Source organism: Pristis pectinata, chromosome 21 (assembly GCF_009764475.1).
Source record: "Pristis pectinata isolate sPriPec2 chromosome 21, sPriPec2.1.pri, whole genome shotgun sequence".
NCBI lineage: Eukaryota > Metazoa > Chordata > Chondrichthyes > Rhinopristiformes > Pristidae > Pristis > Pristis pectinata.
In genome coordinates this window covers 11527236-11653404 of record NC_067425.1, presented here as the reverse complement: position 1 = coordinate 11653404, position 126169 = coordinate 11527236, and the positions used below count along the sequence as shown (strand labels likewise).

The 126169-nt window shown below is 45.6% G+C and overlaps 1 protein-coding gene across 3 annotated transcripts; it reads left to right on the top strand.

Annotated features, from left to right (window-relative positions):
• Nucleotides 1-16256: 16256 nt before the first annotated feature.
• Nucleotides 16257-125116, top strand: cuedc1b (CUE domain containing 1b). Of its 3 annotated transcripts, XM_052035281.1 has the most exons (13): nucleotides 16257-16820; nucleotides 27925-28083; nucleotides 28418-28607; nucleotides 80882-81509; nucleotides 96463-96590; nucleotides 98552-98678; nucleotides 102667-102838; nucleotides 105001-105093; nucleotides 106772-106861; nucleotides 108832-108925; nucleotides 109672-109730; nucleotides 111338-111407; nucleotides 114395-125116. In XM_052035281.1, coding segments are annotated over exons 4-13 (1143 nt in total). In that variant the 5' UTR covers nucleotides 16257-16820; nucleotides 27925-28083; nucleotides 28418-28607; nucleotides 80882-81200; the 3' UTR covers nucleotides 114396-125116. The 3 variants fall into 3 exon arrangements, with proteins under 3 accessions (XP_051891241.1, XP_051891240.1, XP_051891239.1); XM_052035280.1 differs by lacking the exon at nucleotides 27925-28083; XM_052035279.1 differs by lacking the exons at nucleotides 27925-28083; nucleotides 28418-28607.
• The last annotated feature ends 1053 nt before the right edge of the window (nucleotides 125117-126169 follow it).

Genomic DNA, 126169 nt, shown 5'->3' with positions numbered 1-126169 from the left:
AATCAGCCACTAGATGGTGTGTGAGGTTGGGCAGAAACATTTTTTTCCCTTCCTGTTCTGCAGATAAATTTGGGGTCGCAAACTGCTGGTCTGGCAAAGTGACTTTTGCATTGTAAGGTACCAAGGAGGATGGGCAGGCTCGGGAACCAGAGGAATAATTCTGAGCCATGAGTGAATATAACTTGATCCAGTAACTGGATGGTGATTGGAGAAGAATATCCACATTCTCTTGGCTTGTAATTACTGAAACAGCACCTTAACTCATTGCTCTGACTCTCATTTTGAATCTGGTGTTGTCGACCCGGTCTGCAGCTGTAACAGGATTTTGTTTTCAGAGAGGCCCAATTGCTTAGCAGGATCATTCCTGATGCCTAGTTAACCTGGAAGTGTGACTAGATTTGCACAGGATCAGTAATGGCTGAAGCAGAGGTCCTGAAACCAACTCCAGGCTGGAGGAGTCTAACGAGAGTAAGAGACTGTTGTTAGAGTGTACAAGGGAGCAGAATCATTTGAAAATTAGGTGATAGTTTATAGATCGAATACCAATAGTGACCAGAGCTTAGTGCTGAAGCTTCTCATTTAGAGTCATGGAGCTGTACAGGATGGAAGCAGGCCCTTCAGCCCACCGTGTCTATGCCAACCATCATGCCTATCTATACTAATCCCACGCCTGCATTAATTCCATATCCCTCTATGCCCTCATACAAGTACCTGGCCAGATACCTCTTAATTGTTACTGTTATTGCCTCTACCACCACCTCTGACAGCTCATTCCAGGTACCAACTACACTTTGTGTTTTTAAAAAAAAAATTACCCCTCAGATCCCTTTTACACCTCCTCCCTATCTCCCTAAACCTGTGTCCTCTAGTTTACACACTGCTACCATGGGAAACAGACACTGGCTCTCGACCCTATCTATGCCTCTCGTAGTTTTATATACCTCTCTCATCTCACTTCTCAGCCTCTTTCACTCCAGGCAAAACAGACCTAGCCTGTCCAATCTCCTGATAACTGGAGCCCTCCAATTCAGGCATCGCCCTTGAGAATCTTTCCCGCATCCTCTCTAGCTTAATCATGAACTTTCTCTTCTGCGGCGACCAGAATTGCACATAATACTCCACGTGCAGCCGACCAACGTTTTGTGCAACTGTGACGTGGCATCCCAACCCTTGTACTCAGTGCCGCAGCCCATGAAGGCAAGCATGCCATACCCCTTCCTCACCACCCTGTCTACCTGTGTTCCCATTTTGAGGGAATGATGTACTTGTACCCCAAGGTCTCTGTTCAACAGCATCACTTCACACTTGTCTGAGTTAAATTCCATCTGCCATTACCTCGCCCATTTTCCCAGTTGTTATAACATTTTCTGCATACGTTTTAGTAGTATCCTACAGTAAGGAAAGGTAGCAACTAGCACAGAGTAAAATAATAATGCAGTTATTCTTTAATCCATCCAGGGATTTAAAGGCTCTTGAGATAATGAGTGAGATCCCACAAGGGAGCTTGAAGTCTCCTTGGGCTGAAAGCCATCCTTGAGTAGCAGGAAGCTGGAAATCCTGCAGATGTCTACTCTGGAATTGTTCTTTCTACCAAAGAGTGATCTTACTGATTTGTCTAGCTGGAAATGATCAGCTTTATCCTTTCCCTTTATAGAACAAGATCAATTACTTTCAGTTGGAGAGACTTCACATATAGATAATTGACCTATCAGTTGTCTATAGTTATGGGAGGAGGTTTGATATTGGATGAACTGTCCAGTTGTATGTACTAGTAGCTGGGCTCTGCCCAATTTAAGCAGCCAAATCTGCACTAAGAATATTGATCCTCTAGTTCTGTGAGGTGACTGAGCAGAAAGTTGTGCTTACTCTGTACTCATTCCTTGTCTCTGTCATATTATTTGATCTAGAGCAGTATAAGAGATAGTATGGGTACCACAGTACTATGGGTTGTGGAGTGGAAACTTGGATTGCTGGTACATATTGTGTGCCAGCAACCTCCTGTGGGAATAGATTGTGTGTACACGGAGGCAAGATTGAACACATGATCTCCTTTACAGTGCACTAACCTGATGTTCATCGTGAATAATTCAAGCTACGGTATGATTCCATAACACAACTCCCATCAATGTGCCTTTGCCTTAGTGAAGGAGACCTTCAGCAGAGGAATTGGGAGCAATTTAAAAAGGCCAGAACAGTGAATTTCTTGAGGTGCCCATGAGTTCCCAAATAACAGTTGCTGCTTCTCTTTCTCTCTCTGGTAACCCAATTCCAACCGTGTCAATTTGAATCGACTGTAAATGTGACCTTGGCTCCCGATGCCCTGTTAATATTTCATTGGCTATTTATAACTTTATGAACCAACAAGATACAAAATATAAAGCCTTGTCAGAATTTATTGCTGTCTTTGATTCCATTTCCAGTTCTCCCTCTTAAGGCGGTCAGTTCTAAAGATTGAAATTACAATCAGACCAGCTGTGATCTTACTAAATGGCCCAGTAGACTTAAGGGGCTGAATGACCTGTGCCTGCGACTGTGGATGTTCCTGTGATTCAGGTCCCAGAAGTGGGAATGAAAATTCATCCATTTATCTCACACATTTCCATCATAGTCAGGATTTGTTGATAAATCTAAACCATCCAGTTTAATGTGTGGTTGGAGACATAACCAACTACCACCTACTCCAAAAGAGAAGAATGTTTCTTTTTGTTCTGAATCAAATTGACCTGCTCTGTGGTTTGATTATATGATGCTTGTTAATTTATGCTTTATTTGTTTGTTAATCGTTTGCTTGTTAAGAGCAGGCACGGTAGTGTAGCGGTTAGCGTAATGCTATTACAGCGCCAGTGACCTGGGTTCAATTCCGGCCACTGTAAGGAGTTTGTACATTCTCCCCATGACTGCGTGGGTTTCCTCCGGGTGCTCCGGTTTCCTCCTGCATTCCAAAGACGTATGGGTTAGGAAGTTTATGTTGGCGCCGGAAGCATAGCGACACTTGCGGGCTGCCCCCAGAACACACTACGCAAAAGATGCATTTCACTGTATTTCGATGTACATGTGACTAATAAAGATATCTTATAATTTCCCATGACTCTTGCCTCACTATTATTTCACAGTTGAATGCTCATTGGAAAGAGGTGTAGGTCGTATTTCACATCTATAAAAGGTGACTTTCTTATAATTGTAAATGTACTGTAAGTATGCCACCTTATTTCTCTTTCTGGTGCAGTTTGCAGAGATTAAATATAAGTGCATGTAGGGCAGTTGGTTTCATATGGAACGATGCATGTTGGGTTCCATAGTCGGGTTTGGTACACCTCCAGTTGGAAGGAGTCAAAAGATAAATTGAATGGAGACTCTAACCTAGGCAATTAAGGCTGTGCACCAGCTGGAAAGTGGGTGTTAAGCTGGGTTTGAGCCTACAGTCAAGCAATTTCTTGTCCAGGTACTCAGCTGTGGCTTGGCAATCCACTCACCTCACTGAGGAGACCTGACCAAGTTTAACTGCACTCCTTTGGCTGAAACATTACACTGAGACCTTGTCTGTTCCTTCAGGTAGATGTGAAAGATCTGGTGGCACCATTTTGAAAAGCAAAGATATCCCTGTTGCCCTGGCCAACATTTATCCTTCAAAAAATATCATATTAAAGAAACTGGTTATTATGACATTGCTGTTGGTGGGAGCCTGTTGTACGCAGATTCTTTGCCCTGTTTCCTATTTTGCAATAGTGACTGCATATCATAAAGTATTTATGACTATTAATTCCTGTGGGAGACTCTGAACAGGATATGGATTTAAGTGTCATATTAATTCACATTTTAATGGACGCTTTGATTATTTGAGTTTAGAAAGAGGATTTTTTTTCCTGCCTTGTCATCTATGGCAGATATCTGAAGATAATTTAGGGTCAATGCTGTTTAGAAATTATTGCTGGACCTGGAATGGATAGTTGTGACCACTTTACAGTGACTTAGACAAGTGTTCTGTTTTCTTTGTTAAAGTAAGGCTATATATGTGTATATGTTCTTGTGATTTGACCCAGACCCAGTCTATTTCTGGTAGAGAAAGACGGTCTCGACCCACAGTCACGGTCAGTAAAAATCTGGCAGCCATCTGGAGGAAAACCACCAACGTGACGACAGAAACTCCGTGCACAGTGCCAAGTAATGATTGGGCACGTCGCCACATAACCTGCCATTTTTTTAAAACTTGAAATAACGACAAGAAATGTTATTTTGATTTCGGAGTTCCAGCATCTTTTTTTTGCCCTCTTTTTTTAGTTTTTATATTTTCTTCTGTTTTTGCCACATTTTGGATTTGGGTTCATTTTTCACAGTCATCTGAGTCGCACCTTAGGGGTTCAAAGATTTGAGCTTGTTAGTAGTCACGTCAGGGCAGTGCAGAGGGAGCAGTGCTCTGTCAGGAGAGGTTATTCAGACCTCCAGGATACCTGTGTGCAATTAGCAAAGCAGGAGAGGAGTCTGACAGTATACAGGCTACATTTGCCCTTCATCCAATATCCGAGACGAGCTGTCTCCACCTTCACCCTCCTCTCCCCTCCCGATTCCATCTGCCTTTGTTTTTGTCTGCCTCCAACTATCATCCACCTGCCTCTGTCTCCCAGCTCTACCACTCCCCTGCCTCAATCTGCCCACCATCCTTCTCCTTGTTCCAACGATCACTCACAGGGGCCCCCGTTTCACCTCTGCCCCTCTCTTCTTGATACTGGCTATCTTCTTTCTCTGCCCTTCGTCCTGATGCGGGGTTTCGACCCCAAATATCGACAATTCCTTTCCCTCCACAGATGCTGCTTGACCTGCTGAGTTCCTCCAGAAGATTGTTGCTTCAGATTCCAGCATCTGCAGTCTCTTGTGTCTCCATCTGAAGTTGTCTGGTATCTCACTGGTGCTTTGGATCTTGCTGTGTAAAACACGGCTGCTGTTTTTCCTGCATTATGACCATAACAACCCTTGGATGCTACTGCACTGCCTGAAACCACTTGGGGACTTGCTATAGAAATGCAAGTCTTCAAGTCATTCTTGTGTAAGGGGCTTTTGGAGGGAAATACAAAGTGCAGTAAAAGTCCAGATTAGTTTTTTGTCATATATACCGGGGTGTAATGAAATTCTGTGCTCTTGTGAAGCTCAGAGTACAGTATACATAGTAAACAGTATACAAGTTAGCTTTTAAATGGTCTGGTCAGGAACTTAATGACATTCACATGAGTAAAGAAATACTTGATGCATTTTGCATCCACAGGACATGCCAAGAGTATTGCAGCAGTTAGCACTGCTGTCTCACAGCTCCAGAGACCCAAGTTCAATCCTGACCTCGTGCTGTCTGTGTAGAGTTTGCACGTTCTCTCTGTGACCACGTTGGTTTCTGCTGGGTGCTCTGTTCTCCCCTTGCATCCCAAAGGCACGCAGGTAGGTTAATTGGCTGTGTAAATTGCTTGTTAGTGTAGGTTCATTAGAAAAAGAATCGGAGGAGAGTTAATGGTCATGTGTGAGAGAATAAATTAGAAGGGAATGGGATTGTTCCTGGAAGCTGGCGTGAATCTGATGGACCCAACGGCCTCTCTGTATGGCATTAAGATTTTGCATTCAGGTGAATGGTGCACAAAACAATGTGCTGGAGGAACTCAGCGGAACTCAAGAATTGTCGGTCCTTCAGGTCAAGACCCTGCATCACTTACTCTATATGTGTTGGTCTTTAGTAACATTTAAATTTTGGTTGTGTCACTGGGACAGTTCCACGCTCTTCAAGCAGTACGAGGAGATCTTAAACCTTCACCTGACCCTATTGAATGAGGCAGACTATTAGTTTAATGTTGTATTCAAAGGACAAATGCGTCTGATAATGCAGGACTTAGAAATGTCAGCCTAGATTTTTGTGACTAATGACGTGTTAGACTGACCTATTTCAATGAACAATTAACAGATTAACATTTATAAAGGAGAGACTTGAAGGATTAGTTTATAGTTGGAATCTGGAACGAAAGCCCAAACTACATATTTAAATGAATATTAATTACTGGAAATCAGGATTTCCATTGAAATTTTGGATTTGTAGAATCAGTAGAATTTGCAGAACAGGAGGAGACCATTTTACCCTTGCCCATGCTGAGTGGGAAAAGGCTTTTGAGGTTCATCTGACTTCCCAGTTCCATGTCCAGTGTGATGTGTTATGGCATATCAAGCACTGATCCAAGTATTGTAGCAGGGATAAAAATCTGATGAACGGTTTTCAACCTGAATCAGAATCAGGTTTATTATCAATGACATATGTCGTGAAATTTATTATTTTGTGGCAGCAGTACAGTGTAAGACACAAAAATCACTGTAAGATGCAAAAATAAATAAATAGTGCAGAAGAGGAATAACAAGGTAGTGTTCATAGATCATTCAGAAATCTGATGGCGGAGGGGAAGAAGCTGTTCCTGAAACGTTGAATGTGGGTCTTCAGGCTCCTGTACCTCCTCCCCGACGGTAGTAACGTGAAGAGGGCATGTCCTGGGTGTTTAGGCTCCTTAATGATGGATGCTGCCTTCTTGAGGCACCGCCTCTTGAAGATGTCCTCGATGGTGGGGAGGGCTGTGCCTGTGATGGAGCTGGCTGAGTTAAAACCCTCTGCAGCTCTTTCGATCCTGTGCGTTGGGAGCCTCCATACCAGGCGGTGATGCAACCAGTCAGAATGCTCTCCACCATACGTCTGTAGAAATTTGCAGTAGTCTTTGATGACATACCAAATCTCCTCAAGCTCGTAATGAAGTAGAGCCACTGGCGTGCCTTCTTTGTGAGTGTATCAATGTTAACTGTTTCGCTTTCCACAGACGCTGCCCACCCTGAGTTTTCCCGGCATGTTCTGTTTCTGTTCTTGCCCTGGGAATTCTTGCTATCATCACCCCTTAAGGCAATGAGTTCCAGATCCCCATCATTCTCTGGGTAAAGTAAAATCCCAACTCCTCTATGACCTTTTCATCACTTAGTTATTGGAGAAAATGTTCAAATGCTTAGCTGGACTTTAATCTTGTAATTGTCTATTTAAGCAGGCGCCGCATTCTCTATTAGTCCTCGTCGAAGTCTACATCTAGTTGACTTAATCCATTCAAATGGTATCATCTGCTTTTATTCCAGATTACTAGAGTTAGCAAATTAGCCTGAGGGCACGTACCACCAGACTTAAGGACAGCTTCTACCCCACTGTGATAAGACTACTGAATGGTTCCCTTATATGATGAGATGGACTATGACCTCACGATCTACCTTGTTGTGCCCTTGCACCTTATTGCACTGCACTTTCTCTGTAGCTGTGACACTTTACTCTGTACCGTTATTGTTTTCACCTGTACTACATCAATGCACTTTGTACTAACCCAATGTAACTGCACTGTGTAATGAATTGACCTGTACGATCAGTTTGTAAGACAAGTTTTTCACTGTGCCTCGGTACAAGTGATAATAATAAACCAATACCAATTTGAGTTGATGGCTCTTTTGGCACTCTAGGGCTGTATTTCTTACAGGTGTGTGTGGAGAATGCACAAGGCCCTGGTAAGAACCTATGTCATTGGGAAAGTGGGGAATTGAGGTACTCCTAATGCCGCAAGAGCCATTTCTCTGGGCTCTTGTTCATAGGCTGGAAACAGCTGCTACCTGTAAGAACTTCTTGTAGAGGGTGGTGAATCTCTGGAATTCTCTTGTGGAGATACGTGAAGAGGAGGTTGATAATTTTTTTATGTAAGATATTGAGGGCCATTTGAAACTGGCACAGAAGACTAGCTGAGGTCTGGAGCAGATCAGCCACGATTGTGTTGAACAGCAGAATAGGTTTGAGGGGCCAGTGGTCAACTCCTGCTCCTATTGTGTTGGAATGACATTGATGAAACATCCAGTTCCCTGTCAACAGCAGTTTTAAAGTTGGGGAACCAAGCATTGTGTGGAATAATGTGAAACACAAGAAGTGTAACCTTTACAGAAAGGACGGTGAGTATTCTGGAACTTGGACAATGAGGAATAAGGGTCTGAATCCTTCAGACTGCGGTCATTAAACAAGCAATGGAGGTATATAGAGCTCGGGAGAAGGAATTTGGGACTGGGTGGACATCCCAATACAAATGTCAAAGAGAATGAAAAGAAATAGGCAAGATTAAAGATAAAAAGTAAAATTTAAAATAACCAACACTTCCGAAAGAGCAACAAAGGAATTTTACATTTTTGTATTGGTCGGTGTCACATTAACCTCCCATATGTAACATGGGGCACTAGGAATTGGGCTATGAGAGAGAAAACAATAACAGACTGCTTAATGCAGCTAAGGCCACAATATTAGAAGAAATGAAACTAAGGATGGTGAACTCCTGAGTTTATTGTATTCATTTTTCATAAGTCAAAATTGTGGATCAACATGTTGACTGTGTTGTGAATGTGTTAACTTTTCATTTTTGTGTTTTCTTGAATGATGGGTTAAAACTACAGGTGGTGATGGTGTTGTATGGACAAAAGCACTTAGAATGCTTAGGTAACTGAATATTATGAGGGATTTTTGGTCCCATTATTGACCTCTTTGTTCTATTGTTCTTTTCCAGTCTGGGTTACCATGCTGTGTGCGCTTGCTGATGTCAGAGTAGTAATAAGCCAATTGCAGTTGATCAGATTCCTCCCATGAAGTTGCAGTGGTTATAGTTTCCATGGTGAAAGATGAAGCTGCAACGTCTCTGGAGCTGTTGTGATTTCACTGGAGTGTGGAACAGCAGCACATAAAGATTCTGCTGAAACTATTCTTGGATTATTAAAAAATAACCATCAAAGATGATGTATACTCCAATTAAGTGAGGAAAAGGAAACGCGAGCTCTTCTACCCTGTAGCTGAGAATTCTGGCAAGTAAGGATTTATTTATTCAATGCAGTCAGATCTCCAAAACCTGTGGATTTGTTCAATTTCTCACCTCCTCTCCCTCTGCCTCACTGCTATTGACTGGTCAAATCGTACTGTGGGTTGCTTGGAGGAAACCTGAGTTTAAAAATGTTTGAAACTCATTCGATGAAGGCGGGTTTCAATGACGTCAATAAACGAAGGAGAAGCTGATGGATCTGGGGAGTGAGTATGCATTATACTGATAATGTTAACTCGTGCTTGTTGAGGAGGATCTCCGTGAACCTACACTGATTTTAGAACAGTGTGTTCTGGGCAAGAACAAGCCCTCTGTGTCATTGAGGTCCTATATTCAGAGCCCATAATTCTCAAGTAGTTCAGTCAATCCACACACATCAGGTTTTTTCAAAGGAGATGATAAGAACAAATCACATTTTAAAGCATGATTTGAGTCCCATCACGTGTCCAGGAGCAAGTTATCTGCTTGGTTCCCTGCTTCAAATGGCTTGATACTGATGGAAGATTGAGTGAAAAATTGAGGACATACTCTATCAGAGTATTTGTCAATTCCCATCTGAAGGAGGGTGTTTTATTGTTCCACGGTCATTGTTAACTCTTCATCATTCACAACTTTTAATTGGCTTTACCGACTGACCTTGTAGCCAAGGCTGATCCCACCCTCACTCAATGTTAATCGACACCAACCCTCCAGCAGGAGTCACCAGATAACCAGGAGGGCAACGGAAATGGAGTCATCCATCCACCCCTTTGAACCTGTTCTACCATTCAATAACATCGTGGCTGATCAGGTCTCTCAGGACCATTTTCCTTCCTGATCTCTTTGACGCTGAAAACCTATCATTCTCAATATCGAATATGCCCTTTGGGGTGGAGAATTACAAAGGTTTATCACTCCTGCATTAGGAAATCTCTCTTTATCTCAGTTCTAACGGCCAACCCCTTAAACCGAGACACTGCCCCAAGGTTTTGAGCTCCCTAACTAAAGGAAATACCCTCTCAGTGTGTATTCTGTCAATCCCTTTAAGGATCTTATAAGTCTCAATATGATTGTCTTTCACTCTTCTAAATTCCTATGAAGGTAAGTCAAACTTTCTCGGTCAATATTCATAGGACAGCCCTTTCGTTTCCAGAAACCATTCTTGTAAATTTGCATCACAATTGATCCAAGTCCGCTATATCCTTAGGCATGGAAACCGAAACTATATTATAGTCGAAATGCAGTCTTATGAAGTCCTTCGCAATCTCAGCAAGACTTCCTCATGTTGAACTCCAACCTCCTTGCATTAACAACCAACCTACTATGTAGTTTTCTGCACCAGCATGTTCACTTGGTGTCTACTGAACCAGCACACACATACTCCTGTACACAAAGTTTCTCACTAACTGGGGGGGGGAAATATTCCCGTGTTCCTCCCAAAATGCACAACCTCAATCGCCAGGAGTAAGAGGCCACAGCTGATATTTCTCCTTTGTTCACTTGGTGAACTTTGAGATCAGGTCTTACAGAATACTGATCCAGCATTGAGACACGAGAGACTGTAGATGCTGGAAATCTGGACCAACACACAAAGGAACTCGTGGAATTCAACGGGTCAGGCAGCATCTATGGAGCGAAATAACAGTTGATGTTTCAGGCCGAGACCCTTCATCAGGACTGGAAAGAAAGCAGGCAGAAAGCAGAATAAAAGGGGAGGGGGAGGAGCACGAGCTGGCAGGTGAGAGGTGAGTCCAGGTTCCCACCTCCTCAACCCACCTGCCTTCCCCCTCTCACCTGGACTCACCTGTCACCTGCCAGCTTGTGCTCCTCCCCCTTCCCCCCCCCCCCACCCCCCCCCCCCAACCCTTTTATTCTGGCTTCTGCCCTCTTCCTTTCCAGTCCTGATGAAGGGTCCTGACCCAAAACATCGACTGTTCATTTCTCTCCACGGATACTGTCTGACCCGCTGAGTTCCTCCAGCACTTTGTATGTGTGTGTTGATCCAGCATTGAATTAGGTTTGAAGGCTATATTGAACCCAGCTGAGCATTTAAGCACTGAAGTGGAACAATATTCATTTACTTGCTGTTTCTAGTGTTAATGTTTCAATAATAAAACTTTTTCAATTTTTGCCTTGTCTTTCACTATTTCAGCACTCTGACCCATGAATAAATCCAGCTCCAGCCAGTATATGAACCACTAAACCATTTCCAGTTATGAATATGCCAAAGGGAATATTACACTGAAGCGACTTCTAAAAAGGCATTGAAATCATACAATTTCAATAACTGAACAACTTGTATATTTAGACCCAGAATTTCCAATATCCAGTGTTTACTTTTTGAATTAATAGACAATCTTTCTGAGATGTATTTCAGCCACTGTGCTCTGCAAAAATTAGGAAACAAGTACAGACAGTCCAGAAAATGCCTGCCTTTTATTATCGGAATATAAATTGGGCATCGTTCAATTGGTGGAAGCAAAGAGTTCTGATAAAGTGACATATTGTTGTGAGATTTATTTTCCTTGCATTGAAAACAGGAGTGTTCTGATGTTGTCAGACACTGTTGTTGAAAATTGTTTGTACACATTGATAACATCTCCCAAAACAGAAGGATTCTACTCACTGCTGAGCAAGGTGAAATGTAAAAGGAACACACAAGGCAGGTACAGTTCCACAAACTCCACAACCAGCCCTGCAGATACCCAGGTTCATTCCTTGATTTAGTTTGGAGGAGACATCAAATGATTTCCTTGAATTGGCTAGAAGTGTCAAGGGTTAGAAATGGGGCTCAAATGGATAGAAGAATAGAAAATAGTGATTTATATTTACCAGGGAAAATGTTCATTTGTTAATTGTAAGATATTCTGAATAATGGCTTAAATTGAACAATGACCTTCTAAATTGGGACTTCAAAGGTCTTCACACTGGAGTTGTGAAATTATTGATAAATGCTTGAATAGATAATATTGAAAAGCATAATAATCCCCAATTTTGGGACTTTTCCACAATCTTCACTTCTAGGAACAGGACAAGGCCTTTGACCCTACTCAAGCCACACTGGCCAATTGATCAGATAATGACGGGTTTGTATCTCAATTCCATCTGCACACATTTGTTCCATAATCCTTATTACCTTTGCCTAACAAAAGTCTTATCAATTATGTCTGGGGCACAAGAGCATTTAATTAAACTCAGTGAAAGAGATTCAGCTAAGATGGCGGGTGAGGAAATCTGGGAGGTTATGAGAGGGTCAAAATAATGTCTTTGATGTAGTGGCTTAAAGATCCACGATAATGAATCCTCTGTACAGACCCAGATACGTGAAAGTTCATGAAGAGAAAGTAACTGCAGTAGGAGCCAAGATTATCAGGGAAATGTTGAATGGATGGGCACTTTTTTGATGTGCCTATAATGTTGACTATAATCCACTCATCCATTGATACCAAAGGAGAGGTTAAAGTACAAAGTGTAAATCATACAGAAGAAACAGAGGGAATCAGCATTAATTGGGGCTCAATATCAAGTGCAGGTGATTGGTAGAAAAGGCCTATTCAGACTATTCAAGAACTACGAATGAAGCAGATTGTAGTTTCTGTGAGAAATGTTCTGCCGACTTCCCTTAAATTGGGAAATGTTATTCAGGTAAGTCCAAAGCTTGACACAGGGTAATGCATTGGCTTCTGAGTAATAGACATCTAGCACGGAAACAGGCCCTTCACCCCAAGTGGCCTATGCTGACCAAGGTTCCCATCTAAGCTAGTCCCATTTACCTGTGTTTGACCCATATCCCTCTAAACCTTTCCTATCCATATACCTGTCCAAGTGCCTTTTAAATGTTGTTAATATACCTGCCTCAACCACTTCGTCTGGCAGCTCATTCCATATACTGACCACTCTCTGGGTGAAAAAGTTGCCCCTGAGTTTCCTACTAAATCACAGGAGACAAACTATCCACTGATGAAAAACACGATGATGCTGGAGGATCTCAGCAGGCCAGGCAGCATCCGTGGAGAAAAGCAGGCGGTCAACGTTTCGGGTCAGGACTGAAGATGGGAAAAGGGGAAGCCAAATATATAGGAGGGAAAAGCAGAGCAGTGATAGGTGGACAAAAGAGGGGAGGCGGGGTGGGCACAAGGTGGTGATAGGTAGATGCAGGTGAGAGATAGTGATGGGCAGGTGCGGGGAAGGTGGGGAGAGCAGATCCACCGGGGGATGGGTCACAGGTAAGGAGAGAGAGGGAAAAAAAAGAGGCTAGGAAAGGGAAGAAGAGAAGAAACATGGTGGTGGGGGGAGTTACTTAAAGTGGGAGAATTCAATGTTCATGCCGTTAGGCTGCACTGATATTTACTATAAACCCACCAACTCCTACAGCTACTAAGACTACACCTCTTTCCACCCTGTCTCTTGCAAGGATTCCATTCTTTTCTCCCAGTTTATCCACCTCTTTGGATCTTTTTTTTCTATGTTTCTATAAAAATAGAGGGCTATAGGTAAGCCTAGTAATTTCTAGGGTAGGGACATGTTCGGCACAGCTTTGTGGGCTGAAGGGCCTGAATTGTGCCATAGTTTTTCTATGTTTCTATCTGTTTTCAAGATGAGGCTTTCTGTTCCGGCACATCTGAAATGTTCTTCTCTTTCAGGAAGCGTGGCTTCCCTTCTGCTGTGGTTGATGGCACCTGATCTCACAGCTCCTCTGTTTCTCCTACTTCTGCCCTCACCCTGCCTCCTCCCAGACACAGATAGTGTTCCCTTGGTCCTTACCTATCACCCTCCGATCCTCCACCTCCAGCACATCATCCTTTGTCATTTTTGCCAGCTGCAACGTGATCCCACCACCAGCCGCACCTTCTTCTCCCCATCGCTTTCCGCCTTCCGCAGGGACCACTCCGTCCGTGACTCCCTGGTCTCTCCTGTCCAGTACACTTGGCTCTTTCCCCTGCTCTTGCAGTAGATGTAACACTTGTCCTTACACCTCCTCCCTCACCACCATCCCGGGACCTAAACTGTCCTTCCAGGTGAGGCAAAGGTTCACGTGTATCTCCTCCAACCTTGTCTACTGCATTCAGTGCTCCCGATGTGGTCTCCTCTACATCTCCCTCCAACAGCTGTCTCCCATCTTCACACTCCCTTCCCTCCACCTATTGTTTTCTCTTCTTCCCCTCTCTCTTTGTCTGCCTCCGTCTATCATTCATTTGCCATAGTTTTCCAACTCCAGCCCCACTCACCTCCCCTACCTGCCCATCATCTTACCCCCCCCCCCCCCAGTCCACCAATCTCCTCAGAATCCTTTCTTTCCGCTCCCCTCCTCCACTCTGCGCTGACCATCTCCCCTCTCAGTCCTGATGCGGGACTTTGACCCGAATTGTTGACAGTTCCGTTCCTCTCACAGAAGCTGCTCGACCAGCTGAGTTCCTCCAGCGGATTGTTTGCTTCTCCAGATTCCAGCATCCGCAGACTCTTATGTCTCCTATTAGGCAGACACGGTAGTGTAGCGGTTAGCATAATGCTTTACAGCGCCAGTGACCCGGGTTCAATTCCGGCCATTGTCCGTGAGGAGTTTGTACGTTCTCCCCGTGTCTGCGTGGGTTTCCTCCCACATTCCAAAGGCGTACGGGTTAGGAAGTTGTGGACATGCTATGTTGGCGCCAGAAGTGTGGCGACACTTGCGAGTTGCACCCAGAACACTCTATTGCAAAAGATGCATTTCACTGTGTGTTTCAATGTACACATGACCGATAAAGATATCTCATCTTATAAATCTCTTTCCTCTCACCTCAGACCTATGTCCTCTAGTTATAGTTTCCCCACCCCTGGGAGAAAGACTGTGTGCATTCACCCTGTCTATGCCCTTCATAATTTTATACACATTCAGAAGATCACAGGTTCGAGTTCACTCTAACCACATCGAGCAGATTAGTGCTGATACTTCACTGCATTTCCAAGAGATGTTGCACTAAAACAAGGGTCTAGCCTTCAGACAAGAATGTTAACTGAGGCCAGGTATGTTCTTTCAGGTGAATGTAAATGATCCCAGAGCACTATTCAGTGAGAACTAGTGTTCCTGGCTCCTGTTCTCCCCTCATTGCAAAGAAAATCAAACTGCATGTGCTTAAATATAAAACAAAATCAGAACAGGTTGCAAACACTCAGCAGATCAGGGAGCACTGCTGGAAAGGGAAACTGTTAACGTCGCAAGTTAAAGATACAAACCCTGCTTCTCCCTCCACCAGTACTACCTCACCTGCTGAGTTCCAGCACTTTCTGTCCATTTCTTCCCTCACACACTTGATTTTATTTTCACTACTTTGAGCATTCTGCTGCATGTGAACTGGCTGCTGCATTCCATACTTTAGAGTAATGACCACAGCTTGAGATTGGCTTGAGCAATCCTCAAAACACGACAATCCAAAATGCTGCAAGCCAAAACAAGAGTGAATATTTGGCAAGGAGGCTTGAAAGGTGAACTGTTGGGAAATACACTTGAAATATTATGTCCATGCAGGATTAAAACAACTGCCGAATGAAGGCACATGAAAGAGAACAATCTTTAAAATGTGATGTGTGTTCAGCATCCCTTGGAAATCAATATAGGCACAAAATCCAGAAAGTGTTATGATCTTTCACTGAGTCACAGGGACTCATTGGCAAGAGCTTCAAAACTATTTTTACTTCCAAGTTTCACTCCTCCCCGCAGTTGCTGACTCGAGCTTGTACATGGTACCAGATGTTGGAATATGACTTTACGCAACAGCAACAGTCTGAGGTTTTGGACTTCCGCAAAGCTTCGAGTGGGGGGGAAAAGAAGTGATTCTTGATCTTACTTCTAAAGGATCCAGCACTATTTTTAAGATGAACATCTCCTTCGTTCTGAATTCCTGTGCAAAAGAAGATTTGCATTTTAATAGCGCCTTTCACAACACAGACTCCCAGTCACGAGTGTAATGGGCAGCTAATCCAATCCAGTATTGTTGGTTAGAAGATAAAACACACTCCAGATTTTCAGCATCTGCAGTCTCTTGTCCCATTTGCCATTAAACTTTGTCAGTCCCATTAAACTCTGACCTCACCATCTACCTTCTTGTGACCTTGCACCTTATTGCACTGCACTTTCTCTGTAGCTATGACACTTTACTCTGTACTGTTATTGTTTTTACCTGTACTACCTCAATGCTCTCTGTACTAACTCAATGTAACTGCACTGTGTGATGAATTGACCTGTACGATCGGTATGCAAGACAAGTTTTTCACTGTACCTCGGTACAAGTGACAATAATAAACCAATACCAATAAACACTGAGTCAAGTTGAGTTTATTGTCATGTGCACAAGTACGGTGAGGTACAGGTACAATGAAACACTCGCTTGTAGCAGCGTCGCAGGCAGGTAGATTCAGACAACACACAGAACATAAGTTATACATAAAATGCACAAGGCAATGGAGGGAAAAAATACTCTGCTAAACGACACAGCGCAAACACAATGCTATAGCACCATGTGCAAATCCAAAGTGCCTTTTACGGCCGCTGAGAGAGCGGGGGGAGGTGTTCGCACCGTATAGAAACGGGACCTTCGACAGTGCGGCACTCCCCCAGCACTGCTCGGAATATTCTGTGACCGAGTCTCTGCAGTGAGACGTGAACTCACAACCTTCGGAGAGGCAGCACTCACGTCGGTTAGATAATCCGTCGGTTGAGGCATAAATAATTAGTGCCTAATAGACCAGCTCCCGCCCCCTCCTCCACAGTCTGGACTTGATACACTCGGCGCGCAGTAGCTGCATTTCTCCCGGATCTCCAGCAGGAAGCTGCATTGCTCTAAGCGCCGGCACCTCTCCATTTCCATCTGTTGACCTCGACGGCAGAGAGAGAGCGAAGAAGGAAGGGGAAGAAGCTTTCGCCGACAAACTTGCCCGGAGTGGCGGCGGAGCGCTGGGTGCCCGGCCGTGCCGGTGAGTGAGAGCGGTGGGCTCGGTCCGTGTGGCTGCGGGACCCGGGGGAGGGTGGTCGGGCGGGTGAAGGAAGGGGGGATACAGTCGGCGCTTTGTCCCCCTCCACTCGCCATTGTACCTCCGCCAAGCTGCATCGGGCTGGGATTTTTTTAAAATATATATTAACAGCAATAATGTCTCGGCCTCGGCTGCAGAAACCAGCCACACACCTTGTGGGGCTGGGTGAGAGAGGAGGAAGGGGGAGCTTCTCAACCAAACCCACCAATGCATTTCCTTGTGTGACCAGGTTTATTTCTTTTAATGCACTCAGAGGATTGGTTTAAGCGGAAAAAAAACCCTTTGCCATGTGTGTGTTAGAGAGTGCCAGGGTGCACAGGAATTTGAATGCATGTCTAAAATTAAACTTTATGGGGGCTTTCTGACTCAAACTCTCTCTCTCTCTCTCTCGCCTTCCTCCTGGTGCAGTATTGGATTTTGCATTTGGAAGATAATTCGCCTTGGTTTGCCTGCTTCCTGTTTACTCAACCCGTCCTCCTGAACCAGATCTGTTCCCACTCTTGTTTCTGATATAGCTGGTGTTTTAAAGAGAAGTCTCCGTAACATCGACACGGGCCATGGTTGTGCAGAATGCTCCCCTCCCCCTGTCCTGCAGACAGTAGTTCCTCTCGGTGGCCCCTTTCCCCAGTGACTTGAACCCAGCAGAGATTCCCTCAAGGCACGCTGTGGGCAGGTAGTGTTCAGCCACGGTCGGGCCCAGTGCCCTGGCTGCACGGTTCGGCTCCAGCACCCCCCCCCCCCCCCCCCCCGTGCTGATGGAGCTGTTGAGGAAGTTTAAGGGAAGCTTTGGAATGGGGGGGGGGGGGAGAGAAAGCAGAAAAAATCAAGTCAGGATGTTGCATTTCCCTAGCGCCTTTCATGGCCTGGGGCACCCCCAAGCGAGGTGTGTTAACTGTGATAAATGTAGAGAGAGCAGCTGAGAGCCCAAGATTGGTCATAGAACGGTACAGCACAAGGACAGGCCCTTCGGCCCACTGTCTGTGCTCACCGCTACACATCTGCCTGCACATGGTCTACAAGCCCTCCTTTCCCTGTCTGTTCTTGCGCCTGTCTAAATGCCTCTTAAATGCCACTGTCGTGTCTGCTTCCACCAGTGCCCCTGGCAGCAAGTTCCAGGTACCTACCGCTCTCTGTATTTAAAAAAAACTTGCACCACACATCTCCTTTAAACTTTCCCCCTCACACTATGTCCTCTAGTGTTTGATATTTGAACTTGGGTTGGATGTGCGTTACTTGGAGATTCCCTTTTTCAAAAAGAAAGGACTTGGGTCAAGTTGTTAGAAAGCTGTCTGAGCCATACTTGTGCCCCTAGATATTGGTTTATTGTTGTCACATGTACCTTGGTACAGTGAAGAGCTTTTGTTTGCACGCCATCCAGACAGATCATGCCATACACAAGTAACGTTACATTCCTGATGTTTTCATAGAGTCGTAGAGTACTACAGCACAGAAACAGGCCCTTTGGCCCATCTAGTCCATGCCGCCTAATCTTCTACCCAGTCCCATCTATCTGCACCCAGACCACATCCCTCCAAACCTCTCCCACCCACGTACCTATCCAAACTTCTCTTAACTGTTACGGTTGAACCTGCATCCACCACTTCCGCTGGCAGCTCGTTCCACACTCGCACCACCCTCTGAGTGAAGAAGTTTTCCCTCAGATTCCCCTTAAATGTTTCACCTTTCTGCATTCTTCGGCTTTCTTTCTGCCCAATGGAACGTTTTATTTCTCAAGTTCTGAAACCCCTCCCTTTCCCCCTTCCCCGTTCTTTTGGACCATTCCCATTCTGATTTTCTTTTGGCCAGACCTGGAAAGATTTTCCGTTACTGTTGTCATTGGGACATCCTGAAGAGTTTTGCAGCATTGCTGAATTAGTAAACAGCTTGAAGTGCAGGCTATTGTTTCGTGGGCAGGCATCGGGAAGACACAAGGTCCCGCAGCCGACACAGGAACAAGCAACCAGTTAACGTGTGTTTGTTGGTTTTTGGTAGAGTTAATGACATCTTTCCTAGGAGAATATGAATCATAGTGATGGGCAATGCCCTCAGTATTTGACCTTTCTACCATAATTGGAATCCTCATCCATCAGTGCCTCCATTTCTTCTTTTTAAAAAAAAGTCTTCCCTGCCTTCAGATCCTCCCATGCCTGGACTTTTCCCCATGCCTGGACTTTTCCCCATGCCTGGACTTTTCCCCATGCCTGGACTTTTCCCCATGACTGCTGCCTCCTCCCTTCGACTGTGCCCCTCCATCCTCCATGGTCTCTGGGCTCCTCCATCTCTGGTCTCTTGGTCACTGCTGAATTTATTGGCCACACCATTAGCAGCCTGCCGCCTTCAGCTACTTGGGACCTGGGACCCGGGACCTTGGCTCTGGAATTCCTTCCTTAAATTTCTCTGCCTCTCTTGTCCTCCAATAAAATGGTTCTTAAAACCTCCTTTGCCTGAGCCGTTGGGTGTTTTGTTGCAATGGCTGCTTTGATTCTGTCAGACTTTGTAACAGTGTGGAACACGCAATGTGATGTTGGGTTAAGGGGGTAGGGTATTGCAAGGGCAGTGTATTGGTATTATTGGTATTGGTTTATTATTGTCACTTGTACCGAGGTACTGTGAAAAGCTTGTCTTACAAACCGATCGTACAGGTCAATTCATTACACAGTGCAATTACGTTGAGTCAGTACAGAGTGCATTGATGTAGTACAGGTAAAAACAATAACAGTACAGAGTAAAGTGTCACAGCTACAGAGAAAGTGCAGTGCAATAAGGTGCGAGGTCACAACAAGGTAGATCGTGAGGTCATAGTCCATCTCATTGTATAAGGGAACAGTTCAATAGTCCTTAAGTCTGGTGGTACGTGCCTTCAGGCTCCTGTATCTTCTACCCGATGGAAGAGGAGAGAAGAGAGAATGTCTCGGGTGGGTGGGGTCTGGCTGCACAAAGTATTAGATTTGTTTCCTGATTAACCTCCATCACATCAGAGGTGAAATAAAAAATAAGTGTCAGAAACACTGAGCAGGTCAGAATCAGGTTTATTATCACCGCAGCACCTGTGGGTCTTGGTTAATCATGGAGGCAAATCCCTGGAATCTTTAAAGAACTGACTGAATGATGCAGTAGGGAGGGATACTTTATTTGGTCTGGTTGAACAGATCAATGGCTTGAACGACTTTCCTCCTGTTCAGTGGTCTTAAGATGCATCTGCTTGGATCTTGTCAGAGGGGTGTTGCGTAATAGAATGGTAATCGTATAGAATGATAAAGTGGGGTAGGATGTGGGTGTTTGTGGAAACAAAGCCCAGTTTCACACTGCACGTTGGAGAAGATGAACGGGTGGGTGTGTACCTTCTGAGAGTCAAGTACCGAGTTTAAATCTGTTTCTAGCAGTTCATACATTGTCAGTATGGCCACATCTTGGACTTTTCTTCGTGACTTATCACAGCACGGGTACTGCAGCAGTCTGATATCTCGGGAACAGGAACTTTACAAGTCTCCTCGCGTTCTGAGAAGCATGGGCGATTTTGACAAGATTGCACTCTTATTGCGTGTCCCGAGTTGTCCCTGGGGTAGTTCTCCCCCCCCCCCCACGAGTCACTGCAGAGCTTGTAGTGAAAGTTGCTGGGGTGTGGAATTTCAGAATCCAGACTCAGCAGTTACCCAGCAGCAGTAACTACTCCCCAAGTGGGGACATCAGTTTAATTACAAGTAATATGTTTGCTGTCCCTGCCCCTTTTGAGAGTAAATTGTAGGTTGGAGGGGTGGTATGGAAGTCCCCATGATTAAACATTCAGCAACCAGAGTGCACAGTGGTAAGAGGGCAGATGTTGACCTCACCAGTAGTGGCTGCAGTTATGAATATAGCTCTGACCTGGATGGCACTAAACCTCTTGAATGTTGTTCATGTGGAGTATTCTGTTGCATTAAAAGTATATAAAGTTATGAGAGGCATAGGTAGGGTAGATAGTGTTTTTTTTTCCCCCAGGGTGGAAGTGACGAGGCTAGAGGGCAGAGCTTTAAGGTGAGAAGGGGAAAGTTTAAAGGAGATCTACAAGGCAAGTGTACACGGTGGTGGGTGCCTGGAAAGTGCTGCTGGAGGAGGTAGTGGAGGAAGCAGATAAGATAGTCATGTTTAAGCGGCATTTAGACAGACGTGAACAGGCAGGGAATGCAGGGATGTGGGCCATGTGACGGGGAATGGGATTAGTTAGAATTGGTGTCACAGTTGGCACAGATATCGTGGGCCGAAGGGCCATTTCCTGCATTGTACTGTTTAAAGTTCTGTGCTGTGTCGAGCTCAATGGATGGTATCAGTTGTCTAGTTGGTTACCACCTTCCTCTGGATGCTGGAGGTTGTACCTGTGGTTTGTGCGCCCACACCAGGGTCAGAATCAGATTTATTATCACTGACTTGTATGACGTAAAATTCGTTGTTTTGCGGCAGCAGTACAGTGCAAAGACACAAACTTGCTATAAATTACTAAAATAAATAAATAGTGCATGTAAAAGGAATAACGAGGTAGTGTTCATGGACCATTAAGAAATCTGATGGCGGAGGGGAAGAAGCTGTTCCTGAATTGTTGAGTGTGGGTCTTCAGGCTCCTCTACCCCCTCCCTGATGGTAGTAACGTGAAGAGGGCATGTCCTGGATGGTGAGGGTCCTTAGTGATGGATGCTGCCTTCTTGAAGCGCCGCCTCTTGAACATGGCGGGGAGGGTTATGTCTGTGATGGAGCTGGCTGAGTCTCCAACCCTCTGCAGTTTCTTGCAATCCTGTGCATTGGAGCCTCCATACCAGGCGGTGGTGTAACCAGTCAGAATGCTCTCCACCGTACATCTGTAGAAACTTGCAAGGGTCTTTTGTGACATACTGAATCTCCTCAAACGCAAATCCTGTTGTGGGGTGGGTGAGTTGCTCTGTGCTGGTCAACAGCCCCACATCTGACCTTATAATGAAGGAAAGGACACTGATGACAAACCTGAAGAAAACGATTCCCACAATCAGTTACTTAAACAAAAGTACCTCATTGTTTTTATTCTTCCACTGGATGTGAGAGCTGCTGGGACAATTAGCCTTGAGAGGTATGGCATGCTGGGATATTTTGGAGACCAGTTAAGAGTTAACCACGTTGCTCAGAGTGTGGCGTCAGGCATGTGGCTGTTTACCAGTAACAGAGCAGCCGGCAGCAGAAGTTGGACAATACCCTGGCTTGGGCTGACAAGCGGTGGGTAACACTTCCAGCATGTGGTGGCAAGCATCAACCAACTTGACAGTCTGCTGGAGGAACTCGGTGGACCCTCTGAATTCCTTCAGCAGATTGTTTGTTGCTCTGGATACCAGCACCTGCAGTCTCTTGTGTCTCTTCTTAACTAACTAGACAACAGCTACCATCCACAAGCTCAGCACAGCAGTGCAACCAAATGTTTCAGATCGCAACAATCTAGGTTCGTTGTGTCCAGCTCAGAGCTGCTTCCCTTACTGCAGCCACTGATGCTGAGCTCAATGTTCACCGCACCAACCCCCCCCCCACCAACAGTACACTCTAGCTGCTTTGTGTATCATCCTTGGGCAAGGACTCAGCAATCACACAGGAGCAGTATCTATCTCACCATGGGTACGTCAGTAGCACCTCAGCGTAGGCATAAAGAACGGCAGATCTCCTTCCCTGCAGGATCCCAGTGAACTGTGAGTAGTTCTAATGGTGCCATGACTAATGTTGGTTTTCATTCTATGGTTGTGATTGTTTAATTAACTGAATTCAAATGTATGAACTACCATAACGGGGTTTAAAAAATTCTTTGGCTCATTAATTGGCCTCAGAATTGCTGGTCCAGGAATATAGCCACTGTGCTCTTCTAAAGCTGTTAGGATTGCCCCAAGATGGTTAAGGTTGCCATATAAAAACAGGTTTCCTTTTTGGTTCAGGAGCTGTGCAGTGATGCCCTGGGACTGCGGTCACTGGGTTCTGCCGGTCACAGTCGTCTTCCAGTTCGCTAGGCCCCGCGGCACCTCTGGTTGTTTGACACTTGTCTTGCTTGGGGACCCGTTGTTGTGTCCCTGGCACGTGCTTGCACCTCTCCTCAGCACTGACCTCTTGCTGAGGGCTGAGGTCTGGAGCCGAAAGGTTCTGACGAAATCCCAGCTCTGTGTCCCGAGATGAGAAACAGAAGCCCTTGAGCTTTCTCTGCCATCCAATGAGATTGCGGCTGATTCTGTGCCTCAAGTCCACTTTCTCACCCAATTCCTGTATCCTCTGATCTTGCTCTTCAAAAATCCATCCATCTCAGCCTCGAATATACTCACTGACCGGAGCCTCTGGTGTAGACAATTCCAAAGTTTTACAGCCTCTCAGTTTAAAAAAAATCTCTCCTCTCAGTCCTAAATGCCTGATTCCTTTTGCCAGGACTGTAATCCTTGGCTCAGAGCTTCAGAGCCTGAGGAAGAAATATTCAGCATCCACCCTGTCAGTTGCACTTCAGGAACCATCCCTCTGAATATTAGCCATAAATGAAGATTTGTTTCATAATTGTAAAATGCCAGGACCTGATTCCAGTTAGTTTGTAGCTGGTAGTCCTGAAGTAGCATGCCTGCTCTTTGGTGCTAGGTTAGAGGGGTTGTTGCCATCCTAACTGTTTGGAAGTACAAGGGGCCGGGGAGGGTGTCACTGAATTGGCTGAGCCTCCCATGGATTGGACACGGCGCCAGAAGAGAGACAAGCGTAGGTGAGTCTACACTAGGGCTCCGCAGCAGACTCTGCCCCCTGTCCATTGACTGTTGTGGTCTCCTGGTCACTGTCTCCAGCAGAACCAGACCGTTCACTCCTTACCTCTGATGTCCAACATCCACCCCTATGATAACACCTGTCTCACATCACCCATCACCTGTGGCTCTCAGTCCAATAGTGCTTCAAGTTTTTAAAAATTCCCATTTTAGTTTTCAAATCCCTCGGTGCTTTCATCACTTCTTATCTCGGTAACGTCTCCCGACCCTCCAGTTGACGTGCTCCTCCTGTTCTGACTCATCGCATCACCTGGGTGACTGAGCCTTGGACTAGAGAGAAGGTGCTAGGAAAACTAAATGGACTAATGACTGATAAGTCTCCCGTACCGGATGAGGTGCATCCCTGGGTTCTGAAGGAGGTGGCTTTAGAGGTAGCAGAGGCATTGGTGATAATTTTCCAAGAATCAATAGACTCTGGCATGGTTCTGGAGAACTGGAGGGTCGCAAATGTAGTTCCGCTGTATAAGAAAGGTGGGAGGCAGCATAAAGGAAATTACAGACCTATTAGTCTGTCGACAGTGGTGGGAAAGTTATTAGAATCGATCCTCAAGGATGGGGTTATGGGTTATGGAATACCTAGAGGTGCAAGGGAAGATAGGTCCAAGCCAACATGTTTCGTGAAGGGAAGATCCTGCCTGACCAACCTATTGGAGTTTTTTGAAGAAATCTCAGGTAGGGTGGATAAGGGAGAGGTAGTAAATGTTGTGTATTTGGGCTTTCAAAAGGCCTTCGACAAGGTGCTGCACAAAAGACTGATTAATAAGATGAGAGGTCATGGAATTACAGGTGGGAAAACGTAATGGGTGGAGCATTGGCTGGTTGGCAGAAAGCAAAGGTTGGGAATAAAAGGACCCTGTTCTAGTTGGCTACCAGTTACTAGTGGTGTTCCGCAGGGGTCAGCGTTGGGGCCGCTTCTTTTTACCCTGTACATTAACGATTTGGATGATGGAGTAAATGGTTTTGTGGCTAAGTTTGCAGATGACACCAAGATAGGTGGAGGAGTAGGGAGTATTGAGGAGACAGGTAGGTTGCAGAGAGACCTAGATAGTTTAGGAGAATGAGCAAGGAAATGGCAGATGAGATTCAATGTTGAGAAATGTGCAGTTGTACACTCTGGAAACAGAAATAAACAGGCAAATTATTATCTAGAAGGGGGGAAAATTCAAAGTACAGAAGTACAAAGGGACTTGGGGGTACTCGTGCAGGATACCCTAAAGGCTAACCACCAGGTCGGATTGGTGGTAAAGAAAGCGAATGCTATGTTGACATTCATTTCGAGAGGTATAGTGTAAGGAAGTGTTGATGAGGCTCTACGGGGCACTAGTGAGGCCTCATTTGGAATACTGTGTACAGTTTTGGGCCCCATATCTTAGGAAGAACGTGCTGATGTTGGAGAGGAGATATACGAGGATGATTCCCGGAATGAAAGGGCTTACATATGATGAGCGTTTGTCGGCTCTTGGACTGTACTCACGAGTACAGAAGAATGAGAGGGGACCTCATAGAAACATTTAAAATGTTGAAAGGACTGGACAGAGTAGATGGGGCCAAGCTGTTTCCCTTGGTGGGTGAGTCTAGGTCCAGAGGGCACAATCTTAGAATTAGAGGGTACAGGTTTAAAACAGAGATGAGGAGAAATTTCTTTAGCCAGAGGGTAGTGAATTTATGGAATTCCTTGCCACGTACAGCAGTGGAGGCTAGATCACTGGAGGCATTTAAGGAGGAGATAGATATCTAATTAGTCAAGGGATATGGGGATAAGACCAGAAATTGGGGTTAGAATAGTGGGTTTTTTTCCCCCATTTCTCATTCTTTTCCTTTTTTCCCCTTTTCTTTGGAGCGGACTTGATGGGCTGAATGGCCTACTTCTGCTCCCTTGTCTCGTGATCTTGTGAGCTCCGGCCTTGAGCTGTGGAATTCCTTCCCTACCTCTTCCCTCTTCCCTGAAGCTCTGTAAAACTAACCGAGATTGTCCCCAACATCCCCTCCTGGCTTGGGGTCAGATTTTACTTGATTATGGGCCAAGTGTGGACAAGTGGGGCTTGCTCAACTGGACCACTTGGTCGGCATGGATGAGTTGGCCAAAGGGCCTTTTTCCGTGCTGGATAATTCTGACCATCTCCTGAGCAGCAGGTTGGAATCCAAGTCGTGGATTTTGCCTCAAAGGGGATGTCGGAATTCTCTGAGCAATGGAAAGGATGTTGTAAATGGAAAAGTGGATAACGGAGCTAAAAGGGGGATTTCATCCACGGTAGTAAGAGATGGTGGGACGAGAGGCCATTTTGGTCATTAGTCCTGCTCATTTTCAACCTCCAGGAGTGAAAACTCTGCATTAGCATTCCTTAAACCCCAAAGGTTTCAAGTGAAACTCAAATATCGTTCTATCCTCTCCGCTTCCCTCCTTGCATTTCCAAATAAATGCCTCTCGTCCCAGGAGGCATTCAGTGCGGGCTGATCACTAGTAACGGAGCAGCCTCCATCAGCCCAGAACAGGAGTTGGACAACCTCCTGTCTAGGGCTGACAAACGGTAGGTAACACTTCCAGTACATAGTGGCAAGTGTATTCTGGTGGTGGGACATCAGGAGAGCCGCAGAAAGAAAGAGAAGACGCCCATTCCTGGATTAGTTGCCACTGCACGATAACTCATTGAAGTGACACGCTATCACTTGACTGGAAATGCAGATTAGGTGGCACCCATGTGTTTTGAAGTGATGAATGTGATACACAAACCTGACTTGCTCCAGATTCGATGACTGGCTCACGTGGGGCACCTCCTGTTCATGTGGATTGAAGGGAAATAAAGCTGGTGGATTTGAAAGTGGCAGCTGAACCCAATATGTACATCTCAAAGTGCAGATTCCAGGATACATGTGTCCCAGTCTTGCAGCTTGCTGCTACATTATGGTGAAAAAGAGGAATTCCATTTCATGTGAAGCCAATTTAAGTGTAACCCTTGGAGTATATTAAAGTAGTAACTGGGCCATCCAGCTTAAAAGTTAGCTTTGTTTCCCTTGCCCCAGATGCTGCCTGACCTTTGGAGTATTTCCACCATTTTGTTTTTATTTTAGATTTCCAATATCTGCAAATTTTTTCAGTTACTGGGGTTTTTCTCCAACTTGTCACTGGAACCAAGGCCCTATTTGCATGTGGTTGACTCCAGTGGGCAGGCCATGCTGTTCACACACCCGACACCGGTCTCTTGAATCAGTCCCTCTATTCTGAGATTGCCACAGCAAGAGATTCACAGGATGGACAGAGGGGAAGGTTAAAGGATGTGCGCAAAGTCTTCTTGGGAAAATGCAACATCCCACAGGTTCCTGGGAATCCCTGGACCGTGTCTGCCTAGAGTAGAGAAGGAGCATTCAGAATGCTCCAGAGAACCTCAAGTCCCTGCTTCAGGAGCACACAGAAACCCTGGGTAAAATGGTAGAAGGAGCACACCAGCTCAAATGACCCTTTCATTGCCATCAGCCATCCCCTGCCCCGTCTCGGGAAGAGACTGCAGTTCCCACATCAGCCCCATTAGTGGAAGCAAAGTCCACCTCGATCCATGACTGAAATGAGAACACGTCCAGTTTAAATAGTTTGTTCTGTGAGCTGCAGGCACTTTGTTCCTCTAACAAATTGGTGTGAGGTGCTCTGTGTTAAGTTCAACATAAAACAGCATGCCTCAGTTCAGGCAGTCCAGATTTAATACCACAGAAATCTCCAGCTCCACTTCACTGACTGCCTTCATTTTCTTTGGAAGTCCTCAGTACTTGGAGTGCCTCCCATTCAGCCTGGAGACAATGGGTTTTATTATGTCCTACCACTGTTTCTCCCCCATTTATATATTTTCTTTGAATGTATCATGACTGCGTTTTGAGAAGTTGAAATTTGGACTGGATTCCCCTTTCCTCGCCCCCAGCTGAGGAAGCATTTTAAATTTGAATGTTGAGCCTGTGGGGACTGGGCTCTTTGGAAGCCCTGGTTCCCAGTTTTGGGGATTTTTATTTTGTTGTTGTTTTTGTTGTTGGCCATCTTCCCTCATTGTCCTGCAGAGAGATTCAGGGGTCCCAAATCCAACCGAAGGGAGTTGGCAACGTTGGAAATTGGTGCAAGTTAATTTTATGGGCCACCATGCAGTCTAATTGGCGAGGAATTTCCCTTTCCAGTGAAATAAATCTAACTTAATTCTTGCCCCGATTGAATTAGTGGGGGCTCCAGATCTGTGTAGTTGACGTTCATACCACTGTCTGGCCTTGTGCCAAGTAAGCTGTTTTTTTTCTCTCAGGAGGAGTCGTTGATGTGGACTCCTTCAGTCCTTGGTAAGGAACTGCATTTCACCCTCACACCCACTATGTGGGTGAAGACATTTTAGTGTTGGCATGGATTGCATTATTTGTGGTGCCTCTGCAGTTCACCATCCTCGATCCAGGGTTTGTGGGACAAGGTTTGTTAGTGCCTTCTATGTCTTGTTTTGGAGAGTGACTGTTATATATTTTCTTTGGCTCTCCTCCTGTGTTCTTTTTCCCCCCACCCCTTGACCCTTTAAAAAATACCTGACGGGATGTTTACTGTGGATTCTGCCGAGTCTCTGAAGCGTGGTCCGAAATTACCACTCTTCAAGCATGGGTGCTCACCGGCAAACTAACTGTCTGGGGTGGATAGTCAGAGCCTTGCTGCATGGAGACGGGCCCTTTGGCCAACCGAGTCCACACCAACTATCAAGCACCCGTTTACACATGTTGGATGCCAATCCCATTTTATTCCCCTCGCCCTCCCAGATTCTACCATTCACCTGTTCATTAGAGGCAATTTACAGTGGCTGACTAACCTATCAAATTGTACGTCTTTGGGCTGTGGGACGAAGCTGGAGCACCCGGAGAAAACCCACGCAGTCACAGAGAGAGTGTGCCAACTCCACGAGGAAGAGGTTAATCCTCGTGCACTCTGCAACACAGTCACCAGCAACAGGTGGGTTGCTCGCTGCTTTTCTATCTTAATTTATCCTTCTGCTGCGTGTGTCTGAGACCTTCCCCTTGACTTGCAGAACCTTTGTCTAACTAGGCACAGATGGAGATCACAGCTGAACCACAGCAGCTGAGAGTTCACTCACTAAATCATTGGTCAAGTCCTTGAGAAGTTCCACCTTCCTCGTTGCTCTCGGTAGCTGAAACTTGCGTCAGGTTATGGGGTTTATTGTTTTCTTTCTCTTCCAGTCCTTGCTTTGGAAAAAAAAGTCAGTCCTTTTCTATTAGAGAGAGAATTAGTAAAAGGATCTGGAAAGACTTCCTGTCTCACATTCCTTGAATTGCACAGCGGTTGAAGGAATTAATTCTTAGCTTGAGTGAATTTGCAGGGACTCGCTGGGTCACGCAATGTGGCTGGCAGTCAGATTCCGTGAGCCGGCCCTTGTGTTGAGTTAGCTGGGTGGTGGCCTTGGGTCCTTCCAGTCCTGGGCAATGGGGAGCAAAATGATGTCGGGTTCTTTGTATTTCCTCTCCCATGTTACAGTTGTGTGTTCCTGAGCATCGGCTAAACCTCAGGTTATTCTCTGCTGTGGAATAACCAACCAATCCCATCTGGGGTGAATCATGAGCAGTGACCAGTTTTGTGTGGTACCTGGGGTGGTTGGTGTTGCCCTCTAGCTCTTTGCCAGCAGCAGGGATCTTAACCTCCTGAAGGGTCATTGAACTGAAACATTAACTCTGTTTCATCTTCCACAGATGCTGCCTGACCTGAGTGTGTGTAGAACTGTTTTTCAGCACCTGTAGTTTTTTTTGGCTTTTCTATTAAAGTCCAGGTCAATGACTTGAAGCATTAATTCTGTTTTTAAGGGCTGCCTGACCTGCTGAGTATTCCCAGCACTTTCTGGTATTATTTTCAACTCCAAGCACTCTCGGTGAGGGTGCTTGGTTCCTAGTTGATGGGTGTGGTAACATGGTGGTGAAGGATCTGTAGGCCTGGTCACAAGTTCAAATCCCAGTATGTGATTTGATTTCAGTTAATTAATTCTGAAGGCTAATATCAGTAATAAGCATGAAGTTACAAGATCCTAAACATCTATCTAGTTCATTAACATCCTTTGTTGAAGGAAATTTGCTGTTCTTACCTGGTTTGGCTTTTGTGACTCCATATACACAACTGCCCTCCAGAACGGCCACTCATTTGGAGAACTACTAAAGGCTGGTCTTGACAGCCACACCTTTGTCCAGTAAATGTATATATGTGTGATGGCTCCAATGGGAAGGGGAGTGGTGAGAAGGACAGGCTGAGCCTTGCAGTGGTACAGTTATTCTGTTTTATTCTCCCTTCTCTCTGCTCTGTGCACCTTTGCTGGGGGATATGTGCTGTTTGGAACTCATTGCAGTCAGCTTCTATATGAAAGGTGAGAAATATCAGTCCAAACTTTGCCATTCACTACTTTGGACCTGGGCTGCCTTGTATTTCTGTCTCGATCCGGCTTAAAGCAACTTTAATGCTCGATGTATATGCATTCTACTTGATAATATAAGTAACGTGCACCTCACTTTCACCAGTTTGCTTAGCTCTGCTCCTGATGTAACCTAGGTCAGCTCAGTGCAGTCGGGCAACTGTATAGTTGAGGTTTTCCTCTTTAGTGACGTTCCCGCCTCTTTTGAAAGAAGTGATAGTCTTTTTTTTCAAAAAAGCTTTTATTGTGGAATGATTTCCAAGCAGTGCAAGGGTGATTCTAAGGGAACAGCTTAAGTGGTGGTGTGACATAAAGGTTAAGTTGGTGGACACGCAGCAAAGGTTCTGTGCCATTGATTCAGAGATGCGAGTTCAAGTGACACCATGGCAGCTGGGGAATTTAAATTCAAGTAATTAGATAAATATGGTATTTTTCTTTCAAAAAAAAAGGCATTTCTATGCTAATTTTTTTTTTAAAACAAGTAATCTTAGTAACAATGACTGTAAAAGCACTGGATTCTTTTAACCTGTGGTTGGTGAATGTTCTGTGGGGGAATGTCTGCTGGTTTTGTCCAGTCAGGTGATTCCAGACCTACCGTGATTGACTCAGCTCCCTCCTTGGTACAGGGGCAAATTGGGAGGGACAATAAATGCTGGCATTGCCAGCAACATCCACGTCCTGTGAGAAAATAATGGGGGGAGAAAAAGGAAACAAATCCCTGCCTTGACATCCAAATAATCAGTTAAGTTTTTTTTTCCGTAATGTTTGACTGATGGACTTAACTGTTGAGAGCTTTTATTTCGCTGTGGTTGACATTTGGAACTAATCATTTCAATGCACATGACAGCATTCTGAGAAATTTCAGCACAGGAGGAAGCTGACTCATATTTTGCCTTTGCTGAATCTAAACTGCTCTTGAAGTGGTGTCCTGGGGCTCACTGCCCTCTTCCTCCAAACATCAGGAGGTTACGCCACTTGAATCAGCTCTGTGGAAACCAGGGAGAGTCCAGACAGCTGTGCGGTGCGATGTGACTCCCCTCAGCTGGGTTTGTTTCGGCTACGTCTAGGAGCGGTGAGATGAAATTGGTTGACCGTTTGATTTCCCTTCCCGCGATCTCTAATCGGCACCTTGCGACAGGTGCTCCTGTAGGACATTCCTCGGCTGTTGAATTGTTTATGCAGTTGGCAGATTGATGGTTGTGGTACTCAAGCCCCTGAAGTGTTCTCTCTGGTCTTGGGCTTGAGGCCCAGTGGTGGCTGTGACCTGTTGTTTGACCTTGGTTAATGAAGCATTGCTCATTCTAGCCTGTTATCCTGCCCTCTCACCAATAAGCTGTTGTTTGGCTCTCTTTTGTGATGACTGTCTCTCATTTCCATTTAGAAATGTGATCTTTTTTGAGAAGTACCTCATTTTTAAAAACTATCATTAAGTTTGTGGTCTGTGGTTCAGTGAGGTATATGTTTTGGCCAGGACACCAGTGTGAACTCGACATATTTGTTTTAAATAGTGCCTTGGCATCCTTGCTGTCTAAGAGAGCACTCGTATCCTCTGTTTAACATCTCATCCAAAAGCCAGTACCTCTCACCATGTGGCTCTCCCGCAGCACTTCACTGTACATGTCAGAGTTAGTGCCGAAGTGTGTGGAGTGGGATTTGAACTCAGGACCTTGTGATACAGCCACCCCCCCCCCCCCCCCCCCCCCCCACTCACCCTGCAAAGCTTGGCTGACTAGTGGGCCTGTGGTAAACACAGCTGTGATGGAGTGTGCGCTGCCTCTTGTCAAGGCTTTGGACTTTAAAAAAAAATCTCGCTCAATGTGCACAGTGAATGGGGAGTGTTACTGAACAGCGAGACATTGGGGTTCAAGCATTTCGTTCCCTGACTGTGGCGACACAGGTGGACATAGTGGTGAAGAAGGCACGGGGTATGCTTGCCTTCATCGGCCGAGGCATCGATCACAGGAGTTGGGACATCATGGTACAGTTGCACAGATCGTTGACTGGGCTGGACTTGGAGTATTGTTTGCAGTTCTGGTTACCGCACTGTAGGAAGGATGTGATTAAGTTAGAGAAGGTGCAAAAAACAGGAATGTTGCCTGGACTGGAGGGCTTGAGTTAAAAGGAGGGATTGGATAGGCTGGGACTGTTCTCCCTGGAGTGAATGAGGCGGAGGTGTGTAAAATTGAGGGAAGGTTGATGGTTGGTCTTTCTTCCTCTAGAGCAGCTGAGTTGAAAGATGGTAAATTGGTTTAGAACCAAAGTACAGTGAGAAACTTGTTTTGCAGCTAGAGGGCATAGGTGGCGGCACGGTAGTGTAGCAGTTAGCATAACACTATTACAGCGCCAGCGACCCGGGTTCAATTCCTGCCACTGTTTCTACGTTCTCCCCGTGTCTGCGTGGGTTTTCTCCGGGTGCTCTGGTTTCCACCCACGTTCCAAAGATGTACCGGTTAGTAGTTGTGGGCATGCTATGTTGGCGCCAGAAAGACTGGCAACACTTGCGGGCTGCCCCCAGCACATTCTCAGTAACACAAAAGGATGCATTTCACTGTGCGTTTCGATGTACGTGTGACTAATAAAGATATATATCTTTAAGCTGAGAGGAGAGAGATTTAAAGGGGTCCTGAGGGGATAAATTTTTCACATAGACGGTGGTAGTTATAAGGTACAAGCTGCCAAAAGAGGTCGTAGAGACGGGTTCAATTTTAACATTTTAAAGATATTTGGATGGGGACATGGGCCAAATGCAGGCAAATGGGATGAGCATAGATAAGCATGTAGGTCAGCATGGACGAGCTGGGCCAAAAGGCCTGTGTCCGTGCTGTATAACTCCGTGAATCTATGATTCAGATGCTGCCCTTGGGACAGTCTCGCTCGGTGCCGAGCCAGTGGCTGATCTGTGCTGCTGGGTTCACTGTCACCAACTTACTGTGTGAGCCAGGAGCTCTTCCTTGCTACTTCCACCTGGTACCTTGTTGCAGGAGACTGCTGGACTGGAGAGTGTATTCACAAATAAGTGTCTGTTCCTTGGGAAAAGTTTTCACAAAGTTCCCGAGTGCTTCATTGCACCTGGATTGCTGAGGTGTGTGTGGTCATTTGTCTGTAAGCTTATTGGGCAATTTCTGCACGTGTGGGTTGGACACATTGGAGCTGGGATGAATGACCAGTTATTTTCTCTCTTCTAGCTGGAGGGAACGTTGGCTCAGATGGAACTTTTTCTTTCAAATTGCAAATGTGTAATTTTTTTTTGTAATTATTGCCCCCATCTGGGGCCTCGTCTGACAGACCCTACCTCTGACAATCCATTGGTGTTTCCCAACTTGGATGGTGAGGTTTGGGTGTGCAAGTGAGGGAGCTTCCCCCCCCCCACCCCCCCCCCAGCCGAGCTGTGGTGCGCAATGAATCTGCTGTGACCTGACGACGATTTCCAGCTGTCCATTCCACACTGTGTCCATATCCATTTGCGGCATCTTTGGTCTCTGAAGGCATCGTCTCCACCTCCTGTTGTGGCTTTTCGTGGACACTGCTTCCTCTATTCCGACATTATTGCTGCATTAGGGTCAACACGTGGACCTGGAGTTGAAGCTTCTGGGACATCAGGCCCTCTCCCACTCGGTGCCCTGACGCCTCATCCGTCTTTTCTTTCCTGATTTCAAGTTTTTAATCTGGTCCACGACGATCGCATCCCTCCCGAGGCTGGGAATTTCCAGTGCCCATGTCCCTGCTGGTGATGAAACTCTTATCCCGGTTCCAAATGGCCAACTGCTTCTCCTGAGATTGTGATTCCTGGTCCTGGATTGGGTGGTGCAGTCAGTGGTTCAATCGTGACCTCCGGCGCTTCGTACGTTCTCCCTGCCTCGCGGAGGGGTTTCCTCTGGGTGCTCCAGTTTCCTCCCATGTCCCAAAGGCACGCGGGTGAGTTAATTGCCCACTGTAAATTACCCCTTAATGTGGGTTAATGGCAGAAATTGTCAAAGGGGGAGTTGGTGGGGCATGTGTGAGGGAGAAATAGTTGTTGGGAAATGAGAGTGTGAATGGCACTGCTCTCTTGGGTGCTGGCGTGGACCAGTTGGAGCAGAATGGCTGTCTGTTGTGCTTTGAGATTCGCCAGTCAGTAGAGTCATTGTGATGTGCTTCCACAGAATCTGTGCACCTCATTTCCATTGTATTTTCCTACTTCTGGTGCTCCTGTCATTCCATCTCAAACCAGCAACTGCAGCAGAGACTCGGACTTGGTGGGATCTTGCTGTGCTGCCCATCTGTGCCGTGCAGGGACCCACCGACCCATGTGGGTGGCTGGACCCGAATCGCATCATAAAACAATTGGTAGCTCTTTTATAGTGTCACTTCCTCTACCTACATGAGCACAATGTCACGGCCAGTGGAGCTGCCGCCTCACAGCTCCAGCGATCCCAGTTCGATCCTGCCATCAGGTACTGTCTGTGTGGAGCTCGTACGCTCTCCCTGTAATGTGTGGGATTCCTCCGTGTGCTTCGGTTTCCTCCCACATCCCAAAGTTTGGGAGGGTAATTGGCCACTAAATTGTACCTGGTGTGTAGGTGAGTGGTCGATTCTGGGGTGGGGGGGAGAGTAAAATAGGATTTGTGTAAATGGACTCATGGTCAGTAGGAAAGGGGCTGTTTCCTTGCTGTATGACTTTTTAAAAAAAAAAGTAAATTTATTCTCTAGTATCTTAGGAATTAAAAATATGGGGAAATTATCAAAATAACCTGTCATTAGTCTGATGATGAACTCGATCAGTAGATGAAAGCAGTATGACATGGGTTAGAGGCCCTGCTAACTTGGCTCTGTTTGTTCAAATGCAGGATAACTCGGACACCCTCTGACTGTGAAAGCTGCATTTGGGACAGATACTTAGAACCAGGTTTCATGATTTAAATGCGGAAGTTTGTTTTCCAACAACACGCAGATTAATGAGCGCAGGTTTTGATTGGTGCCAACTGTGTGAGTGTTCCTTGGTACAGCAGTGCCGGATCCCACATGATTGGCATCTTCCCCTGTGCGCACATTGAAGGGGTCAGTGGGGGCTGGTCTGTGTGGTTCCAAGATTCCACTCCTCGTCCATCTTGCTCAACGTTGAATTTTGAGGAAGTTTCGGTGAGGGGTGATGGGTCGTTCCATGCTTAACATTTTTTTGTCGTTTCTCCTGCCCCCCCCCCCCCATTCCCTGGGTGACTTGTTCCTGAGACATCAATGGACACTTGCAGGAAGTCCAGGCCATTCTTGAGTACTGAATGGTCGTATCTGTCCAAAAGCACTGCAGTGTCTAAGCTGGTTTTCCCTCCCTCTAAATCTCAGCCTTTCTTGTTGGTGGAATAGTGAGGCTTGTTTTAATCCTCCGCTCACCACTACCCTAGAAGCTGATCTGTGAACTCGCCGCGCTGCTTTGTGACCTGGTCCACTTGGTGTGGTGCGTGTATCCACTGAGGCGTCGGCGGAGACTGGGCAATAGTTCACTGACTTCACAAAGTGGTTGCTTTCAGGAGTGACCGGATTGAAGTGGAGTCAAGGCTGTCTGTCAATCAGCAGCACATTGCTGCCAGATTTTCTGAGTTGCTGAGGCAATGCTGGTGGTCAGGATGTTCAGGACTTTTTTGCAGCGAAGCTCCTCGATCCTGTGGAGCTCCAGCCCCTGAGGTGGGGAATATTTGGCAAGGTTCTCCCGCCAAGCAATAATGTTTTCAGAAGTTGCCTCCTTTCCCCTAGCCTCTGCCCGTTTCCTTGAAGGTTGCTTTTCAGCAAATCCTTTCTGCTGCATTTTACTGAAAACAGATTTCGTTTTGTGTAGCAACAATCAATCTGCTGGAGGAACTCAGCAGGTCGAGCAGCATCTGTGGGAGGAAAGGAGTTGTCAATGTTTTGGGACCCCCCCCCCAACAGATGCTGCTCGACCCGCTGAGTTCTTCCAGCAGATTGTGTGTTGCTCCAGATTCCAGCATCTGCAGTCCCTTGTGTCTCCAGAAATCTTTTTGTCTTTGACTTTATAAGTGGTGGTTTGTAGTTGCGTCATGAATTGTTTTTGCTTTTAAATTCCTGTTTATTTTGGTCACTGAATTCTTTTTACTGATTTTTTTTTTATTATTATGTGACTATTTTGCGTGCCAGGAATATCCCTTTTATTTATCGATGCGACTTGCTCCCTTGACTTGCCTTTCTGTTTGACCCCCAGCTTGCTGGGCAAGGGGAGAGTTTTCCCAAGTTGTTACCAGTGCCCCTGCGGAAAAGAGGAATTGAATTAATTCGGAGAGACGGCACAGGCGCTTTGGACTGAATAGCCATCTCCTGTCTCAATGTGCCATGAGTCTGCAGGGTTATGGATTGATGGGGGAGGTGTTTTAGAAGATTAGTTCAACACCTCAACATTTGTTTCATTCAACCCCTGTAAATTGTAACCCACCTTGCACACTGTCCAAGTTAAACAGAAGATGCGGAGCATTGGCACTCTCTATGCTGAATGGCCTGTTTCCATGCTGTTAATCCCCTGTTATCTTTTTGGATCAACCTGACTAGGAGCAACGCACAAAGCACTGGAGGAACTCAGCGGGTCAGGCAGCGTCTGGGAAATGGACAGTTGACGTTTTGGGTTGAGACCCTTCATCTGGATCTTTTCGCCCTGAAACTTTGTCCATTTCCCTCTGTAGATGCTGCCCGACCTGCTCAGCTCCTCCAGCACTTTGTCTTGCTTCAGATTCCAGCATCTGCAGTCTCTTGTGTCTCGTCTAACTTTGGGCCTTTCTTCTCCAGCTCTAGATACAATTCGGGTCCATTGTGAGATGGAATTTCTTTAACCTTGCCCCCACAGCCCATGCTGTGATGTGAAAGTAACACATCGTTCATGGGGAAATTTCCAGTGGTTTCCATTTTAAAAAAAAAACCAGCCTCTATATATAAAAATTCCCTTTCCCCTCATTCTCGACATTGCCTCCATGACATTGAGAGGATGGAACTGCGTGCTACCACTCCACTGTGTTAAGACCCTGAACTGGAATTGAGTGAGGGGTTTGGGAACTTGGTGACAAGCTGTGCCAGCATTATAAACAACACTCTGGTGATAAGCACAGGTTTCAAGTCCGTGTCCTGTAAACCCACTCACCAAACCAGCACACTCTTGCCCGTAAATCCCAGTTCCGGTGGAGTTTGCATTTTGTGGCTTATTCGGCATTTGAACATCCTGGGGTTTGCACTCTACTGATAAGGGGTGTTTTTAATGTAGTTGTCTAATTAGTGGCTAAATCCTAAAACTGGTAACTTGAGATAAGCAAATTAGCAGGCACATGGGTTTGAAAGTCATGTGATTGTCGAGGCCCTTTCACGTGGATCCCTTTGGCCTGTGAGGGAGAGCAGTTTTGGAAGAAAGTTAGAACAGTTCCAGGACCTGAGGTAATTAAGGTTAAACTGACAGGTTGAGCTGGTGTGTGCAGCGAGTGTCGGTTGCATTCAACAGGACTCTGCTGTCGCCGGGGTACTGGGAAGTGAGTACTGGTGACGCATGCTCTTCTGAAGTTGGAGAGGTCGGACGTTGTAGGGGAAAGGCTAAAGAAATTTTATCTCTGAGCAGACGAGGAACTAAAGTGAGTGGTTGGAGCAAGATTGTCCCAAAAGTCTGATCACGTAGGATACAAGGCCATGATGGGCATAGATAGGGTGAATGCACTTGGTCTTTTTGCCAGGGTTGGGGAATCAAGAACTAAAGGGGATAGGTTTAACGTGAGGTAGGAAAGATTTAATAGGAAGTTGAGGGGCAACTATTTTTTTACATAGGGGGTGGTATGTGTATGGAATGAGCTGCCAGAGGAAGTAGTTGAGGCAGGTACAATAACTTCTAAAAGATAGTTGGGCAGGTACATGGATAGGAAATGTTTGAAAGGTTATGGACCAAACCCTGGCAAATGGGGCATCTTGGTCGGCATGGGCCAGTTGGGCAGAGGGGCCTGTTTCCATGGTGTACAACTCGATGACTCTAATTTGATTGAACCACTCTTTTCATCCAAATCTGTCAGTGTGTCAGATGGATTGCAAACACATCTAAGTGCATTGAAGAAAGCTTATTGAAATCTGTGACATTATTACATCCAAAAAAAGCAGTCACTTTCAAATGAGTGAGTCATGACAAGGCTGGCAGTGTGTGGGCCGGGAGTGTGTTGTTTGTTGGGGGAATTCTTCCTTTCCAGTAACATTGTGCATCCAATTACCACTCGGGGATGTGAACACAAACCTAGGCTGACGGCCCAAGGCAGTATTGAGTCCACTGTTGGCTGAGGTGTGAGGACCCCTCTTCAGGTTGATGTAAAAGATAGTGGTGGGCTTCCCCCCCCCCCCCCCCCCGCCCCACAATAATCAGATGATCTGGCAATTGTCTTGTTGCTGTTTGTGGGATCTTGCCGTGCGCACTGGCTGCCATGTCTCCTGCATTAAGACTACCTCGACACTCTGGAAGTGCTCCATTGGTGACACAGCACCATGGGATGTTCTGAAGCTGTGAAAGGTGCTGTAGAAATGCAGACCTGCCTTTTGGATAGGGACAGGAGAGAAGGAAGAACTAATTCTCTCATTTTCAAAATGCTGGCTTCATTCCTGGACAAATATTTCTCTAGACTAAAGCTTCAGTCCCTATCAATGGGTTCCCTTACACTGCACAAGCATCTGTAAATTTCATTCATGTGCTTCAGTGCAAGGATCTGACTACTTCAGTTCATTGTAAACCTCCTGGCTGCCTGCAAGATTTCCTCTTGACTAATTAGAACATAGAAAATACCACTTGTGTTCCTCATGCCAAGGGCTGCTCTGTAATTTGCAGGTTGGGAATGTAATTAGACAGTGTGATCTGTGGGACCAACATAGAACCACATTTGCGACCCAAGTCCTAGTCAGAGGGTAGGGCAGACATTCGGAAGTGTAAGGCAGACTGACAGGTCTTTGGAATCTGATGTGGACGGCCTACAGTAAATTACACTCTTGTGCAGTGTGTTGAAAGCTGCTGTTGACTTGGCTGCAAATATTTTGATGCTGAATTGGCAGCTATTTGCTGGTTCTGGAGTTGAGAGCTCGAGTCTTGGCCTCATTCTGTTTGCAATGTTTGGAGCCTAAAATCTTGAGACTGCTCCATCAGATCCTTGCTGTGCTTTAACGGAAAAGACTAAGAATAGTTGAGGTCCTGCTGTGGTGCAATGGGTTTAACTCTTGTCTCTTGAGGCAACGATCCCACTCTATTATTGCTGGCCCTATTGAGGGAGTGCTGCACTGTCAAAGGAGCCCGTTTTGAATGAGACATTAAAACAAGATCCACTTGTGAGGATGTGAAAGGTCCCATGCCAAAGGCCAGGAGAGAACCTTGGCCGATATTAATCCTGCACCCCACACAAATAATACTTCTAATGATTATCTCAGTGCTGCTTGTGGGAGCTTGCTGTGCACAAGTTGATCACTGCGCTCCTAACGATTGCTACTGCACTTCAGAAGTTGCTCATTGGAATCTAGGGCTTTGGGACATCCTGAAGTAATGACAAAGGGCTAAACAGTCAAAGTGGATAATGATTTCCTAGGTCCCATTCAATTAATGTCACTGCCATTAGCATTTGTGAGAAGCTGGAGTTTGTTTCACTTGAAGCACTGTTTGTATTTCCCTGAGTGGCGGAGATGGTTTATAGAGCAGTGGGTTTTGGGGTGAGTTGGACCAAACACTGCCTCACCAGCAGCTGGGCTCCATTTCTGGAGGAAGCCTTGACTCACCATAGCTTCCGTGGCGTGAGGACTTCACTTGTTGAAGTGACGAGGGCAGTGGGGCTTTTGGCTGGTTGGCCACCATGGAGGAGCAGGGAAATGTTTAAGGGTGGAGTGCTAGTTGAACAGTCAGAGCGGGGTTAATATGGGCATCCCTAAAGAAAGGGAAAGAGTTAATCGTACAAAGTGACTCGGGAAGGTGCTCAAAAGAGAAGTGTACATTTTTTTCCGCTCTATTTTCTCTCTCCATCTCCCACCCTCCCCATTCCCCTCTTCCCCTGAGTGTTTAAGTGCAGCATGAGAAACCTGACAGGATGGCTTCCCTCTGGGACAGTGCAGACCATTTCTGGCTGTGGGTCCCGTGCTGTGTCATGGGCCTTTCTGCGAGGGCTCAGCCAGAACCTGGGCCTCTGTGTGCCTCACCTCCACGTTGCAGAAACCTGGTATGCAGGCAGCCCCCTCCGCAGATTGACCACATATGGTCTCGGCCACTGTTGTTCATTCTCAGTAAACCTCCCGCATTTGTAAATTAATTTCCAATGCTGTCTCTTTTGTTAACGCGCTTCCCTTTAATTTATGCCTCTGTGTAGCCAGCTGCTGGGATTCCTTTGCCCTTTAAGTGAAGCTGATTTACACACAGTTTGGTGACCTGCTTCCCTGACAGATGCCTCGGCCTCTCGGGGAAAGGGCATCCTGCTTCCCATATGTTCCCTGTGGGACCGTCAGGGAATGAGGAATGCTGAAATCGTGTTGGTTACCAGCGGGACAGGCATTTACTCAGTAGAGGACCACCTGCCTGCCTTTCACGGTGTGCCCACTCAGACTTCTAAGTTTCTCAAATTTTTTTTTGTCTTAAAGTAAGAAGCTTGCAGAGATTCACCAGACTGGGTTGCTGAGATGGTAGGTCTGTCATAAGATCAGAGATCAAGCAGGCTGGAAGAATGAGAGGTGACCTCATTACAACATAGAATAACTCCTAGAGGGCTCGATAGGGTAGGTCGCATGAGGGATGTTTCCCCTGGCTAGGGAGTGTAAAACTAGGAGTCACAATCTCAAAGAAAACTAAGGGTCACAACACACAGTATTGTGTTCAGTTCTGGTCATCTCATTATAGGAAGGATGTGGAAGCTTTAGGGAGGGTGCAGAGGAGATTTACCAGGATGTTGCCTGGATTGGAGAGCATGTCGTATGAGGATAGGCTGAGTGAGCTCGGGCTTTCCTCTTTTGGAGAGGAGGAGGATGAGAGGTGACGTGATAGAGGTATACAAGATGATAAGAGGCATAGATCGAATGGACAGTCACGGATGTTTTCCCAGGGTGACAATGGCTAACGGGAGGGGACATAATTTTAAGGTGATTGGAGGAACGTACAAGGGGAATGTCAGGGGTAAATTTTTTACACAGAGAGTGGTGGATGCATAGAACGCACTGCCGGCAGAGGTTGTGGGGCCAAAGACATTAGGGACTCTTAAGAGACTCTTAGATAGACACGTGAATGATAGAGAAATGGGGGGCTATGTGGGAGGGAAGGGTTAGATAGATCTTAGAGCAGGATAAAATGTTGGCACGACATTGTGGGCCGAAGGGCCTGTACTGTGCTGTCGTGTTCTATGTAAGGAGTAGACCATTTTCAGGACATACTTGAGAAATTTCTTCACTCGAAGGGTGATGTATCTTTGGAATTCTCTACCACCTCTTGGTTGTGGAAACTCAGCCATTGGATTCATTCAAAACACAGGTTTCTGGATATTGGGGGGGGATTCGGGGGATATGGGATAGGGTGGGAACATGGTATTTGAGGGAGAAGGTCAGGAGTAGATACTACACTAAAACGCTGGAGGAACTTGGGCAGGTCAGGCAGCATCTACGGAAGGAAATGGACAGTTGACGTTTTGGGTCGGGACCCTTCCTCTGGACTGAAAGATAGAGGGGAGATGGCCAGTGTAAAGGGGGGTGGAACAAGAGCTTGCAGGTGGATCCAGGTGAGGAGGAGTGTTGGGCAGATGGGTGAGGGGGCAGTGAAAATAGTGACGACAGGTGGAGGTGACAAAGGGCTGAATCTGATGGGAGAGGAAGGTGGAGCATGGAGTCAAGACGAAGGTGGGGAGGACAGGTGGAAATAGCAGAACGGGCTGAATGGCCTATTCCTTTTCATTACAACAAAGAGCTTATGCAAACCACAGCCTAGTGTTTCATGCTGTTCTGGGGAAAACACGAGTCCAGTTCACAGCAGGAGAATTTTATAGCCTCTAGGCTAAAATACAACAGGAGATTTCCAGCTGAATATCTTTAGTGAGAATATATCTCAAATCAGCAGGCTTGTGCAATGGGGTTCCCAAACCAGTCGTGATTTTTTTTTGGAGATTTTCTCAGTTTTCTGTCAGCTGCCAGATCCTATATTGCATGTACAATAATGTTTTATATTTGAATTTGATGCAATGTATTACAGACAAATAACTATTATATGCCAGATGTGTTGTTTTTAAAGAACAGTTAAAATGCGGGCATCCATAATCTGAATGTATCCCTGCCTCATTACTGTTTAGTCCCGAGGCATTTAGAAAACCAAAAATCTGTAGACTCTGGAAATCTGAAGTAAAAACAGGACATGCTGGAAACACTGAGCAGGTCAGGCAGCATCGTTTCAGGTCTGTGACCTTTCATCTGATGATAGGCCATTAAAATGCCAGAGGTTTCTCTCTACAGATGCTGCTTGACTTGCTGAGAGTCCCAAGGAGCTTGGAGATCCCCTGTTCTTCAATGACAGTGATGTTATTCCCAATTTTAAGTTCCCACTCCTGCCTGCTGCAAAATCACACAGTGCCACGGATTAATTCTGTTAAAATGCGTTTATTAGCAGTATACTGCAAGGGAGAATTCTCCTCTGACTCTCATGCAGAGTCTTTATCGGAGGTCTCCACAATACAGAGGGGCAGATATTAATTTATACAGTCCTTGTCACACACTTAAACAATGTGACTAGGATGCAAAGACAGCTCTCTCTCATTGTCTAAGACGGACCTCTCACTCTCATTGTTTAGTATAATTGGCTTACAATCAAGTTCCAGACACGGTAATTACCACCTGGTCTTGAGTCGGGCTTGCGTGCATGGTATTTTTTTCATTGGTTATATGTACTAATTAGTTATATGTACTAATTAACCCTTTACTTCCTCAGTAATCCTCTACTTTTTAATCCTTGGTTTATTTCCCTATATTATGTCCAGTGGATGCTTGAATTTCTGATAAAGCCAAGACCTTCACCCGCATCATTCTGGCCTTTGTCCCAGTCATGGCTGTTGTTGGAAGAGTGAGGTTTGGAAGGATGGGATTTATTCCACAAACCCATGCCCTCCCATTGGGCAGGGCGTTCTGGGCAGTCAGAGCCACCCAGCTTGGAAGATTCAGCAGGCATGGAGGCCTTTGTCTCACTGTGATTCAGTGCAGGCTCGCACTCCGAATTTGTCCACTGCAGCACGAGGAAAACACATTCTCTAAATGCAGCCCTGGGACTTTCCCAATCCTGGCTGTGCTTGGGTCAGTTTCCTATCTAATTTTATCCCCCTTCTCACTAGGCGGTTCCAGTGCAAGAGGCCTTGTACTGGGGGCTGGAGCCAGGGCTTGGTTTAAGAAGATAAGACTAGCAGTAGGAGTAGGCCATTGACCTTTGAATCTGCTCCACCATCCACAGGGCAGGTCCTCACATGGACATCACCTGATTCCACATCTACTGATTCCCTTTGTGTCCCATATCAATGACTGAGCACCCATAGTCCTACAGGATAGAAAATTCCAAAGACTTGCAACCCCATGAAAAAATTTCTCCATTTTAGACCTGAAAGGCCAAATCCTTCCACAGCCCGAGGAAGCAACCTCTGTACCTGAACTATAGATTCCCCTCGGAACCTGGTAACCCTGAATGGGAGATACACCAGCAGACATCGTGATGTAGGAAACTAGGCAGCTAATTATCCCCCAGCAAGCTTGCACAGAGAGCAGTATGCATGTGACCAGGTAATCTTGGGGTATTGTTTGTGATGTTGAGTTATAAATATTTCCCAGGATATCAGTGACAAGCTTCTTAATGTTTGGAATAATGTCATGGAATCTTTTGCGTCCTCCTGAGAGAGCAGGTTGAAGGTCTTGTTTGAAAGGCATCTCCTGCAACCAAGCAGTGTTGCCTTCCCCAGTGATATCCAAGAGGTCAGCTTGGGTTTTTGTCTGGACTGGGTCAAACCTGCAGCCTTTGGACTCTGAGGCCAACTTGCTGCCCACTGAGTCCTAGATGATGCAAGAAAGGGGGAGGATTGTGGCCAACCCGTCCCCATCCTCTGCCCAACATCCCTATCTGTACCCCAACCTTAACTGTGATGTGACTGCTTGCATGCACCTGTTAATGGTGTTTATAGAGAAATTGGGGCAAATGGTACGTTGGCGTTTTTCGCAAGAGGATTTGAATATAAAACTAAAAATATCTTGCACTTGTATAGGTCCTTGGTGAGACCACACCTGAAGGTTTGAATACAATTTTGGTGGTCTTTACCTAAAGGATATACTTGCTCTAGAGGGAGTGCAGTGAGACTTCACCAGACTGGCTGGCGGGTCTGTCACATGAGGGGACAGAGAGTAGCTTGGCCTCTTCTGTAGAGTTTAGAAGAACAAGGAGTGATCTCATTGAAACATCCAATATTCTTAGTGGGCATGACAAGGAAGATGCGGGGAGGATGTTTCACCTGACCAAGGAGAGTTCTAAATTCTCTTAGAATTCTTAGTTCTAGTCACAGTCTCAATGTAAGGGCAAACCATGTAGGTCTGAGATGAGAAGAAAGTTCTCCGCTCAGGGGAGGGTGAATTTTGGAATTCTCCATGCAGAGATTCACTGGCATTATCGATGGCATTCAAAACAGATTAAGAGATTTCTGGACGTTTAGAGGGATTAATGTAGTTGGAGAGAGAGGAGGTAACTGCCACTGAATTAGAAGGTCAGCTCTAAAGTTGCCATCCACACAGATCATTTCAAAACAAGTCCATTGAGGTAGTACAAGGGGAAAAGCAAAAACAGAATGCAGAATAGTGTTACAGTTACAGAGAAGGTGCAGTGCAGGTAGACAATAAGGTGCAAGGGCCATGATGAGATAGATTGTGAGGTCAAGAGTTCATCTTTAGTGTTCAAGAGTCTTATGACAGTGGGATAGAAGTTGTTCTTGAGTCAAGTGGTGCATATTTTCAAGCTGAATGGCCTATCCTTGCCTGTAATTCTCTTGTATGTGGTGGTAGTGCTGCTGAGGAAACAACAGCAAAGTGGGACGGGGCAGGAAGTGGGGAGGGGAGGAAGGATTTCTGGTGAGGTCGGTGGGGGGGGGGGCAGGAGGGGGACTGGCAGCCGTGATGGAGTGGGGCTTTGAGGCAGAGAGAGAGCTGATGATGTTGCTTCCACCGCTTGGATCTTCAAACCAAAGTGTTGCAGCCTTCCTGACGATTAACATGAAGTTAAAATTGACCCTTAATTTACATTCCAAGATTAAATTCTAAAAATATCTCTCTGCTTAATGAGTAAAAATATAATGTTTTTCTTTCTTTCTGTCACCTTCCTTGTCCTCTTGTGCTGTGGGCTCTTTATTTCCTGTGATAGAATTGGCAAAACTGCCGTCCACAATCCCTAATCAGCATCTAAGTGCGCTGTGATTTCATCCCGTTGTACTTGGGGATTTGGTCCCCTTTAAACTGGGCGCAGATGGCAAGCCCCTGCTTCACACCACAAGGGCCCGTGAGTCCATTTTTCAGTGCAGCAGAGAGAGACGGAACGAAAATCTTTCCTTTTCAAACCTGCTAATATTAAAACTAATCCTATTACTGCAAGGCGCTGGCTCTGACTGTAAAAGTAGCAGTCTCACCACATGGCTGTAACCATAGAGACCTGCATTAGCATTGAATTCTGAAACCATCCGAGAGCAGAATTTTTGATGGCGGGCAGGCCTGCGAACTCTTTTTCAAGTTTTAATTGTGATTTGTTTGAATGGATTTGGGCTGTCCCAGTAATCCTCCATTGGCGAGCTGCCATTTATAGATGTACTTTGATTGTGTTATTACTGATGCTGGCTGGTGAGATTTCTGAGTTATAAAGAGGTTGGACAGGCTAGGACTTTTTTCCTTGGAGCGTAGGGGTGATCTTATAGAGGTGTATAAAATCATGAGGGGCATAGATAGGGTGAATGTACACAGTCTTTTTCCCAGGGGAGGGGAATGGAGAACGAGAGGTTATAGGTGTGAGGTGAGGGAAGAGATTTAGTAGGAACTTAAGGGGCAACTTTTTTTTCCCCCCACATTGGGTGCTATATATGTGGAGTGAGCTGCCAAAGGAAGTGGTTGAGGCAGGTCCAGTGACAACTTTTAAAAGACAGTTGGTCAGATACATGGATAAGAAAGGTTTAGAAGGTTATGGACCAAACACTAGCAAATGGGACTGGTTTGGGTGAGCATCTTCGTTGGCATGGGCCAGTTGGGCCGAAGGGCCTGTTTCTGTGTTACATGACTCTTTAACACGGACTTTCTGGAGGATTTGTGCTTCTGCACTTGGGGCCTCCCAGTGCACTTTACAGCCAGTGATGCAATTCCTGAGGTGTCGCACTGCAGTCAACAGAGCAGCCGATCTGCTTGCAGGAAACACCCATGCGCACCAATCACAATTCGCGATACTAAGTGAGGGACATGGAGTGGCTGCAGGGCAGTGTCTGGGGTAACTCCCCCCACTGCTTTTCAGAACGTGCCGTTGTTTGTTGTCTCAGCCGGAAGCCGGCAGTGCAGCACTGGTGTGGTGCTGCACTGAGGTGATTTGAGCACCACCGTTCTTATGGACTGTGTGCATAAACTGGCCAAACTGAGGCAGCTTTTGGACACACCCAAGACCCTGTGGTGCCCCTCAGTCCCAGAAGGTCTCTGGTGGACCCTGCGTGCTCTCTCTCCTCATCCACCTCAGAAGACGTCCAGTCAGTCGGAACAGACAGCCTGCTGGCTGGACTTGTGGATGGCTACCTTGGCTGTGCCCAGGAGCAGAATAATGAGGAGTTCTCCCTTTTGGGCTGTAGGACGTGCATGTGCAGTGGTTACTGTGATGTGTTACTTACCCAATCACAGCACCTGCACCACGTTAAAGGCCAGCTAGTTCAGCTCAGGTGAGGTTACATTTCATTTCTCACTCTTTGTGCCTGTTCACCCCCTCTGATTCTCCCATTGCCACCTCCTCGAGGGGTAATTTAAAGTAGACCATTAACTTGCCAACCAGTACATCTATGGGGGAATGGGAGGAAGCCAGAGGAAACCCACCTGATTAGAGAGACAACACAGGATGTACCAGAGGTCAGGATTGAACCTGGATCACAGAAGACTGCTGCCCCACTCTGCATTCTGAGAATGTTTCCCTTGATCAGTGTGTGGTCCCTGCTCTGGAATCTATGTCTGGCCTATTTAGTACACACCTCTCTGCTGTGTGTTGTCAGTGAAGACTTGCCTGCATCACTTTCTCACTTGCACTTGTCTACGTCATTCTGCCTGCCATGTACGTGGGTCTCTATCTCTTTCCTTTCTTCTTTCCCCCAATCACTTCCCCCTTTGACCTCCCCTCACCCACGTAAAGGGCACCTAGACCAATATAAATCAAGATCCCCGTCCATGACACTGTCTTCCCCCTTGCACACCCTCGGACTGCTCTCCAGCATCGTGTTCCCCTGTTACTTTATCCCAGCTTTACTATGCTGTTGGAAGATCATGGCTGGGCTTGTTCCCTGTTCTCTCTTCACCTTCCCCCAGCCAAGAACCAGCAGTTAGTCCCTACAGTCTTTCCGATGCTCTTTACAATTCAGTTGGAATATGTCAGTCTGAAATGCCCAGTCCTTTATTCTGAGACTGTAATCTCCCGTCAGAGGGAGCATCCACTGTTAACCCCTCTCAGAATTTTAATTTCAACAAGCAGTCTTCTAAACTCTAGGAATTAAAGACCCGTTGTACTCCATCTCCTTTTGTGGGAAAGCTTCTGATCCCAGGAATTGACTTAATGAACTTCTCACAGTGCCTCCAAGGCAGGGTGTATTCTTCCCCGGGAGAGCAGAACCACACAGTACTCCAGGTGGGATCTCACCAACGCCTCTATAATTACAGCTTGTAATGGCTTAGAAAGCAGACTCTGTGTTAGCAGGATTGGGTGTGGCTGAAATCTTTGGCAAGGATGGTGCCAGGACGCGTGGGACAGGGTTATAGGGAGAGGTTGGACAGGTTAGGACTTTTCTCCTTGGAGTAGAGGTGATCTTGTTGAGGTGTATAAAATCATGAGGGGCATAGATAGGGTGAATGCACTCAGTCTTTTTCCCAGGATTGGGGAATCAAAAACTGGAGGGAATAGCTTTAAGGTGAGAGGGAAAAGATTCAATAGGAACTTGAGGGGCAACTTTTTTTTTACATAGAGTGGTCAGTATATGGAATGAGCTGCCAGAAGAAGTGGTTGAGGCAGGTACATTAACAACTTTTAAAAGACACTTGGACAGGTACATGGATAGGAAAGGTTTAGAGGGATAGGGGCCAAATGCAGGCAAATCAGACAAAGTTGGACGGGCATTTTAGTTGACGTGGACCAGCTGAGCTGAAGATAAGAGATGGAGATAAGGTATCTTTATTAGTCACATGTACATTGAAACACACAGCGAAATGCATCTTTTGCGTAGAGTGTTCTGGGGGCAGCCCGCAAGTGTCGCCACGCTTCCAGCACCAACATAGCATGCCCACAACTTCCTAACCTATACGTCTTCGGAATGTGGGAGGAAACCGGAGCACGTGGAGGAAACCCGTGCAGACACGGGGAGAACATACAAACTCCTTACAGACAGTGGCCGGAGTTGAACGCAGGTTGCTGGTGCTGTAAAACGTTACGCTAACCGCTACACTACCATGCCTGAAGGGCGTGTTTCCATGCTGTATGACTCAATGCCCATTCAAAGTGGTACCTTGCTGCTGCCATGGAAACATGGCCGATGGCACCCATCCTAATAGTTCCCTGCCTCCCCGCGCTCTCGAAGCTTTTGTGATTCTGAGTAATTCCGACGGAAACGGGCAGCGCTGTTGCTAGTGTTCAGCTCGCTGGTCTGTATCGGGCAGCTAGTGTGATAGATGCCAGCAGTTGGCACAGCAGGTATTGTGGGGCTGTGGATAAAGTTACAGCACTCGCACAGATGGGTTTGGTGAAGAACAGACAGACAGATGGCATATTGTGCAAATGGATCGTTGGAAACTTAAAACTGGATACAGCTGGTGAGGTTGGCACCCATTCAAACTGCATCGTAGCAGGAACACAAGCATAGATTAATTCTTTCACCAGAGAGCTACAGTCTCCTCAGTTAATTATGAATAGTGCCTTCTGCAAATCTCTAGAAACCCACCCTATCACTAATACCCAAACAGTTGTTCATTACTTCAAGTAGAGGCAAGCAGCAGGGTTTATGCCGGTTGGATTTCAGGGGGATTTGCAGAGTACAGAGGTCTCCTGATGTCCTGACCAACACTCCTCCCTCACCTCCCACTACTGATGGTAGGTTTGCCAGTGGTCCACCTGCTTCCTGTTTGTGGGATTCTGTTTTGCACAGAAGAGCTGTTGAGTTTACTTGTGCTGTGAGTATCACAGGACCTTTTACTCTCATGGAGAGAGACAGCATGGAAACAGGCCCTTCGGCCCACCAAGTTACTGCTGGCCACCAGCCACCCATTTACCGAAATCTTACATTAATCCCATTTTGTATTCTCTTCTCATTCTCATCAAATCTCATGAGGATGGGTTGAGCGACCTAGGGCTTTTATCTTTGGAGAGGAGGAGGATGAGAGGTGACTTGATAGAGGTGTGCAAGATGATAAGAGGCATAGATCGAGTGGACAGTCAGACACTTTTTCCCAGGGCAAAAATGGCTCACACAAGGCATAATTTTAAGGTGATTGGAGGAACGTACAAGCGGGATGTCAGGGGTAAGTTTTTTTACACAGAGTGGTGGGCGCATAGAACGCACTGCCTGCAGAGGTTGTGGGGCCAGATACATTAGGGACATTTAAGAGACTCTTAGATAGACACATGAATGATAGAAAAATAGGGGGCTATGTGGGAGGGAAGGGTTAGATAGATCTTAGAGCAGGATAAAATGTCGGCACAACATTGTGGGCCAAAGGGCCTGTACTGTGCTGTAGTGTTCTATGTTCTAAATACCCCTCCCCAGATTCTACCACCCACCTACACACCGGGGGTAATTTACAGTGGCCAATTAACCTACTGACCCGCACGTCTTTGGGATGTGGGAGGAAGCCAGAGCACCTGAAGGAAATCCATGTGGTCACGGAGAATGTGCCAACTCCAAGTGGACAGCACCCGAGGTCAAGATTGAACCTGGGTCTCTGGTGCTGTGTGGCTGCGGTTTTACTGGCTATACCACCAGTGTTAAAGTTGCAATACAGATTTGGCAAATGTTTGACAGGTTGAATGACCTGTTTTTCTACATTGCTCACTGCACTTCAAAGCAATCTGTTGTAGAATAATGCCATACTAAAAGAGGCCAATTGGCCCCTCGTGCCTGTGCTAGCTCTCTCTCCACAATCCTGCAGGGTCCCCTTTTGTGAACCTACTTCCTCCACTCTTTCAGGCAGTGCATTGCAATCAAAAACATTCTGCTGTGTAAAACGCCCCTGGTTCACATCACTTCCTGGTGCTATCTGGTCACCTTCCCAAATGGTTTCTGTTGAGTTAGTTCAAAGCTCTGTGGTTTTTGCATCCTTGGAATAAATCTCTCCACAAGTTGAGCTCCAGATAATGCCCACCTTACTCAAGACCTGGATTTTAACTCGTTGTTACTTTGTGGGATGTGTCCATCCTCAATTACTCCAAATTGGCTCACTGGATTACGTTGGAGGGGCATGTAATGGGTCTGGAGTCACATAGACTAGGCTGAGTAAGGGTAGTGGGTGTCTTTCCCTGAAGGAATTGGGTGGGTTTTGCAGTAATCTGCCATTAACTGTTTTTATTATTTGATTTCATTTAATTTTTAATATTGGATTTTATTTATTTAATTTGCATTACATGGCTGTGTTTGTGCTCATGTCTCTGTATAGATAATGTGAGCACTGAATATTATTCCAGAATCAGGTTTATTATCACTGACGTATGTCGTGAAATTTGTTGTTTTGCGACAGCAGTTCAGGGCAAGACAAAGACATGAAAATTACTATTAAGTTGCAAAACTAAATAGTGCAAAAGAGGAATAATGAGGTAGTGTTCATGGACCGTTCAGAAACCTGATGGTGGAGGGGGAAAAAGCTGTTCCTGAAACGTTGAGTGTGAGTCTTCAGCCTCCTGTACCTCCTACCCGATGGTAGTAACGTGAAGAGGGCATGTCCCGGATTGTAAGGGTCCTTAATGATGGATACCACTGCCTTGAGGCACCGCCTCTTGAAGATGTCCTTGATGGCGGGCAGGGTTGTGCCTGTGATGGAGCTGGCTGATTCTACAACTGTCTGCAGCCTCTTTTGATCCTGAGCATTGGAGCCTCCATTCCAGGCAGTGATGCAACCAGTCAGGATTCTCTCCACCGTACATCTGTGGAAATTTGCAAGTATTTGGTGATATAGCAAATCTTGTCTGTGTTTGGAGAGGAGTTATGTATGGGGTGAGATGCTTGGCGATGTAATGAGGTGACTTTGTTTTCAATGGTCTTCACCCTGGGCAGTTTCTGGAATGATGCAAAGTGGCTATTAGTGAAGAAAGGGATGGATTCTGGGCTACATGCCAGGGACACCATCCAAGGGGAGTGGTTTCATAGTCGCTCTGTGCTTTACTTGGGCAGGATTGAAAGGATTGTAAATAAATAAAGCATTCATATGCACGGAGGATTAGGTTTGCTGGGTGAGCTGTTGCTCAATGAGGTTTAACTCATTAAGTCACCGGTGAAACTCAGTTAATGTGTTTCTTTAACCTTGTTCAGTTATGAGGAGACTTTCATGTCTGACTTGAAAACCACATCTTTTAAAAAATTTAGAGCGGGTGAAGGCAGGGAGATGGGGCCCTGACTGTAGTGACTTCAAACATCAGCTCCTGCTGATTTCTGCTCAGGGAGCTGAGCTGCTGTAATTGGCTTCCAGCTCCCTTCTTTGGAAAAGTAAGCCGATATTCACCACTCTTGTTGTCTTAGCCAGTGACTCGGCAACACTCCTGCACTGTGATACTGCTTTTCAGCGCTCAAAGTGGGATGGGCCAGTGCGATCGGAAGGGGGTGGCTTTCGGCTGAGCGTTGATGCGTGCTGCAGCGAGGTAGCTCATGGGCCAGCCTTCATATTGAGGCAGTGTTAGCAGAGGCTGCTTTGGTCACGTGCAGTCGAACCACAACACCAGCCAGCACATTTGGGGAATGGTTCAGCCCCTGGTACCTGAAGGCCAGGAGGGAAGCCCAGTCTTGGGGCCAAATAGACCAGGAATACCCCAAACACACTCCCTCGTCTCAGCTCCTGTCCTGAACCAGAGTAGTATAGTTGTCAAAATCATCTTGAATCATGGAAAGAAAGCCAAGGGTGAGACCCATCCCAGTGGTGCTCATCCTGTCCTCCGTATTTAGTCCTCATCCAGCACAACTAATGGCCATCGTCATCACCCTATCAGGGAGATTCCTTTGTTCTACCCATGCCTCGCCCATCTCTCCCGCTGAAAACAACTTGTTTTCTCTTTCCCAATTCTGATGGAGGGTCTCAGACCCGAAGCATTAACTCCCTTCCCACAGATGCTGCCTGACCTGCTGAGTATTTCCAGCTTTGTTTTGATTTCACAACAGCAGATGCTGGAAACCTTTTGCCGCCTTATCAATGGCACTTCATTGTTCACGGGAGCTTGCTTTGCTCTCATTGGCTCCAACATCCCCTCATGAATTTGTGTCAGCACTTCAGAAGTCGTTACGTTGGCTGCAAAGTGCTTAAAGAATCCAGCGGTGAAAGGTGCTATACAAGTGAAAATAATTCTAACTTGGATTGCAGCACAGTGATCTCTAGTTGCCTGGAATAAAAAAACCACAAAATGGTGGAACCCAGGATGTGGGAGCTGTGAGCCAGTGACTACTCACTGCACCACTGTGCCGGCCCAGTAACGCCAGCCTTGCAGATGATGCCCAAGTCCTGTGGGAGGGAGGAAGAAAGTAAGGAAATATGCAGTGACCTTCAGCAATGGTGTCGTCACCCCAGGGAGTGCTGTTCTTGCCTCCCAGGTCCTGGGTAATTTTGCCTTCAGTTGGTTCCACCTGACAGTCTTTAAAATTATTCTTACTTTAGGTATTTTTTTAAAAAGGGTCATGGGGTAATTGGAATGTGCAGTAAAGAAATAATTCACTGGTGTAGCAGCTTTTAACTTCGTAAAATGTCTCGATGCATCGCATGAAGGTTGTCCGAATAATACTGACTCCGTATTAAAACAGATGAAAGGCTTGCTCAAAGAAGGAGGGTTCAAGGAGCTTCTCGTAGCAGGAGAGGGAGATTGAGGCAAAGCCATTTGGGGGTGGGCGAGAGTTCTGGGAATTGAGGGTACCACTCCAGTGCTGGAGCAATGGAAATGGAGGATATGCGAGAGGCCGGAGTCAGATAAAGATCTTGGAGGGTTATTGGGCCGGAGATGGTGTATGGAAAAGGAGCGTCAGACGTTGTTATTGGAGGCGTCAGTCTTCCTGGAGTGAGAATGTTGAAATCTGTCGTGGTCGGCAGAGACGGCGCGGGCCCAAGGGCCTGTTCCTGTGTTGTACTGTTCTGTGTTCTGTCAAGGGTCTGTCTTGTGCCTGTAAGTTACTTTGTTCTGGAGAGCATTGTAGATGGACGTCAATGAAATGAGCAGAGGGCAATGAGAGTGGAGGGACAGGACAGTCCTGTTACCTACTGACACTGGTTGGGCAGGAGGGGAAGGATGGTGGTGGAGGAGGAGAGTGCAGGGGTAGGAGGGTCCTTCTTCCTACTGATGCTGACCGGACTGTAAAGGGGAAGGGTGGTGGAGGACAATGACGGGAGGGGTAGGAGGTCCTGCTCCCTACTGACACTGGGCTGTTCTGGGACCCGAACACTTACAGCTGCCAGTGTGGTTCATCCTGAGGCCGGATTGATTTCCTCGATTGATTTGCCAATTTCCAACTGTAAATCTGCAAGGCTTTATTAAACACCGTTGCACTCCATCTTGCCAACTTTGCACAGTAGGAGAGCTGACCAAGTGATACAACAGATCCATGTCCCGACCAAAAACCAATGAAAGTGAACAACTTGCCAGCACTGACAGATTATAGGAGGCAGCCATTCTTTTCCTGGATTTGGTTCCAAATCCAACTGACTGGCTCAAGCTCGTCATCCAAGGAGAATCTAGGATGGCTTATTTCGCACACCTCTCACTACAGAAGGTCCCAGCTCGGGCAGACAATGGAGAGTGCACACAGGCCTCTCCACATGGGGGACTCTGCGTACACCCTACCCACTAAGGTTAGGTCATCCAGGACCGGGAGCAGTGATGCACCAGGAAGGTGCCAGGGTTGTGAGACAACTGGTCAGACATTGCATCAAAACCGAAAACACTGGGAACTCAGTAGGTCAGGCAGCATCTGCGGAGAGAGAAACAATAAAAAAAGGGAAAGTTTAAAGGAGATGTACGGGGCGAGTTTTCTTCCACAGAGGTAGGTGCCTCGAGCAGGCTGCCGGGGTAGTGATGGAAGCAGATACGATAGTGAAGTTAAAGAGGCTTGTAGGTAGATGAATATGTAGGAAATGGAGGGATGTGGATCATGTTCAGGCAGAAGAGATTTAAATTAATTTGGCATCATGTTTGGCACAGACATCGTGGACCAACGGGCCATTTCCTGTGCTGTACTGTTTTACTGTACAGCAACAGATTTTTAAACCAGTTGAATTCACAGATCCTTCCAAAAGGAAGTCTCCCGGCACGGCAGAATGAGCAGAAAGGCCAAGCAAGCTGATCAATGTATTCCAGTCCTGATGCAGGGTCCTGACCTGAAAGGTGGACGGTTCCTTCTCCCCTGCCCTCCCCCACCAGAGTGCTTGACCATCTTGAGTTCCTCCAACAGATTTTGTTGAAGCTGATGTCTCACCTTGGATAGTCAACATATTGCCATCGAGTTGAGTATGATTCTGTCCGTATGGAAATACGGTGAGGTGCTTGAAGTGTGTTTATTGCTGGGATAGGGAAAGTCAGACTGGTTGACGGGGCGGTGAAGTGTATCTCTACCCAAGAGAGTGTCATTCTGGGTTAAAGTTAATGGATAGGAAGGAAAATGAAAGACTTCAATGTGATGAAGTGTGTCATTGTGTATAACAAGGGTATAACTCAGACATAATGGGCCAAATGATGGCCTTCTGTGTAGTATATTTTCTACAAGTGTTACCAGCTCTGGTTGAGGGCACAACTTGAGATGGAGCACCCATTGATGTCTCCCCCACCCCCACACTTGACTGCAGATTTAATTGCAGCCAATGTGTTCGAAACCCAGCTGTGTGGGAGGAAAAGCAGCTCCAGATATTTATCTGGGGGTTTGATCCTGTCTGCAGCATTTTCGAGCATTTCATGAATGAAAAATTTGCAGCACGTACGTTTAGAATGACTGGTATTCTTGACAAAATTTAGCATTGAACCTGAGGGCAGACAAGTGACCGGAGGCTTAGTCAAGGAGGTAGGTTATAGGAAGTGTTTTTGTGAGGGGGGAGGGGCAAGGAGCTTTTAGGGAAGGAATTCCAGAATTGGAATCAAGGCAGACAAAACAAATCAGCAAAAATGGGATAGGTTTTGAAGTTTATCTTTCCTGTTTGCGAGGCCACGTTGATTATTGTAGCTGTTCTTTGCTTTTGGCTGTTACTGTTTGTTCAGTTGCTATCTGTGAAATAAAGCAGCTTGTTTTCTGCTTTATAACTGGTATCTTATCTCATCTTACCAAGTGCATGAAGCTGCACGGTTTATATATAAAAATAAGAAATGCTCTCAAAGGCAAGTCCAAAATGACACAACAGTCAAAGTATACGTTAGCATAAATGTGGAGTGTAAAACAATCATAAAGATTGTTTTGTTCTGAGGCTCTACTATCATATGCATAGATTTTAGGGTAATACAGGCATATTTCTGCAGATAAAGATGCTTGGATCATTTAAAGGTGAGAATATTTGATGCTGACTCTAAACAGAAGAAAACTTTTTGATTTATGAGGGAAAATTAATTGTCGATTTGGTTAAACAATCATTTTTCCAAAATCTGTTTTCTTTGTGTGCTTGTTCCATAAAGAGAGGATGGAGAGTCATGGACAGAGATGGCACAGAAAGGGCCTTTCAGCCCACTGAGTCTATGTCAGCTTCAACCATCCATTTACACTGATGCTACATTAATCCCATTTCTTTTTAAATTCTTCCACATTCTCAACTCCCCCAGATCCCACCACTCATTACACATCGGAGGCAATTTGCAGTGGCCAATTAACCTACCAGCTGGCACGTCTTTGGATGTTGGGAGCAAACTGTTGTGAGTGGGGCGTGACCTACAGGGTCACACAGAGAATTTTCACAATCTGTGCAGACAGCACCCAAGGCCATGATTGAACCAGGTATCTGGTGCTGTGAGGCAGTGGCTCTACAGCTCTGCCGCTATGGTGTCCTCCTATTCTTTACAGCCTTGTGGTGTATGACTACTGTTGGATTTGACTGTTTTAAGTAGTTTTTTTTTAACAAGTATAGTGTTTAATACACCTCAAGTGGCTACACAAGGTATAACTGCTTTTTACCTTATTGGTTCGTCCATCAGGTGAATGTGTTTTCTCATTGGTTGGTTTTGCCACAGGTATCCAGTAGATTTTCTGATTGGACTTCTGTTATCTAAAGAGTACCTCTTATCTTGGGTATAAAAGGTGTCGTTTTTTTGTTAATCTCTCTTGCTTCTCTTGCTCTCTCTCTCGCCTTTATCTCTCTCTTGCCTCTGGCCCTCACTCATTTTAGTTCCTTTGTCTCAGCTCATCTCCCAGTAGTAAAGCCAGTGCCATGTGCTCTGTGACTGTTTCTTTGTTTTAAACTTTTCCAATAAAACTTTGAAGCACCAAGTTGTTTTCAACTCATTCTTGGACTTAACCAGATTCGAAAATAACCAGATCGGACACAACTTTTAATCTTTCTGCTGGATGTTTAATCTAAAGAAAAGGATAAACATGGATCAATTGCAATGTCCAGATCTAACATTAGCTATGTCTTAAGACCAAGTTTGTTGTCTGTGACCATGACTGTGCCCGTTACAAATGAGACCTCAGCTCAGGAGGACGGATTGGATAGCATGGATGAGTTGGGCCGAAGGGCACATTTCTGTGCTGTATACTTGTGCATCAGTCATGTCATATTGTACCTGAGACCTGAAGTAACCAGTTTTGTTTGCAAGGCAGAGGTCAAAATATTGTTCAGTTGGATATTGGACCGAAAATATCAGACACCAGATCACGTCCCCTTTGACCCTCACCGATTTTTATTGATGCACCTTAGAAAGCATCCTATCCGGATGCATCACGGCTTGGTATCGCAACTGCTCTGCCCGAGACCACAAGAAACTGCAGAGAGTTGTGGGCGCAGCTCAGCACGTCACAGAAACCAGCCTCCCTTCCATGGATTCTGTCTACACGTAAAATCCCCACCACCCCAGACATTCTCTTTTTCCACCCCCCACTGAGCAGAAGATCTGAAAGCACATACCACCAGGATCAAGGACTGCTTCTATCCTGCTGCTGGAAGACTCTTTGAACAGTCCCCTAGTACAATAAGATGGACTCTTGACCTCGCAATCTACTTCATCATGGCCTTGCACCTTATTGTCTGCCTGCACTGCACTTTCTCTGTAACTGTAACACTTTTTATTCTGCATTCTGTTATTGTTTACCCTTGTACTACCTCAATGTATTGATGTGATGAAATGATCTGTATGGATGGTATGCAAAACAGTTTTTCACTATACCTCTGTACATGTGACAACAATAAACCAATTTACTAATTTAAGGAGCACGAAGCCCATTTATGGACTGAAAGGTACACCTGAAGTGAGTGGAGAGATTATCTAATGTAAAACTCCAGCCTAGCTTCACACAATGATGATTAAACTTCTGTCCTCAAATTCTTCCAGACCGTGTACAGTGAAGTATCAGTTGTAACCTCAGTTGAATTATGCTCAGTTTACTCTGGTTTGGCTTGCTTTTCATTTGCGCGTCCATGCACAGTAACTGAGCCTCTGTAGTGCTCGTTCAACCTGCTCTGGTTGAGGGCAGAACTTGAGGTGGAGCACCCATAGGTACCCACCCCTTCTCCCCACCTCCACCCTTCACTACAGTTTTAACTAGAGCCAAATGCTCAAGACCTCACCCCTGCTGTGTGGGAGGAAGAGCGACTCCAACCCAATGGATCTAACAGGAAGATAAGTACCTGGGGGTTTGATCCTGTCTGCAGTGTTATAGTGTCTGCATTTCATGAATGAACGATTTGCAGCATGTAGGCTTAGAATGACTCATTTATTACAGCAAGCAAATGTCAGTCGCAGAGGAAAAAAGCTTCATGCATACCTGCTGCTAGGTGGTGTTTTATTTCAATGAATATTCCCTTCCAAGCCAGCCTGTGCCACCTGAGTGTTGGTATCCAGTCCCTTGAAGTATAAGCAGTTTGGTTCTGTTTGTTAATATTTCTTCTCTGCTGGTTTGTCCAGTTCTGGACTGTGTGGGGCTGGTGTTGGGAAGGGGCAACTTTTAAGTTTAATATGTACACAAACAGAAAGCTTGCATTCGGTAACTTTCCTGACCTCAGTGCCCAAAGTTCTTTCAAGCCGGTGAAGGTACCTTTTAAATGAACACACAGCACTGGAAATATTCACCGGGTCAGTGGAAATATTCATCTGTGGAGAAAGTGGATGCTTTAGATAAAGGAACCTTTGTCAGTTCAGTCTTAGACATGAAGCATTTGCTCTCTTTCCACAGATGTTGCCTAACCTCAATGTTTCCAGTGTTTTTTTTGTTTCAGCTTTTCAACATCAGTCTTTTTATTTTGAAATACCTTTATAGGCCAATCACTGTGTTGTAAACCAGGAGCCAAGTAGCTCACAACAGGACCAACGAGCTTCAAGGTGGTAACAATCCAATGATACTATTTTTAGGGACATTGGGTAGTGCATCTCATGCCTAAATTCCAGTGACCTGCATTCTGTCCTGACCTCTGGTGCTGTCGGCGTGGAGTATGCACGTTTCCCAGCGACCACGTGTGTTCCCTCTGGGTGATCTGGTTTCCTCCCACACTCCAAAGTGCAGGTTGGTGGGTTAATTGTCCACTGCAAATTGCCCCTAGTGTGTCGGTGATAGAATCTGGAGTGAGTTGATGGGAGGAAAAGGAAGGGAACAAAACGAGGCCATAGTCGGATTAGTGTAAATGGGTGCTTGTTGGTACGTGGACTGAAGGGCCTGTTTCTATGCTGCGTGACTTTGATCCTGGCTAAAACAGCCTTGCCCTTTGGGAGATCGTTGCTGCTTTCTCATCCACCTGTGAAGGCAAGTGGATCATGGTTTAAGATCTGATCCCCCTGAAGCAGTACTTCCAGACAGTTCGGCACTCTCTCAGTCCTGCCCTGGAGTGGGAGCCCGGACTTGAGAGCTCAAACCACAGGAGGGAGAGTTGGCAGCCAGTTCTTGGCCTCGGTGAGAATGTTCCCCATGGAATGGGAAGGTGTGGACAGTGTAGAGGACCAGGAGCAGCTGTGGAAGGAAACTAAGAATCTGATTACCACGCAGATGCCGGTTCTTTAATCCCTGTGCATAATCCCACAGATGTCACTGTTTAACAAAAGTCTGAAGCCATTAGGATCCTGACACGGTTGTTAGTGTCTTATAAAAAGCATCTCACTGAAGCTATTGATAGTATGCCCAGTGGGAATGGCTTCACTGGAGAGAAGATATCTCCAGGGGTGAGGAAGTGAAGCACATTGGGAGAAACAATTAACAGCAATATGTTCCTTGTGATGTGGTGAACCACCGCAAGGCACTTCACAACAGTGTGATCAAACAGAATTTGACACCAAGCCCCAGCACAGACACATCAGGAAAGGTGACCCGAATGCCAGATCAAAGGAGTTGATTTTAAGGAGAGTTTTAGAAGAGCAAAGAGAGGCGGAGCACTTTAAAAAGGGAATTCCAGAATTTATGTGCTGCACAGCTGTGGGCACAGATTGCCTGCTGCTTCACTGGGGCCTTGGTTCCTTGTTTGTCCTGCCAGATATAGCACCAGATCAGCAGAGACTTGTGTTACAAAGCCAGGGTGTTGGACAGCTGTGACATCAGCACCGACCCTCACATCATCCTTAAATTTAATTCTTCATATCAAAGTTTCAAGGCAAAGCATTGGAAAGCTCGTGAGTTGTGAGGCAGTCACTATAGCTGAGCCACAGTCCTGTTCGTAGCTGTGTGTGCTCCTGGGAGTAATTAGCGATGCGGAGCAGGAATGCCGGTGGGATTCCTTTTCCGACATCGGAACACCGAACTTCCAGTGTTGTTGACACACAACCTGGAGCACGTTGGATCTGTACACAAGGACTAGGTACGTTAGCCTCGCAAACCTGTTCCATCATTCAATTAGATTGAGGCTGATTTGTATTGTGGACGTCTACTCGCCTCAAGTACACATTTCTTTGACTAATAAGACCTTGACCAATTGTAGTGATTGTTCCTTTGATTTTATGGAATTTAAAGATCTGAAGTGCAAGTTTTTCCACATGGAGCGAGCTATCAGAGAAAGTGGGGAAAAATGCATAGAATTCCAACATTTAAAAGGCATCTGGGCAGGTACTTGGGTAGGGAAAGAGCAGAGGGATAAGGGCCTTATGCAGGCAAATGGGATTAGCGTAGGTAGGCATCACTGTCAACATGGATGTGTTGGGCAGAATGGCCTGTTTCTGTGCTGTACAATTCCCTATGATTTTCTTCTGTTGGCAGATTTTTTTGGAAGGGAGGTGTAGGTGGGGAAGGAGAGCTCCCGAATTCCCCCACTCCCTGTGTGAAGAAGCACTTCCTGACATTACCCTAAATGTTTGAGTGCATTTTAAAGATTACACCCACCCTACCCTCTCCAACAGCTGCTTCCTCGATTGAGGCATTCAACCAACGAAAACTGGGACGGAGTCTTTGAAATTGGTTTTGAAGACCTGGAACCTGGCTTGCTTCTGTTTACGGGTGAGCTTTGCAATCGACCTGGAGCTGGGGCATCTGGTGTTCTCTGAGGGCATGGGGGGAGAGGAGGCAGTTAGGGGCACCCTTTGTGGATTAATGGAATCGTGTGGATAGCCAACCCTTGCATCAGAGGGACCTAGATTAGTAGTGCGAGAAGCGAGTTCAGTGACATGAGAAGTAATCCCAACAGGTCAGTTTCCTAGACGGAAGCCATGCTCCTAATATAGCTGGCTCCCTTCAGTCAGTGTTGTAATTAGAATCCCGTTTCTTGGAATCTGGAGCATCAGTTGCCTCCATTAAAGAAAAGAAGATATGTGAAGCATGTAAGAGTCCACACAGAGCCCCTTTTATACCCTCGGCAAGTCCCCAAGTGTTCCACAGCCAATAAAAGAGCCTCTTCTGACAGCTTGCTCGCTGAATAAAATATTCAGTTTATTCACAACAAGACCCCACAAATAATCATGTGATAAATTAACCATTTAATCTCTGAGGGATGCTGTTATCAATGATACTGGGAGAATGACCGATGGCTTTGAAATCGAGCTGTGGGACATTTTGTGTCTGCCCGAGGGGTTAGGTCTCGCCTCGGGTTGACACCGCGTCTGATGGTGCAGCACTCCCGCAGCGGTGGACTGGAGTGCCAGCCCAGGTGTTTTGTGTTCAAGTCTCCGGAGTGAGGCTTGAACCCACAAACTTTGACTTGGAGGTGAGCGCGAATGGCGGTGTCACTGCGTACACCTCAGTTGTGTAGATTTTTAGCCAGACTTTCTGGAGTGGTGTTAGTTTGAGGGATTGTCTTAGGAATGATACACCAGCCCTAAAGGAGGTGGAGCACGGAATGATACTAGAGCTTGAAGGTTATGTAGCGAGAACAGTCGGTATAAACATAGAACAGTACAGTACAATGCAGGAAGAGGCCCTTCGGCCCACCATGTCTGTGCCAACTATGATGCCAATCTAAACTAATTCCATTTGACCCCTCCATCCTTTGCTGTTCAGGTACCTGGTTAAATGCCTTTTAAACATTCCTATCATATCTGCTCCAACCACTTCCCCTGGCAGTGCATTCCAGACATATACCTCTCTTTGTGTCTTTAAAAAAAACACTTGCTTCAAATCTCCTTTTAACTTTTCCCCATCTCATTTTAAACCTTTGTCCTGTAGTATTTGGCGTTTCCACCCTGGGAAGAAGACTGACTATCTACCCTATCGTAATTTTATATACTTCTGCCAGGTTGTTCCTCAGCCTCCAGTGCTCCAGAGAAAATAATCAAACAGTCCAAGTTTGTCCAACCTCTCCGTATAGCTGCGTGGATAGCATTTCCTTACCTATAGGAGATCAAGAGGCGATGTGGTTTGATTAGACCGCAAGCATGTTTTGTAGGATGGATGGAAGTGGTAAAGGTTCACTGGCCTTCATTTGCACACAGCAAGCTCCCACAAACAGCAGTTAGCTAGCGACTAGGTGATTGCTGGATTATCAATGGCCAGTTTACTGAGATCACTCACTGTGCAAGTACGACTATTTCACGTGTTCGTTCATTCTCCCACAGATTTCTCTTTTTTTTTGTCTGTTCAATATACTGTTTGTTCCCACCTTTCTACACACACAGTGGACTTTATTAAAATAGGTCATCTCTGGTTATATTTTAAGACTGGTAATTCATTGGTAAGTACACTGCTGAGTGCCACAGACTGTTGTTTATGATTAAGCCTCACTCTTCTGACTTTGACTCATTGTTGACTTGTTGATATCAGCATCACAAGCCACTATTGAGAAGGAAAGATTAGAATAGCACTTAAATCAGGAAGGTCTGAAAGTACACAGGAGATCAGTCAGCATTCTCAATAATGTATTAATAATGGTTTCTTAAGGACAGATTAGCACTATCTGAGCACCAGTGGCGTCCTTGCCTCTGTTTTCTTTAGTGGAGAAATCTTGTTAGATGAGACGGTGGAAATTGCTGTGTTGATCCATGCAACAGATTTCCGACCCTCTGGTTGTGCCAGAGTTTTGAGCATGGACAAGGGTATTGGGTTTTGAGAGCAAACGTCAAACTGTTGGCTGAGTGGTAGTATCTTAAAGCTTTGGTGATGGTAGCTTTTAAGATTTGATGTGTTTTCTTGTCACTTTCTTCTCTGGAAGCAGACATAGGCTGTCTTTCTGGAAGATCTCCTGATTCTGTAGTTGAGTTTCACTCCTCCAAATTTGCATCTCCAGTTGAACTATTTTGCAATCCCCAGCCAGTTTGTGTCGTCTTTCACAGGAAGCCGACTTAATGAAAAATCTCTGAAAGAAGTAACATCCGTCCCTACACCTTCTCCCTCCTCACCATCCAGGGTCCTAAACAGCTCTTCCAGGTGAGGCAGAGATTCGCATGCACCTCCTCCAACCTTGTTTATTGCATTTGGGGCTTACGATGTGGCCTCCTCTATCAGTGAGACCAAGTGTAGACCAGGTGGCTGCTTTGCCGAGCACCTGCGCTCTGTCCGCCTTGGCTATCTGGAGCTCCCTGTTGCTAGCCATTTTAATTTGCTGTGCGTAAATTGGCCCCCACATAGGCTGCATTTCAGCTGAAGCTGCAGTTCAAAAGTACTTTGGCTATAACGTTCTTTGGGACATCCTGATCAGAATACAAAAAAATGATGGCTTTACTCAGTCCTTTTATCTTTCAGTGCTATCTTTATTTGATAGTTAAAGTTGTTTCAACAAACCATACTGGGAGACTGAAGTAAAAAGCAGAACCATTCAGCAGGTCAGGCAGCATCTGTGGAATACCTGTCAGCCACTGTTGAGACGATTGGTTTTTGACCTGAAGCATTAATTATGTTTCTCGTTTCTCATACATGCTGGCTGAACTGCTGAATGTTTCCAGCAATTTGTTTTTTTTTATTCTGATTTTAGAATCTGCAGTTTTCTTTTTGATTTCCATTTCTTATGCTGGGAGCTAATGGTCTTGCTGTGTGTGGGATGTTTAAGTTACCGGAGTAGCATCCAAAGTCCTGGGCAATTGATCTGGAGATGTGAGTTCAAATCCCACCATGGCACTCAGTGGATATAAATTCAAGTATTTGAATAAATTTGGAATAAAATCAGTAAACACTGGAAACGCAGCAGGTCAGGAATCTATATGTAATGGTGGCTGTGGAACTACAATAAAACCACTTCTAGTTTGTCAGGAGAAGAAATCTGCCTGATAAACCACTTGAGCTGCATTTTGCCTCTTCACTTGTGATTTGAATTTCTAACAGTTTTTAATCGCCAAACGTTCTTCTTTTTATTATGCAAACATATCCCAGTAATAAAAATAATCTTTTAAGATGCCTGGCACATCCTCCTCTTGTTGGTCACATTCCCTTATGAAACAGATTAAGTAACTCTTGCGTAACTAATCCAGTCTGTTTGTCTTGGGAGGGAAAAGGTGGAGCTCGACACAGATGAGGCCCCGGACATCATTTCTCCACCAGAGTCGGCTGTTGTAGAAACTTTATGGCAGAGGAGGGAGGTGTTGACAGAGGGAGAATGAGCCCCAATTCTTGTGCCAACTCTGATCCATTCCATTCCCTCACTTATTTCTCTGTGACCTATTCTCTCTCGCATGCACAGCAACTCTCCCTAGATTCTACCACCCACCCACACTAGGGGCAATTTACAGCGGACAATTAATCTGTCGACCTGCGCGTCTTTGGGATGTGGGAGGGAACCGGAGCACCTGGAGGAGAAGGTGCGAACTCCACACGGATGGCAAGATTGAGCATGGGTTGTTGGAAAAGTGAAGCAACAGCACTACCTGCTGTAACACTGTGTGCACCCCAGCCCCTCCCCACCCCCCAAATGTAGTACCAGTGTATCCTTGCAGGTGAAACTCCTGAGTTTCATTGTTGAATCTTTGCCCAAGTTCTGTTGGCCGCTGTTGCTGCGGATCAGGTTTCCCACCACCACGTTTGACATTCAGGTTAACGCTCAGGGGCCGTGTAACCAGGATGGTTTCCTGCACCCTGTCGCGTGGCGAGGTACAGCGCAGATACGTGGCCTTCCCGCCAATCATCAACCACCGATTTGCACTGATCCTACATTTATCCCATTTTTCATTCTCCCCACATTCTCAACAACTGAAGTTGGGCAGGCACGGTAGTGTAGCGGTTAGCGTAACGCTATTACAGCGTCAGCGACCCGGGTTCAGTTCCGGCTGCTGCCTGTAAGGAGTCTGTACGTTCTCCCCGTGTCTGCGTGGGTTTCCTCCGGGTGCTCCAGTTTCCTCCCACATTCCAAAGACGTACAGGTTAGGAAGTTATGGGCATTCTATGTTGGCGCTGGAAGCGTGGCGACACTTGCAGGCTGCCCCCAGAACACTCTATGCAAAAAAAAAGATGCACTTCACTGTGTTTCTCAATGTATATGTGACAAATAAAGATATTTTTATTCCCAGAAATAAAGAACTCCCCCCCAGATTCTACCACTCAGTCACACGCTGGGCAGTTTAATTAACTTGCCCACCGGCTCTTCTTTGGAATGTTAGCTATGGTTACATAGGGGGGGGCGGGAGAGAAAGCCAGGGGAAACCCACGTGGTCACAGGGAGAACGTGCAAACTCCACGTGCAAACCCCCCCCCCCCCCAAAGGTCGAGATGGAACCTGGGTCTCTGACGCTGTGAGGCAGTGGCCCTGGTACCTGCATCACTATGCCACCTTGTGTTATGTTTTTCCCAGTGCACGTTTGTTAAGCTAGTTGACAGCGAGTGGGGGAAAAAATCTAGTTCAGCTTTCTATGGAAGCAACTCTTTAATTATTTGTCAGGCTCTAAGCGTTGTGCCTTGAACTGAGTGACACAATGGGCCATTTTAGAGTCGGTCACGTGCTGGGTCTGGAGTCACACACAGGATGAACCAAATGAGGATGACAGAGTTCCTCCCCAGGAGGACGACTGAGAACAAGACGGCTCTTCTGATGGTTTCTGTGGTCACTGTTACTAATGTCTGCTTTTTGTTTTCCTCCCTGATTATTAAAGTGAATTGAAATCCCAGGACTATCATGGTGGGATTTGAACTCTGACCCACAATTGTTAATCCAGACCTCTGGATTATGAATCCAGTCAGAGAAAATAAAAAATGTTTCACTAAAGGATAAATCAATGCCAGATGAGGGGATTGCAAAGTTCAAACTACTTAAAGCCAGAAACCTAAACTGAAGCAATGCTACGGGGTGTGATGGGGGCAAGCAGCCCTTTACTGATTGGCTGCCACTCTGTACTTTGTTAGTTCCAGATAATTTGGTTTTCTCTGGCTGTGTTGCTGCATCTGTTTTGAGCCTTGATCGGTATTGGCTGTGGCCATTGTTACTATCAATTAATAGTGAAAAGGAAATGCTTGGCACACTTCGCCAGGTCATGCTTTCCAGAATATTGATCCTCTGCAACATAAGCATTTTTATTTAGGCAGAAAAATGGGAGTTGGGTGGAGTCATCCTTGGGTGTGAGCATATAGGTCTTGTGATGCTCCAGGTGCAAGGATTCACTGTTTGGAGATGTTGGTGGAAGGAAAACGTGATGCATTTTGTCATTAAAACGTTACGTGACCTGGGGAAATGTTGATGCCGATGAGTAGTTGGGAAGTGTGACCAAGACTGTCAGCTGGATTGCATTAGATATAATGGGGGACACAGTAAGATCCCACGTACGGCAAATATGGCAGTGATTGGGTGACACACACAACAGCACAGGAACAAGTCCTTCGGCCCACAATGTCTGTGCCGAATGTGATGCTGAATTAAACTAAACCTCTTCTGCCTGTATGTGATCCATATCCCTGCATATTCACATGCCTATCTAACAGCCTTTTAAACAGCACTGTCGTATCTGCATATGAAGTGTCTTGGGAAGTTTTACTGTGTTAAAGATGTGATGCAGCGTGAGTACCATTGTCAGTGCAGTATACTCGTCCATCTCCACCTGCATCACACACAGGTCTGGAGAGCTCGCCAGCTTCTCCATCAGACCTATGCTGGGTGGAGCATAGGTCTGATGGAGTGTTGGTCGGTGTGGGGTGGGATATTGAGCAAGTCCAGGGCCTCTGCAAGAACACCCTGCATCCTCTGAGAGCTGACAGGCCCTTGGTGTAAGGTCTCCTCCGATGAATGGTGCCTCTGACAGTGTAGCACTCTGCTGGAGGGTTCGCAGTAACTGACTGCCAGACAACCCGGCCTGCTGCAGTAACTCTGCAGACCAAGCCTGCCACATCACAGTTATCTGCAAGTCCTTAAACTCGTTGACGGAGCAATACCTCGGGGCTTTTTCTTCCATATGCCTGAGTACCTGTCCTGGGCACGATGTGCCGAATGGCATCCTCTTGTCCACTTATGATTCCATCTAGGAATCATCGAGGGACGTTGGTCTATTGCCGATGGTACGGTTTGTGATTCACCTATTTGCACCAACTCCCAAATAAATGAAGTAAGGCAGAAAATGTTGGAAATGCTCAGTATTTGAGAGTGAGAGTTTTAAGTCTTCCATCAGAACCAACAAATAAAGGAAGATTGCTGTTATCTATAGCTGAAACAGCCAGCTGTTAACAATCCCTTTATCAATTCCTGTTGTCCACTTTTCCACCGTGAGTTGTGACAGCTTGCTCTTCAATGGGACAATGAAGCGTTCCCGTTGAATTCTTCAAGGACATTTACATATCTTCTGAAACCTCCAACAATTCGAGCCATCAACGACCAGCTCGTACCTCTGGACTTCTCCATCTCCAGACATCGGTGGATTCACTGTCTCCAGGGGCCTCCATTAACCAGGTGCTTTCTTCCGGTCTCCAGGATGCTGTCTCTTACGTTGTGCCAGAGTCCGGCAGAGAGCAGTTTAATTAATCCCAGAGCCCTGGCCGATAGGTATCCCGAAATAGAATGATCGCTCATCCATTGATTTGCTCTCTCTGGGATAATGCTAGCATGTCAGAAAGGAGTAACTTGGCATATCGGGGTGTCAAGAAGATGTTAAGAGTTTTTGATTAACATTTTGAGGCTTTTAATTGAAGAAAGATGAAAGAACTTGAATATTGAAAGTACTTTTTACAAACTTGAGACATAACAATTTACAAGCAAGGAAGTAGTTTGTGAAGTCTAGTAACTGTTCCAGTGGAAGTTATTCATTGTGAGTGATTACTAAGCTAGTTAAGTGGAGCACAAAACTCAAAGGGGAGTGATGTAGTTTGGATTACCTTTTAGATGTATTTTTAAGACCTTGAATGGGTATTTTTACATCCACAGGGAAGGAACATTAAATCTGATGTATAAAATGTGAGCTATTTAAGCAGCTGTCTTGAAACCACCTGAGTGAGGCCTTTTATCAGGTTGGTTCATGAAAAAGACAAATGTTTTGCCCTTAAATAAAGGAACCACTCCTCTATTGAAAATGGAGCCTGATTCCTAAATGAAGAGTAGATTACGTTCGGTCACTGTAGGGCAAACCTCACTGGTGTAGGGCCTACTTCTGTGTTAGATGCCTCAACTAATAAAGTTTCATCTGGACATTTAAGTGCTATCAGTGCTTCAACCATTCTCTCAGCCAGTGCATTCCAGGTATTTACCACTCCTTGCATGAGGAAGGTCCTCCTTGTATCCTCTCTAAATCTCTTCCCCCTTACCCTAAACCTGTGTCAGGCTCTCTGATATGGGAAAGGTTTCCTGCAGTCTACCCTATCTGTATCCATAATTTTATGTACCTCCTCTCCAGTCTCTCCTCATAGCCAACCCATGAACGTCCTGGGGAATCTCCTCTGCACCCTCTCCAGCACTGTCGCATCCTTCCTGTACCTTGGCGACCAGAACTGCACTACTCCAGCTGAGGTCTGACCAAGGTTTCACAAAGTTGGAGCATAACTGCCCCGCTTCTGTGTCCAATGCCCCGACTACTGAAGGCCAGTATTCTATACGCCCACCTAACCACGTTATCTGCCTACATTGCCACCTTCAAGGATCAATGGATTTGTACTCTAAGGTCCCTCTGTTTCTCAATACTTCCTACGACCCTACCATTCATGATGTATGTCCTAGCCTCATTAGTGCTCCCAAAATACGTGACCTCGCATTTGTCTGGATTAAACTCCATCTGCCATTTCTCAGCCCATTTCACCAACATAGAGTAATACAGCATGGAAACAGGCCCTTCAGCCCATCTCATCCATGCCATCATGATGCCCACCAAGCTAGCCCCATTTCACCCATATCCCTCTAAACCCCTCCTATCCATGTACTTATTTGAATGTCTTTTGAATGCTGTTATTGTACCTGTTTCAACTGCTTTCTCTGGCAGCCTACTTCATACTCGCACCACCCTCTGCGTGAAGGAGTTGCCCCTCGGGTCCATTTTAAATCTTTCACCTGTTACCTTAAACCTAGGTCATCTAGTTTTTAGTTCCCCTCTCTGGGGAAAAAAAACAACTGTGTGCATTCACCCTATCTATACCCGTATTGGTTTTATACACCTCTAAGATCACTCCTTGGTGTCCTGCACTCCAAGGAATAAAGTCCTAGTCTGCCCAACCTCTCCCTATTATTCCAGCCCTTGAGTCCTGGCAGAATCCTCCTAAATCTCTGCACCCTTTCCAGTTTAATGACTTCTGCCCTATAACAGGGCGACCAAAACTGTACACAATCCTCCAAGTGCGGTCTCACCAATGTCTTCTACAACTGCAACATTGATACCTCTCTACAGCCGAGGAAGAATATTGTCACCTAGCGGGCACTTAGAATCTGGAACACACTGTCTGAGAGGGTGGTGGAGGCAGAGATTCTTGTAACGTTTAACAATCGTCTAAATGAGCACTTGATATGATAAGATAAGATATTTACTTATTAGTCACGTGTTCATCAAAACACAGTGAAATGACTCTTTTTGCGTAGAGTGTTCTGGGGGCAGCCCACAAGTGTCGCCACGCTTCCGGTGCCAACATAGCATGCCCACAACTTCCTAACCCGTACGTCTTTTTGGAATGTGGGAGGAAACCGGAGCACCCGGAGGAAACCCACGCAGACACAGGGAGAACGTGCAAACTCCGTACAGACATTGGCCGGAATTGAACCCGGGTCACTGGTGTTACGCTAACTACTACACTACCGTGCCGCCAAGGCATAGAAGCTGGCAAATGAGATCAGTATAGGTGGGCCGAATGGTCTGTTTCTGTACTCTATGAAATGCTCCTGCTTCCTTTGAAAATGTTATTTGGCTTGAGCTGTTCATCTCTTTCAAACGGTAAAGATACGCACTTGATTTGCTGCTTTCTGTTTTGAAGCTCTGTGACTTCCTTCTGGCCTTAGCAACATTCGAAAGCAGAATCTCTAATTTCCAAAGGTGACCACGCCTGCACTGCCCCAGTTTTCGGGAACCAATCCAAAGGCAAGTTTCACCACCCCCACCCGCCACTTGTGCTGCAGGAGGCTGGCGATGCGATTCCTTCCAAAGTGATGTTTCTTTCAGCCTTGGGAATCGTGCCGCTCACAGATTCCGATTGAGTGGAGCATGTTTTCACCAGTCGGGCTCTCTCTGGCATGCCTCCATAACTTCTTTCAGTCCTCTTGGTTGTCTTTAATGTGTAGTTGAAAACCATCAAAAAAAAAATTGGCCTGAAAGGACTGAATTGCAGGAAGGGAGCGAGCTACAGTGTGATTATCTACAGTGAAGTGCAGACATGTTGCACACCTTTAACAAGTAGTAAAATGTGTTTAGTCACTAGACGGATAAACTTTGTAAGCAATGAGCTACCTACACAGCAAAGCATTACTTCTGTTTTGGCTCCTGTGTGACGCTGAAGGCTCATTGTAGTGCGACTGACTGCCCATTAAATGCACTCGTACATTGGAAGTCATCATGCTGAAACCGTCACCCATTAGTGTCAAATCCTGTGCCTCAAGGACTATGCTGTTTTATAATTGCTGTTCTAATGTGGATCCTGTCCTTCCCTTGTATAATCAATGGAGGGGTACTGGTGTTTTCATGACACTATGCAAAAGTGTCTTATTTTATTCACTGAGACTGGATCCTGGAGCAATTTGCAATTTATATACTGTGAACAATAGCTTTTGCTAATTGAAAATTTAAAAAGACAAAAAGGAGCATAGGCTAATTCTAACTGCAGCAACACACAAAGCACTGGAGGAACTCAGCAGGTCCGGCAGCATCTATGGAGGGAAATGGGTAGTTGACGTTTTGGGTTGAAGCCTTTCATCTGGACATGAGTCTAGATGTTGGTATCCTGGGAGCGTAACTTGCACAGGGAATGAGAGTCCCAGGTGAAGGGTCTCAACCTGAAACGTCAACTGTCTATTTCCCTCCTCAGATGCTGCCTGACTGGCTGAGTTCCCCTAGCTTTTTGTGTGTTGCTCCAGATTCCAGTATCTGCAGTCTCTTGTGTCTCTAATTCTAACTGCCACATTTAACTCATCTGTCTCATCCCATCAGAGAGAGCCCCTTTGTTTTACCCATCTATCCCCTTCTCCGCTACTGGAAACATGTTTTCATTCTTTCTCATTTCCGACAAAGAGTTTCCAAGCTAAAATGTCGACTGTTTCTCTCTCCACTGACACCTCCTGATCTGCTGAATGTTTTCAGCATTTTCTCCTTCTGTTTTGGCTTTTGCTAATTAATAGACTTAAGGGATGTGGAGCTGAGGAGGATACATGGAGGGGAGGTTTGGATCAGATGTGTTGTGAATGACAAAGCCAGGCCGATAGGCTGAATGGCCTTCTGTTCCACTTAGTGCAATTCCCTTGATGCCAAGCATGTAATGTCATGGTACAAATCACTTACCAGTGAAGACTAACATAGGTTGACTTGTGTTTCACTGCGTTTCTAGAAGAAATGAGGTGACAGGCCACTCCCTTTGGGAGGGCCTCTGCTCCCACATGAGTGAAACCAAACCTGGGCCTAGAGCAAGACAAAGACTCAGCTCAGGGCTTCAGCTGGGCAGCAGGAGATCTCCCTGGCTCTCCCACCTTGCTATCAGTGAGGGAAATGCTGTGAGAGGTAGGGCGAGATGTTGGTATCCCGGGAGCATAAGTTGCACAGGGAACTCGCAGACCAGAGGCTCGATGGGAGTCTGGGAATTGGTCTGGTTAATTGGGAGGAGAAGCTATCTACCGGCCTTCAGGGTTAAAGCCGGAGCCTTCCTGTGGGATTTGACCCCATTACTCCTGAATTTCCGTCTGGTCTGGTGATTCCTCGATTATAATCTTCTCACTTTGTTTCCAACTCTTATTGCTCTTTATCTTGGTAATTCTCCATTCTTGCTGAGATCTTTCAATTCCAGTCTAGTTTTCATCACTTCACCACAGGCAACTGTGCTTTCGGTTCCTCAAGCCTGAGGCTTGAGAGTTCCCTGCCTGGACCTCCCTCTGTCCCTACCTCTCTTCCCACTTAAATGTCTCCTTAAGCTGCTGTTTGGTGAAGTATTTGACTGCCTGCCCCATTCAGTCTTATTTGTGGTTCGCTGTTGGGTTTTGTTCCCGCAGTGTGCCTTGAATTTCACTGCATTATAAATGCAGGTTGCTTTTGTTGTCGAGCCCATAATCTGTCACTCAGGAGCTAGGTCGGCAGCATCTGAGCTGGGCAGCCTTCCCAGTTGGCCTTGTGTTGTATTGAGGATGCCCTCAACCTACAGAAGAATCATCCTGGCCTTCCCTTTTGGACAATTCCCCAGAGCTCTGTTGGAAATCTAAGGGACTGTCTGTCGGCTAGTGTGGGATTGGATTGGGATGCTTCTTCCCCTGGTGAGTAGCTGTTGGCTTTGTTTGGAATTCCATTGCCATTTAGGTATGGACCAATGGAATCCAATTAGTCTTCTGGAGAAGATCTGCAAGAGGAGGGCAATTATCTGACAACTCCCAGGTATCCAGAGCATTCAGCGTCACATGAATTGTGTAGAATTCACTTGTCAGTAGTTGTGATTGGAACATCATTAAAGTCATCTACATCTTCCCTCGGTCTCTGGCTTCACTGTGCACTGTGGACAGCAGTGAGCAGTTCAGCTAACAACCTAGCCTGGGCTGCCCATAAAAGGAGAAAAATCTGATTGAAGATGTATCTAGTGGGCATTTTTTTAAATAAGGCTGTTGTTCCAACTTCAGGAGTTTACTGTCACCACTGAATGAAGAATTATTAATCAGAATATTTTACATTCCAGGTGAGTGGAACAAGTCTAAACTTTTCAGGTGATTCCAGAAGCAGCTTAAAGCCACACGTGGTTCTTCTGTGCCTGAGCTGGGAATGAGTGATCCCTAAAGTGGGCACACCCTCCAGTCTCCACACTGAGCCCTAACGTCCCTTGGGCACATAGTTACTTAGTTTTTTCCCTGTTTTGTAAAAGATTTGCCAGTGAGGGCAAGTTTCTTCTGAAGGGGGTATGGATTTAAGATAACTGGTGGGAAGTTTAGTGGGGAGGTGGGGCTTTCTCTACCTCTCCCCACCCCAGATGGTGGTGGGATCTGGAACTAGCTGCCAGGAAGCAGAAACACTTGTAACATCTTGAACATACCTTAAGCACACAGAAACTCTCTTGTGCTGCTGCCCTGAATAACCCCTATACTTGCAGCCTCCGTGACACATAGAGGCCATTCAGCCCACCAGATCCATGCTGGCTACCAGAGTCCTGTCAGTTCCATGTTCCCCCCCTTATCTCCCTGTACTCCTGCCACCAACCCCATCAATTCCACATTGTCTCCTTTTGTCACTAACTGACACTGTGGGGTAACTTAGCAGCCAAATAACACACCAGCCTTCCCTCCACGGACTCTGTCTATACTTCACGCTGCCTCGGTAAAGCAGCCAACATCATCAAAGACCCCTCTCACCCTGGACATTCTCTCTTCTCCCCCCTCCCATCAGGCAGAAGATACAAAAACCTGAAAGCACGTACCATCAGGCTTGAGGACGGCTTCTATCCCGCTGTTATAAGACTACTGAATGGTTCCCTAGTACAATAAGATGGACTCTTGACCTCTCAATCTACCTCGTTATGATCTTGCACCTTATTGTCTACCTGCACTGCACTTTCTCTGTAGCTGTTACACTTTATTCTGCACTCTGTATTGTTTTTACCCTGTACTACCTCAATGCACTGTGTAATGAATTGATGTGTATGAATGGTATGCAAGACAAGTTTTTCACTGTACCTCGGTACAAGTGACAATAATAAACCAATTCCGATTCCACCCCCACACTTTTGCAATGTGGGGGTGAAACTGGAGCACCGGGAGGAAACCCGTGTAGTTACAGGAGGAATGTGCAAACTCTGCGCAGACAGTACCCGGGATCATGATCGAGCCCGGGGTCTCCAGCACTGCGATTCAGCAGCTCTAACAGTTGTGTCTTCGTTAATGGGCACACCAGACTAACGTGATAAGGCCTTGAATGTATTGGTTTTATTTTACTTCTGGTTGAGTTTTGGGGCTGTTTTTTCAGCCTCTGAGTTCAGCAAAACTGGATGCTTTTGTTTATTTAAAAAAAAGACATGAGATGCATCAACTTTTATCTCCATGATATGCAACCAAATTGGTATCAGTGTTAAATAACAATCACAGACAGTTCAGCTAGCTTGCTTAGGTAAAATCTTCACTTCCTTCTATGCAGATTTTATTCCTTTCCTCATTCCCAGCTGAATTCCTACCCTCCCACCCTTTACCATCCCTGTCACGGCCAGCACATCCCACTGACGGATGCTCCATAGTCTGTAGATTCACAATGTAAAGCACACGTGGGACTCTGAGAGCAAAATGAATGAAAATATAATTTCTGTATGATGAACATTATATCAGTGGATTGGCAGTAGTTTTCCTGGTAGTCTAACAAGTGTGTGTGTTCTTTATTATTGTTTAGAGCTGCAATATTCAAGCTCTAACCATGACTGAGAGAAAAAAACATGTTGATACAGTGGAATGAAGAGGGGTAGTGTAGAACTTAAGTGACTAGTTGGGCCAAATGGCCTTTATTCTGCCCAGTGCATTCTTAGTATTAATTAGTGTGCATCAGTTGTACTTGGCCAACTGAGGGAGATTACTACCTTATTTAAAAAAAACAAACCAGAGCATTGACAATTGGCTTCCTCATTCTGCTGCTAAAGTAATTGTTGCTGATTGTTTTAACTGCCCCATGAATTGATCTCCCATTTGAACGACAGGCAACTAATGAGAGAGTTCGCGCTTGTGTGAATTATTGCTTCATAGTTGGCAGCAATGTGCAGCTTCCACAGATTGATCTGCAGTGCGTTGTAGGGTTCCCAGGGCCAGACCTTCCCACAGGCTCGGCTGAATGACTCTGCCATTGATTGGGGAGTTCCAGGAATTCCTTGCATTAGGCACAAGTGCATGAGATACCCAGGCACTAAAATCGTGCAGTGTGGCAACAGGCACATTCAGCCCACCTCGTCCATGCCGACCATGTTGCCTCTCTCCATTAAAACCATTTGCCTGCATTAGGCCCATATCCCTTAACGCCTTTCCTTTCTAAGTGCCTGACCAAATTCCTTTCAGATGTTGTAATTGTATCTGCTCTGCCACATCCTCTCGGAGCTTGTTCCAGGTAGTCACCGCCATCTGTGAAAGACCTGCCCCTCAGACTTTCTTTAAACTTCTCCCATTGCCTTAAACGTGCGTCCTTTAGTTCTAGACTCCCCTGCACTGGGGGGAAAGACTCTGACTTTCTGTCCTATCTGTGCCCCTCATAATTTGATAAATCTCTATGAGGCCACCCTTCAGCCTCCTCCATTCCAGTGAGGGGTGGGGGGGGGGGGAGGCATCCATTCTCTCCTTGTAACCACAGCCCTCCCTTCAGGCCAATATCCTGGTGAGTCTCTTCTGCACTCTCTCTACTGCTGCCACATCCTTCCTGTCGTGTTTCAACCAGAACTGTACTCCAAGTGCGGTCTAACCGATGTTTTGTACAGCTACAACATGACATCCCAACTTTCATACCCAATGCCTTGGCCTTTTGAAGGCAAACATACTAAATTCCATTTTCACTACCCTATCCACCTGTGTTGCCGTTTTCGGGGAGCTATGGACTTGTGCCCCAAGGTCCCTCTGTACATCAACACTCTGCCATTTACTCTATATGTCCTACCAAAATTTGACTGGATTACCTCACACTTGTCTGGATTCAATTCCATCTGTCATCACTCCACCCAACTTTCCTGCCGTACCCTTGGACAGCATCCTTCATTACCTTCACCAGTTGTTGTGTCATCCACAAACTTCACAATCAAACCACCTTCTATCTTTAACATCATGAACAAGAATCATTAGCTTAACTCAGCTGTTGGCTTCTTTAACCTGCAGCATTGAATTGTGTTGATTAACATGGCTTAGATTGCAGTGAAATACTCTTCAAAGATCACTTTAGTGTGTTGAGCTGACATTGCAGATCTCCTCGGGAAGAGCAGAGAGCTTGTGGGCCATTAATGTAGCCATGCCATGTTTAAGGACTTGATAAGGACTCTATAAATTAGCATCAATAAGAATGCAAAATATTGGAAGTACCCAGTGGGTCAGGCTGCATCTGCAGAGATTCGAATCAGATTTATTATCACTGACTTGTGTGATGTGAGATTTGTTGTTTTGCGGCAGCAGTACAACACAAAGACGTAAACTTATTATAAATTACAAAAGCAGTGCAAAATAAAAAGAACTAACGAGGTAGTGTTTGTGGCTTCAAAGACCGTTCAGAAATTTGATGGCAGAGGGGAAGAAGCTATTCCTGAATCGTTGAGTGTAGGTCTTCAGGCTCCTGTACCACCTCCCCTATGGTAGTAACGACAAGAGGGCATGTCCTGAATGGTGAGGGTCCTTAGCAAATAGATGGAAACAAACATGTTTAAGATGAATTACTCTTCAAAGAACTAAGAAAAGTTAGCAGGTTTTAAGACGCAGTGAAAGTTGCAAGGAGCAAAGGAAAGATTGTGATGTGGTGGCAGATGGGAGGAATTAAATCATCATAATGCTGCAGTAAATGCAACCTAAATCAAATTACCTAGACATCACAGCAACCAAAAGTCATCAAAATTCACGTTCGGTTGAAGTTATCTCTGGGCAGGCGATGAGTCAGTACCGCTGCTGTCACCTCTGACTGGAGCACATCACTCACCACTGAGGATTAGTGCTGAGGTTGTGCAGTCTTACTGTGCCTTCCCAGCATTACCTGATTTCATTTCCCCTCAAATTTTTTTTTCTTCCTTCTCCACCTTTTGTTTCCTCGGCTGTTCACTGTCATGGATATTAGCTCGTTCCTTCATTCATGTCGTGGTTGTTTGTTACCACCTGCCAGGTTCCTGCTTCATCAGATGGTGAGTTGTTCGTGAGTTTGCTCTCAGCAATCGTAGTCTGCTGACTCCTGCCCTTTCGTTACCATCTTTCCTTCGTTCCATCTCTGCAGTAACCTCCAGGGGTAAAATGTGTGGTCGGGGCTGTAATACATGGCTGCTGCTTGCCTAGACTGCAATGACACCACCTCCCAAACCCACAGCCTCTTCCACCAACAAAGACAAGGTTGGCAGTCACCGGGGAGCGCCATCACCTGCAGGTTCCCCTCCAAGTTGTGCACTATCCCGTCTTGGAAATGTATTACGGCTCCTTCAACTCCGGAACTGCCTCCTCAACAGCACAGTGGGAATGCTTTCACCAAAAGGACTTTGCAGTTTAAGAAGGATGTTCACTGGAACATCCTCAAAGGCAATTGGCAATTAATGTCAGGGCTACCTAGAACCCAAAAGACACTAAAAAGAACCCAAAAGGCATTAAAAAGGGTGCAGTTAGGTTACTGGATCTGCTTCATCACTGATCCAGGGGTGTGTGCTTGAATCCAACTGTAGCAGCTTGGAATTTAAATTCAAGTATTTAAATAAAGACTAAAAATGGAAAATGCTAGAAACACTCGGCTGATCAGGCAGCATCTTCGGAAAGAGAAACTGAGTTAATGTTGCAGGTCAGAAATCCTTCTCCAGAATGAGTCTCAGTTCTGCTGGATTGCTGTAAAAATTCGTCAGGAGAGGAAATCTTCCATCTGCACTTGGTCTGACCTGACTGTGGAACTAACAGACTGTTGTAGGAACCTACCTGAATCACTGATATCTTTCTGGGAAGGAAGACTGCTGTCCTTGCATGGGCTGTGTGTGATCGGTGTGGTTGACTCTTAACCTGGGGATGGACAATAAATGCTGGCCTTGGCAGAGGTGCCCACATCACAGAACCAAACGTTTTTAAAGAAAAATCTACAGCAAGGTCTTTGTGTAGTTGTACTGGTTATGGGCCACAGTCTTGGGCATTTCAGGCGTCAGGACCTGCTCGCTGCGGGTGGCAAGGAGCAGCCATTGGCTGACTAAGATTAAGCCATGTGATCAATTTTGTCCATTGAGGATAGTGGGGCAAGAGGGAGATTTTCTTTGCCCCTTTGAGTTGCTAGGCTGTGCCGATTAGTCCAAGGCTGAGAGCGGGTTGGTGTGTGATGCCTCCTGTAGCCTCTGGCTTTGTCCTGAGCACCAAAGCTCGCTGTGGAAAATGAGGTAACAACGGAGAGTGAATCCTCTCAGACCTGGGCCACCCCCCCCCCAATCCCCCAAACCAGCTAGTCTGGGCTCTTCACCACTCCTGGCAATGTCGCACCTCACAAAATTCAACGGCTTTGCAACCAACACCAACTATTCAGTCATCTTGTGGCTGGTTCATTGTGTGTGAAGAGGAGCCACTTTGGGGATCGGAATAGTCCCATGCAGGAGTAGCTGGGTGTGACTTCTTCCTGTCAACCCTCGTCAATGCAAGGTGATCCTTTCCAGATTCAAAGCTGTGTGCTGTTTTCCGTTCATTTGCTGCAACCATTATTGAACACATGTCTTTGAAAAGGTAAATAAAAGAAAGGGGGGGGGTGGGGGTTAACATTTGACCAGATTGGAGGTGGGTGATTAGTTAATTGCTCTGCCATTGACACCTGGAAGTGGCACTGCTGTAGGCGATGGTGCTTGATTTTTATGCACGTAATTTATAATGTGGAGCTATCCTCCACTCTCTGCGTGGGGCTGAGAAATAATCCTGCTATTATCAGAAGACTTTGCTGCGGTTTGGGTGGTGAGTTCTGATTGCTGTAGTTTGTTGAGGATGTAGGGGAGAAGTTTGGTTTTTGTTGCTAATCAGCAAGTTGTATTCACCTTCGTGTGTTCATTCCCGTTGAAGTCACTGAAACAACGTGAGGGAGGTGCGTGCCACCGGCAACCAACGTTCTTGTGTACGTTTACTTCTGATTAAGGGTTTTAGAAATCTGGCACAGAGGAGGAGATGCTTGGGGCAGATCAGCCATGATCGTGTAGAATGGTGGGGTAGGCTTGAAGGCCAGGTGACTGCTCCTGTTTTCTTGTGTTCTTGTCCTTCCACTTTCATGCATTGTTTGCTGAGTAAATTGACTGCCAGATGCAAGTTGGCTGTGAATCCAGCCTACCCCTAACTGGCTGACATGCTGGTTTGGAGACGAGATAATTGAGCAATGGCTGGTGATTTGGAGAGCCCAGGCCCCAACCCTCTGCCTTGGTTGTCAGACAGACCCGCCCAACCAGTGCTTCAGCTGCGCAGCAAAGGAACTCGTCCAGCTCAGACGGGTGACTGCATCTCCTGGCATAGTGAAACATTTGTTTGTGGTTGTTGTGATGAAGGGCAAGGCCTCCCTGCTGAAGGGAAAGCATGTGGAGCTGGGAATATTAAGGGAGAACATTGAAGAGGAGTAAGTACTGGCACTGGTACACAAGCAGGAGGGGGAGGGAAGAAGCCGACTTTCCTTGTAGTCAGATGACATATAATGACGGCTTTATTGTTCATCAGTCTGTTAATCCAATTGTACTACTTGAATGGCATAGGGCAACTTCCCTTGGCTCGAAATTGGATCCATTTAACCCAGGGTAGATCACACGAGGTGATTGTTTCTGGGTGAGATCAGCCTCATTGGGAAATTGTCCCAGGGAGTTCCGACCGTGATTTACCCCAGTACGGCTCGTGCTTTCCCATGCGTGTATTGACGTCACGGGTCCAACACCACATATTTTCCCTTCTGCTGACAGAATTTGGAACTTTTAGGGGCAACCCATGACTTTTTGATCACTTATAGGTCAGCACCAGAAATAACGATGGCAGAAACTGCCAAATTGTTGTCAAAGCAAGTGAAGGGGAACTGACCACATCTTATGCCTTGCACCCAACCACTAGGCCTTTCCTTTTGTTCTTTATTCTCTTTTGCCTCCAAAAACTTGCATCTTCATATTTTTGTCACTGGCAAGGGGAGTGTTGCCCACTCCTAACTATACCTTGTACCAAGTGGGCCATTTGAGGGCAGTTAAAGAGCCAACCATATTGCTGTGGGTCTGGAGTTGCAAATAGGCCAGGCGTGTGAGGATGACGGTCACCGAAGGACATTAGTGAATCAGATTGGTTCCTACAACAATCACAATTATCCTAGCAATAATTTTAAATTCAAGTATTACAATAAATGTTGAATTTATTGTTCCCCAGCTAACGTGGTAGGATTTGAACTTGCATTTCCAGGTTGAAGCTTTGGGTCTCCAGTGATTTAATCCCTAGGTACCCTCTGAATCATTAACTCTGTTTCTCTCTCTACAGATACTGTTTGCCTTGCTGGGTGTTTACAGCACTCTGTTTGTTTTGGATTACCATTGGCTGCAGGACTTTACTCTTGCCCATTGTCCACTGCCACATTGTGGAGACATCTGACACTTCCCATCCCTGGAAGCAATATGTCTCTTGTGACCTATCACTAATCTAGCTCTTCTTCCTGTTACAGATGTGCCATTGACTCAGGGATGGTTGATGAGATTTTGGCTTGCACGAGAATTGGAGTATTTCGGATCATTGCCATTGTATTTTGGGTTTGAAGATTCTTGCTGCCCTGCTTGATCTTTTTCTCCAAAAATTGATGACCGTGAGTCCCTGTTTGTCTTACTATAAAGTGATTTGGATGTTCCCACTGGGATTTGCTGCATTTGATTGTCAAACCTTGGGATGTGGCTTTGCACCAACTTTACGAGTGAGCTCTGACCCCTTGAGAAGTTCCCACCATTTCACACTCCAAGCTGAGCAGGTTTCGAAAGACGATCTTTAAAATGACCAGTCTTTTCCGACGGAGCAGTAGCAATGGGAACTCCAAGGGTGGATCTACCACTGCCCCGTCACAGCTGCTCAACAACAGCAGGCCGCCCCGCCAAGTCCGGAGACTTGAGTTCAACCAGGCCATGGAGGACTTCAAGGTCATGTTCCCCAACATGGACTACGATGTAATCGAATGCGTCTTAAGAGCCAACAATGGAGCTGTTGACGCCACCATTGACCAGCTCTTGCAGATGAACTTGGACTGTGGATTTGACAATGGGTATGATGAGAGTTCAGACTCGGAGGACAGTATCCCCCCAGAGGTGAGTACCGGAGATTTTGTGGTTGAGGAGTTAAGCGGGTGGGAGCTTATCAGATCTGTGGCTGTGATGACTAATTGAACACCTGAGTGAATTTGCTGTCATTCAGCTTATTTGCAAATTCCTAAGGCTTCTGTCTCCCCTTGTCCCTGTTGTCTTGAATGTCCAGTCAAAAGCAACTCTTCAGTTTCCCACCGTGTCCTGCCGACAGAAGGGTCCCAGATACAATCTCAGGACTGGGCTGATCCTGGTTTGGACCCACCTCATGCAATACAGCACAGCACACCCGTGAGCACATCAGTCGATGACTGATGTGCTCATGGTTGGGGTGTTACCATGGACGCCAGCTCCTCCTCTGCGTGGTGTATCTCCAGTCAGGGATCTCTGCTGCAACAGGCCAGTAGCAGAAAATGAGACTCTGCCTGGTTGTGAGCTTCCTCCCAGCAACAACACTTTGTGTTTGTATAGCACCTTTTTAATGTGGTCAAATAAAAGCTCCAGCCACTTAACAGGAGTGAGATTGAACCAAATTCAACACTGTACCAAGCAAGGTATTTGGGCAAACAACACAGAGCTCAATCTACCTCTACATTCAAGCAACATTGACCCTTGCTCCCTCCCTCTCCCACCTGTATCCGTTCCATTCATTCTATGGGATGGATATCTGAGCACCATTGATAACTGGGACACCACTGGATCCCAGTCTTTGGCCCCAGAGAAATACCTCCTTTCTAAGCTGGGAAAATGCATCTTAATTTGTCCTTGGCCAGTGCAGTATCAGTAGGCCACATTGAGCTTAATGTTCACCTTCCCTGGGAGAAGTGGCATTAGTTACATCCACCAATAGTCAGAGCCATTCTGCACGTGGAAGGGTTTCTGCATCCCCTCTTCTGTGACTCATCAGTGGGGATGTGAAGGCAGTAAAAATCCATGGATATTCTTTGTGTCTCCCTGCCCTGCTCTGTGCCGTTTGCTGTGGTTGATTCATGGCCTTCGATCAACAGGTTCGGAAAGTCCATTGACACGTCAAACCTGCTCCATTGGTTATCTGGTATTTCCCCAAAATATATCTCGACTTTCCCATGTGCTTTCCTCATTTGCTCTCCACTCGCCAACTTCCTCCCTCTCTGGTCGTGGGAGGAGGTTGGGGAGAAGACGCCACTTTAGATATGTAGTTGAGGTATTTCCAATTTCTCGACTCAAAGAACAAGTTCAGCTAAGCCGTGCACTTGGGAGGCTCAAACTATCCAAGTGGACTTTGACATTGGGAAGTGCTATTAGATTGGACAGCAAGAACTTCAGACTGAAACGAATGGGTGTGAAGGTTTCTCTTACGGTTGAGTTTAAGATGAGAAGATTTCTTTATTAGTCACACGTACATCGAAACACATGGTGAAATGAATCTTTTTGCGTAGAGTGTTCTGGGGGCAGCCCACAAGTGTCGCCACACTTCCGGCACCAACATGGCATGCTCACAACTTCCTAACCCGTATGTTTTTGGAATGTGGGAGGAAACCCACGCAGACACGGGAGAACGTACAAGCTCCTTACAGACAGCGGCCGGAATTGAACCCGGGTCACTGGCACTGTAATAGCGTTATGCTAACCGCTATACTACCGTTATTGATGCAGTATGTGGTTACTAAGACCCTGACCCAGTCCAATAGGAAGCTGTTGGGAAACCATGTGGTTAGTCCTGTCCATCTTAAATTCCTGATCAAACATGTTCAGAGTCTCATGAAAGAGAACTGCATTGTTTATGAAAACATAAACAGAGTGTTGCCTTGGGCTTTGTAACTTGGTAAATTGGTTTATTATTGTCACATGTACTGAGGTATGGTGAAAAACTTGTCTTGCATGCCATCCATACAGATCATTTCATTACAACAGTGCATTGAGGTAGGACAAGGGAAGACAATAACAATGCAGAATCAAGTGTTACAGTTACAGAGAAAGTGCAGGCAGACAAGAAGGTGCCAGGCCATAACGAGGTAGATTGTGAGGTCAGAAGTCCACCTTATCGTACTAGGGGACCATTCAGTAGTCTTACAACAGTGGGATAGAAGCTGTCCTTGTAGGACGTTCCACCTCTCTCCTGCTCCTTTCACGTGGGTCAATGGCTGTTATGCATAGGAGATGCTGGTCTACGTGACCTTCTGAGGAGTTCTGGACTTGCGGAGCAGTTTTCTGCATCTTCCCTCAATGGCTCGGCCATTAATGGCACCACCTGCTACTCTACTGGGCCACTCAGACAGGAGGTTTGCTCCCTGGTTTGTGCTGCGGTGACCGACCTCGTTTGCAAGGTGGTCCTCGGGCGAGATTCCGATTGTGCCGCTCGTGATTGAGTAGCCTGCCACCGTTCACCATGCACCCAACCCCATGTGGGGGAGCCAGCTCGGAACTCTGGCAATGGTGTTGTGGGGTCTCAGAAGGCAAGGACTCTGAACACAGTCTGGAGATAAGTGATTTATTTACAAAAGACGAATGTGGGAAAATAGTAACGGGAATAACAACACATGCGCACGGTTTATAGCAATTGTGGGAAAATCACAGGGGTAAGATACACGCGCATACGCACACAACAGACTAAGTACATACAATCAAGGAAAAACAATACGATACCCACCACCCCTTGACTCAGTGCAGGCACCGCTCTGTGCTACCAGGGACACTAACTACAATGCTCCCAACCCTTTAACAGTGATTTCTCCAGCGCCGTCCCACGGTCCTCAGCCTGGAGTGAAGCAGGGTGATCCCTCAGAGCAGACAGAGAGAGAGAGAGCCAAGCACGTGTGGCAATCTTTATAGTGCTCGAGGGTCCAGCCCAGGTAATTTACAAAAGGCCAGTGGCGCAGTGCCAGCAAGGACTCATTAAGTACAAAGGTACTTAAAGGGACCAATGGTCAGGTGTGCGCTGATGGGTGGGGGTGGAGCCAAACCTTGATTGGCAGTGGTGTGTCTTTCGACCAGGTAATGGGCAGTGCTGTCATGTGACAGCCATGACCCTCCACAATACAAATGGTCAGCACCATCGGTGGGAATGGGAAACAAAAAGAATGAATACTCCCTCTCTGTGTGTTGGCAGGAACTGCTATTTTGGATTACGGACATTCTGACTCAACAAACGGAGAGAAGCACCTGTGTTAGATTAGGGGAAATGAGAGGCCACCTTCCCCCTCACAAGCTCTACAGTAAAGAATGTGGATGAATTCCAATCATACAAACTGCATTTAAAGAATAGCATAAGGCATCCACTTTGCCATTGCCTCTGATTAGAGTGGGAACTTACATTAATATATACAGGAAAAAAATGCTGAATGTGCTCAGCAGGTCAGGCATCATCTGTGGAGAGAGATGCTGTTAACGTTTCTTGATCCAAGGTTATTGGCCTGAAAAGAAGTTCTCACTTAAGTTTTCCTCTTTCCATTCCATGTGGTTGTGGCCATTCCTCTCTCTTCCCCTACAAATACCAGGAGTCACGCTTGGAGTCCCAGGCTTGAACCAGAGCCCAGGAGTAACTCCTTGTACTGGTTTTAATGTGCTCTGTGTTGCACTTCCCTTAAACCCACAACATGAAAAAACAGACCAGAGAGTTTTCCTGTAAGTTCATCGAGTGAAAAGATTTGACAGCAGCAATATAACACGTGCTTACCTGGAACAGCATCAAATGTGAGATCATGCCAAAGACCCAAGTTGGCTCAAAAATAGAGGAAGAGAAAGATAATTTAGGAATAATTTAGGATAATTTAGGAAATAGCACTGAAATTAAAAAAAACTCTCATAATTCTGGATCAGACTGCTGTAAAAAGGAACTTGGAAGTGTACAGAATCTTAATAAGTCTATTTACTCCAATGTACTTCATATATGATGAACTATTGTTATAGTTCCTGTGTAGCTATTATGTAGATGGTAAGGTACCTCAAAGTGCAACAAGATGAGTGAGCCATTGATCAAGGTTTGAGGGATAACAAATAGCAGGAATACAGGGTGTTTTCCCTGTTCCTTTCCAATGGGAAGCACATACCACCAGCTTACTTATGAGAATGTAAAGGGAGTGTTGCCTTGGGCTTAGTAATTTGTAGGACGTTCCGGCTCTCTCCTGCTCTTGCTACTTCTTTCCCACAAGTCGATAGCTGAACGTGCTCTATCCTGGTGTCATCAGACTCTTGAACGGACCTCTCATTACACAAAAGATGAATTCTTGATCTCCTAATCTACCTCGTCGTGGCCTTTGCACTTGTCTACCTGCACTGCACTTTCTCTGTAGCTGTAACACTATATTCTGCATTCTGTTTCCTTTTTACTACCTCAATGTGCTTGTGCCTGGCATGGTCTCCCTGGGTGCCACACAATCAAAACTTTTCACTGTATCTCAGTACACGTGACAATAATAAACCAATCCCAGTGGTCCATTGGGGAGTTTGCTGATCAGTTGGACATCAGATACAGTCTTGCCAGTGACATCCATGTGCCAAGAAGGAATAATACTTTTAAAACTACTTATTTGGGAATTTGACCCAGTTTGCCAATTATTATTCACATCTACAGACTACGTGGGGTCTTGCTATTCATTTCCATCCATGACCGTACCAGGAGAGAGCCCTTGGTTTAATGCCTAATCCAAAAGACTGTGCTCCCAGCATTGGCCGCACCCCCCTTGGCCGGTGTGCACTGAAGGTGCAGCCTTGATTATGGGCTTGTGTTCTGTACTGGGGGTGACCTAACTCGGCAGTGAGAGTGGGATAACAGACGAGCAATGCTGCCGCTGTTTATGAGCTTCATGGTCGTTAACAAGGTGGAAGGGTTGGGCATTCATTGTGGATTAACCATGAAGCCTGTTGAATTATTTCAGGCACTGCTCTACCAGGAGAGGAGTGGATCTTAGTGCCCCCCAGACCCTACTCCACACTCATTATCAAGGCTGATTCTAGTCCATTTCCCTGCCTGAATCCATGGCCATTAATTCCCTTAGTGTCTAGATGTCTACTGATCTCCGCCATGAAGCAGCACTCTGTTGGGTAGACGTACGGTATTGATCCCTCAAGGTTGCCACGCAGGTCGATAGGGTTGTTAAGAAGGCGTATGGAGTGTTGGCCTTCATTAGTTGGGGTACTGAGTTCAAGAGCCACGAGGTGATGTTGCAGCTCTATAGAACTCTGGTTAGACCACACTCGCAGTATTGTGTTTGGTTCTGGTCGCCTCATTATAGAAAGGATGTGGAAGCTTTAGAGAGGGTGCAGAGGAGATTTACCAGGATGTTGCCTGGATTGGAGAGCATGTCTTATGAGAATAGATTGAGTGAGCTCGGGCTTTTCTCTTTGGAGAGAAGGAGGATGAGAGGTGACCTGATAGAGGTGTACAAGATGATAAGAGGCATAGATCGAGTGGACAGTCAGAGACTTTTTCCCGGGGCGACAATGGCTAACATGAGGGTACATGATTTTAAGGTGATTGGAGGAAGGTAGAAGGGGGATGTCGGGTAAGTTTTTTTTTACACAGAGAGTGGTGGGTGCGTGGAACGCACTGCCTGCAGAGGTTGTGGGGGCAGATACATTAGGGACATTTAAAGAGACTCTTAGACACGTGAATGATAGAGAAATGGGGAGCTACGTGGGAGGGAAAGGTTAGATAGATCTTAGAGCAAGATAAAATGCCGGCACAACATTGTGGGCCGAAGGGCCTGTACTGTGCTGTAGTGTTCTATGATTCTTCATTCCAGACATTTGACTGATCAGAGGCAATGTCTAGTCACAATCATGGTTTTTACAGCAACAGCCACATTGCAAGTTCAGGTGTTTACAGGAGACTTTGAGTTGGGGATTGTCTCCTTCTGATGGAGGTTGCACCAGGTCAGTAGATAGGAGGGGCAGACTCCACCATGAGTTCTTCCCATTCTACAAGGAAGCGCTAGTATGGATACACACACTGGAGACACGAGACTGCAGATGCTGGAATCTGGAGCAACACACAACAAGCTCGAGAAACTCAGCAGGTCAGGCAGCATCTGTGGATGGAAATATACAGTCGACATGTTGGGTCAAGACCCTTCATCTGGACTGAAAGATGGAGGGGAGATAATCAGTATAAAAAAGTGGAGGGAAGTGGTGATAGGCAGATGAAGGGAAGAGTGGTAATAGTGCCAGAAGCTGGGAGTTGATAGGTGAAGTGACAATGGGCTGAAGATGTTGGAATCTGATAGGAGAGGAAGGTGGAGCGTGGAATAAAGGGAGGGGATTGAGGAGGGCAGAGGGGAGTTGTGCGGGAGGGGAACCAGTGGGAGGAGTGTGTGGGTGATGGGGGCCAGGTTGATCAGGAGAGAGAAAAGGATACACACACTGCCATGGGTGCGGATCAGGACCACGGGAGGAGATGGCCAATGACCTGTTGCCTTGTTAAAATCCAAGTGGTCTATGGCCATGAGATGTTAACGAGCAAAGTGGGCTAAATTCCCAAACCCAATTCTGTGTTTTTAACCGAAGCATAATTCCTCCTCGGGGTGTGGTTGGTGGCTCTTTTGCTCACCTCTACTTGTACGGTGGTGGTGGTTTGATGGAACACTGCTGTCGGTTGAACCATTTCAGAGAGCAGAGAGAGACATGGTCATGGTGGAGAGAGCTTGGACTCGCACACAGGCTGGGTGGAAGTTTCCGTCCCTGAAAAACGTAGGTTTTCGTCCCTACGTTTCTGGATGGCTAAACTGAAATCAGATTCTCCAGACTGCCAGGATGACATTTGTACAACTCCGTGAGTCTGTGATAATGATGAAAAGCACTTTAAAAATGCAAACTTTTAGCAGTAAATATCCCCTGCATTTAAAATGCCAAGAGGTGCCAAAACTGTTGATATAATGATCGAAATGCAGTGACAGCTGTTAAGTAAATAGGAGAATACATGTTACAAAGTGAATTGCATTATCCACTGGGATGAATCTAAAAAAGGCTTCTCAAGGCTTTTGCAATCTTGGACCAATTAGCTCAGCTCTGTGGATTCCCAGTCCGGTGGCATTACCTGTCCACTACAGGACTGCAACACTCATTTAACATGATTAATTTGACATGAGTGTATGTGGACTCCAAGGACCCAAGAACCAGGTATACGTGGAGGACGCTTAACAGAATGTGAACGTTACAGCACAATACAGGCCCTTCTGCCCACGATGTTGTGCCAACATCTTATCCTGCTCTACTATCTATCTAACCCTTCCCTCCCACATAGCCCCCATTTTACTATCATTCATGTGGCTATTTAAGAGTCTTTTAAATGTCCCTAATGTATCTGCCCCCACAACCTTTGCCGGTAGTGTGTTCCACACACCCACCACTCTCTGTGTGTGTAAAAAAAAACACTTACCTCTGACAGCACCCTCCCCCCCCATACCTTCCTCCAATCACCTTAAAATTATGCCCCCTCATGTGAGCCATTTTCACCCTGGGAAAAAGTCTCTGACTGTCCACTCGATCTATGCCTCTTATCATCTTGTACACCTCTATCAAGTCACCTCTCGTCCTCCTTCTCTCCAAAGAGAAAAGCCCTAGCTCGCTCAACCTATCCTCATAAGACATGTTCTCCAATCAAGGCAGCATCCTGGTAAATCTATGCACAAACCCCCACGTTCAACCACATACATCACCGTGTAAGGCAGTGGCAACTCGTGGATGAGATCCCTGAGGGTAGATTGCGGTACCCAACGTTTACTGATAAACTACATCAGAGGAAATATTAATCTAATGCCTGCTGCATCTTGAAATACGTAGGCTGCTTCAGTTGAAGTGAAAAGCCTTGAGAAACCTTTTTTTAGGTTCAATCCAGTGGATAATACAATTCACTTTATAACATGTATTCTATTTATCTAACAGCTGTCTCTGCATTTCGATCATTATATCAACGGTTTTGGCGCCTCTCGGCGTGATAAGATCCATTTTAAATGCTGGGGATACTTATTGCTAAAAGTTTGTATTTGCATTTTTAAAGTGATTTTCATCATTATCACAGACATGGAATTGTACAGCATAGAAACAGGCCCTTCAGCCCACCATGTCTACACTGACCATTGTGCCAATCTGTACTAATCCCACTTGCCTGTATTTATTCCCTATCCCTCGATTCCTTACTCGTCCCTGTCCAGGTGTTTCCTAAGCATTGTTACTTTTCCTGTTTCCACCACCAACTCTGACAACTCATTCCAGATACCAACTACTCTTTGAAATATTTACCCCTCCGATCTCCTTTAAACCTCCTCACTCCCACCTTAGACCTGTGCCCTCTAGTTTTAGATACCCCTACCATGGGAAACACGTATCCTATCTATGCCTCTCATTGTCTTGTATACCTGTATCATGTCACTTCTCGGCCTCCGTTCACTCCAGGGAAAAGCAGACCCAAGCTGTCTCATCTCTCCTTGTAATTCAAGCCCTCCAATCCAGGCAACATGCTTGTGAATCTTTTCTCCACCCTCTCTATTTTAATCACATCCTTCCTGTAGTGTAGCCATCAGAACTGCACAAAGCACTCCCAAGTCTGGCCTAACCTATGCTACGTGCAACTGTAACATGATGTCCCAACTCTTGTACCCAATGCCTTGGACTAATGAAGCGTGCCACGTGTTGCTTTCACCGCACTGTCTACCTGTGTTGCCACTTTCAGGAAACTATGTACTCACACCCCAAGGTTTCTCAGTTCAACAACACTCCCAGGGCCCTGGTTTAACCTCCTAAAATGCATCACTTCACACTTGTCCAAGTTAAACTCCATCTGCCATTCCCTTGCCCACTTTCCCATTTGATCTATATCCCGTTGTAAGCTTGGATGACCTTCCTCTCTGTCCACTACACCAGCTTTGGTGTCGTAGGACATAGAACAGTACAGTACAGCACAGGACAGGCCCTTCGGCCCACAATGTTGTGCCGACATAGCTATTCCCTCCCACCTACAGAATGCCCATATCCCTCTATTTTCCTCTCATTCATGTGTCCATCCAAGCCCCTCTTAAAAGCCCCCAATGCATTTGCCTCCACCAGCCTATCAGGCAACACATTCCAGGCATCCACCATTCACTCAGTAAAAAAAAAAGTACCCCTCACACCTGTTCTAAACCTACCCCCTCGTCTGCAAACTTGCGGTTCATGCCACCTGTATTGTTATCCAAATCATTAACATATATGAAAAACAGCAGAGGACCCAGCACTGATCCCTGCACCATTCCACTGGTCACAGGTGTCCAATATGAGAGGCCACAGACAGCACCGCCTCCCAGAACTTCCTGTCCTCTATCACGGAGGTCTTAGAGGACAGCAAGCGGGAGAGTCTGGACCAACCACTGACCCTGGAGGAGCTGACTGGCTCCGTCTGTTCCTTTGATTCAAATAAAACTCCTGGAAGTGACGGCTTACCAGTGGAGTTGTACTCGGCTCTGCGGGACTGGATGGGCCTGGACCTGCTGGAAGTGTACAATGCTATGCTTCAGGCTGGCAGCATGTCAGAATCCATGAGGAAGGGCATCATTACCCTCATCTACAAGCAGAAGGGGGAGAGGGCGGACATCAGAAATTGGAGACCCATCTCACTATTGAATGTGGATTATAAGATCTTGTCCAACGCCATTGCCAACAGGGTCAAGTCTGCTCTGGGACAGGTGATCCACCTTGACCAAACCTGTGCTGTACCTGGCAGGAAGATCTTTGACAGCCTTGTGCTGCTCAGAGATACCATCGCCTATGTGCAGGACAGAGGGGTGAACACCTGCCTGGTCAGCTTGGACCAGGAGAGCCCTTTGACAGGATATCACACACGTACATGTTGGATGTGCTCTCCAAAATGGGCTTTGGGGAGGGAATCAGGAATTGGATCCAACTGCTCTACACAGACATCCGTAGCGCAGTCTAAATCAATGGGTGGGAAACAGACAGCTTCCCCATCAAGTCTGGAGTCAGGCAGGGCTGCCCTCTCTCTCATCTTGTGTGCTGTATAAAACCCTTTGCCGAATCCATCAGGAAGGACGAGAGCCCTGTACATGGACGACGTCGCCGTCTTCTGCTCGGACCTAAGGTCAGTTTGCAGATTGATCAGCATCTGCGACCAGTTTGAGTTGGCATCAGAGGCCAGAGTTAACTGCACGAAGAGCGAGGCCATGCTCTTTGGCAACTGGCCCGACCGATCCAACGTCCCCTTCACCGTCAAGCCTGACTATCTGAAGATGCCGGAGATCTGGTTTGGAGGGGCCGGGGCGTGCAAAAAAAATTGGCGGGAGCGGATTGGGAAGGTGAAGCAGAAACTGGGACTGTGGGAACGGCGCTCCCTATCGATAACTGAGAAGAACTTGGTCATCAGGTGTGAGCTGCTCTCAGGGCTGCTGTACTTGGTTTAGTTGTGGCCTGTTCCTCGCTCCTCCAGCTTGGAAATCGCCTGTGCCGTCTTCTGGTTCATCTGGGGATCCAAGATGGAGCGGGTCTGACGGGTCACCATGCACAAGTCCCTGGACGATGGGGGTAAAGGTGTCCCCAATGTCGCCCTCATCCTGATGACCACCTTTGTCTGTGGCTGCATCAGGCTGTGCGTGGAACCCAAGTACGTGGGCACCAAGTGTCACTACGTACCGAGGTTCTACCTGTCCCTGCTGTTGTGAAGGATGGGCCTGGCCCCGTGGCCACACAACATCCCAGTCAGCTGGACGCTGCCACACTACCTGCCCTTCATGGAAAAGTTCTTCCAGACCAACACCTTTGACCACAAGTCCATCTGGCAGTGGTCAGCACGGAACATCCTGCAGACACTGCAGGAGAAGGACTCGATTGGCACTGTGGGGTGGTTCCCTGAGCAGACTGTCCAGACCATCTGGCGGAATGCCTCATCGCCAGAACACACCAACAAGCACCAAGACCTCAACTTGGCTGGCGGTGAGAGGGGCCCTCCCAGTCAGATCCTTCCTGCATGGTCAGAACCTCACTCCCAACGCTTTTGCCCCCAGAAGGACTGTGCTGGGGATGAGACGGTCACCCACCCCTTTACGGGCTGTGGGTTTGCGAGGAGGGTGTGGCAAAAGATGCAAGGGTCCTTGTCAAGTTTCATCCCCAGCAGCTGCGTAACAGAGGATTCTCTGATCTATGGGCTGTTTCCAGGGACACACACAGAGACGGACATCAACTGCTGCTGGAAGGCCATCAACTTGGTGAAAGACACCCTTTGGTCTGCCCAAAACTTGTTGGTCTTCCAGCACTGCGAGATATCCGTAGGGGAATGCTACCGACTGGCACATTCCAGGCTGCAGGAGTACGTGCTGAGAGACGCACTGAAGCTCGATGCAGCCAACGCAAGGGCTCGGTGGGGAAGGACTACAATTTAGGTTTCTTCTGCTACTGGAGAGGGAGGGGCGGGGTCAGGCAAGGAAGCCCCTAAATATTGTAAATACGGGACTGGGTAGCCCCCAGGGAGCCACACGTGTGGCATCAGTGCTGTTTTTTTTAAATATAAAAAAGGTAACTCTAATGAATGATCTGTACAAGAATGTAAAGGCTTGTACTGTTTTATAATTGTACAGGAAGTTCCTGACTTACGAACGCCCGTACTTACGAACCGACCTTTGTGGTCAGTCCGTAAGCGAGCCCGGCCCCCGATCCTACCACGGCGGCGGTACACCTTCTTTGGTCCAACCCCGGGCCAAGTGCATATGTGCGGCTGGGGCCACGTGCAGCCGCGATCCCCAGGCCAAGTGGGCATGTGCAGCCACTGTTCTGAGTTGCATACAAAATCGGGTGACGAACAGTCTCAAAAACGGAACTCATTCGTAACCCGGGGACTTCCTGTATATAGTTTGTCTTTTATTATGAATAAAGTTTATTTTGGAATATTAAAAAAAAATCTGAGAAACAATCCTCTATTATCATCCTTTGCTTCCTATCACCAAGTCAATTTTGTATCCAATTGGCAAGTTCACCCTGGATTCCATGTGTTCTAATATTCCAGTCTCGCCTACCATATAAGACCTTGTCAAAGGCCTTGCTAAAGTCCTTGAAGACAACATTTGTCGCCCTGCCCTCACCAATCCTCTTGGTTACCCCTTCACAAAAACTCAAATCAAATTCATGGGATGTGATTTCCCACGCAGAAGCCTATGTTGACTATCCCTAATCAGTCCTTGCCTTTCAAAATGCACATAAATCCTGTCTCTCAGAATCCTCTCCCGTAACTTTCCCACCACTGAAGTAAGGCTCAGTAGCTTGTAGTTCCCTAGATTATCCCTGACACCCTTCTTAAATGAAGGCACAATGTTATCCATTACATTGCTGTTTTTGAGGAGCTTGTGAAGATGATTGTTGCACTCCCTGTACTGCACTACTAACTACAAGTCAAAGCTACATTGCTTACTCTAGACCACTTTGGGATGTCCTGAAGCTGTGAAAGATGCCATAAAAATGTAAATTCTTTATTCTGCACCTTCTTTCCCCCCTCCCCCCCCCCCCAAAGTTCTTTACAAATAACAAATTATCTCTCAATTTCATCTGCAGTCTCTCCTGTGCCTCCATTCATCTACAGTCTCTCTTGTGTCGACAGATTATTTCCATTTGTTCCATAGACAGAAGTCGCAACCCTAGTGCTCAACAAGACCTCACAATTAGCAAAGGAGCAGGGCAATGGTTAACTTGTTGGAGATTTATATATATATCAGTCCCTATGAAATTTTGGGGAGGGGTTGGGACGAAAGTGGGATGTTCTGGAGTGGAGCTGAGAGGGGGAGATTCTGGTGAGGGTGTGGGGAAAGTCATAGTGTCCTCTAAAATGGGCCAGAGGCAGATCGCTGGCCCTGTGTGTTGAGGCCAAGGTAGAATGGTGGGATTCAGGATGTCCATCAGCATCTGAAAAGATGGTGCTTTCACCATTTTGGATAATCATTGCTGGCACACATCATGACCCACAGCTGATTGACCAACTACTTCTCACCAATGTTTTCTGGTTCTGTTTCCACTATTCAGTATCGATCTAAATGGAAATGGACAGTCAGCCATTGTAATGCTGACCGAAGTCTTGGAAGTGTTTAAGACGAGGATGTCCACACTGGCCTTCATGGTGCACATGTGCTCCTTAAAGCCCAGGCAAACAAAATCCACTCATTCCTGTTCAAACATTGTGACCCTGAAGGTTTCAGGAAAGATTGTTCAGCATGTTCATTGACAAATTTTATATCTAGGATTTCTAGAAGGCATTTGATAAAATTATGTGCTTGAAATTATTAGAAAAATAAAAGCAATCAGAATAACAGAGAACTTGATCATGTGGGTTGGTAATTCTCTTAAGTCGTGAGTATCCTCTGATGGCTTGTGATAAGTACCATTGCCCAGGGATCTGTTCAGTAGCCAGAGCTTTTCACTATATTTATCAACTACTTGTTTAATGGAATCAGGAGTATTACATTCCACACTTGCAGAAGGCACTGTGCATTAATATGTTATGTTATTTTACTATGTAAGTGCATTTTTCTTTTTATAATGTGTATCTTCACCTTTAAAACACATTGTGTGTGGTTCTGACCATGTCCGGTATATCTGGTGTGATGAAAAGAAAGCAGCCATTGTTTCCATTGCTCTCAGCAGTAACTCTGTATAATTAGTCTCAGGTATGAGGGCTGAAAGTATCAGAGTGAACAGACACTAAGTTAGAAACTGCAGCAAGTTGTGCAGATCTGGGCTGGGAGGGTCAGGGACTAAGTAGGAGAACAACTAAGTCGGATACAAGGAAGCTTGAGGTCACCTAAGAAACCTATGGGGATATCGTCTAAAAGGCAGGAATTGATTTAATTTTGGTTCCACAAGGCTACTGAGGGAGAAGGTTATGCTTTAGGTGTGCCAAACCTTGCCATACCTCAGTAGGTGAACAACAGCATTTAATCCCCTGCCTTCCCAATCCAAGACCAAGGCTGAAGATTAACTCGGCCTTGGAAGGGAGAGTGAGCTTGGTAGGTATTGATCTGAGTGATGTAATCCTGGATTGCATCTGTTTTAAAATAGTGAATGATCAAGTTTTGGGGCAATATGATGAAGGATTTGATGATGTATACAGAGAAACAAATCCCTCTGCTGGGGGATGGAGAAGAATTTTTAAATTGGTCTAAGAGTGAAATCAGGAGGAGTTTTTCCATACAGCAGATGGTGGGAATCTGGAACTACTAGCCCCAAAATGCTGCAGCAGCTAAATATTCAAGAGCTCGATTGTGTGTCAAAGATGTAGGGACGAGAGCAGGGAGGGTTATTGACTAGCCACACTTTGAATGGTAAAACTGACTTCATGTGGTCAGGTAGGTGGCAGGTACAGTAGTGTAGCGGTCAGCGTTGACACTATTACAGCGCCAGTGACCCGGGTTCAATTCCGGCCACTGTCTGTAAGGAGTTTGTACGTTCTCCCCGTGTCTGGGTGCTCCGGTTTCCTCCCACATTCCAAAGATGTACAGGTTAGGAAGTTGTGGGCATGCTATGTTGGCGCTGGAAGCATGGCGACACTTACAGGCTGCCCCCAGAACACTACGCAAAAATGCATTTCGCTGTGTGTTTCGATGTACATGTGACTAATAAAGATGTATCTTATCAAGGTAGTATCTGCATCTTCGGGTAATTCAAAATGATGGGGAAATAAATGTGCGTGAGACCCCCTTGGGTTGTGTGTTAATGTTACTGGATGTCCCTGGCTTGAGCAATGGTGTGGTAGGTGGGGTACCATTACAGAGAGGAGGTCAGGTGCGCTGAAAGGTCTCCTTCACCAATGGCAATGAAGCTTGGCACTCCACCAAACACAAGATAAACTTGTCAAATTCTCTTTACCTGAAGAACTCTCCTTCAGTCGGTCCTGACAGGTTACAGTTGATAGTCTGGTACTTGTTTTAAATCTGGGAGAAAGGGCTCCAGGCCATTAAATTTCTACACTGTTTTAACCTTTCTTCTCTCTCTCTCTCTCCCCAACCTCTCTGTTCAGATCCTGGAGAGGACACTGGAGCCAGACAGCTCTGATGAAGAAGCTCCTCCTGTGTATTCCCCTCCTGCCTACGACATGCATGTATTTGACCGGCAGTATCAGCACGTCCCTCCTCTGCCCCCTCGACGGTAAGCTCAGCCACTCCAGCCAACTGCTCCTCTTGCTTTAATGGTCTTGGGAGGGTCAAAGTCGAGTTTATTGTCATACGCAGAAGTACATGTGTGCACAGGCGCAATGAAGAACTTGTTTGCAGCAGCATCATAGGCACACAGCATCAGATACACAACATTCACGAAAAAAAAACATAAAGTAAACAAAATTATACAAGAAAGAACACAGAACAAAAAAGTCCATTGTAGTGCAAAGTGGTCATAGTGTTGCTGTTCTGAGGTAGTGATTAGGATCACTGTCCAGCATAGATCAGTGCTTTTCACTCTCACATGGTCACACTCGGGTCACCCCCGTCTGCCACAGACGGCATGGTAAGCAATGGTTTCCATGTAACACCAGGTTGGCCATGTGACCCTTGCTAAATGACGGCTCCCTCACTACCTAATTGCCTGAGGAGTTTTGTTTCACAGTAGCAGAGTGGTTAAATTATTGGGCTAGTAGCCAGAGATTTGGGCCATTGAGAAATGAGTCTGGGGAATATTAACTTGCATAATTAAATAAACCTAAATTTAAAAGCTGGCAGTAATAGTGACTGTGGAAACCATTAGTATCCTTTAGGAAAGGAATTCTACCATTCCTCTGTGTATGTGACTCCAGGCCCACAGATCTAGTTGACTCTTAACTGTCACCTCAGTTTAGGGAAAATTCACAATGGAAATAAATACCGTCATTGCCAGAGAAGTTCAGGTCCCATGAATGACTTTTTTTTAAATAATTAATTCCTCTATTAAGTTACCCTGGCTGTGAACAGGATTCACCAACTACACTTTGCCTTGAGTGCCACTTAATTTTATGGTAGAAATCTCTCTTCTACGCTTGGTTTCTAGCTGCAAATTTTTTTTTACTTTTGTCATATCTTGGTCAGATTTGCCTGTCACTGTAAAATGTCATGTCCCTCTTACAACAGAGCTTGCCATGTAAATGTGTCACGCTGCAGTTATGCTGTTTGGCCAGTTCAGGCCATAGTTTTGTACCTCCCAACTCCTCCGCTTTGTGCTAAAGAAAAGCTCCTCAGCTCCAAACAACTTCTCTTCTTAAATTGCCTCAGTTTTTGCTACGTAACAACACACAATAAAATATTATGTAGAAATAAAGGTAAGAATGAACAATTTTAAATCGGGGACCTAATTATATCCGGTGTCCCATTAACTCAGACCCTTCAGCATGCGTCAGCTGTTCTTGTTGAATCTCCTTATTCAATATTCCACTAAAATTCTTGCATCCATGCATTTCTTATCCACAAATGTCACTTCTTTGTGTAGAACTTAGGAAATGTCTGTGCAGTCAGGTCTAGATTTGTTTTGTGACACTTGCTAGTGCTCCTGCTGCTGTAGACTGGTCCAGCCTGGGAACATTTTGCTCCCACTATGTCCTCCTGGTGCACTGAAGGATTTGAGGGGTGGGAGAAAGCTTGTGTGGGCCATAGACACCACCACGGGGCAAACTGGGCTGTGTGTTCCATGTCATTCCATCTAAGCAATGCCACAATAGATGGAATACAGTGGCACAACTGGTTAAGTTACTGCGCTTGTGTGTCCTGGACTGTTGATCCACAGACATGAGTTCAAATCCCACCATGGTATCTAGAGAGCTTAAATTTAAGTATTGAAATAAATCTGGTATTTTTAAAAAAAACTAATATTGATAATGGCCATCATGAAATGACCATCAAGAAAATAATAACTCTAATTCACTAATGTCCTCCTGGGAAGGAAAGCTGCTATTCTTATCTGGTCTGTGACCCTGGAAATTGCCAATGCCATTAACTCTTAATTGCCTCTCCCTCAGTTTAAACAATTAATAGTGGTACTAGCAGCAATGTCCAGAGCCTGTGAACAATGAACTAAAATCTGCATTGATATATGATGTGTGACTCAGCCAATTGGTGGTTGAATTCCAGACTCCATTTTGCTTGCAGGCTTGACATCCCGAATTCTAGTGGCAGCCAGTCACAGAGACGGTATCGGAATTGGAACCCTCCATTACTTGGTAACCTACCTGACGACTTCCTGCGAATTTTACCACAGCAGTCAGATGTGGTGCAGGTGAGCTGGATTTTGTTTCCGTTATTAGAACCCAAGGTCCTAGATACAACATTCAAAGAATAGTCGAGAAGGGGATGGGGTGTAATGGGTAAGTGAGGAAAACATAGCAGCCAATTTGCTCCTTGAAAGTTCCCACAAGCGATGTGATAGTGAGCAAGTGATCTGGTGTCTGGTGCTGGAAATCTGAAGCAAACACAAAGTGCTGGGGTAAAGCTCAGCTGGTCAGACAGCATCTGTGGAACAAGAAGCAGTCAATGTTTCGAGTCTGTGACCCTTCGTCAGAACTGATATTTGGCTCACATGCTCCAAGTACAATTGGTTTATGGATATAATCTCTTGTATGTATAAGTTGATGGATTTTACCAGTCATGTTGAGCAATGGAGCACCTCATCTCTCCTTGGTGTCTCATCGTTGTGAGGCATTGCTGCTGGTGAGACCACCGGTGTTGCACCTGTGGGCATCTTGCGTCATTCCTGAGCCTTCTGCTCCAATACCATCGTTGTCACAATACACTGCCAATTCAGTTTTAAATTCACTGCAGCTTTCTCCTCTGTCGCCATCTGTGGCATGAATGCCATTTGATGTGTTTTTTCCCCCCCATATTTCCATTTACTTGTGGGGTATTCAAGGCCCCTGTCTGGGTTTGCTCTACATATTTATTTCCCCGCTTGTCAGACAAACACTATCGTTCTCATTATTTCTTGTATCCTTTTTGTTCTTGTACAAGGTGCCCTTTTTTTTATCGTACCTGCAGCAAAATGGACAATTGAGGCCCTGAGACTCCCTTGTCATCAACAGTAGGCCCTCCAAATTTTTGCCATCATGTGACCAGTGGGTTTCCTGCATTTCCAGTCTGTACTTGTGGGTTTTCCACCAGAACCGCCCTTGACGTCACTTCACTGGGACCCAGTGAAACAAATACAGTCAATAGCACTATTACTTGTTGCACTTGCACAATTCTCTCACATCTGTGATGTGAGCAGACAGGAGTGTTCTTCTGTTATTCAGTGCCATTTCCATTCTTGTGGCATTCTGACCCACCTTTTGAACTGCAAGTCTGGGATTTTAGAGCTTGCCCCAGATTCTGTCATCAGCTAATGCACACACTGGTCTGTCTCTGTCCAGGAATGCAGCAGGCAGGGAGCAGCAAGTACGAACAAGGAGAGTCAATTTCAGGTTGGCAACCTGTGGCCGGTTGACTCAGCACAGGGATCAGAGCTGTGACCACAAATGTCAACTTGGAATGGGCAAATGAATGTGTGGTGGGCAGGTCTGCAGACAACTTGGAAAGAAGTGGGACATTGTGAGTTGCCAAGAGGCTGCAAAAGGCTTACACAGAGATATTGATTGGGTGAGTGGGAGAAAAAGTTGGCAGATGGGGTAAAGTTTGGGGAAAGTGTGACGGTATTTGTTTGGAAAATAAGAACAAGAGGACAGTATTATTTAAATGGAGGAAGATGGAAGAAATCTGCAGCACAAAAGGATTTAGGGGCTCTTATAAGATATCTTTATTAATCGCATCTACAGTCAAAGACATCTTTTGTGTAGAATGTTCTGGGGGCAGCTTGCAAGTCGCCACACTTCCGGCACCAACATAGCATGCCCACAACTTCCTAACCCGTACGTCTTTGGAATGTGGGAGGAAACTGGAGCACCCGGAGGAAACCCACTCAGATACGGGGAGAACGTACAAACTCCTTACAGGCAACAGCGGGAATTGAACCCAGGTCACTGGCGCTGTAATAGCGTTACACTAACGCTACGCTCTTGTGCATGAAACAGAAAGCTTGCGCACAAGTGCATGAGGTAAGGGAGAAGGCTGATGGAACATCGGCCCGTATATCGTGTAAAGTTTTGGTCGCCCTGTTATCGGAAAGGCATCATTAAAGAGGATAGAGTGCAAGGAAGATTTACGAGGATGCTGTCAGGACTCGAGGGCCTGAGTTACAGGGAGAGGTTGGGCAGGCTGGGACTTTATTCCTTGGAATGTAGGAGATTGAGGGGTGACCTGTGGAGGTGTATAAAATCATGAGGGGTATAAAAAAGAAGGGGAACTAAAAACTAGAGGACGTGGGTTTAAGGTGAGAGGTGAAAGGTCTAAAAGGGAGCTGAAGGGCGTCAGCTTCACGCAAGGTGGTGGTGGATGGAATGAGCTGTCAGAGGAAGAGGTTGAGGTGGGTACAATAATATTTAAAAGACATTTGGATAAGTACATTGATAGGAGGGGTTTAGAGGAATATGGGCCAAACATGGGTAAATGGGCCAAGCTTGGTGGGCTCCATGATCGTCATGGCCGAGTTGGGACGAAGGGTCTGTCTCCATGCTACGTTACTGTGTGACTGTATATCAAGAGGACTGCAGTAGGCTGAGATAGATTGCTAATCAACAGGGGAATTGAGGGTTCTGGGGAAATGGCAAGTGGACTCGAGGATCATTGGATCAACTGTGATCCTGTTGAGTGGTGAAACAGGCAAGAGGTCTACTAATGGTTGCAAAATCACAATGTGTCATTAGGTCTTTGAAACTAACAATGCATTCACTGACTTCCTCCTCTGGCATCTGATCAGTGCAGCAGTTAGTGTAACGCTATTACAGCGCCAGCGACCCAGGTTCAATTCCGGTCACTGTAAGGAATCTGTACGTTCTCCCCGTGTCTGCGTGGGTTTCCTCCCACATTCCAAAGACGTAGGGGTTAGGAAGTTGTGGGCATGCTATGTTGGTGCCGGAAGCGTGGCGACACTTGCGGGCTGCCCCCAGAACACTCTACGCAAAAGATGCATTTCACTGTGTGTTTCGACGTACATGTGACTAAAAGATATCTGATCATATATTGAGTTTATGGCTTTGAAATATTTCAGATGATGCTGTGTTGAAGTGTGACTTTAATTTTTCAACCACTTCAACAAACAGAACCTCAACCACACAACATGGTTCCTGTAAGTTAGCTGGTGCTCCACAGGTGTGGGGTCCACTTCCCTTTGCTCATGGATCACCGCATTTTCTTCTTCAGTGCTGTTGCCTATAACTGCTTCAGTGTTATTGTCTTTGAAGAACATGTCCAGCCATTCAAGGTAAACGTTAAATGCCCCTTGTGTTCTGTCATATTTCCCCCATGACGTCAAGTCCTCCACATCTGCTGTGTCTGCCATTTCTGCTACCCTTGCCATGAATTCCATTTACATGTGCAACAACTTGCTTCGGTAGCGAGCGATTCATCCCTTCTGTTCAGTTGGATTTTAAGTCAGCAAATAACCATTGTCACTCCAGAAAAGTAGACCATCACAGCAGGTACCTCATCCTCGTTGCCCGTGTGGTGTATTTAGGGGATGCTTGTACTGTGTAACATCACACTACTCACTCGACTTGGAGCATCAATGGGACAGGTCTTCATTTTTGACGGTCAGCTCTCCAACTGAACTGAAGTGTGGAAAACAGAAGGTTGTTACCTTAACTACAGTGAGTTAAGGTAATGGGAACCACACCTACCTTAAGGTAACTGTTGCATATATTAGCTAACATATACGGGTCCCAAACCAATGTGTGTACACCACAGAGGGGTACTGCTTGGACTACCCAATCTTCTCTAATGTGTAGCATTTTCAGAGGTCCCTTTCTGTGACTCCACAATCACCCGCCCTCCCTCCCTCCAAAATTAAGTGGTTATGAATTTTGATTTTGATCACTGGAAGGCTTATGAGGGGAGAAAATGCTATTTGGCGTACAAGGTCCAGAATTGAGGGTGCTTCTCATTGATAGGGAGTATTAAACTTTACAGTACGCCAACCCTGGTTGCTCGATCTCCCTGTCGTTGCTCCAGCAGTTGTCATGGAAACTTCCATTGGACATCACCAACTACTATGCCTCCACGTGGCAATCCAAGTGCCTTCCCATTACATCTGCTCCCAGGGCAATGAAATTGTGAAGTCAGTGCTGGTGATGGAAATAATCCCTTTGGTATTAATAAGAAAATTTGCTCCTTCCCTGCAGAATTCTCAGAAAGCCAAGATTGGGACCAGCCAGGAGTCACATGGGTCAACTGACCAGGAGCGGAAACTAAAGCAGTATCTGGAGGATGAGCGCATTGCACTCTTCCTGCAGAACGAAGAATTCATGAAGGAGCTGCAGAGGAACCGCGAGTTCTTACTGGCACTGGAAAAGGGTAGGTGAGGGGCAAATCCCGGGGAGTCTTTGCAAAATTGGGAATACTTCACTTCCTCTTCCTCATTCCCTTGTTCGCCCATAGCCAGTCTGGCCTGGCAAAAGATCCCTGTATTCGGGGCTGCTCCTTGGGTCGGATGCTTTTTGCTCCCAGCACTGATTTCTGCACTCTACAAGTATCCCAGAAGGACTCAGCGGTTCAAGATAGCCGCTCACCACCACCATCTCGAGGACAATTAGATACTAGCGTGGCCAGCCATGCCCACATCCTTAGATTGAAATTAAAAGATACTTTCCATTTGGTGCCTCAGGGCTCCAAACAGGTGTAACGCAGTGCGACGGTGGTCAGTAAAACTTGTCCTTCAGGTCCCCTTTAAATCTTTCCCCTCTCACCTTCAACCAATGCCCTCTCATTTTAGACTCCCCTACCCTGTGGTAATCTATCTTATCTATTCTTATCTGGGCAGGCACGGTAGTGTAGTGGTTAGTGTTCAATTTCCGGGTTCAATCTCCCCCCCCCCCCCCACTGTCTGTAAGGAGTTTGTCCGTTCTCCCCATGTCTGTGTGAGTTTCCTCCGGGTGCTCTGGTTTCCTCCCACATTCCAAAGACGTACAGGTTAGGAAGTTGTGGGCATGCTATGTTGGCGCCGGAAGCGTGGCGACACTTGTGGGCTGCCCCTAGAACACTACGCAAAAAGATGTATTTCACTGTGTGTCAATGTACACGTGACTAATAAAGTTACCTTATCTATTACCCTCATGATTTTATAACACTCGACAAGGTGACCCTCAGCCTCTTGCGCTCTAGGGAAAGAGTCCTGGCCACTTGTAACTCACCCCTCTTGTACTCAGTGCCCTGTCCGATGAAGGCAACTGTGCCGTATGCTGCCTTCACCACCTTGACTACCTGTGTCACTACTTTCAGGAAACTATAAACTTGTAGCCCAAGGTCTGTCTGTTCTTCAACACTCCGCAGGGCCCTGTCACTTACTGTGCAAGTCCTGCCCTGGTTTAACTTCCCAAAATGCATCACTTTGCACTTGTCTGAGTGAAATTCCTTTGCCCACTTTCCCAGTTGATCTAGATCCTGTTGTAATCTTAGACAACCTTCTTCACTGTCCACCACACTACCAATTTTGGTGTCACCTGCAAACTTACTAATCGTGCCACCTACATCCTCATCCAAATCGTTAATATGTATGACTAACAGCAGGGGACCCAGCACTGATCCCTGCGGCACACCGCTGGTCACAGGCCTCCAATCTGAAAAACAACCCTCCACTAACATCCTCTGACTCCTGAATTTCAACCATGTCCTAAGTTGACCCGTCTGAAGTTGCATGACAATTAGGGCATTGTAATTAACCACCAGACCCATTTCTCTGAGGGGAGAAGGATTAATGAAACTAGAGATCTTGCTCCCGATTACAACCTGGCAACCTCTGCTGGCAAGTCCATTTTCAGTTGATGTCAGGTAGTAGCAGAGTTGACTGTGGTGGGTCTCCATGGGTCAAATATTATTCACCATCTACACAAGTATGAAAACAAGCACTCTGGGTGAGCTAATGCAAGTATGTGGGTATCTGCAGGATCATACTAAAAGGAGAGAGTTCGCCACCAGAAAACAGGGATAAGCTGTGAGAGGGAAGGGTTAGATTGATCTTGGAGTAGGTTAAGAAGTTGGCACAACATTGTGGGCCGAAGGGCCTGTACTGTGCCGTAGTGTTGTTTGTTCTAAGCTGCAGTTGGCAGCAATAATGTGTGTGCAGAAAGGAGGGAGTGGCATGTCCTGGCTCGTGGACTTCCCGCCAACACCCAGCATGTAGCAGCTGAGAATTTTACATTAATTAAATAAATCTAGAATAACTAGTTCGTGTTAATAACAGTGATTGTGGAACTACAGGATTGTTGTTTGAAAACGTGCCTGATTCATTAACATTCTTTCTGAAAGGAAATCTGACATTGCTGAGAATGTGGTTTCCCAAACTCTGCAATGTGGTTGAATCTTCTGTGCAATGGACTAACAAGCCACTCAGTACAAGGGTGGGAGGGATGGACAATAAATGTCCGTGATGTCCACATCACAAGAATGAACAGAAAAACAGCAAATCCAACCACGCTGCAGAAGCCCCTGATCACTGTGACTTTGTCTTGTTCTTCCAGATCGGCTCAAGTACGAATCTAAGAAATCAAAGTCCGCTAGTGCAAATGAATCCTTGCCCAGCGACGACATTAGTTTGCCTTCAGCAGTTCCAGGTAATGCAGACATCAGTTCCTGCCCCCCTGTAATTTAATAGGCTTATAATTTGCTATTACTACCTGTTAGTGATTTAGTGCTGTCTGCCTAATGAGATCTGTTCAGCTGCTAATAATTTATCGTTCTTCGCTCCTTTTGATTAATTTTACAGTGTTGCAATGCATGGTGATGAGCTGGTGGCTGTTCACGAGGCAGTTACTGCAGAGAAATCTGGGTTAATGACTACCTCCGATGTGGGCTTTGCAAAGGCAATTGAGGGGATGAGTGGTCCACAGCAGTGGAGCCATGCCCAGCAGGAACCTCTGAGCACTGGTCGATGGGTTTGTGGTCCATTAGTTGGTTTCACTCTGGTACTGTGGGCCAACCCGGCCCCCGAACTTTACGTGGAAAATGTAAGCTGGAATGTTATCTGAGCCCAGGATTGGGTTTGACTGCAGTACACTGCCTGGTTGAATCAGCAGCCAGTGATGTCAGTCACAGGAAGATTGGGCACCGCTTTTATCAACCAATCCTGAAGTGAGCTACAGCGGAGACACAAGAGACTGCAGATGCTGGGATCTGGAGCAACATGCAAGAAGCAGGACGAACTCAGTGGGTCAGGCAGCATCTGTGGAGGGAAATGGACAGTCGATGTTTCAGGTTGAGAGCCTTCTTCAGGACTCCAGATGAAGGCTCTCGACCTGAAACGTCGACTGTTCATCTCCCTCCACAGATGCTGTCTGACCTGCTGAGTTCCTCCTGCTTGTTGCTCCAGACTCCAGCATCTGCAGTCTCCTGTGTCTCCTCTGTAGCTCACTTCAGGGTTGGTTTCTGAAAGTGGTGCCCAATCTTGCTGAGTTCCTCCAGCATCTTGTTTGTTGCCTTGGCTGAGCCAGTCTTTTGGCAGTCTAGGCTTGAGGAGTTGAAATACCTGTAACCTTTTCCAATGTGTCTTCAGGAGAGAGAGGGTAACCCTGAACAAAATCCTCATTGATCCCATTTCAGGGTGTTTTGCCCACACGGAGCCCCAAACCGTACTGTGGTGTCACTGCTAACTACGGCTCAAAGCGTTCGAGTCAGAAGGTTGTGAATTTGATTTCTCGCTGCAGAGATTTGAGCACAGGAATCTAGGCTAACACTCCTGGGTAGTACTGCACTGTCAGAGGCATTGGCTTTCAGATGACAAAAAAGTCTCAGACTACATCTACCCTCTTACGTGGACATAAGATTCTATGGGACCATTTTGAAGAGCAAAGGAGTGGCCAAAGTTTATCCCTCAGCTGACATCATTAATGCAGGTTATCTGATCATTATCACATTGTGGGAGCAAATTGGTCCCCTCATTCCAAACGTACCCAAAATACAACCACGTGTCTTTTTAAACTTTTCATTATAATTCCAGAAGGCAAGTGAAATAAGGGCACCCTTCCAAACTTGGCTTAAATTTACTTCACATTCACCCTTGGGTTGATGGAAAGGAATAAAATAAAATTTTAACTACTGTCTAGACCAGTCATTTCAGAATCATTTAAGGTCGGATGTGCTGACAGCACGAAAATGAATGAATTTTATTGGCAGTTCGCCCCTGGTTTGTGTGCCGGGACCATGCATGACTGCTGGCTGTGATGAAGAACCAGAGTGATGTGAAAGGCAAGTGTTTGGAAGCAACTGTTTAACCCCTTCCTCTACTCCTTACAGCCGAGTCTGGTGCCTCTGGTGTTGCTGAAGCAAGCGGTGTAGCACTCGATGAAGCCTTATTCAGGGACAAACTAAAGCACATGGGAAAATGTGAGTCCTCCTGAAATTATTTTACAGCAGAACAATTGGTGTTTATGCTCAATGGAAACCTCCTCCCATCTGACCCCCCCCCCCCCCCCACCGCTTCTGTCAATTTCTCCATCCTTTCCCTTCTTTCTTATGTATTTGATTGCTTAAAAAATCCATCAGCTGACAATTTTTTCCACAACAAAGCTTCCTTTTGCTTCCTTCAAAGTAAGACGAAAGGCTAGAGGAACCACTAACTATAGCGACTTCACCCAGTAAAAGCAGGGTAATTTCTCCAGAAGAATGCAGTTAGTGCAGGATAGTTACATACAAATTATCTGCGTAAATTTAGTCTTGTATTTCAGGCGAATTAGCAAATTTGCTGCACTCTGTGTGGTCACCAATATGCAATCATTGACGCAAGTATTACGTAACTGTGGGTACCTCCTGTGCTGTTCCACATTTTGGAGTCAAACTTCTATTTAAAACTAAGAAACAACTTGCTGTAATCCAATTACCTTTCAAAGTTTACATTCTTACATTTATACTATTTCAATTTGATTTTTAAGTCAAATTGCTTCTCCCTTCAGTTAGGTCATGGCTGATATTCTACCTTGTCCACCTTCCCGTAACCGTTGATTCCCTCTGAATCTGAAATTTTATCCATCTCGGCCTCAAATATATCCAATAACTAATCTCTGGGTGGAAAATTCCAGTTGCACAGTCCTCTCAGTGAGAACACTTCCCATCTTAATCTATCAGTGAGTTATTTAGAGAGAGGGAGTTCTTCTCAAGAAGTCTACAGTCAGAAGGATTGATTGCATGACTTTTTGGTTGAGGGATGGTGACATAACAGATTGGACCCAGAGCGAATATTTGAAATGGAAAGAAGCCACCTTGTTTCTTTGAGAAAGAAAGGACTGCAGATGCTGGAATCTAGATGAGAAACGCAATGATGCTGGAGGAACTCGGCAGGTCAGGCAGCATCCATGGTGAAAAGCAAGCGGTCAATATTTCGGGTCAGGACCCTTCTTCAAGACTGGTCAACGTTTCGGGTCAGGACTCTCCTTCAGTCCTGAGGAACGGTCCTGACCCAAAACGTTGACCACCTGCTTTTCTCCACAGATGCTGCCTGGCCTGCTGAGTTCCTCCAGCATCATCGTGTTTTTCACCTTGTTTCTTTTCCTTGTAGTTTCTAAATAGACTTCAACAAATTGTGAAAGCTTAGATAAAGCTTTCCCCAAAAGCTCTCCTGTTTGGACAAAACACTGTACGAAGAGTAATTTCTGAGGCCATTTTCTGACATTTACAATCATCCTTGAGTATTTGATGTTCAGTTTGTCTTGTCACTGGGAATGATAATTCTCCACCCCAGGCCAGAGGTAGCAGGTGAGCTATAGATCCCGGCCTGTATATGCTGAGTTCCCTCTCCTGGCTGTGTGGGTGGATGGGGCACGAGGACGACATTGGGTTCAGCCCAGACGTCAAATAACCCAGCAATACCTGACTGTTGATCCTTTGTGGACCACGGGCATTTTGTAAGCACCATGGTGCTGGATAAGTCAAGGCAAAGGCTTCACGGGCGAGAAGGGAAATCTCTTGCATGCATCTGGGTAGATATCATTCACTTGCTGATAAAGTTGCTGCGGTTCCAGAGGAGACGGACAATTACATGTCGCACCACCCTGCCTTGTAAATGTATTCCTGTTCCTTCATCCTCGCTGGCTCGAGACTCCCTCCCCATTCACACTGTTGTCCCTTCACCAAAAAGACTACAGCAGTTCAAGGAGGTCGCTTAACTCCATCTTCTCAAGGGCAATTAGGAATGCTAAATAAATTCTAGTGGCACCCAGATCAAAATAAAAAGCATAAAAACAAGTATATTTTCCACGCTCCAGAATCATTTTTGTTCGGGTGAATGTCAGTCATGTGATCTCCAATAATTCCACCATGGCCAAACTTCAGGGGACTGACCCGTTGCTTCCTCTTTGTAGCCACGCGGAAGAAACTCTTCGAGCTGGCCCGTGCTTTCTCCGAGAAGACGAAGATGAGGAAGTTGAAGCGAAAGCATTCCTTAAAACATCACACGTATCCTTGACCAGTTGTGTTTTCTTTTCAATGGGACCAGCAAAGGGGAAAGAGGAGGCTTCACGAGGCGGTGGCGATAGGAAGCCTGGCTCGGGTAAGTTACAGCAGCACCTGTATAGCTGGCAGAGGTGCTTTGGGAAAGGGACAAATGATCCCCTATTGAATAGAATTGTGCCCACACAAGAAAGTCATTGACCCATATTTCTGCTCCTTTTTCAAAGGGAGGATGGGCTCAACCTCACAGCACAAGGCCGTGGAGCTTTACTGCACACACAGTAAAGTAATTGGCCTATCATGTGTGTGCGGCATTGACAAGTAGCCCTATAATTTTATTTCCCTTTGTGTTTTGTTTTGCATGAGGAGCATTTCAGCTGCATTTTTTAACCAAAGCTTCTATTTTGCAGAAGAGCTTGGGTAGCTATCACCCTGAAACATCAACTCTGGTTCTTTGTCCACAGATGCTGCCTGACCTGCTGGGTATTTCCAGTTGTTATTTCAGATTTCCAGCCTTTTTCCAAATCGATTAAAAATGGATTGTCAGGTCACTATTGTGTTGCTCTGTGTGGGCTCTTGCTGCGCATAGCTTGACAGCCAGGTGACCTCCTTAACAAGAAGGGCCACATTCATTGGCTGGAAAGAACTGTGAATGGGATGTGACTGGTATGGCATAACTGCAACGTTAATCCTTTTATTTTAGCAAAGTACAGGGTTTGTGTGTGTTTTCCTTTACCCATTTGCCAATGCAGTCTTGGAACAGCAGCCTCAACAGCAAACCTCCTGGATGATGTAGAAGGGAATTCCCGTGGTAAGGATATGTTTGCACATTTATTGTGATTTTATCTTTCACAAATAGCGGGAATCCAACGTGGTTGGGAATGATTTGGGATGGCACGTCCAGTGTAGTTAGTGTAAGTTCAGCCAGTGCTTCTGTTGTTGGAGGTGAGACCCGGGGAACTGATCCAGCTGTTAGAAAACATCAAACAGGATTTGTGGGCCGCTGTGCATTCTGGAAGGGCAGCATTGATGGGTCAATGCCAAACAACAAGGAAACAGTGAGGGAGGTTGGAGCCAATTGAAAACGCTATTTCAGTTGCAGATATTGTGGACTAGAATCAGAATTGGGAGCGATATTAAAAAGTGCAGGTTGGTCCTCTAATCCATGAAGCAAATCCACTGATATCTGCTGTATATCTACCATTACAGCCACTCAGCTGACCTGAGTGGTGATGCATCTCTCCCTGTTCTGGATACTGATTCCAGACTCTCCATTAGTTTTCTTTTATTCTGTGACGGGATTTGGGAGTCACCAGCTCATTCTACACTTACTTCCCATCCCTTACTACCCTGGAACTGAGTGCCTTATAGAGGACAGTTAAGAGTCGCCCACAGTGGGTCTAAAATCACGCACAGCCTATTGGTATTGGTTTATTATTGTCACTTGTACTGAGGTACAGTGGAAAAACTTGTCTTGCATACCGTTCATATCGATCAATTCATTACACAGTGCAGATGCATTGAGTTAGTACAGAGTGCATTAAGGTAGTACAGGGTAAAAAAAAAACAATAACAGAGTACAGAGTAAAGTGTCACAGATTGGCCTAGACTGGATAAAGGGGTAAACTTCCTTCCCTGAAGGACATTAATGGACCAACTGTGTCCTACAGTAATCCAGTAGTTTTATGGTCTCCATTTACTAATCTAACTTTTTATTTGAGATTTATTTAATTATTCTAGTTTAAGTTCCCCAGTGTCATTTTAGGATTTCAGTCTTCAGATAAGTGGCCCATTTTCCTGGGTACTAATCCTATAATTTAACCACTTTCCTCTTTTACCCACAACTTGCTACTTTATTTCTCCTGGCTCGTGCTACAGGGACTGAAACTGAAACTCGTTTCCAAATTAGTCGGCAGGAGGTAGATTTCAAATTCCTCTTGAAGAGGGAGATGGGAGAGCAGGGTATTTTAGCTGCCATTTGAGTAGATGAAAATGTAAATTGAAGTTCACCGAAGAGTTGAAGGACAGGTACACTGGCGCAGTGAGTAGAGCTGCTGCCACACAGCTCCAGTGACCCGGGTTCAGGATTGACTTCCGATGCCGTCTGTGTAGCATTTGTTCACTCTCCACGTGACCGTGGGGATTTCAGCCCACGTCCCAAAGAAGTGCGGGTTGGTAGGTTATCTGGCCACTTGTTTTTGCTCCTATTGAAAGTGAATGATCGAATCTTGGTAGGGACTCGATGGGAATGAGGGGAGAGTAAAACAGGATTAGTGTAAATGGGTGGTTGATTGGTGTGGTGTGGCCTCTTTCTGTGCTGCATGACAGAAAGGGACCTGAGAAATGTTCTCTTAAAGAAGTGATTGGCAGTATATTCATTACCTTCAGCTGGCTGATCCCTGCTTGTCTGTCTTTCAGATGAAGATATCCAGTTCAGAAAGCAGACCGTGCCGGAGGAAGATGAAGAAAATAGGGAGAGAGAGTTATGGTAAGCTCAAGGCAAGCCACCTTCACTATTGGCAGCCAGAATACTGGGACCTCTCCACAGACGTGGGTTCAAATCTCACTTGGCAGCTGGGTAATTTAAGTTCAAGTACTTAAGTAAATCTGGATCATTAGGACAAAAAGCTGGTCTCAATAACAGTAACATCAGATTGTCGTTACAAATCTATCTGTTTCACTGATGTCCATCAGGGAAGGAAATCTGCCTTCCTCACCTGGTCTGGTCTCGAAGTGATTCCAGATGCTCCAACATGATGAATGCTCCATTTCCAACTCGGTTCAAAGGCATTTAGGGACAGACAATAAATGCTGGCACTGACATTACTTTCCACATCCACTAAACATATCAGAAATTTTAAAATGAAATCAATTTACAAAGTAAATTCCTTTACTGGAATGCAAAATGGAATAAAAAGCATGCTACTTTCTGACTCCATGTCCATTAATTCCACACAGTAAAACTATTTCAATTGCTGTGTTTAAAATGATCAGCTGACACGATAATGCAAAGTTCCCTTAAGCAATTTTCTCTTGTACCAAGCACTTCAACGCAGTCTTGCTGTTTCAGTTGTGGCTCATTTGATAGTTTTCCAGGTTGGAGAGTTCAGGTTTGGGTGCCGCTTCAGAGAATTGGGTACGATGGGTTATGTTGACGCTCCTAATGCAGTACTGAGGGAGTGCCGCACTGCCAGGAGGGCATAATTTTGGATGAGCCTTTGTCCCCTCACAGATGGATGTAAAGGATGCCTGTCCAATATTTATCCCTCTGTATCATTAGGGCAGGTTATCTGGCCACTGTCACATTGCTGTTTACAGGAGCTCGCTCTGTACTCTTCTACACAGTTCAACTGCTTTGATGCTCGTTCAATGCTTGGAAGTTTTGAATACAAGTGCTTTTTTCTATTTTGAAATAGATTGATTAAACATCAAGGCCACTGTAATATTCAGCCACGCCTGAATAGGTCTCGTTACCAATAACTCAAAGACAAACTCGCGATCCTTCCCACATATTTCATAAATGAGCAGAGTGGAATTGGCATCCAGGTCCAGGAAGGTTATTGGTCTTCCCACCACTCGGCAATAGGATCCTCTTGGATCAACCGATTGCCTGGAATGTCAGATCGTCAGTAGATTGTGATTCAAGGTCCTCTTAATGGGACGGAGAACCAACTCCCATGTTTTAATAACGAACTTCTCTGCTCCGAAATTACATCCTTGTACAGTTGTGTGGCTCTCAAGTTGTGGCTTGAACTTAATTTTTATCCTGGAATGACTAGGTTTTTCTGGTTAGACGTAGTTTTGCGCTGACTTCCCCACAGCCCTGCTGAGCTGAAAGTAAACAACACATCTGTGGTCTCCTGCAGAAGCTCAGCCTTGTACTAGCATCAGCACTGTGCAGCTCTGCACCTTCCTGGCCCTTCTCTTTCAGTATGGGAGGCCTCTAACACTAGAGCTTGGTAGAGATAAAAGCAAAATGCTGGAAATCCTCAACAAATCAGGCAGCGTCTGTGGAAAGAGAAACAAAGTTATGTTTCACGTTCAAGGCCTTGTGTCAGAGCTGGGGGAAAAAAATTAGGCTCAAGTGGCAGGGAAGGATGGATAGGGCAAAAGGGAGTATCTCTGACAGGGTGAGCCCAGGGTTGCCATGGGGGGTAAGCTGCAAGCAGAGTCATTTAGTTAATACATTAACGAGGACACTGAAAGAGAAGGAACATAAAGGCTAAGAAAAGAGGGCAGTTCGAAAGAGTTCAGAAACAGGAACAAAAATGATGTGAAATGCAGAGCTGTGGCCAATGCCCAACAGGTCATGCAGTGCTAACGGAGAGAGAAAAACTGGGCCGATGTTACAGATAGATGACTTGCAGCAGACTTGGGCAGTCTGATACTAGCCCCATAACAACAGAGATATTCCCTTTGTCGTATCAATTCCTTCCCCCACTCTCTCTGCAACTTAACTCTAACTTGTTTTATCTTTTGCAATTCTGATTGTTCTGAGAGGGCATAGGTTTAAGGTGAGAGGGGAAAGATTTAATAGGAACCTGAGGGGCAACTTTTTCTACCCAGAGTGGTCAATGTATGGAATGAGCTGCCAGAGGAAATGGTTGAGGCAGGTACATTAACAACATTTAAAAGGTACTTGGACAGGTACATGCATAGGAAAGGTTTAGAGGGATATGGGCCAAACGCAGGCAAATGGGGACTGGCTTAGGTGGGAATCTTGGTCGGCATGGACCAGTTGGGCCGAAGGGCCTGTTTCAGTGCTGTATGTCTATGATGAATGGTCTTTGGCTTGAAATCTCTCTCAACAGACACTGCGTGGATGGCTCCAGCGGTTTGTGCTTTTATATCAGATTTCCAGAAAGTGCTTTTTTTTAAATTTTTGTTTACTCTTGGCAGAGATGTGCATCATTGAGATTTGCTTTCGACTGTAGCAATGTCCTTCACTGCAGGCTTGGGACCTTCTCTCAGATTATATATAAAAAATTCTCTACTCTTAGAATAGTAATATTCATTAACCTTTCTCTCTTGACCTCTGATAAAATGGACCCTTGATCTCACAGTCTACCTTGTTATGACCTTGCACCTTATTGTCTGCCTGCACTGCACTTTCTCTGCAGCTGTGACACTTTTCTGCATTCTGTTATTGTTTTACCTTGTACTACCTTGATGCACTGTGTAATGAATTGACATGTATGAACGTTACACAAGACAAGTTTTTCACTGTACCTCTGTACAAGTGACAATAATAAACCAATACCAGGTCTATCCCTATCTCGGTACCTACTGTTGCTCTAGCCCTCGGGCAGCTGGTACAACGGGGTCAAATATAGTCAGTTTTCCTGCAGCCCTGATAGTGATGGGAGTTCTTAACAACCCAGAATGAGGTGGTTCACTTCATTCAAAGGTCAACGTGAATTGGACTGCACCTTGGCTGAATTGTTTAATCACTCATTGTGTTGCCTGTTCCCACAGATCCTGACAGCCTTGGACTGAAGGAGCCATATTCAGTGCTTACACAAAAGGACAATTAGTCTTCACAGATGAAGTTGGTGGCAGTTAATGTACATCCCTTCATCTGCTTTTTAATCACTTTTTCTGCAATGATTTAAGGCACAATTAAATGTGGAGGGGAGGTGGGGGGGAGTGGAGAAATACCAGTCACCACCATTGTAAGTCAAGGGTTTGATGCATTTACATTTCTTTAACTCTGCAATTCTCAAATCCTAGATGTGTAGATCTTCTAGACCTTGCTGTTCCCTTAACCTTGACTTACAATGGGAAGAGCACTATTAGAGAGCTGGGTCTAGTTTTTAACCGTAACCTTGTATTCCAATATATTTTGATAGAACATGCCTTCTCCGGGCATTGAATTGTATTTCATATGGACTGATACAAGATTCAACTACGAGTGTTAATTCTTTAATTTGGTAATTATAATTGTTAAATGATGTCTTTGGATTTTACGTGCCTAATGATGTACTGTATTAATTAACAGGTCTTGCAATAGACCAGAACATATAAAATTATGTAAATGCTTCTGTTATAATTACTGGGACTGTTTCCCTTTTTCCTTTTTTTTTCCATTAAGAAATTGTGGATTACAAGGTGAATTGAAATGAAGAAGCATTTGGTGGTTGTAATGAATGTTGACGGGTTTGGAACCTGAAGCCTTTGCAAAGTTGTGTAACGATCCAGCTACAGTGAATGTTAATGGGGTACTTGGACAGTGCAGTTATTTGTGAGGGAGCTGCCTTGCCAAGTGCAGATTTTAAAACCTTTAACTGCAGTGCAGCACATATCCACTGAGTACAGTGTCCTGTTACCAGCATTGTAGAGGTGTGTGCCATGACTTGAGTAACCCATGCACTCTTACCTAGGAATCTAAACTGATCTACAGTGTGGTAATGCTGGCAATGTACTATTTAACCCTTTCATCATCCAGGCCCGTTATGGAAAAGCAAACATTATTGCAGCTTTCCCAACTGTTTCCCCCTCAAGAGTTGCTCTCTCCTGGGTGTTTATTGACAACTATTTTGGCTAAAATGCCAGTTGTATTTTGCCATTTTCTATACTTAATTCAGTTTGAAATGTGTAATAATATTGGTTGAATTAAAATCTTATCAGCCATCTGTGCAGACAGGTGGGTTTGATGCTCCCTCCTTTGTAGAGGAGTTAGTGTAAGAAAGTACTCCATCACACTTAAGGGAGAGGGAATATCCTGTATTTGTCGCCCGGTCATGGAGCAGTTTGGGCTGGAGTCTGATAATAGTTGATGCCTATTTCCTCTCTGCATCAAACATGGTGCAGTTAAATGGGACATCATTTGCATGACTTTTTAGCATTAAAAGGAAGCTTAGGACAAGAAAAAAATTGAAATGCAGGGGTGTAAATTCATTTGGTTGCTATATAGAGACATGGGCGGGTGAGGATTCCTCCATTTGGGGATTGTTTATAAGATTTTCTAAAAAAAAATTTATCTGCAGTGTTCCCATCCAAAGTGACCAAAGGGATTTTGGCTGCAGTTTGAAGATATATGAGTAGTGGTGAAAGGGTGAAACTTCCAAGAAGTGAGCTTGTTTTACCACTGTAGATTTAAGTAAACCTGAATATTAGAATGAGGAAATTGAGAGAACACCAAGAAATATATTTGCATTTCCAAATCTTCCTTTACTGTTACATTTTATGGCCACAAACCTTACCTTCAAGATAAATGATATGGAGGATTGAGTCTCATGACATCATGACGTTCTGCCATAAAATCATAAATTGTCAATGGAACCACACGCTGTATCAGAGCAGCTGGTTGGAAGGGAGAGGTTCTGTGTGGAATGATGTGACAACTCTTAGTCACAACAACACAGGAGCACCCACCCATCAATAAACTCGCACTAAGAGCTACGTATTCAGTGGGTCCTTAAGTAGATCTGAGGCATTTTACAATTAGAAACAGAATTCAGAGGGAAGATTTTCCATGTGACTAGGCCAATGTCTGCCACATCTACTATTTGCCATTTCTCCCCAGGAGATTCAAGGAGTAGAACAAACTTCTTTCTAAACCAAATGACACATGTTGCATGTGCAGAATTGGACTAAAACTTAACAAGGCTGCATGCACCGTGATATGAATCCACACAGTTTGAATCAGATATGAAAGCACATGAGCCAAGTAGCATCTCCTGGGATCTGATCTGTGTGATGTATATGCACCTCATTTGACCCAGAGTGATCCTTTCGGTTAACTTTCTGACCAGCTTGATCAAGGCTAAATTGTGATTGATTAGCTAATAAAGCCTACACTCTATAACATCGTGGTGTTCTTTGTAAGTGGTCAATGTTGATTGAAGGTGGGAAAAAAGTTGACCGGTTGAGTTGTTGGGAAGAAGACATTAGGTTGGGGCATCAGAATGAATTGGAGTGGTGACCATTTCCTGTCCTAGCTCCCTATATGTAGCTGCCTCTTCAGTTACTGCACAAACTAGCAGGCCATTCTAACTGGCCACACTCATTGTGACTCCACTGAGATTTCTGCAAAGCACTTTTCTGATGCATCCAATACTGAGTGCTAACAAAGGGAAAAAAATTTAAGAGCTGTATGTTTTTGTCAAATATAAAACGTATTCAAGAACCAACAGGGAAAGGGGTCAGAGCACAGTCCTTGTTACTACGTCCATTGCCAAGTGAAACGTTGATTCTGTTTCACTATTGTAATTTGTCAGTTCTGGATCAGTAACACCGGACTTCCTTTGTGGTTGTCTCCCAGGAGTGTTTGATATATTGTGAGTGGGAAGATGTTTTGCTGGGCATTAATTTACAGAAACAAATGTGTTCCTGATCGTTCAGGGTACTTAGCCCACTGTGGGATTTAGACCACGTCTTGTTTTCTATTTTTAAAAAAAAGTTTTTTCTTCCCTGTCTCTGTGCTGAAATTTCCAGATGATTGGCAGCACAGTTTGTTGTACCAGTTATTGCCATTACTGTACAAAGTACCCCCTATACCGATAAGTGGAGGCTGTTGGTTAAACGTAGGGAATGGAGTCGGCTCTGCAGCAGCTGAAGTACATCACCATTGTCTCAAAATCAAGGCAGTCTTGGCAACATTCCCATAAATTAATTGCACTCTCACTAGTGCTGTCACATCCCTGTTTAACCATCCCTTGTGTCCAAACAGCTTCCCACCAGATCCTTGAAGTACCAAGTACCTACTAAATGAAATAGTCAAGGGTTCCAGATGTACCTTAGTGACTGACCATAGTGTTTCATTGGTGGAGGCCCTGGAGATGTTTATGGTCTCTAACTACCTTGTAGGACCATGAAATGGAAGGAATGGAGATCAAACCATTATAAATGTAATGGATAAATTCAGTGTCCAAGGAATAGGAATTCATGGTATTGGACTTAATCGATGCAGAAATGTGATTGGCTCAACTTAAGTACATAAGGTTTATTACAGCGAAGGGAAAGTGGCCCAGCTGTCCCCCTCATTAACCAAGGCACAGTCATCGAGACAGCAATGGCAAATCTTAGAAATTGTAGAAGTGAAGAGATTTCTGGCATGCAAGACAGCCATTGGGCCCATCATACCCATGCCAGCCAACATTGAAATATCCAGACTAACTACTCTCTAGTCTTGTAGGTTATGGGAGATGATACATTCTTCCAAATTGTGTTTTTAAAACATTTCTCCCTCCATCCTGATTTCAGACTGAGTTCCAGATCCCCCCCCTTTGGTCAGTGAAATAACTTTTCCCCAACTTGCCTCTCTTTTTTTGATCCAATTCCTCAACTCGTTACTGCCTGGTTACTGATCTCTGCTCAGGGAACTATCTTCTTCCTGTTCACTCTGGCTGGGTTCCTTAATTTTATACATCACAATTAAATCTATCTGCCTCCTCTGCTCCAAGGAAATAATCCCAGCCTAGACTATCTCTTCTCATAGTTACTGCAGTCTTGGCAACATTCCCATAGATTAACTGCACTCTCACCAGTGTTGTCACATCCTTCCTGCGGTGTGGTGCCCAGAACTATACACAGTGCTCCAGCTGTGGCCTAATTAAAGTTTAACACTGTTCTGGCGTGACATCCCTGCCATGAATAACAGTGTCCCTTATGCTTTCCTATACCTCTTCTATCTTCCAGGATCTGTGTGCAGGCACACCAAGATATGCTGTAGTGAGAAAAGAACTTTCTTTGCCTCACATCAGGAGACTCCTTTGAAAGAGTGACTACAGTCTCTTTGTCCTTTGGGGTCCAGCAGAGGTCCTGACCTTGGGTTCAGTGACATTGGGTCAGAAGCTGAGCCAATCAGTTCTGGATCACTGGATGAAACAATTGGAATGAATGAGGGAAAGTAATGTGTAGCCTTTCAGGGGGGTGGCAACATTTGTTCAAGGGACAGACTGGAAGGACGACTGATTTTAAAGAAAACTTGATTGAAAGGCTTCAGTCATAGAACGTAGCACAGGAACAGGCCATTCGGCCCATGATGATGTGCTGAACTAATTAATCTAATAATACCTAATTAGACTAATCCCTCTGCCTGCACGTGGTCCATATCCCTCCATCCTGCGCATATTTATGTGCCTATCTAAGAGTCTCTTAAACATTTCTATCATATCTGCCTCCACCACCGCCCCTGGCAGTGCACTCCAAGCACCCACCACTCTTGCCCCGCACATCCCCTTTGAACTTTTTCCCCCTCTAACAAACGCATGCCCTTTGGTATTAGACATTTTGATCCTGGGGAGAAAGATACTGTCTGTCTTTCCATGGCTCTCACAATTTTATAAACTTGCATCTTTACCCAACAGTGAAGAGGTTGCTCCTCCTCGACCACATTGAAATGATCGTGTCGCATCTTAAAAGCACATTAGTTTAATGTTGAAATAAATATAGAAAATCCAGGTCAGGCAGCATCAGTGAGAAGACATTTCTGGTCAAACACCTTTCACCAGAGCTTCCAAGATTCTGAGCATTTTCTGATTTCAGATTCCCGGTGTCTGCAGTGTTGTGCTTTTGAGTTTGGCATCGTCTGTGACCCATCCCACTGTTGCACATTCCCCAAACTAAATGCTTTAAAGCTGTTCTACTGCACACAATGTATTTTGGAGAATGTTTTTGAACTCCTTTGCTCTGTGTATCTGCAACCTCTCAGCATGACGCTGAGCTTTGGCTACAGTGAAGTTACGTTTGTAATATATTCTTCCAGAGCTGTGCAATTGATTAGTTGGGGTATTTGACCGATACTATTTTAGAAATTAATCCCATCCCTCACACCATGTGCCAGTCATTTCTGTGAGCTCCAGCAACGCTGTTTCTGACTGTCTGCTAATGGGCTTCGCCAGACTATTTGGCTGTTCATTGACATGCTCTCCAAATATTCTTGCTGTCTTTGGCAATGGCACTTAGCTCTTTCTTAGTAGCCTTGCTCAAATCGCCAAGTCAAGATCATAAACATGGTTCATGCACAATGCCGGTCTCCTGTGCCAATAAACTCTTGAAATGCATTGGGTCGTACTGCACAGAAACAGGCCCTTCAGCCCATCACGTCTACAGAACCTATCTATTCTAATCCCATCGTCCAGCACTTGGCCGCTAGTCTCTGTCCCTTGGTGATTCAGGAGCTTGTCTAGATTCTTAATGTTGTGAGAATCTCTGCCTGCTCTAATACTTCAGGCACTGTGTTCCTGATTCCAACCACCCTCAGGGTTTAAAAAAAATTCTTCTTGGGGTTCCCTCTAGCTCTTCTGTCCCTCACCTTTAGTATTTGCCTTCTAGTTTTAGATGTGTCTCCTATGGGGAAATGTTTCTTACTTGGTTAAAACAATTTGTAACTGAATCATTCTTAATTGCGGCAGAGCCTCGTTACCCAGGTTGGTTGGACTGGTGAGTAAACAATGCAGGGGGACGGCTGACGAGATGTTACTTAAGGAGCATGGTTGCAAGGGCATCATTGGGCTGTCAACAGGCTTCATCCACCCCGTCAAACAGCCTTTGCCCTCATTAGTCCCAGTCCCATTCCCCTTCCCGCGCACGCACACCTCCAGTCACAGAGCACAGAAACAGACCCTTCGGCCCAATGGTCCACACCAAACAAGATTCTCATCTAAGCTAGTCCCATTTGGCCCATATCCCACTAAAACCTTTTCTATCCATGTGCCTGTCCAAGTATCTTTTAAATGTTGTTAATGTACCTGCCTAAGCCACTTCCTCTGGCAGCTTGTTGCATGTACGTACCACCCTCTGGGTGGAACTAGTTGCCCCTCAGATTCCTGTAAAACCTTGTCCCTCTCTCCCTAAACCTATCGCTTCTGATTCTTGATTCCCCAACCCTGGGAAAAAGACGGTGTGCACTGCCCCTCAGTCTTGTAATTAAAAACTAAATTATCTGAAGAAAATAGAGCAAGCACACTTTTTTAAAAAATGGACTCTGTTCCTTTTTTGCCAGGGGTTGCTCACAGCAGTGTCTTTGAAATTGATCTTTAATTTCTGTAGGCTTGACAACCCTTGGGATATACGTTTGTGCTGGTGTCTTTATTTCGGGTTTGCATCACTGGGGGCAGAAGGTGCATTTGTGGGGATGATGTGTCACTGCACTGAGGTTTATTGTGGTGAGCTGTGGGTGGTTTTAACTCTAAAGCCTACATAGAGTAGAGCATTGGGTAGAGAGCTGTGGTATCCCTCAGCAGGGAAGAGAGATGATTGGAGGAAGTGAGCAGAGCCCTGCAAATGGAGACTGAGAATTGCTGAGTTCTCTGCCAGTTGCATGTACATGTTCTCCAAACTGCAACCCGGGGAGGGGTGAGTTGTACAAGTTCACCCCATCTCTCGGTAATAAAGTTTTAAAAATCTGGGTAGGATTTTTGTTAGATGCTTCAACCCCTCCTCAGCTTTTAAATGTCATAAATCCTCCACAGCAGGTGCCAGTTATGATCTGACTTCATGTTAAAACGAGCACTGGTACATTAAATGTTATTTATGGAATATACAGTTGCCAGCTTAGAACAGTACGGTACAGACCCCTCAGCCCACCATGTTGTGCCGACGTATCTAAAACTTACTCAATCTAACCCTTCCTTCCTACACAGCTCATAACCCTCCATTTTTCTTGCATCCATGTACCTATCCAAGAGTCTTAAATGTCCCTATTGTATCAGCCTCCACCACCACCACCCCCAGCGGTGCGTTCCAGGGACCCACCACTCTGTAAAAAGCCTACCTCTGACATCTCCCCTGAGCTTTCCTCCACTCATCTTAAAGGGATGTCCTCTGGTATTGGCCATTGCCGATACTTTGAATTATTCGCCCAAGTAGTTGGTCTTCAGCAGTACACTACTGTTCATTGATAGAGTCATAATCATACAGCACAGAAACAGAGCCTTCGGCCCAACTTGTCCATGCCGACGATCTATATCTCCCAATGTCCTCTTCACAACTTGCCTTCCTACCAAGCAGTATCAGCATATTTAACGATGATAACTTTGGTGCCTTTGTCCAAATTATTTATAGAAATTTTAAAAGTTGATGTCCCTGCATAGATTCCTACAGCACACCACTTGTTACATCTTGCCAATCAGAAACAAAACCCTTTTATGTTTACTCTCCATTTTCCATTTGTCAACCAATCTTCTCTTCATGCCAACACGTTACCTCCAATGTTGCGAGCTTTATTTCCTGCAGTAATCTTTGAAGCATAGCTTATCAAAATGGCTTCTGGAAACCCAGTATAGTATATCCATTGATTCCCCTGCATCCACAGTACATCTTACTTCTGCAAAGAACTCTAATTAATTGGTCAAGCAAGCTTTCCTTTCTGGTGTGCTACTCTGGAACTTTCCTTGTGAAATTGTACAGTTTGAGGAGGATTGTTGCTGCGCTAATAAACCTTGACCCTGTCTAATCAGTGTGAATCCATTCCTGGTGACTAATTTCTTTAACTGGCACTGATAGAACTGGTGTTTCCTTGTTCTTGTGTTTGCCGTCTTCCCCCGTGTATGTTCATAATCTGCGCACTGTTGCTGTGTTGATTATGCGCAGTAAGGCACTCAGTGAAGACACTTAATTGATTGTCCAATAAAAGCAAAATAGAATTGGAGCCTTCTGTGCATCCTTTGAATTCTTATGCCTTTGTCATCCTCACCTGGGAATGTCTGTGTGTTTATGCCTTTTACATTGGCTGAAGCCACTACATAGATCACAGAAGAGGCCTATTTTTCCATCTTGGCACTGGAGATTGGGAGCCTCATTTGCCAAGATTCATCTCTGAAATCCAGCTGTGCATCATCCAATTTTATTTTTTTGTAATTTTAAGACATTAAGGAATTCTGCTGTCCCCCAAATCTCAGGGTAAGGATCAGGGTGGGTGCAATTCCCTGCTTGGAGAACCAGGTCAGAATGTTGTTCTGTAAAAAAAATTATTATTATTTTCAAAGTCTTGTCACTTTTCTGAGTTTGAACCCGGTGCGGAGAATCCACGATTTTTATGTTGGTGAACCTGGTCTTGATTGCTGATTGGTTTAAGAGTATAGGCAGCTGAGTGCACTTGTAGGGTAGAAGTTCATTTCAGCCCCTTGGCAAACTGTCTCCAGACACAGAAAGCCCACAATATGGGCCATATGGGAAGTCCGTGGCTACTGTGATTTACCCCTTGTCCAAGTGAGTGGCAGGAAGATCAGGGTGGAGATGATGGGCATATGAGAGGGATTAGGGTTTAGGGAAATACATGGGGAATGGGGTTGTGCTGAGACCAGGGATAGACTAGATGGACTGAATGGCCCTGACTTCCATACCGTTGGAAAATATGAAGGTCTTGGATGTGATGATGGGGCTGGACAATAACTCGTGTTTTTATTTTGTTTGATCACTGAAAATTAGCCTTTAACTAGGTCGTAGTCATCCTAGAAACTGTCCAAGATCTGTTCTGTTTTGGAGATGACATATTTAAACCTGTTCACTGGTCCTTTCCCCTTTAGTGATGAAGCATTCCAATCTAGTTAAAGAACAGTGACAACTTGGAAGCACTGTGGCAACTTGGAAGCACTGTATCTGATCCTCAATTAAATATTAATTGTATGTAATTGGCTCACAGTATTCAAACCCACATGCACATTGACAACAATATGAAGATAATATATTCAGAGCTACATTGCTCTTATTGACTCTGTTTAAACATGTTGGTTTTGTGAAGCTGTAGGGATCTTAGGAGTTTATGGAAAAGATTTGATTTTAGGAGTATTGTCTTCCTGTTGCTAGTGTTTTGAAAGTAAGCTTTTAAACTGAAATGTGCCTGAAACTTGACTAAAAAGTAAGGTTTGTGTGTGATAGTGGAGCTCAAATAATTGGAAAATTACCACAATGTTTGTGTAACTGTTTAGCTCATGAATCTTTGAACAGATTCATTGACCACATACACCCCAGGATCACTGTTCAGTTTATCTGTGTGATGTAGCTGGCAGTTTGGCTTGTGACTCTTCAAAGAAAATGTTATTCAGGTCTAACTTCCAATCTGGGTCAGTATTGTCCAACTCAGCGTTAGCATTGGTGGGTGAGGAAGGTGGGGGGAGGAAATGGAATTTTGTATGTTGCCCCTTTCCCTATAAACCATCCACCCATCCTGTCAGGCACTTCCACCCCTCTGTGGAAAAGTCTATGGGTCCCTCCCATTGGCCTCAACCAATCAGAGCCCACCAAACTGGAATGGCAGCAAGTCACGAGGGACCGTCCCAAGAAGATGATAATTCGCAGGCGCCATTCATGTGCAGACATGCACTTGTGTATGTAAATACACTTGCATGCAAGTGCATACATGCACATTCACGTTACATGCTTCTTAGGATACAAATTCATACACACACACCTTGTGCTGGAGGGACAGGAACTCCCCAGGTGCAGGTAGATTTATGGACTCAGCTTGTTTGTTGTAAAGAGTTTCTGATTTACTACTTGTTGCCTGCTGCCCCAACACTAACTCCCATCCCTCCTTCCATCCATATCTCATCAGAGGCAGAGCCCATACACACAGGATTGCCTTGCCAATTTATCTAAGGGCTGTTTAAAAACCTGAATCTTCAAGCTGGTGTTTACCCCTCAATCCCCTGTACAATATTCTCTCTTCAGCCTACTATTGATTCTGGTGATGCTGATCTTTGGCAGACTTGAGGATAACTGTCCTGAATCAGTTCCCTCTGCAGATTTAACCCAATTCCAAATAGTTTCCTGCCAGTGTATTGGTTTTGAAATGGAGCAATTTGTGACTTGCCTTCAGATGGAGAAAAGAATTTGAAATGGAGTTTAAAAAAAAGTCTGATTTAGTCAGATTTACCCAAATTGTTATATTAAAAAAAACATTTCTTGAATGAATTTTTAAAAAGAGAAATGGTATCTTCAAATATGAACTCCAGAGTTCAAATTTATTTCTGTTGACAGTGGTAAGAATAATAGTAAAATCTTTTAACAACAAAATATTATCTTAAATTTTTATTTGAATGTTAAAATGTAGATGGAAATGTGAACCTATGAGCGTATTATAAGCCTGTTGTTCCTATGTTAATGTAAAAAAAATGTGTGAAGTATAAAGAGGTTTTAAAATGATTGAGTTTGTGTTGTTGGTATCGTAGAGATTTCATATCTGATTTTTTTTCTTAATAAACTTAATGATGTTTTGTTTGTCAATAGTGACCTTCATTTAAAATAAACTTGTGTTGTACTCTCAAGGTCTTTTGTTAATGATATTGTTTGTTTGACATTCAGGATTTCAGTATAGTGAAATAAGCCAGTTTAATCCAGACACTGCTTTAATGTTCTTGACTCCTGAGAGGATTGAGTCATCACTGCAATCAGTTTCTAGGTGATTCCATGGTTGCTCAAATGATTGTCCAATCTCCATTGATAAGGCTGGAGACTTTATAGACTGACTGCAGGAGGCAATGTACCCAAGCCCCAGTCTCTGTCATAAATGCATAGAGCAATACAACACAAATACAGGCCCATCGGCCCAACCAGTCCATGCTGTCCACGGTGTCCACCCAGCTAGTCCCAATTTTCTGCATTCGGCCCATGTCCCTCTAAGCCCTGCCCCTCCATGTACCTATCCAAGTGCTTCTTAAATGATGCCATTGTACCTACCTCAACCACTTCCTCTGGCAGCTCGTTCCATACAGTAGCGGTTAGCGTAACACTATTACAGCATCAGTAACCCGGGTTCAATTCCGGCTGCTGTCTATAAGGAGTTTGTACGTTCTCCCTGTGCCTGCATGGGTTTCCTCCGGGTGTTCCAGTTTCTTCCCACATTCCAAAGATGTACGGGTTAGGAAGTTGTGGGCATGCTATGTTGGTGCCGGAAGTGTGGCAACGCTTGCGGGCTGCCCCCAGAACACTACACAAAAGATGCATTTCACTGTGAGTTTCAATGTACATGTGACATCACTCTGCATGGAAAAGTTGCCCCTCAGGTCCCTTTTGTTTTTAAATCTTTCCCCTCTAACCCTGAACGTATGCCCCCTAGTTTTGGACTCCCCTACCCTGGGTTACCATCCACCTTATCTATGCCTCATAATTTTGAACACTTCTATAATGTCGCCCCTCATTCTCCTACGTTCCAAGGAATACAAACATAGCCTGGCCAACCTTTCTCTATAACTCAGGCCTTCGAGTCCTTGTAAACTTTTGCTGCACTTTCCGGTTTAACCACGTCTTTCCTATAACAGGGCGACCAAAACTGTACACAGTGCTCCAAGTGCAGCCTCACCACTG

Coding starts and splice junctions, on each gene's coding strand:
- cuedc1b (XM_052035279.1), top strand. CDS start 81,201: ATGACCAGTCTTTTCCGACGGAGCAGTAGCAATGGGAACTCCAAGGGT. Junction 81,510..96,462: donor AGGACAGTATCCCCCCAGAG/GTGAGTACCGGA, acceptor CTCTCTGTTCAG/ATCCTGGAGAGGACACTGGA. Junction 109,731..111,337: donor TGTAGAAGGGAATTCCCGTG/GTAAGGATATGT, acceptor TCTGTCTTTCAG/ATGAAGATATCCAGTTCAGA.